The sequence below is a fragment of the Rosa rugosa genome, chromosome 2, assembly GCF_958449725.1.
Source record: "Rosa rugosa chromosome 2, drRosRugo1.1, whole genome shotgun sequence".
NCBI classification, from domain to species: Eukaryota; Viridiplantae; Streptophyta; class Magnoliopsida; order Rosales; family Rosaceae; genus Rosa; species Rosa rugosa.
The window spans coordinates 9833826-9974051 of NC_084821.1; the positions used below are offsets into that span (position 1 = coordinate 9833826).

At 38.7% G+C, this 140226-nt stretch overlaps 15 protein-coding genes, 1 long non-coding RNA gene and 3 pseudogenes across 24 annotated transcripts; 6 read left to right on the top strand and 13 right to left on the bottom strand.

Annotated features, from left to right (window-relative positions):
• Positions 1-351: 351 nt before the first annotated feature.
• Positions 352-2400, bottom strand: LOC133733214 (UDP-glycosyltransferase 87A1-like). Its single transcript, XM_062160843.1, has 2 exons — positions 1774-2400; positions 352-1432 (listed from the first exon to the last, which is right to left on the bottom strand). Exons 1-2 carry the CDS (start codon positions 2267-2269, stop codon positions 558-560), a joined length of 1371 nt encoding a protein of 456 aa, XP_062016827.1. The 5' UTR covers positions 2270-2400; the 3' UTR covers positions 352-557.
• A 10163-nt stretch (positions 2401-12563) lies between these two features.
• Positions 12564-14507, bottom strand: LOC133733215 (UDP-glycosyltransferase 87A1-like). Its single transcript, XM_062160844.1, has 2 exons — positions 13914-14507; positions 12564-13561 (listed from the first exon to the last, which is right to left on the bottom strand). Exons 1-2 carry the CDS (start codon positions 14407-14409, stop codon positions 12696-12698), a joined length of 1362 nt encoding a protein of 453 aa, XP_062016828.1. The 5' UTR covers positions 14410-14507; the 3' UTR covers positions 12564-12695.
• Positions 14508-18421: 3914 nt separating this feature from the next.
• LOC133733216 (uncharacterized) lies at positions 18422-19995 on the top strand (annotated as a pseudogene).
• Positions 19679-22225, bottom strand: LOC133730306 (UDP-glycosyltransferase 87A1-like; annotated as a pseudogene).
• Positions 22226-23438: 1213 nt separating this feature from the next.
• Positions 23439-40848, bottom strand: LOC133730307 (UDP-glycosyltransferase 87A1-like; annotated as a pseudogene).
• A 523-nt stretch (positions 40849-41371) lies between these two features.
• On the bottom strand, positions 41372-43094 carry LOC133729891 (UDP-glycosyltransferase 87A1-like). Its single transcript, XM_062157516.1, has 2 exons — positions 42522-43094; positions 41372-42420 (listed from the first exon to the last, which is right to left on the bottom strand). Exons 1-2 carry the CDS (start codon positions 42991-42993, stop codon positions 41540-41542), a joined length of 1353 nt encoding a protein of 450 aa, XP_062013500.1. The 5' UTR covers positions 42994-43094; the 3' UTR covers positions 41372-41539.
• A 2712-nt stretch (positions 43095-45806) lies between these two features.
• Positions 45807-48166, top strand: LOC133730308 (uncharacterized). The gene is made up of 2 exons (XM_062157927.1): positions 45807-46872; positions 47106-48166. The coding sequence occupies exons 1-2, from the start codon at positions 45807-45809 to the stop codon at positions 48164-48166; spliced, it is 2127 nt and encodes a 708-aa protein (XP_062013911.1).
• Positions 48167-67256: 19090 nt separating this feature from the next.
• LOC133730309 (uncharacterized) lies at positions 67257-70643 on the top strand. Its single transcript, XM_062157928.1, has 3 exons — positions 67257-69766; positions 69857-69914; positions 70062-70643. The coding sequence occupies exons 1-3, from the start codon at positions 67257-67259 to the stop codon at positions 70641-70643; spliced, it is 3150 nt and encodes a 1049-aa protein (XP_062013912.1).
• A 2991-nt stretch (positions 70644-73634) lies between these two features.
• LOC133730310 (uncharacterized) lies at positions 73635-75448 on the top strand. Its single transcript, XM_062157929.1, has 6 exons — positions 73635-74321; positions 74474-74647; positions 74745-74852; positions 74972-75041; positions 75123-75224; positions 75347-75448. Exons 1-6 carry the CDS (start codon positions 74209-74211, stop codon positions 75446-75448), a joined length of 669 nt encoding a protein of 222 aa, XP_062013913.1. The 5' UTR covers positions 73635-74208.
• A 9842-nt stretch (positions 75449-85290) lies between these two features.
• On the bottom strand, positions 85291-90892 carry LOC133729890 (UDP-glycosyltransferase 87A1-like). 2 transcript variants are annotated; one of them, XM_062157515.1, is made up of 3 exons: positions 90373-90892; positions 89342-90227; positions 85291-86386 (listed from the first exon to the last, which is right to left on the bottom strand). In XM_062157515.1, the coding sequence occupies exons 2-3, from the start codon at positions 89832-89834 to the stop codon at positions 85503-85505; spliced, it is 1377 nt and encodes a 458-aa protein (XP_062013499.1). In that variant the 5' UTR covers positions 89835-90227; positions 90373-90892; the 3' UTR covers positions 85291-85502. The 2 variants fall into 2 exon arrangements, with proteins under 2 accessions (XP_062013499.1, XP_062013498.1); XM_062157514.1 differs by having other exon boundaries at positions 89342-90892.
• On the bottom strand, positions 87233-88673 carry LOC133729892 (uncharacterized). The gene has a single exon (XM_062157517.1). It carries the CDS (start codon positions 88301-88303, stop codon positions 87593-87595), a length of 711 nt encoding a protein of 236 aa, XP_062013501.1. The 5' UTR covers positions 88304-88673; the 3' UTR covers positions 87233-87592.
• Positions 90893-95362: 4470 nt separating the features above from the next.
• LOC133728159 (uncharacterized) lies at positions 95363-96315 on the top strand. The gene is made up of 3 exons (XR_009855644.1): positions 95363-95510; positions 95939-96090; positions 96243-96315. It is a non-coding gene; the product is annotated as an uncharacterized LOC133728159 (long non-coding RNA).
• A 2605-nt stretch (positions 96316-98920) lies between these two features.
• Positions 98921-102827, bottom strand: LOC133732488 (UDP-glycosyltransferase 87A1-like). The gene is made up of 2 exons (XM_062160052.1): positions 102261-102827; positions 98921-99915 (listed from the first exon to the last, which is right to left on the bottom strand). The coding sequence occupies exons 1-2, from the start codon at positions 102754-102756 to the stop codon at positions 99041-99043; spliced, it is 1371 nt and encodes a 456-aa protein (XP_062016036.1). The 5' UTR covers positions 102757-102827; the 3' UTR covers positions 98921-99040.
• A 1543-nt stretch (positions 102828-104370) lies between these two features.
• On the bottom strand, positions 104371-106176 carry LOC133732182 (zinc finger protein CONSTANS-LIKE 7). Its single transcript, XM_062159668.1, has 3 exons — positions 105578-106176; positions 104844-104996; positions 104371-104730 (listed from the first exon to the last, which is right to left on the bottom strand). Exons 1-3 carry the CDS (start codon positions 106103-106105, stop codon positions 104704-104706), a joined length of 708 nt encoding a protein of 235 aa, XP_062015652.1. The 5' UTR covers positions 106106-106176; the 3' UTR covers positions 104371-104703.
• A 4840-nt stretch (positions 106177-111016) lies between these two features.
• LOC133733468 (LOB domain-containing protein 12) lies at positions 111017-113936 on the bottom strand. Of its 2 annotated transcripts, none has more exons than XM_062161093.1 (3): positions 112152-113936; positions 111619-111803; positions 111017-111462 (listed from the first exon to the last, which is right to left on the bottom strand). In XM_062161093.1, exons 2-3 carry the CDS (start codon positions 111772-111774, stop codon positions 111091-111093), a joined length of 528 nt encoding a protein of 175 aa, XP_062017077.1. In that variant the 5' UTR covers positions 111775-111803; positions 112152-113936; the 3' UTR covers positions 111017-111090. The 2 variants fall into 2 exon arrangements, with proteins under 2 accessions (XP_062017077.1, XP_062017076.1); XM_062161092.1 differs by having other exon boundaries at positions 111619-111780; positions 112152-113935.
• A 1128-nt stretch (positions 113937-115064) lies between these two features.
• LOC133733466 (protein DOUBLE-STRAND BREAK FORMATION) lies at positions 115065-117723 on the bottom strand. Its single transcript, XM_062161091.1, has 5 exons — positions 117601-117723; positions 117298-117505; positions 117004-117147; positions 116232-116418; positions 115065-115508 (listed from the first exon to the last, which is right to left on the bottom strand). The coding sequence occupies exons 1-5, from the start codon at positions 117636-117638 to the stop codon at positions 115336-115338; spliced, it is 750 nt and encodes a 249-aa protein (XP_062017075.1). The 5' UTR covers positions 117639-117723; the 3' UTR covers positions 115065-115335.
• Positions 117724-119503: 1780 nt separating this feature from the next.
• Positions 119504-121403, top strand: LOC133733465 (protein FLC EXPRESSOR). 4 transcript variants are annotated; one of them, XM_062161087.1, is made up of 4 exons: positions 119504-120020; positions 120098-120261; positions 120441-120541; positions 121188-121403. In XM_062161087.1, the coding sequence occupies exons 1-4, from the start codon at positions 119545-119547 to the stop codon at positions 121278-121280; spliced, it is 834 nt and encodes a 277-aa protein (XP_062017071.1). In that variant the 5' UTR covers positions 119504-119544; the 3' UTR covers positions 121281-121403. The 4 variants fall into 4 exon arrangements, with proteins under 4 accessions (XP_062017071.1, XP_062017072.1, XP_062017074.1 ...); XM_062161088.1 differs by having other exon boundaries at positions 120459-120541; XM_062161090.1 differs by lacking the exon at positions 121188-121403 and adding an exon at positions 120630-121143 and having other exon boundaries at positions 120459-120541.
• A 506-nt stretch (positions 121404-121909) lies between these two features.
• LOC133733464 (transcription initiation factor TFIID subunit 15b) lies at positions 121910-125378 on the bottom strand. Of its 4 annotated transcripts, XR_009857724.1 has the most exons (8): positions 125068-125378; positions 124851-124962; positions 123943-124666; positions 123452-123602; positions 123303-123375; positions 122779-122977; positions 122604-122657; positions 121910-122224 (listed from the first exon to the last, which is right to left on the bottom strand). XR_009857724.1 is itself a non-coding variant. In XM_062161086.1 (6 exons), exons 1-6 carry the CDS (start codon positions 125315-125317, stop codon positions 122875-122877), a joined length of 1380 nt encoding a protein of 459 aa, XP_062017070.1. In that variant the 5' UTR covers positions 125318-125378; the 3' UTR covers positions 122356-122874. The 4 variants fall into 4 exon arrangements, 2 of the variants coding, with proteins under 2 accessions (XP_062017070.1, XP_062017069.1); XR_009857723.1 differs by lacking the exon at positions 121910-122224 and having other exon boundaries at positions 122356-122657; XM_062161086.1 differs by lacking the exon at positions 121910-122224 and having other exon boundaries at positions 122356-122977; positions 125101-125378.
• Positions 125379-125865: 487 nt separating this feature from the next.
• On the bottom strand, positions 125866-128633 carry LOC133732070 (glucan endo-1,3-beta-glucosidase 9). Its single transcript, XM_062159529.1, has 2 exons — positions 128168-128633; positions 125866-127204 (listed from the first exon to the last, which is right to left on the bottom strand). Exons 1-2 carry the CDS (start codon positions 128500-128502, stop codon positions 126091-126093), a joined length of 1449 nt encoding a protein of 482 aa, XP_062015513.1. The 5' UTR covers positions 128503-128633; the 3' UTR covers positions 125866-126090.
• Positions 128634-140226: the final 11593 nt, after the last annotated feature.

Consider the following 140226-nt stretch of genomic DNA (forward strand, 5'->3'; position numbering starts at 1 on the left):
TCTTAATAAAATGTCCCGCATAAGATCATTCCTTCAAAATATCATGTCATTCATATTCCTCTTTTTTTTTTTTACCAAACATGAGAATTGCTGCATGAGATTTTAAAATCTCATCTAAGTGTCATCTCCCACTCCAAAATCCCCTATCCAAACACTGCCTAAATTTCAACACCTCTAGATTAAAAACACCTCAATGGTTGACATTGGATTTGGATACGAGGAGCACGGACGGTAAAAATGTAAGATGTGAAAGAAGTAGTAACTGTAAAGGAGGGAGGCCGATGACGGCTACGGTGGGAAAAATCGAGAGAGAGGGAGAGCCCTCTCGACTTTAACATAACACTGGACATATCTATGTGATCAAAAATAATATAAAACACATCCATAATTAAACTGGATGGGGTAAACATGTCACTACACATTTTTAACTAAACAAAATCAAATGCAACTAATCATGTTCTCTTTAGTCATACATTATGACGAGTATCCAGTGAAGGAAATCCATGGTCTAAACAATCTTAGTGAAACATCGATCCAACAAGAAGATTCAGTTCTGCTTAACCCTCAAGGCTCTGTGAAATGTCTCTAATGAACGCATTGATGCCAGTTTTAGTTGAACCGCCTTCTGCAATGGCACCTTTCCATATCTGTTGGAGTTCACTTGTTCTCCTTCTCAATTCTTTCCCTTCATCATCCTCCAAATCCATAAATTTTTTCACTAACACTGCAATTTCCTCACTTGTCACCAAATGGTCGATTTTCGCCTCAGTACTCTTCACCCTCCACCCAATTTTCCAATCCTCCACAACCACTTTACTATTTGTACCTTGATCGAAAGTTATGGGAAAGGTAAGAAAAGGAACACCTCCAAAAACACCTTCTCTAACTGAGTTCCATCCACAATGTGACCAATACCCACCAACAGAAGAATGGCACAACACTCTAAACTGGTCACACCAGGGAACAACTAACCCCATATCACCACAAACCTCTTGTAACCTATTCGTTTCAGTGCGAGCAACCCAAAAGAATCGAACACCACTCTTTCGCAAACCAACTGCGATCTCATCCATTTGAGCACTTGAAACTGAAAGAAAGCTTCCCATAGAGATATATAAAACAGAGCTACAAGGTTGAGAATCCAACCATTGTAGATGGTTATTACTAGTGGGGCTGATAGCTTTGAAGGAAGGTAGTAATGGGCCTATTGTGTAAACTGGTAGTGAGAGTTCTGATCTTATAGCATCAATCACTTGGGTTTCAAGCTCATAGATGGAGGTGACAAAGAGATATTGTGCTTTGGGCACCCAAGAAAAATCCTTGAGGATATTGTCTAGAATTTTTGATTGGCTTCCATCAATGAAATTAGTAGTGTCCGCTAACCGTATGGAAGAAACTCCTGGGATGTAGTCAACACGTTCATTGCCCTTCTCTGTCAACAAAAGTAGCAAATTGAACAACAATTACGCTAAATGTGATTTAAATCGCATCTCGTTCTCCAAAAAATCACAATTTTATATGCAAAATAATAAGCTTATTCAATTGTCAATTTTTTTGAATTTCTTTAACAAATGTATAAAAGTATATTTTGCAAATATGTTAGTGTTTTATCTAGATTAACTTATTTATCTCAAAGCAAAAAATTATATCCTATCACATTTCATATCCCAAATTTCAAAAGTGAATAGTTTTAAATTCAATTTTTTTTTTTTTGTTTTAAAGAGTAGTTCATAGTGTAAACTAAAAAATAGAGATCGACTGACAGATACTCACCTAACAAGTCAATTGGGAAGTGTCCATTTTGCTGGAAGAGATGAAAATGCTGGAACACGGAGAAATGGGACCCCATCATTGGCCAAAACGACGCCGAAGAAATGTTCCTCCGGTTGCCGACGGCGACTGCCCAAGGCAGAAAAGTGTCAGCCACAATGGCACTAGGTGGTGGCTCGAGAACCTCCAGGAGTTGCTCAAACGGAACTTCCATTTTGGTCATGACGGCTTCAAAGAACGCAACCATATCGGCGGCACGTTCCTTCTCCGATGGGACCACATTAGGGATTGTGGCAAAGCGAATGTTGTCCGGCTTGGCTTCAGACCCAATTAAGCCAAGCCACTCTTCTGTGAGGACGAAGGTTATTAGAATATCACTCTTTTGGGAAACTAGCAAGTTGCAGAGGTTCATCATAGGGTTTATGTGACCCCGGCCGGGATGGGGCATGGCTACTATGTGGCAGACGCCGGTTGGTTGTCCTATGGTGACGGAATCCATTTTGGAATTGTATGACGATCGATCAGGTTAGGAAGTTTGGTAACAGAGGATGAATGACTTACGAAGAAGAAGAAGAACTCATTTAGAATGAATGACCAGACGTAGTCTTCAAGCACAAAAACAATAATCAATTAGTACAAGGAAGGATTTGCTTTTAATACAATAACAAACGTACCTTTTGGTTCAGACCACGTGGTTTGGTGGCTCTCCGCATGTGGAGAGCGAATGTATCCTGCATGCTTTTAAAGTTTTAATTTGAAAATGAGACCGAGGAAGGTTTCAGAATTCAGATCCGGTCTATTTTGAGCACATTTCTCGGGTAACCTACTTAAGTTTTCATAGAAATTAAGACATGCTAATTGTCATATCAAAAGTCTACAATAAAGCTAGCTTAGCTTTCTCTACAATCTATCTTATTCTTCTCTTCCTTTCACGCCTGCCGAAATGCTGATCTCTCTCTCTCTCTCTCTCTCTCGTTCTTCTTTTACTTCTTCACTCAGCACCAATACATACAACAACTGCTTATCAAGTGATTTTCATTAAATTTGATTATCTAAATATAAAATTAAAGACCAAATAACGGGTATGGTTGATCCCACGGTGTTTGAAGAGAGAAAATTCAAGTATCAATGAATGAAATTTTACAGGGAAGGAACCCATCAATGGAACACCCAACAACAAATTCAGCTCTGACTTGCTTAGGTTAGGTATTGATAACCATGGCAGGCAGGACGACCTAGGGTTTTGCAGAAGGAAGAGAAAGAAGGAGAAGAAGAAGATGCAGAGAGTATTTGAGAGAAAAGTTACTAACAGAGTTTGTTAATTTGTTGAAGCATGCGTTACAACCAAGCAAAGAGATCGTACAGCTATTTATACAACATGAGCAGATAGAAACATTAGCTAACTAATCATGCTAATTAACTAGACTAACTAATTAGAGCAAGAATTAACTAGCTAATTACCTAACTAAATGTTCAGCTGCTATCAGCTGCCACGTGTCCTCCTCAATCACTTAACATCCCCCCTCAAGCTCAGCTAGGGTAACTAGCTTGAGATTGATGCAGTACGTGAGTGCGAAAGAGAGGAGAAGATAACCCTTTTGTCAATATGTCTGCAGTTTGGTCAGTTGTAGGGACATATTCAAGGCAGAGATCATTTCGCTGAACACGTTCACGAACAAAGTGAAAATCATTATCCAAGTGTTTGATCTTAGAGTGAAACACTGGATTGGAGGCAATAGCTAATGCAGACAAGTTATCACATTTTAGCAAAGGAGCTATAGGAATAGAAATCTTCAGGTCACAAAGAAGATGGCGAATCCAACTTACTTCAGCTGCAGTATTAGCTAGACTTCGATACTCAGCTTCAGTGGAACTCCGGGACACAGTACCTTGTTTCTTTGATTGCCAGGAGATTGGACACATGCCAAGATAAACGATAAAGCCAGTGGTTGATCGTCATTGAATGACTTCACTTGCCCAATCGGCATCACAGAATGCCTTGAGAGTTGAGATGTACTGCATTGGATAGAGCATGAGCTGAGCTATAAAACAATCCTTTATGAGTAGTACCATGAAGATATCTGAGTATCCTCTTTACTACACTGAAGTGAACATCAATAGGAATTGTCATAAATTGACAAACTGTATTCACTGCATATGCAATATCAGGTCGAGTAAAGGTCAGATATTGTAATGCACCCACAATGCTTCGATATACAGTAGGATCTTTAAGAGGCACCCCTTGATCTTTAGTCATCTGGTAATGAGGAAGACAAGGAGAACTACAAGGATGAACTGTATCCATTCCTGCCTTGACAAGGAGATCTGTAGCATATTTAGTTTGACTTAGAAATATTCCTTGTTTCACTTTAGTAACTTCCAAACCAAGAAAGTAGGTCAGAGGACCAAGATCTTTCATATCGAAAACCATACTCAGCTCAACTATCACCTCATGAATGCCAGTGGTATCTGAACCAGTGATCATAATATCATCTAGCTACATATAAGAGCAATGCCACTATACCTGCTGAAGTATGCCTGACAAAAAGGCTTGGATCAGAATGGGAGAACTCAAATCCTAGACTTGGAAGAAAGCTTGTGAACTTTTCATTCCAGGCTCTTGGAGCTTGCTTTAATCCATACAGAGATTTCTTTAAGAGACATACATAATCACTGTGTACGGAATCAACAAAGCCTGGAGGTTGAGCCATATAAACTTCTTCTTTCAAATCCCCATGCAGAAAGGCATTTTTCACATCTAATTGCCTCAGTTCCCAATTATTCATTGCAGCGAGTGCAATGATCACTCTGACAGTGCTATGCCTCACAACAGGACTAAAAGTCTCATCATAATCTAGTCCGTTAGATTGACTGTAGCCTTGTGCAACCAACCTGGCCTTATATCTGGAGACAGAACCATCAGGATTTTTCTTAATCTTATATACCCACTTACTCCCCACAATGTTTCTGTCTGCAGGACATGGAACAAGAGACCAAGTACCTTGTTGTGTAATGCTTCAATTTCTTCAAGCATTGCTTTGTCCTACTCAACTTTCCCTGCAGCAGCTTTGAAGGACTTAGGCTCCACAACTTCACTGATATCAGCAACAGCAGTAAAGCCACTGAAGAAAGGATACTCCTCATAAAGTTGTTGTTGAACAATGGCAGAGAAACAATAATAGTCTTCAAATGTTTTGGGTTTTATAATTCCATTCTTGGCTCGAGTGATCATTGAGTGCTCATTATAGTTTTGATCCATGATAAAAGTGAGCTCTTGGGGCAAAGTTGCAGCTGTGTTGTCAAGTCCTCCAACTTGCAAGGTATGAAGGTCATTTCTATTGAGACCCTGAATAGGTAACTGACTAGCTTGATCAGTAGCTGCAAATGTAGGCACTTGATCACCTTGCACAGAACCAGCAGCATCAAGAACACTGTCCATGGGTAGAACAATCTCAATGTTACCACCTGGTGGATTATTAGACAAGGTGGAAGGAGCATCATCTACTTGAGGCTGTGAATCTCTTGCAGTGTTGGGATCAAGAGACTCAGATTGTGAGACATTCACATTCAGAGATTGAGACAGTTGGATATCATGAGTTGTGTGAGGCTGAGAATCATCAGTGTCCTGAGTATGGTTGTCATGAAGATTGTCAGATCTACTATCAGAACTAGAAGACCCTTCATGACTAGAATCTCCTTGTGGCTCAGTGAAATGAGTAAAAGAAGGAGGATCACATGTGAGAGAAGACTGCTGCACAGAAGTAGGTGTCCAAGAGTGGCTAGGAAAGTAGGTCACAGGATCAGTCTGTGTCACTGTAGGCTTAGATGGTAATATAAAAGGAAATGTGTTTTCATCATGAACAACATGTCTTGACATCCACAGTTTGTTTTGAGAAATACTGTAGCAAAAGACACCTTTATATCCTAAAGCATAGCCTAAGAACACACACTGAGTAGTTCTTGGATCAAGCTTATCATGAGTATAGGGTCTGAGATATGGATAGCAAGAAGAGCCAAATACCTTCAGCTGAGATACATCAGGAGATTTGTGAAATAGAAGTTCATATGGAGAAGACATGTGTAGAGACTTACAAGGCATTCTGTTGATGAGATAGCACGAGTGAGCTGTACTATGAAACCAAAATTACTTAGGAAGTCCTGCAGTAGACATCAGAGAAATAGCTGTTTCTATGATATGTCTATGCTTCCTCTCAGCAACTCCATTTTGCTGAGGAGTGTAGGAACAAGTGACATATTGTATAATACCTTTTGAGATCAGAAAGTTATGAAAGGCTTTACTGTTAAACTCACCTCCTCCATCAGTTTGAAGTATCTTAACTGTAGAATCAAATTGTGTTTACACAAAAGCATAGAATTGCACAAATTTGGCAAGAACATCAAATTTATTGAATAGTGGAAAAATCCACACAAACTTTGTACAATCGTCAATGAATGTCACATAGTATCTATAACCTTCTATAGATGGACTTGGAGCAGGTCCTCATACATCAGAATGTACTTTGTGAAAAGGTACAGTAGAATGTGACTTTGACTCAGGAAAAGACAATCTATGCATCTTGCCTTCTAAACAAAATGAACAAACATGACTAGGAGCAGAAGTAGGTGGCTTTATTTGAGAGTTAGTGAGCATCTTGGTCATCACATGTTGAGAAGGATGGCCTAAACGTTGGTGCCAAACAGGAAAAGATAGAGCTGTTCCAATCAAAGCAGTATGAGACAGTTGATTTATTGCTGAAAGTTGTGGTGTCTTGAAGAGAAACAATCCTTCTTCACTGCTCTTTCCTTGATAGAGAATTGTTTTTGTTACCTTGTCCTGCACAGCAATATTACTCTCATCAAGAGTTATGAAGCACCTGTTATCTCTGCATAGTTTTGTAAACGACAACAAATTCATAGCTAGACTAGGAACATGCAGAACTTGATTTAGTTTTAAGACATGATCTGCAGGTTTAATATAGCAAGCACCAGTATGAGCCACATTCAAACCTGCACCATTCCCAATAGTGATCTTCTTATCTGCAGTATATGGTTGAGTAATAGTCAAGTTTCTCATATCAGAAGTCATGTGGTGAGTGGCACCAGAATCTCCTATCCACACTTCAGTGTTGCTTGAAGAACCAGCAGTACCAGAAGTTGAGGCTCCATGACTTGGATGAAAGCCATCAGGAAAATGAGATGAGGAAGCATCATTTGACACCAAGTATCCCACATGAGGCTGCTGAAACACTCCATTGTGGTTTCCACTATTCTGTGCAATCAGTGCAGCAAGAGATGCAGGAGGTTCATAACCTTGATATGCAAAGTTAGTCCTGTGAGAGCAGTTCAAAGCAACATGACCCTTTAGACCACAAATCTGGCAAGTAGGAATAGACAATGATGGATGTCCAGCAGGAACATCAGTTCTGTAAAAGCAGTTAGCAGCAGTGTGGCCTTTCTTTGAGCATATTTGACATTCAGGAGATGGTCCACTGTTGAGGCTTAAAGCTTGAGCGCCTTGTTGAGGTTTGTAATCAGGATTCTGATAACATGTACTAGTGAGATGCTCATGTTTTCCACAGATTTGACATTTATGGACCTTGAAGCATGTATCCATAGTATGTCCCTTCTTTCCACACACTTGACACTCAACACCAGCTCCACTGTTTCTTCCATCCTTCATTTTGCCACCATTTCTATTGTTCCAAGAGCTGTTCTCTTGTCCTGCATTTCTTGGTTCTTCTCTACGAGCTATCATAGCACTCATGGTAGGGTTAAGAGAAAAACTTCCTTCAATGCGTCTTTTTGCTGCAAGCAACTGTGATCTTAAATCACGAAGTGTGATCTGTGTTTCTCTGCTTTCAATAATTGTCCTTACAATAGAGTATTCCTCAAGAAGACCATTTAAGATCATAATGATAATATCCTCTTCTGGGATACTTACTCCAACAGACAGGAGTTGATCACGAGCATTTTTTACTTTCTGCAGATATTTTTCAATAGACTCACCACCTTTTCTCATGGTTTGTAACTCAGTCTTGAGTTGCATAATGCTCACTCTTGAGGCAGCAGAAAAACGTTCTTGAAGAGCAAGTCAAGCCTGTCTCGATGTTTTGCAACCAATGATCACATCTACAATATCCTCATCCAAAGTAGCCATAAGCAAACTCATGAGAGCCATATCAGTTTGTTTCCAAGCTTTATAGGCAGCTGTTTCTTCACTAGTGACTTCTCCTTCAGTAGTGAGCACATAGCGAGGAGGAGTTATCTCTGTACCCTCATAATAACCAAAGAGTCCATTTCCAGCAAGAGTTGACTGAAACTGGAAACTCCACTTGATAAAATTTCTTTCACCAAGTCGAATGGTAATGATACTCAATAATGAGTGTACATCAGCATGAGTAAGCCCAGAGGTTCTTTGAGACGCCATGACCATGATTATACTTTGAGTAAACTCACTTCTTCCAAAGAAAATTGTGAACAGTGATTAGCACAATCAATCTTCTACAAACAGTACCAAGATTTCTCTTAAACGATTATGCTCACAACTATGCTCAGAGTTTGTTCATACTGACAAAGATCAACACTTCACAAGCAAATTTTACTCAAATCTTCACTTTATCATACCCTAATTTTGTTTTGCACATCTAATCACAACGCACAGTTCAATCGATATAATTTTTGCTCAAGAAATGATGTTTGCTCCAGTAAACAGTTAGTTCATATTTTGTGGCTCAACAATATAGATCAAGAACACAGATCTGACAAATTTTGAGACGAAAACAAGTGCGATTCACCTGAAGATTCAATCAAACACTTAAGTTGCAGAGACTTAGGTCTTCACGAAGCACAGTACTTGATTCAAGCTCCGATATCCTCCAAAGACTTCAATTGCTGCAAGAACAACCAAAACAACTAGATCTGAGAGTAAGAAATGAACATAGTATATCCTTTCTTGACTAAGAGATGCGGAAGCAAGGTTCACAGGTCCGGGATCTATGGATGCTCTGATACCATGATAACCATAGCAGACAAGATGACCTAGGGTTTTGCAGGAGGAAGAGAAAGAAGGAGAAGAAGAAGATGCAGAGAGTATTTGAGAGAAAAGTTACTAACAGAGTTTGTTAATTTGTTGAAGCATGCGTTACAACCAAGCAAAGAGATCGTACAGCTATTTATACAACATGAGCAGATAGAAACATTAGCTAACTAATCATGCTAATTAACTAGACTAACTAATTAGAGCAAGAATTAACTAGCTAATTAACTAACTAAATGTTCAGCTGCTATCAGCTGCCACGTGTCCTCCTTAATCACTTAACAGGTATGAGCTTCTTTCTGAAATCTTGTTGGATTCGAGAAATCTTGTGGTGAAAGTTGGAAATGAAAATAACTCTGATAACTTCTTGTGGCAGAGTTTTGATTATCGTTGTGACGCATGACGCATAACTACTAGAAATGATGCTGGTTGTGAAGTACAAAAATTTATTTAATATTTGCCGATTTGGCATGTCCAATTTGATCCCCGAAGAGTAAGATGATAAAGTTGTCTTTGATCTGGAAAGAGGGAGGAAGAAGATAAGAAAGAATACATGCAAGAGAGAGAGAGAGAGAGAGAGAGAGTGGGCGAGAATACATCAAAAACTATGAAAGGTCCTTTTGTAAAAAGGTCTTTTTGTAATGTCTCCTAAAATGCTTCATGATCAAAGACTGAGCTAGACTACTACGATAGGCCCATTTCTTCTTTCCAACCTAAAAAAAAAGTTTGGACGATTGTCCTTGACCAACTGCTTGTAACCAGCATCAGTTCCGACTCCCCCAATATAGGGTCAGTCACTCATTTGGGAGTAACCACCTCAAAACTTTCTGCACGTTTTCCTACTATCGCTGGCCCCAATATAGGGTCAGTTACTCATTTGGGAGTAACCACCTCAAAACTTTCTGCAAGTTTTCCTACTGTCGCTGGTGAAACGGGGCCAACATCAATGCCGAAACTCGAAGATGATAGACTGCAAGTTATCTTGGAAATCATCTAGCAAAAGAGAGATGAAGTCTCCCTTAGGCCTCATTTGGTTCGCAGAGTAATTTATTTGTCTTTCCCATGAAAAGGAAAATGAAATTTTTCAAGAACTTTCTATTCCTTTGTTTGGTAACATACGGAAAGTTATCAAGAAAGTTGTTAAAAGGTTTGTGATTAATAAAATAAAATAATATGTTATGAGTAATAAATGCAAGGAAATAAGGGGAGAAAGTGATTCATTTGGAGTTTGGAATGAAACACTTTCCCCCTTACTTTCCCTTCATTCAGGAAAGTATTTCCTTTCTTTTTGCATTCCAAACGCAAGAAATGATCAAGTTTTCTTTCCTGATACTTACTTTCCGTGAACCAAATGAAGTCTTAGTTCCTCTATGAGAACGGGGCATGCCAATGGGCTTGATTGGTTTAGGGAAGATTTCCATCAAACTAGAAGCATCATCAGAAGTCATATTGTAATCAAACACAAAGAACCATGGGCGTAGCTAGCAAATAATTAGAGGGGTCTACTGACCTTCCTGCCTTAATTGCCTATATTAATTATGAGGTTTTAGTTCTATTTCCACAGCTAATTCTTGCAACTTTATTCAGTTGACCCTCCTCTACTTCAGATTTTCTATTGTTTTCTTCTTAACTTTTCTACTACAGTTCTCTAGTCTCAATATATTTGAGCAAAGTACATTGAGAAAAATCTTATTAAAGAGAATTATAAATATGTTAAAATGATTTATAGATCACATTTTCTATGATATTAGATGAGCTTAAATCATAGTTAATTTTGTTATTGAAAGCTGACCTCCCTTGCTAAAGTTTCTAACTACGCCATTGCAAAGAATACAAACCACACGACAGAAAAACTGCACAGTTTGGGAAGACCCAGACACTATGTCCCATAAATGGGAGAGAACGTGGGGAGCTGGGGGAGAACTTGGTGGTTGTGTCCAATGAACACATGTAGTAAAGTAAGGACCCATCTTCTGAATTCGTCAATTTAATGAGGTTTACCCTTTGGTTTCCTGCATAAGCAAATTAACTGAATGAATGATGGTACCATAGGTCCTGAACCCACAAAGATGAGGATAATTCATAATTTAATCAATAAAAAAAAAAGGAAATCAAAAATTGCAAAATTTAAAGAGAAGAGAGAAGAACGGCGATGAAGAGCCATAATTGATGATGCATCAGTGTCGTTTTGCCGTTAGAGAATAGTTGTCCTTCCAATATTAGAGTGATGAAAGAATTGATATTGCAAATTCGAACCCTATCCCTATTACCTAATATATATATATATATATATATATATATATATATATATATATATATGATGCTGGACATATCAATATCAATTTAAATGAGATAATATATATCAGTGTTCTAAAAATCGACCGTCTAGGCGCTGGGCGGCGGCTTCCCGACTCGAGTAATGTGTAATCGGCGGCTTTGGGCTGTTAAGATTTGGAAGGGCGCTGAGGCGGCCTACACGGGTGCCTGGGAGGCCTACGCGGGTGTTTGGGCGGCCTAGACTGTTGGGCTGTAGTGGCTGAGTGTTTTCCAGACAAGCCGGCGAATTTGGAGCTACGGTGAACGACGGCGTAGATCTGGACGAGGTAGTCACGGATGCAATTTGTCGGGTTCTTGGAGTTTTCTTTGAATGCCCAGAAGGTGGCTGCCGATGCAATCTGTCTAATGCAATCTCCCTGATGCAATCTGTCGGGTTCTATTTGAATTTTTCAGACGGTGGTTCTCAATGACTTGGCCGTAGACGAGACCTAGCCTTGAAGAGGAACTCTGGTGTCCATGTAAATTTGTTGGGTTATTTTTTTTTATTTTAGAATAAGTAACTTTATTCAAATGAAAACGATTACAAAATATGGGAATGACCGGTGGTGGACAAATAGTCCCCACTCACTTCCCTACTACTACCATGAGTTACGGGTCTATCATCAACGACGACATCCATGAGCAAAAAGGGCCCAACCCCTAACCAACTAAGACGCCAATTTAATCGGGCTACAGACTTTGAAATCACATGAGCAGCACCATTCGCACTTCTGGAAACATGAAAAATACCTTGAGTACCAACAGAAGCCAATAGCACCTTGACCTTGTCAACCAAAACTCCCTCCGGAGCCAAACAATCATCACTTCCATTCACCAATTGAACAGCCTCCAGGCAATCAGTTTCAACCTTTTCCGGCCTCCATCCATTCTCTAACATTACTTCGATCCAGAGTTCCAGACCCATTATTAATGCCTGCAACTCAGCTGCACATGGCTGAAGACGCCCATGCAACCGTTCCCCCACCGCAAGCACCAACTCCCCATCACCTCCTCTAATTAACGCACCAACCCCAACTTGGGACCCATTGTCAATAACAGATGCATCACAATTGAGTTTCAATCCCCCTGGAGATGGTGGAGTCCAGTCAGTCCACCGAGCATTCTCTGGATCAATAACCCCATTATTCCTCCCACCACTACCCTCTCTCTCTTACACCGCAAGCAAGCTAGTCCAAATGGAATAGCATTGGTCATATATGACTGAAGCAGGTCTAGGTTGATCACCATGCACGACCAGATTCCTTTCTTTCCAATTGCTCCATAATATGATAATTAACAACTTCATCTCATCCATAGTTAAAACTTGTATAGCATGATCAATAAACGAAGAAAAGCTATTCAACGTACCCGGGTCCAATTTCAAATAAATAAAAAAAACACACTGCTTTTGCACTCACAATACTTTTAAAAGCACAATTTATTACACACTCAATTACTTAATTTCATATATAACTGATTATTCTCACAGCACAATTAAAATTGTCTTTAAATTAAGTACAGCTCTTCCAAACTTGGCCCTAGTACAACCTCCAGCAAGAAGATTCAGTTTTGCTTAATCATGTGAAATGTCTCTAATGAAGGCATTGATGTTAGTTTTAGTTGAACCGCCTTCTGCAATGGCACCTTTCCATATCTGCTGGAGTTCACTTGCTCTCCTTCTCATTTCTTTCCCTTCATCATCCTCCAAATCCATAAATTTTTTCACTAACACTGCAATTTCCTCACTTGTCACTAAATGGTTGATTTTCGCCTCAGTACTCTTCACCCTCCACCCAATTTTCCAATCCTCCACAACCACCTTACTATTCATGCCTTGGTCGAAAACTATGGGAAAGGTAAGAAAAGGAACACCTGCAAAAACACCTTCTCTAATTGAGTTCCATCCACAATGTGACCAATACCCACCAACAGAAGAATGACACAACACTCTTAATTGCTCACACCAGGGAACAACTAACCCCATATCACCACAAACCTCTTGTAATCTATGTGTTTCACCGCGAGCCACCCAAAAGAATCGAACACCACTCTTGCGCAAACCAATTGCTATCTCATCCATTTGGGCACCAGAAACTGAAAGAAAGCTTCCCATAGAGATATATAAAACAGAGCTACACGGTTGAGAATCCAACCATTGTAGATGGTTAGTACCAGTAGGACCGATAGCTTTGAAGGAAGGTATTAATGGGCCTATTGTGTAAACTGGAAGTGAGAGTTCTGATCTTATCACATCAATTACTTGGGTTTCAAGCTCATAGATAGAGGTGACGAAGAGATATTGTGCTTTGGGGATCCAAGAAAAATCCTCGAGGATATTGTCTAGAATTTTTGATTGGCTTCCATCAATGAAACTACTAGTGTCCGCTAATCGTATGGAAGAAACTCCTGGGATGTAATCAACACGTTCATTGCCATTTTCTGTCAACAAAGATGCAAATTAAACAACAATTATGCTAAATGTGATTTAAATTGCACCTAATTATTAAAAAGTCACAATTGTTGTGTATGCAAAATAATGAACTTTTGTTGTCAAATTTCTTGAATATCATAAATAAATTTATAAAATGCAAAGTTTTGGTCGAGATGAACTTATTTATCTTAAAGCGAAAAATTATCTCCTATCAGATTTCATATCCCAAATCTCAAACTTGAATACTTTTAATACCTTGAATTCAATTTTTTTTTTTTTTTTGCATGTGTGTGTGTAAATTTAGAGTTCAAAGTGTAAACTAGAAATACCAAAAACAGAGATCGACTGACAGATACTCACCCAACAAGTCAATTGGGAAGTGTCCATTTTGCCGGAAGAGATGAAAATGGTGGAACACGGAGAAAATAGAACCGCACATTGGCCAAAAGGACACCGCAGAAATATTCCTCCGATTGCCGACGGCGATTGCCCAAGGCAGGAAAGTGTCAGCCACAATGGCACTAGGTGGTGGCTCGAGAACCTCCAGGAGCTGCTCAAACGGAGCTTCCATTTTGGTCGTGATGGCTTCAAAGAATGCAACCATGTCGGCTGCACGATCCTTCTCCGATGGGATCACATTAGGGATTGTGGCGAAGCGAATGTTGTCTGGCTTGGCTTCAGACCCGATTAAGCCGAGCCACTCTTCTGTGAGGACGAAGGTTATTAGAATATCACTCTTTTGGGAAACTAGCAAGTTGCAGAGGTTCATCATAGGGTTTATGTGACCCCGGCCGGGATGGGGCATGGCCACTATGTGGCAGACGCCGTTTGGTTCTCTTATGGTGGCGGAATCCATGTCGGAATTCTATGATGATCAGGTTTGCTATGAAGTTTTGTAACAGAGGATGAATGACCAGAAGTAGTATGAAGAAGAAGAAGAAGAAGATAATTAATTGAGTTAAGAGTTTTGGGTGGACCAAGGTCTACAGGTACAATGAGTTAATTCTCGGTACTGTTTGCATGTAGACCTTAGTCCATACTAAAATTTTCGTTAATCGAAATGAATGACCAGACGTGCTATTCCTACCTTCAACCACGAACAGTAATCAACTATTACATGTGGACTATTTCGGTTCGGACATCGGTGGTCTGGTCACTGTGCATGTATCCTGTGTGGACCGAAATCTTCTGTCCCCATTTCCCTATCCCCACCCTGTCCCTTCATTCTGACTGGTTAACAAGGATTAAAAAATGAATATAAAGATTAAAAAATTAAACAAAAGTTTAAGATAATAATTTTTTAATCTATATCAACCAATCAGTGAGGAGGGACACCTATCCCCATCTCATTTGGGGACAGAGGATTTCCTGCCGTGTGTTATGTGTTGTCTGCTTTTTCATTTGAAAGACAGAGCACATGGTCTTGTCTTTGCTTTTTTTTTTTTGTCTGAGAGTACATAGGTCTTGTCAATCACATGCGAATTGAAAAACTCTTCAACTTATATAATTATTGGAACAAAGAGAGATCTAATTTTTCATCAATGGGAGAAATATACACTTCAATTTATATAAGAGAAAAATTCAGTCACCGTATCCAAACTATGCTGCCAAGGCCAATTTGATACCCGAACTCTCAAAAGTATCAATGTGATACCTAAAGACCTATTTTGATATCAACGTGATACTTCCGTCCAAAATTCCTAACGGCTCCGTCTGTTTGCTGATGTGGCAAGGGTAAAATTGTCTTTCTCAACTAATTAATTATTAAAAAATTAAAAAAAAAAATTAAAAAAAAGAAAAGAAAAAAATGAGATCGAGCTCTGTCTCTCTCTCTCTCTCTTTGCCAATCTGATCCTCTCTCCTTTCTATCACAATTGGTTATTTTTCTGGGAATGGATTTGTGGGTTTACAAAGAGTAGCCGAAATGGAGAAAATTTTTTTTGCACCACTGCAAAGCGTTTGTGGCTTATGAAGAACAGTCGAAGCAGCGGGGATCGTCGCCGGTGTCGGCGACAAGGAGGAGGCTCTGATGTCCGGTGCAACCAACTGGGAGACCGGTTCGCAACTCCATCTCCACCTCCGTCGTCGTCCCCACCAAGCTCAGCCACCTCTTCTCCTCCTTATCCTCCTCCACCACTCCCACCAGTAAGCCCCGCCATAGCTGCAGCTTCCCAACCCCAAACGGCGCCGTGACGCCGCGCCATCGGCTGCCGCAGCTCGACCTGGAGCTTCTCTCCCTCAAGAGCTCTGAGTCCTACACCTCCCTCAAGGACCTCCTCCCCTCCTCCTCAATCCATTTTCAAAGATTTGTACTATTTTCCTCCTTCGATTTTGTTTACTTCATTTCAATCTCGTTTCAATTTGCTTGATCCTTCGATAGTATGGATTGGCTTCTGATCGATGTTGAGGCTTTCTTTGGTACATAGGTCCTGGTGCTGGTGGCAATCACCTAATTCGTCGAATTTTCTGAGTTTGTGTTATCTACTTGAGAAGTTTTTAAGATCTTGAAAGAAAAATGGCGGGTTGTTCTTCAAGCTTTGGAGTATCGAATGTTGTTACCAGGTCGAACGACGTGGTTTTGAGGAAGATGTGGGGTCAGAGTTTAGTTTTCGATAGCGTTAGGTTTAGGGGTATTGCAAAGGAGGTAGCTTTGCCAATGTTTTGTGGGAATAGTAGCTTTGGAAATGGGCTGAATTCGTTTTCGGTGAAGAAAGAGTGGAACTTTGTGGTCAAGAGTGTGTTACAGCCTCGGCGTGAAAGGCAATTCAGCTTAGGTGCAGTAACTGTTTCAAATGAGGGAGGTGGTGCTGCTGTAGGAAAGGATACTAGGATTTTGGAGAATGAGGGTGGTTCAAAAATTGATAATGATGGTAATGACGGGGTTGTGCTTGATGGTAGTGGTGGTAATGGGAAGTATCCTAATGGAAAATGAGGCGGCAGAGGAGGAAGTGGTGGTGGTGGTGGTAATGAACTAGTGTTTCTTTCTCCTCATATGGTTTACTGTTTAAATTGCAGGGGTCAGCCTGGCCTCTTGGCTTTGCAATGAAGTCATGCTCTATGCTTCGAGATCATATGCTAGCTGACCCATCCTTTCTTTTCAAAATTGGAACAGAGGTTTGTTGAGATTATTTGTTATACTTTTACATCATTCTTGTAGGTTAAGCCTTTTTGATATAATGTTACACATCATTCCAGTGGCATGGTGGCATGGTGTTCTGTGGGGATTGTTGTACCAGTATACTGTACATGCAAGGCAATTGAGAGGAAAGATGAAACTGCAAAACAGAAGTGGCTTCTTTATTGGGCGGGTTGGGATTTGTATTTTTTATTTTTGTTTTCCTTTCATCTCGAAGAGAAGCAGCCTTGATGGTGGCGGTGGCTGTGCGTTCATCGACGGCTTGGGTAAAGATTAGATTTTTTTTTTTTTTTGTGGTAAATTCTGGGTGTGTGATATTGAGGATGGTTGATGTTATGGTTATTGGGTTTGTGATTGTGATTGGGTGTGTTCACATTTATTTTTGTTTATGTTGTTTGTCTGGAAATTGAATTGCAAAGGTTATGGGGTGAGGCAAGAGGCTGCGGTTTGGCTAGAGGAAAATCCCAAAAGAAGAAGAAGGAGAAGAAGAGAAAGAACAAAAAGAAATGAAAAGGAAAAAAAATGAATTAAAAAAGGGTAAATTGGTCATTTTACATTTTTTTGGGGACCCACGTACTTGCCACGTCAGCAAATAGACGGCCCCGTTAGGAATTTTTGACGGAAGTATCACATTGATGTTAAAATATATGTTTGGGTATCACATTGATACTTTTGAGAGTTCGGATATCAAATTGGCCTTGGCAGCATAGTTTGGGGACGGTAACTGAATTTTTCTCTTTATATAATTATTTACGATCATTTGACAGTTAAATTAACAATAGTGACTGGAGGAGTGTCACAGGGTGCTAAATGTGAGTGACTTATCAAAGTGATAAATGGGTCAAAATTCAATACATGTTTAATTTTATATATTAATTTGGAAGATTAAAAAAAGAAAATAAAAGGATTGGTTTAGTGAAAAAAAAAAAAAAAAACAGTTTCGATAAATGAAGGAGGCACTTCTTTCCAAAAACTTTGTTATGAAGTTCGAAGTTTCCCTATGAGATGAAATATCGGCCAAAAGTATAACTATATATGCTTTGAAAATATCTTAGCTTCTGGAGATTTAGAACCTAAAAATTAGCATTTAAGCATTAACTTGGATTCCAAAGCAAGGAAACCTAGATACTACAACATCAAAGACAAACTCATTGAACCGGTTGTAGGAAGCATGCCGACACTACAGATGCATTATCTAACGAAATCAATTGCAAAGGGCATAACTCTATTGAGAATATATACATCCCACATGGGAAAAATGAGACATTGATTTATAAGGATATGGGCAACTCCATCCATTGCCAATTGGTTTTGGATGTGAACCCTAGATTACTTTATCATGGTATCAGAGCGGGTTATCCACGTGTGCATGCCTAACGCCCACACTGACTCCTTGCATATGGATTTATAAGGGTTTGGGTCACTCCATCTATTGCCAATTGGTTTTGGATGTGAACCGCAGATTACTTTATCAAACTTTTCAGTCCCTGTAAATTTGTAATTATAATGAAGAATTCCCTTTGAAGAAAATCTCTATTTGAAACAATCTTATCAGAACTTCCAAGAAGATAATTAATTTAGGGGTGTGAAATTTGCACACCTTAAATTGAAATCTACACTCCCACTATCTAAATTTAATATATTTTATACATCTTACAACTGCACTTCCCGTTTTGCCCATTTTTTCTCTTCTTTATTTTTTTTTTCCAAGGAAGACAGAACTCTAACACCATTTTCTTCGGGACTAACACAGTCACTTTGTTACCCCCAACATTAACCCAAAAAATGCTTCTTTCTCTAGTTCAAAGAACCATCACGTCCTCACCTTTCCAATCCTCCTCAACCTTCAAGATTCTGAGCCCCACTACTTCTTCTAACCTCCCCAAAAGTCTCTTTCTGGGCTTTGGAATTGAACCCACAACAAATGCCCTTCAAAGATTCCTCCTTTTCATCAAAAGCTCACACTTTGCCAATTAAACCCAGAAACCCCTCCTCACTCTCAATCAATGCTTCTCTGATTGAAGCACCAGTCTTATCGGCTGGTAGGCTTTGCATCTTCTATGCTCTCTTGAAGACTGGTTTGGCTGGATCTCAAGCTAATCCACTTGTCTCAGATTTGAGTGAAAATGAAGGTGGTGGTGTTGGTATTGAGTCTGATGATTTGGGGTTTTCTAAGTGGTTGAACAGCATACAGGGAAAACCAGTGAAAGACGCAGCTGATAGAAGGAAATTAGTCAACAAATGGCATCCTACCACAAAGGGTACACTCGGAAGGAATTACAGGGTACCATCTAAATCTGAAGGGCGGCGTGTTCTAAAAGCCATTAATTGCCTCTTTATTGTCAGATGATGATCACTTTGTAGATGCCACCTCCCACAAGGGTTGTCAGATTAGAAGGGAGACTGCTCATGGAGAAAGTGTGTGTTTCAACAATGTGAGGGCTCTGTTTGATGAGCTCCCAACTCCACACCTAGTTGTGGAAATCACTCCTTTTCCTGCTGGTTCTCTTACAAAAAAGGATTACACCAAAGCTGAGAAATTAGAGAAGGTGCTCAGATCCGATCCCTCTGTTTGAGTCATGGACTTCTCATGATTTCACTTCGACTTTGTACATAGCAAAATATCAAAAAAAAATTCTTCGGGACTGAGTCGAACAGAGCCGAACTAAGAGAATACACAAATCATTGCCACCTTAACTGAAGTGGGATACTGGGATTTGGTTCAGGACTAAGAGTCAGCTCAGAGCTCATGGGATTTGGATTTAGATTCCATTTGAAATTTACCTCATGTATTCATTTTCAACTCTCCAATCTATTAAACCCAGAAACTACAATCCAAGAATTGCAGCCACAAGTGAAGATATAAGTTAATCGTCTCACTTGGTTCCTCAGAGGCATTTCGTCGAACACCTGGAGTGCAATTTTCACCTTCACTGATTGTGTTGATAAAAGAGGCCCTTTGATTTGCTTGCATCGAGAAGGGTCTTCCTTAAGCTTCTTCTTCCGGAGTCTCTTCCACTGGGCCTTCCATAAGCTTCTGAGTCTCACTTTCGGCATTATCATCCTCATCACTGCTAGTGGCTAAAGACCCACTTTCTAGTTCAAAGTCTTGACGTAAAATGTACAAGGGTACGTCCTCATCTTTGGACTAAGCAATTGTTTTCAGAATTAGAAGTTGCAGACAAGTTAGGATGGAGAGAACGAGAGAGATAGAGAACTGGTGGTGATGGAGGAGGGGGATAAAGCGTGATGAGGACAGCCTCATTGAACTGAGTTACATATCTCAAAGAGAAAAAGCGTGTTTCATTTTGGATGGAATACAAGGGTAAAAAAGGAAGGGCAATACATACAATCATAAAATATATTAAATTCAGAGAGTGGGAGTGCAAATTTCAATTTGGGGTGTGTAAATTTCACCTCCCTTTAATTTATAAGGGTTTGCGCCACTCCATCCATTGCCAATTGGTTTTGGATGTGAACCCCAAATTACTTTATCAAACTCTTCAGTCCCTATAAATTTGTAATTATAACGAAGAATTCCCCTTGAAGAAAATCTCTATTTGAAACAATCTTATCAGAACTTCCAAGAAGATAATTAATTTGCTATAAAAATATGCAATTCGCTTAATATCCTCTTGGTTTTGCGAAATTCCTCGAATGAAGGCATTGATGTTTGTTTGAGACGAACCGCCTTCTGCAATGGCACCCTACCATATCTGTTGAAGTTCTCTTGTTCTCCTCCTCATTTCTCTTCCTTCATCATCCTCCAAATTCATAATTTTCTTCACCAACCCTTCGATTTCGTCACTTGTTACCAAATGGTCAATTTTCGCCGCAGTACTCTTCACCCTCCACCCAATCTTCCAATCCTCCACAACCAACTTGCTATTCATGTCTTGATTGAAATTTATAGGAAATGTAAGTAACGGAATACCAGCAAAAACAGCTTCTCTAACCAAGTTCCACCCACAGTGTGACCAAAACCCACCAACAGAAGAATGGCACAACACCCTCAATTGATAACACCGGGGCACGACGAACCCCATATCACCACAAACCTCTTGCAACCTATTCGTTTCACCGCGAGGCACCCAAAAGAATCGAACACCACTCTTGCGCAAACCAGCTGCAATTTCATCCATTTGGGCTCTAGAAAATGAAAGAAAGCTTCCCATGGAGATATACACAACTGAGCTACAAGGTTGAGAATCTAGCCATTGTAAATGGTTAGTACCAGTAGGACTAACAGCTTTAAAGGAAGGTATTAATGGGGCCATTGTGTAAATAGGTAGTGAGAGTTGATGGAGCATTAGGGTTTATTGTGTTAAACTGTTAGGGTTTAAACACATTTAATGTTTGGTTATTTATTATTCTTGTTAATAATCCCTAGTTAATAGGGTTCAGTTGCTTAGGTTTGAATTATTCCTATCCATTTACCACGTTCTTAGGGTTGTTGTTAACGTGGGCTGTCATGTTTCTTTTCAGTTGTAAAAGGCTTGGTTATAAGCCAACATTTGATTATTGAATGAATAAGCTTCAAACTCCCAAATACTTCTGTGTTCTTGTGTTTGCATAGTCTCTGCTTCAACAAGAGTTCCGATCTTAAAACATCAATGACTCGGGTTTCAAGCTCATAGATGGAAGTGATTAAGAGATAATGTGCTTTGGGCACCCAAGAGAAGTTCTTCCGGACACGGCCTAGAACATGTGGATCACTTCCATTCATCATCAGATCCCCAAATCGTGTTGAAGATACCCCTGGGACGTAGTCCACACGTTCATTGCTCTTTTCTGTTAACCAAGTAGCAGGAAGTTAAGCCCGAATGAGAATCAAAAAATGAAAAGAAAAGGAAAAAAAAAAAAAAGGCTAATTCGACTTTAATTGCACCTTTCAACTATACTTAGCTTGCCTCAGTTTGATTTTCGAAAACGTAATGCAGTTTCAAAATATCAATCCAATGTGAAAAACACACTATACTCAGGAAGTTGAAACTTGGAACAACGTTGCAAAAGAATAAAAACAGTGACAAAGACGCTCACCTAACAAGTCAACTGGGAAGTGCCCATTTTCAACCAAACGATGAAAATGTTGGAGGGTGGTGAACTCGGCTGCAGACATCGGCCAAAATGTTGCTGTTCGTATATTTCTTCGGCTTCCTACACCAAGTGCCCAACTCAAGAATGTGTCAACCACTATCCCGGTAGGGGGTGACTCGAGCTGATCCAGGAGTTGCTCAAATGGGGTTTCCATTTAGGCAATGATGGTTTCAAAGAAGGCATCCATGCTGTCGGCACGGCCGGCCTTCTCCGATAGGATAACATTGGGGATTGTTGCAAAGCGAATGTTGTCCACCTTGGCTTCAGAGCCAATGAAGCTGAGCCACTCTTCTGTGATGACAAAGGTGATGAGGATATCGCTCTTTTGTGAAGCTAGTAACTTGCAGAGATTCAGCATTGGGTTTATGTGACCCTGACCGGGGTACGGCAGGGCCACAACATGGCAGACGCTGTTTGGTTGTTCTCCGGTAGATTCCATGATTGAATTCTTTGATCGGACACAGAATGTGCTGGGGATTATGAAGAAGAAGAAACCACCTTCAGACTTCTAGGTACCGCAAAGAACAATTATTATATTGATTGTATGTGCATCAACCTTTACTAACATAGATTATTGCTCCATGTAGTCTTTAAAAATTGAGGGCATCAAACACATGGTCTGAATATGATACCCGTACTGCATGACTAAAAGATTAGATCCGAGACAACTGGTAAACGCGCGCCTTTATATCTGCTTGTACTAGCCAACTTCGCACTCTCCAAAATGTTTGAAAAAGAAATATACAGACGAGAGTACTTTTAGCCTCAAAATAACCAAAAGATGAGAATCCTATCATTCAAGCAATTATTAGATTCAAGAGCAAGGGGACTTATTTACATTCTACATGCAACGTGAAGAAGATGAAGGCTGATTTGCAGTTTGAACCTCCAAGGCCATGTAAATGCACTATGGCACACGACATTTTGACGTAAACTATTAACAATTAAAGCTTGCACTTATGGTCAAGAGAATTGATCGGGGCAGTGTGCTTGGTGTTCAGAATCTTGATAAATATCAAGGTAACATGTTTTTATGATTAATTTGTACTTATAACTAAAAATGAATATATTGTCGGATCGCACAGACAATGTAATAACCAGCTTCCCCAAGATTTTTTACGTCTAATTTTTTTCCTACAACTTACGTAAGAGAGCAAGAAGGTTGCATGCCCACAACTCGAAGAACTTCAATATAAAAAAATTAGCAAGAGATAAAAAAAAAAAAAAATTCTGATGGATCATCTAGTCGATGAACAAGTTGTCAGGCTAAATTATACTCCTTTTTTTATCTTTTAATTGTTCATTTAATTTGTATTTCTTCTTAAGAAAATAAAATTAAAATGTGCTCTTGTAGGTCTGTTTGCATTAATATTTTGTAGAGATGATCTTTGAAAATTAATTTAACTTTTTTAACAATTAAAGTATAGAACTATATATACTGCCAATATATATAAAGAGAGTTTGTATACACAGCATGGACCTAAGTTTTTCTTCCACTAGAAACGACCATGGTGCCCCCGCGCGCACTCATAATATACATGTAGAAGAAGAAGAAGAAGAAGAAGAAGAAGAAGAAGAAGAATTGCCCTGCACTACACATTATGACATTATTAACCTGTAAAAATCAATTGCAAGCTGCATGCCCACTGAACATGCCCTCTCTATCTCTATAATAACGAAGACATGCTTAATCCTCTTGGTCTTGCGAAATGCCTCTAACAAAGGCACTGATGTTCGTTTTAGATGAACCACCTTCTGCGATGGCACCCTGCCAAATCTGCTGAAGTTTTCTTGTTCTACTCCTCATTTCTTTCCCTTCATCATTCTCCAGATCCATATATTTCTTCACCAACCCTGGAATTTCCTCTCTCGGTACCAAATGGTCAATTTTCGCCTCAGTACTTTTCACCTCCGCCCAATCTTCCAATCCTCCACGACCAACTTACTATTAATTCCTTGATCGAATTTTATAGGAAATGTAAGCAATGGCACGCCAGCAAAAACAGCTTCTCTAACTGAGTTCCACCCACAGTGTGACCAAAAACCACAAATAGAAGAATGACACAACACCCTCAATTGGTCACACCAGGGCACCACGAACCCCAGATCACCACAAACCTCTTGTAACCTATTTGTTTCACCGCGAGCCGCCCAAAAAAATCTAACACCACTCTTGTGCAAACCAGCTGCATGCAATCTCATCCATTTGTGCACTAGAAACCGAAATTAAGAAAGCTTCTCATGGAGATGTACAAAACAGAGCAACAAGGTTGAGAATCCAACCACTTTAAGTGGTTAGTACCAACAGGGTTCGTAGCTTTGAAGGAAGGTATTAATGGGTCAATTATAAGATCAAATATGGACATAACACATATCATCATAAAGTAATTGATGATTAGCTTAATCAATCCTAGTTTAACATGGATACAAACAGTGAATCAATACTAGTGACTTAATGAAGTAGTGTATCAATTCATTAAGGATAGTAATCCATTGCTTACTCTACAAGAAAGGCTACAAGTTGTGATACATTAGGAATCTAACAGTGAAACCTAAACCGACAAGGAATGCTTTAATGGGAAGCTTCTTGAGGTTTAAGTCTCATATATATACAGATGAATTGGTCCCTGATTACTACCACGACTATTGCATAAGTTTTGTCCATTGAGAAGCAAGTTGGTAAGTAACAGAAGACCACATTCAGTGATCGAGTTAAGCAGTTGCATAAGATGGAATCCATGACAGTAATTGCAGAAGGTAAGCCTTGATCCTTTTATGATTGTTGTGCATATGTTGTGAGCATGTAATTATGGTTTTACAATTGGTATCAGAGCATAGGCTCACAAATATGAAAAATCGTTTTAGGGTTTTGCAAAACAAACATAAATTTTTTTTAAGGGTTTTTGCTTTACGGGTCAAGTAACTGATCAGGTTACTGACCAAGTCACTGGTCATGTAACTGATCAGGTACCTGACCAAGTAAGTAACTGACCAGGTAACTGACCAAGTAACTGGTCAGGTACCTGATCAAGGTAAGTTACTTAAGTCGACTGCTGCATCTGGTTAATTATAAAATTCACGCTTCCGCTATGATTTTTTAGCAGCAAATTGGGGAAAAAGCAAAAACAGGTTTTTCTGTGAAAATTGTTTTCGATTCATAGCATGATAATTAAGTTTTGATTGTGCTCAAGAACCCTAGTAGCATTCCCGGCGTGCGTTAGGTTAGAGTAGATGGTGACCGGATGAAATTTACAATTTCTTGATTATTCTGTGGATTCTTGGAATCGAAACAATTGTCTGTGCTTCAATGTGTATGTGTGAATTGATATGCATGTTCAGTTAATTGATGATATGGTATTGTATCTGTGATTGTGTAAAATTGTATGAAGAACAAAAATCTCCCAGAAATTATTTACACATTGTTAAGGTTGACAGATACAAGAGCTTAATTTTCTTACAAGGATGAATCTGGATAGAATATAAAGTAAAAGAGCTCATATGTTTTGTGGTTTTCTGTTGGCATAAGTGATTATGATGCACAAAGCATCCTTCATTGATGTTGGCAGAAAACATTGATCAGGTACGTGTAACTGGTCAAGTAGCTGACCAAGTAACTGGTCAAGTACCTGTCACTGGTCATGTCCCTGACCAAGTAACTGTACCTGATCGAGTAACAAAACTGAAATTGTGTTTTGTGTTTTAAAACTATGCTTCAGTTTTATCTTCCAAAGAAGTGGTTAAGTATGGTTTTAGAATACAAAACAGCAGTATGCATGCTTGATGAAAATAAATACGGATACTTAGAAATTTTTCTTCTGTCTAAAGATGTGGATAAATTTCTTTGGATAACTTGTTTTCATTGAACATGGCATATTGATAAAGAACTCCAGGATGTTATGTTTCTGCTCAAAAGTGTTGCTTAACATTGTTTTTTGTTATGGACTGACATGAATGCAAGTATGGTTTGTTTAGGTTTTCTATATGTTTTTGTTTTGGTTGCTTAAAGCTAAATAAAACACAGAAAACTTAAAATTAATTTTCTTTACAAAATTGAGAACTCACATGAATTTTGTTTTGCTCCTTAGGTAACTCTTACATGAACTTGAACAGTGTCTTGATGTTAACTGGAACAAATTATAGAGCTTGGCTAGACTCCGTAGAAAACTACATGGGAATGCATGAAAACATAGACTATTGCTTCACTGAGGACAAACCTGAAGAGTTAACTGAAAAGAGCACTAAGAAGGAAACTGATCTTTACAAGAAGTGGCATAGATCCAATAGAATGGCTAAGAACCTCATTCGAACCTCTATGTCTAAGACTGTCAGGGGAAGTATTGAAGAGCCTGAGCTAGCATCAGATTTTCTGGAACACATAGGTGCTAAGTTTAAAGAAAGTGAAAAAGCAGAAGCAGCTAGACTGACTAAAGAGTTTCATGATTTGAAGTACATGGGTTCAGGGGGAGTTAGAGAGCATATTATGAAGATGATCAATATAAATGGCAGACTTAGGGAACTCTTGATGGGGGTTAGGGATGAGCAGGTAGTGCATTATGCACTACATTCCTTGCCGAACAGTTTTAGTCATCTTAGGACCAGTTACAACTCTCAAAAGGGAAACTGGACTCTAGATGAACTTATATCCATCTGTGTGGATGAGGAATCTAGGATCAAGGAAGAAAAGGAACCTGCTACGACCATTAACCTTATTGAGAAGCCTAAAAGGAAAAAGCCCCAGAATAAGCTCAAGCCTATCAAAGCCATAACTAAGAGTTCAATAGCAGCAGTGGCCAAGGAAAACAGGTCATTCAGGTTCAAGTGCTACTTTTGCAAAAGAGTAGGACACATGAAAAAGGACTGCACTGACTATAAAAATTGGTTAGCCAAAAAGGGTAAGATTTTTTCTAATACAGTTTTTTCCTTGGAAATTAATCTTATAAATGTTGAACCACAGTCTTGGTGGATAGATTCAGGCTCACCTATTCATATTACTAATTCTTTGCAGGGATTCATAAGGAGGAGAATCCCAAAAAATGATGAAGTGAACCTGTGTGTAGGCAATGGCATGAGAGTGGCAGTCAAGGCTATTGGAACCTTAAAGCTCGATTTAGGATTAGGAAAATTATTAGTTCTGGACAATGTTTTTTATGTACCTTCCATGAGAAGGAATTTGGTTTCAGTTTCTCTTTTAGTAAAATCTGGTTGTAGACTTGTTATGGATAGTAATGGAATTCTTATTTCTAAAAATTCTGTTCAAATTGGTTCTGGTGTTATTATGAATGATTATTTACAGTTAAATTGTTCAATGGCTCAACAAGAAATTTTACTTGTTGAAAATAACACAAACAGTACTAACACTTTAACAGGTGTTAAAAGAACCAAACTAAATGAAAAGTCTACATTTTTATGGCATAGAAAATAGGCCATGTTTCAAAAGAGAGACTGAAAATTTTGGTGAAAAACAACATCCTAAATGAACTTGATTTTTCTGATCTAACAGACTGTGTTGAATGCTTTAAGGGAAAAATAACTAATACTAGAAAGAAGACTGCATATAGAAGCCAAAATTTATTAGAACTCATACACACTGATATATGTGGACCTTTTAGGCATCAAACTATCTGTGGGAATGTGTATTTTATCACATTCATTGATGACTTTTCTAGATACAGTTATATTTATCTACTTTCAGAAAAGGCACAAGCATTGAAAGCCTTTAAAATCTTTAAGTCTGAGGTAGAAAATCAACTAGAAAAGAAAATCAAAACAGTGAGATCAGATAGAGGGGGTGAGTTCTATGGCAAGTACACTGAATCCGGCCAACAAAAGGGTCCATTTGCCTTGTTTTTGCAAGACAATGGAATTAAAGCTCAATATACAACACCCTATAACCCACAACAGAATGGTGTTGCAGAGAGAAAGAATAGGACCTTTTTGAACATGGTTAGATGCATGATGTGTACAACTGGTTTGCCAAAATTTTTGTGGGGTGAGGCTTTAAAAACTGCAAATTATATTTGCAACAGGACCCCTAGTAAGGCTATAGAAAAGACTGCTTTTGAGCTTTGGTGTGGCAGAAAACCTAGTCTTCATCACTGCCATGTTTGGGGATGTCATGCGGAAGCTAGGATTTATAATCCAAGCTTGAATAAACTTGATCCTAAGACAGTTAGTTGCTATTTTATAGGTTATCCAGATAAATCTAAAGGCTATAAATTATATTCTGCTCATCATTCACCTAGAATTTTTGAAACACATCAAGTAAAGTTTCTAAGTGAAAAAGTTCACAATACAAACCTTGAGGATTTAACCTCAGATTTTGAGGAAATTGTGTCGGATGAGAATATAAGTGTTGTATTGCCTTTAGAACAAGATGTAACTGATCGAGTCACTGGTCGAGTAACTGACCACGTAACTGTCTCTGATCAAGTAACCGGTCATGTAACTGGTCATGTCACTGACTATGTAACTGACCAAGTAACTGTACCTGGTCATGTAACTGACCATGTAACTGGTCAAGTACCTGTCACTGGTCAAGTCACTAACCAAGTAACTGTCGCTGGACAAGTAACTGACCATGTCACTGGTCAAGTAACTAACCAAGTAACTGTCACTGGTCAAGTAACTGACCCAGTAACTGATCAAGTCCCTATCAACCCTCAGCCTAGAAGATCACAGAGAGCAAGAAAACCAACTTATGGGGGGGAAGATAGTGACTACATTGTTTATCTGCAAGAAGCAGAAATTGAAATGGACTGTGCAAAGGACAATGATCCGACTACTTTTAACCAGGCCATTGAAAGTAATGAATCTCATCAATGGCAGCTAGCAATGGAAGCAGAAATTAATTCCATGAGTCAAAATGTAGTTTGGGAATTAGTTGAACCTGACCCTAATCAGAAACCTATAGGTTGTAAATGGGTTTTCAAAACCAAAAGAGATGCAAATGGCAATGTAGAGAGACATAAAGCAAGATTAGTTGCCAAGGGTTTTACACAGAAGGAGGGCATTGATTTTACTGAGACTTTTTCTCCAGTTTCTACAAAAGACTCGTTTAGGATAATCATGGCTTTAGTTGCTCATTTTGATATGGAGCTGCACCAGATGGATGTTAAGACAGCCTTCTTGAATGGTGAACTAGATGAAGTGAGTTATATGAGGCAGCCAGAAGGTTTTGTGCAAGCTGGAAGTGAAAACTTAGTATGCAAGTTAAGAAAATCAATTTATGGCCTAAAACAAGCTTATAGACAGTGGTACAAGAAATTTGATTATGTTGATGAGTGTGTTTACTTGAAGACAGTTGGGAACAATTTTATTTTCCTAGTTCTCTATGTGGATGATATACTTTTGGCTAGCAGTAACATTAAACTGCTTAAAGACACTAAGAGCTTTCTGTCAAATAATTTTGACATGGAAGACTTAGGAGAAGCATCCTATGTACTAGGTATTGAGATTAAAAGAGATAGAGCACAGAGACTACTTGGTTTGTCTCAACAGAATTATATTACCAAAGTTTTGAAGAGATTTGGTATGGAGAAGTGTGCAGCTGGAGAAGTCCCCATGTCCAAAGGAGATAAACTAACCAAGAAGCAAAGTTCCAAAAGTGATGTTGAGAAAGAAAACATGGAGTCAAAGTCTTATGCTAGACTTGTAGGAAGTCTCATGTATGCACAAGTCTGCACTAGGCCAGACTTGTCTTTTGCAGTAGGGATTTTATCGAGATTCCAGTCTAATCCAGGCCATGAACATTGGGTAGCTGGGAAGAAAGTGTTGAGATACCTGCAGAAAACTAAAAGTCATATGCTAGTTTATAGGCAAGTGGAGGATCTGAAACTCGTTGGATTTTCAGATTCTGATTTCGCAGGGAACTATCCAGACTCCAAGAAGTCAACTTGTGGATATGTGTACATGCTAGCAGGAGGTGCAGTTGCTTGAAAAACCATGAAGCAAACTCTAGTTTCAACCTCCACCATGCAAGCTGAATTTATTGCAGTATATGAAACTGTGTGTGAAGGACTTTGGATCAGGAATTTCTTGATGCAGACCAAAGTGTTAAGTCACATTGTGGCAGACACACTTGTGATTTATTGCGATAATGAAGCAGCAGTTTTCTTTAGCAAGAACAGTAAAAGATCAAATAATTCTAAGCATATTGATCTAAAGTATTACAATGATAGAGAAAGATTAAAGCATGGTGAAATAGCTGTTTTGAGCATTGACACGAATTCACAGCTAGCAAACCCCTTCACCAAGGCATTGTCAGTAGCAGCATTCCAGAAGCATACAGCCAGCATTGGAGTTTTAGCTAATCTAGATGCTTAGGTTCAGTAGAGAGTTAATCCAGTTGGAGCAATTTAAATTCTAAGGCTTTTTGAGTTCTTGTGTATCAGTTGTGATCTTTTGTTTTTGTTTATCACAACTTGTTTGTAATGACAGATTTTATTATTATCAATAAAATTTTGAGGTATTTCCAAATATGTTTTTGCTGCAGATTTGTTGTTTTATTTTGGAAATTATCATCTTGTTTTGAATATCATACTTGCTATCAGATGGCTTAAATCATGTGAAGCGTGATGATAAGGTTCAAGCAATATTTTTAAGCCATCAGTGTTCAGTGAATTTGCTTGAGTTTCTAGTTTTAGAAACATAAAGTAGGACCTAATATATGTTTACTTGTTGATACACATTAACATATATTGTATCACTTCTGGTTGAACATATGTGGATTGCAGAAGCTTGTGTTAGTGGTTTTGAAACTCTGAATTTTTGTTAAAATGTATACTGTTTCTTGCTCTGCATAAGTAACTGTGATCTGACCATGTTGGAATGGATTTTCGATTTGAGTTTATTATCTGGCGCGCACTTCAGTAAGTTAAGTAGGTTTTGATGTTCTCTGGTGCAAATCATCGAGCATGATATGTGTGAGTCCAAGGGGGAGATTGTAAGATCAAATATGGACATAACACATATCATCATAAAGTAATTGATGATTAGCTTAATATCAATCCTAGTTTAACATGGATACAAACAGTGAATCAATACTAGTGACTTAATGAAGTAGTGTATCAATTCATTAAGGATAGTAATCCATTGCTTACTCTACAAGAAAGGCTACAAGTTGTGATACATTAGGAATCTAACAGTGAAACCTAAACCGACAAGGAATGCTTTAATGGGAAGCTTCTTGAGGTTTAAGTCTCATATATATACAGATGAATTGGTCCCTGATTACTACCACGACTATTGCATAAGTTCTGTCCACTGAGAAGCAAGTTGGTAAGTAACAGAAGACCACATTCAGTGATCGAGTTAAGCAGTTGCATAAGATGGAATCCATGACAGTAATTGCAAAAGGTAAGCCTTGATCCTTTTATGATTGTTGTGCATATGTTGTGAGTATGTAATTATGGTTTTACACCAATTGTCTAAATAGGTAGTGAGAGTTCTGATCTTAAAACATCAATGGCTTGGGTTTCAAGCTCAGAAATGGTGTTGACTAGAAGATACTGTGCTTTAGGAACCCAAGAGACAGCTTTAAGGCAGTGGGCTAGTATATTTGCTTTTCTTCCATCAACAAAAGTGGTAAGGTCTATGAATCGAGTGGAAGAAACCACTGGTATGTAGTGTACATTGCCCTTTGTAAACACGAAAAATCCTGCAACGAATGAAAGAAGGACACGTGTACAAAATAATATATATTTATTAATGAATTTGCGGGTTACAGTCTCTGTAGATGCTATTTCACAAGATTCTCCTCTAATTCGATCTCTGACGTTGATTTAATCCAAGGGTGGCGAGCACTTGATCTTGAATCAAACGGTTGCAATGTGGACTTCCTGCTATGTTGACGATTTGAGGAAGATGATTGACCAAGGGCTGTAGAAGCTTGATCTTGATCGGATTTAGGCCACGAGTGGTGTCACGTGATGAGTGTTCTTCGGCTTTGGTAGGGGATGAACCAGCACGTGTGTTTGGTGCTTGTTGATTCTCCACGAGCTTGATGAAGAACTTGTAGAGGATTTACTTTGTTGAAGACGACTTGAAGATGACGGACGATCAAGGGCTGTAGAGGCTTGAACTTGATCAGATTTGAACCACGAGCGGTGTCACGTGGCGAGTATGGCTTTTGATGGTGGATGAATCAGCACGTGTGTTTGGTGCTTGTTGATCCTCTGCGTGTCTGACGACTTCCGAGCTTGTAGGTGATTTCCCCTGCTTGTCTGAAGTTAGCGAGGTGAAGAGACCGGCTAGTTGGCAGCTTGATGGTTCTTCACGAGCTTGGGAGACTTCTGAGCTTTGGAGAGGTTTCTTCCGTCTGCTTGCGTCCCTCTGTCTGTCGTCGTCCTCAATGGTGTACTTGGCTCAAGGGCGATTGACGCTTGATCTTGAGTCGTATGATGGCCACGAGGGTTGACACGTGACGAGTGCTTTGACTTGAGGTTGGTGATGAACCGGCTATTTGGCAGCTTGAAGGCTCTTCACGCGCTTGAAGACTTAAGAACTTTGGGAGTGATTTTTCTCTCCGGCTGAAGTCCTTCTCTTGATTTGAGAGGGGCTATTTATAGTGTCAACGCCTCTCTCAATTTGGAATGCCTTGATGACACGTAATTAATTGTATTTTCCTTAATTACGTAATCAAATCAATCAGCCCTAATTAATTGATTTAATCACGATTATTAAGGAATTATCCAATCAATTTGATGGCTGATTTTAATTGTATTTCATTAATAGCATAATCAAATCAATCAGCTTTAATTAACTGATTTAATCATGACTATTAAGGAATTAGCCAATTAATTTGATGGCTGATTTTAATTGTATTTCATTAATAGCATAATCAAATCAATCAGCTTTAATTAACTGATTTAATTACGACTATTAAGGAATTAGCCAATTAATTTGATGACTGATTTTTGTCTTGATTATCAATTTAAATAAATTGATATCTAATCAGCAGACGAGATTTAATGCTTGATTTTATTCGGAATCAATTAATTTGATTGATCCGCTTTAATATCAATTGATTTAGCTGGAGCAAATTCATTTATTGCCGTCGAGCCTTTCATGTATCGCCAAGTGTCATTCTCTGAGTCTGCGTGATTTTGCTGACTCACAAGCCACGTGGACAATTTGCGGGACCCACATGCTGACTAAATTTGTTCGGTCATAATTTCAAGTGGTGACCGAATTATTTAATGAATTTTATTTTCATTAAATTTTTGGTGTCTACACCCTTCTCTATTAAGTATTAACCAAGGACAAGAAATCATAACATAGTCCTGGATTATAGTACACGTGGTGGTTCGGGGTGATATTATTGGCTCATATGACTTGAAGTTATTTCTGATTGATTGGTCTCTTTATTTTATTTATTTTATTTTTTTCACCCCATTGCATGATCCCCACTAAATTCGAGTGATATTATTAGTTGAAACCACCACATGGCAGTGCCACGTGATACTTCGGGACCACATAATAATTTCTCACAAATAAGTAAAGAATCAAGAGAGTTTCTATTGAGACCTCCAAATTTGCTCATTTGACCTCTCATACTCTCTACACCTCCTTTGTGCTTTTAAATACAAAAATTTGCTCACTAAATCTCCTTTCGAATTCCTCAAATAACCTTAGTTATATTATTCACATACAAAAAAATAAAATACTCATTATATATACCTCTAATTCACTAACTACTCCTCTCTTCCTTTTTTTTTTTTTTTGTTCTTTTTTGCATGCAAACCTAAAAAATGCCCAAAATAAATTTCTAGAACTTTAAATCATGAATCAAACGGTCATAACATAGAAATTGATCAAGCAGTCATAAATCAAACGGTTAGACAATGGTTCCTATGTTTCTAAATCTTATAAAAAATGAAAGGTTACAGAAATTGATATAAATAAAAAAAAACCCGGAACATAAAAAAAGAAACACGCAGCTCATGAAGGTAGAAGGAAAAAAAAAAAAACAAAAACCAAAAACTACGTCTCCCACCCAATACTCATCCTCCAACCAAATCTTGAACGAAGTCTAGACTAGGAACTCAATAAAAGTTCGGAACAATTTCTTAGTCTTTAATTTGTGTTAAAACTAGGCGGAGAGGTTTGTAAAGAAAATATATACTAGTTGATTATAATTCATTGTCTATAATTGTCATTTTACAAGAGGATATATATGTAATTCAATAACTCAAAAGATATAGAGTTCAAACGAGCAAATTTGGAGGTCCCAATAAAAATCCTCAAGAATCAATTAGAAATAAGAAATGAAAAAAAAAAAGGCAGTTAAACTTGCACTCTTAAGGATATAGCACTTTTGAGTTTTGACATTACATTTAGTTTGAACACACAAAGGAAAAGAACACAAGAATTTCTTTCAATTAAAATAAAAAATGAATTCGAACTTGGAACACCTAACACAATACTTTACTGGAAATAAGTCTTACAATTAGACCAAATATTCGTCGATTTCATTTACTAAATTTAGCAGTTGAAAACTCAAAACATCACATACTACAATAATAATTTAGCAAAACTACACCATATGCTCAGAAAATGTGACCAAAGAAAAAGTGACACACTAACCTGATAAGTCGATGGGGAAGTGCCCGTTTTGAGCAAATAGATAAAAATGTTGGTAGGTGTTGAAATAGGAAGCAGACATCAGCCAAAACGACGCTGTTCTGATGTTTCTCTGGTTTGCAACACCGATTCCCCAATTTAGGCATGTGTCAACCACTATCACAGTAGGCAGCAACTCGAGCAGATCCAAAAGCTGATCAAACGGGCTTCCATTTATGTCATAGTAGCCTCAATGAAGCCATTCATGTCGTCAGCACAAACCTTCTCCGATGGTATGACGTTGGGAATGGTGGCGAAGCGAATATTGTCCGAGTTGTCTTTGGAGCCAATAAAATCGAGCCACTCCTGTCAGGACAAAGGTGATGAGAATATCGCTCTTTTGTGAAACTAGTAAGTTGTAGAGGTTCATCATGGGGTTTATGTGACCCTAACCGGGATACGGCAGGGCTACAACATGGCAGATACTAGTTGGTTGCTTACTTGCAACCAACTAGTATCCATGTCGGAATTCTTTGAAGATTATGTAGCAGGTTGGACACAGAATATGCAGCAGGTTGGACATAGAATATGCAGGGGATTATGAAGAAGAATAAGAAGAAGAAACCACCCCAAAATATCTCTTTAGGGCATCTCCAACAGACTAGTTAAATTCAAATTTTAGCTATATATAACTATTTTTAAAGCAAAATTCAACTCCAACAGACTAGCTATTGCTAAGTTAAATTTAGCTTTAGCTAAATTGGCTAACTATATTTAGCTAGAGAATCATGCATAGCTAAAGCAAAAGTTATATTCCTCTCTCATCTTTTGTCCACATGTCAGTTTATGATTGGATAAAATATAGTATATTATTTATAAATAGCTACTACTGCTGGAGCAACATTGTTAAATCAATAGCTATATTTCACAATTTTAGCTATATTTAACGAGAGTTTTTATTGGGACCTCCAAATCTGCTCACTTGACCTCACTCTATTATGAATTATTAAATGACATATATAACCTACTATAAAATGACTATTAAGGACAATAATTATACCAAAAAATATTATATTTATTTTATGTAGACTTTCCAATTCAATAATATTATATTGTATTTCTTATTATTTTCCTTATCTATTTTCATTTTCCAATTTCACTACATACTCACTAAAGCATTCATATATATTTAATAAGAATTAAAAAATGATTAAGATTATTTCACATAAAAATGTATGATATATATGTTGAACGCATATTGGTGATGGAAAACAAAATAAATCCTCTTATGATTTATGACCTAAATCTAAGTCAATCCATTATATTTGCCAAAAAAAAAAAAATCTAGCAGTTAAAAAAAAACTAAAAATATTTAAATAATTAATCATGTGATACAAAAAAAATACAGAAAAAACAAAATTAAAAAAAATTGATTTTTTTTTTGAAAATACAAACAAATGATTTCTTCATTTTTTTTTGCACAGCTAAAATAGAAAAAAATTATATAAAAAAAAAAAAAATAGTTCTTGGCATTTTCTTATTGATTAGACATTAATTTTTGAAACTCAAGTTTGATTAAGAAATATATATTTAGTTAAGATTTATAGAGTGATTAAATCATTGAAATGACTAATTTTTTTTATTTTAAAGATAATAATTTGTTTGCAAATTATATGAGTGAGGTTTTTTGAAGAAGTTTAGTGAGGTTTAGTGAGTAAATTTAGTATTTGAAAATTTGATAAGAGGTGTAAAAAGCATAAAGGTCAAGTGAGTAAATTTGGAGGTTCTAATAGAAAAACTCATATTTAACTACAAAATAATTCCTACTGTTGGAGGTGCATCAACTAGAAAGAAGTATTATATTGATTTTTAATTAGGTACTACCAGAAAGAAGTATTATATTTAAAAAAAAATTTTCAATAAAGTCAAATGACTTGTAGGTGCATCAACCTTAAATAATATGATTAATTGCTCAGTGCATTCAATCTAGGGAAAATCGTCCGTACAGTACCTGACATTTTCCCCATTCTAAACTTCAGTACCTCACGTTCAGAAAATATCATAACGGTACCTGAGGTTTCGACCTCGACCGAAGATCGGTACCTGGTGCCGTTAGCTCCGTTACAAAAACGGACGGCTGGAATATTTTGATCATCAAATGACCAATTTACCCTTTAATTTTTGTTTTCTTTAGTTTTTTTTTTTATAAAATAAAAAAAAAAACAAATTTTTTTTTTCTATTAGTTTAAACTATTTTTAGTTTTGAAAATTATTTAAATTTTTGGTTCATCAAAATTTATTTTTCGAGCTCGTAAAATTAAACTAAATGTTATTACGAGTTCGTAGGAATTCTTGAAGGATTTTTCAGACACCAGAGCTATTTTTAATGATCTTTGAAAGTTGGTAATATCCAGAAATATAATTAAAAATAGAATTTTCAAGTTGGCTACATCTGGACCGTTGATTTCAAATGGCAGAAGATCTTGACCGTTGAAGGAACCTATAGATCGAGGCCCAGATCGGGTTCGTGCCGACCCGAATATAAGCGACGGTGACCCGGCTGTTTCTCCTTTTTCCTGCCACTTTCAGACGTCGAACCGGCCTATTTTTCTTCTTCTCGGTGTCGCCGTCATCCCTGTGCTTTTGGTTTTGTCAAAAAACATCTGATGACAGAGAATCGAAGCAGAGAAGGAGAACCGACGGGTTTTTCCGATTCCGGCCACGTCGTGGTCTCACACCTATATCAGAAGGATCCTCTCGATGTGACAACCTATTCATGGTATTTGTTCATTCAGATGATGAGCCAAGAGAGAGAATCGAGGAGAAAAAGTTTTTGAGTTTTCCGGCAAGTTTGCTCTATTTTCCGGCGAAGTTTGGTTTCGACTGAGGTATCAAACTTGTTCCCCTTGTCGAGCTCTACCTGGCTATATACTTGAATTTCAGTTTGGAGGAGAATTGCAGAAATTGGAATTTTGAGGTGTTATGGTCACTGCGGGTTCATTGTTTTCCCTTCCTTGTACATTTTGTTGTTGAGGTTCCTCTGATGAATCGAGGGACGAGAGAGAGAATTCTGGGTTTGCTGGGTTTCAGAGGGAGAGAGAGAGAAAAAAAAAATAGAAAAAAAATGTTTTGATAGAAAAAATACGGGATTAAGACATGAAAAGACGAAAATATCCTTCAGCTATCAGTTTCTGTAACAGAGCTAACGGCTCCAGGTATCGATCTTCGGTCATGGTCGAAACCTCAGGTACCGTTCTGATATTTTCTGAACGTGAGGTACTGAAGTTTAGAATGGGGAAAATGTCAGATATTGTATGGATGATTTTCCCTTCAATCTATTATAATCAAGAGCATGTAACATATTGTCGCAATACGTATCAAACTAGGAGTGCTTCACCTAAAAAGTTTCATAGACACGCATAGTGCGTCTGAGTCTAACACCGCGATGCCACGTGTATATTAGCAGCACGAGAAATTCTTAGGTGGGGGTTTCCCCACCACGTGGCTTTAGGGCCATCCAATCAGAACAAAGAAATTTTTTCTTCTTTTTCAAAAATGCCCCTGCTCTCTAAATGTACAATACCCAAAAGACCCCCCTGCTAGGCAGTAATTGGTCTGCCGCATTGCCACGTGGTGCGGGTGCCCCACGCAAGTCTTTCTCTAGCAGCACAACGGAGTATTTTATTCAATGCAACTTTCTTCTTGTCATTTTTGCCCCTGCCTTGTTCTATTTCTTCATCTGCTTCCTCTCCCTTCTGTAAACAGTATTTTTTTTCCTTTCCTCTCTCATGTTTTCTGGGTAAATGATATAGATAAACTTTTCTTTTGATGACATGATATAGATAAACTTGAACCTAGCAATTGAAAAGCTGAAGAAAAGCTACGGTTCTCATAACCCATAACACCCCTATATCAGTTTTGTGAAATTTTGTACCATCGTTGAGCTTTGTAAATTGAGATTTTTGGGTTATTCGTGAAAAGCTCCAAATCAGTTCTATGAACCTGTAGGTCATGGCGTATGGAGATGAAGTGGAAGGAGAGCAGAGCAACGGCGAACAGGGCCACAAAGCGGTTGATGCCAGAACATTGACCGTGTCTTTTTCTTCTTGTTTCTTGGGTTTTCTTTGTTTTTGGATGGGAGGAGTGCCCAGTTGTGAGAATTTTCTGGAAACCCACAATATATCAACCCATTTTATGGTTTAAAATTGAAAGGGAATTTTCAATGGCAGAAGATAGATTGAGAGACGCAACAGTTTGTGGTTTAGTTAGAAATTCATCTTCTCTGGTGTTTTGGTCGTTTTGGAGCAGATTGAAGAGGAACAAAATTGTTTTTGCAGAAGGGGAGAGAGGAGGAAGAAAGTTAATTGCAAGGGCAAAAGTGACAAGAAAAAAATGCATCAATAAACTATTTGATTTCTGTTGCCAAGTACCACGTGGCATTGCGGTGTTAGACCCAGACGCAGTATGCATGTGTATCTAGCATTCCCCTTAGGTAAATCATAATTTTTTTTTTTTGAAATGGGTAAATCATTATTTATGCTTGTATAAAATTACGGGAAATTTGAATAGTAAACAAGAGCGGCAAAAACAAACATATAGCCAATTTTGTATTCTCTCAAAAAAAAACATATATTATGTGCAAATTATAGTAGATAAAAAGAAGAAGAAATTTCATTGAATATAAAAAAATTACAAACAGATACAAGTACATCAAATAAACCATCTAACCCAAACTTAAAATACATGAAATAAAAATGTAATTTTTATGCACTGCCTAAATACATTTCCTTGGATTGATGTACATATAACTGAGGTGAAGAAACGAAAAAATGTTTTCACTTCTACAATATAATCAATTTGTATCACTCGATAGTCACTTGGTTGTGTATAATACTCTTCACAAAACTTCAATATAACTAAAATTGAACGATCATCATCACTGAAACAGTAATAAACTCACTACAATAGCAACAACAACTTTCCATCAACACCCACCAAATTGAAAGGACTAGCAACTTGTTGAGTATGTGTATAAATATAACTCCCATATTGGAAAAATATAGCTACTTCATCCATTGTCAATTGGTTTTGGTTGTAAACCTCATATTACTTTATCATGGTATCAAAGTGGATTACCCACGTGTTTGGTTTCAGCGATGGCTACATGTGCTTACCGTCACCCAATATAACTTGTCCACGTGTATGGCTTGAGAAATCGCCACACTTGCGGGGGCATGTTGAGAATGTGTATAAATATAACTCCCACATTGGAAAAATATAACTTTGCTTATGAGTTTATAAGGGTTCGGGCCACTTCATCCATTGTCAATTGGTTTTGAATATGAACCCCAAACTACTTTATCACAACTATCCATAAATTCCGGCCATTCATCGAATCAAACTTCAATGGTTAAGAAACAGTACCGTATACATCAAATCAACTTCAATGGTTAAGAAACAGTACCGTATACAGCTACCACCAAAATGAAAAACCTTCATTAAGAAAACCATTAGTTGGTGGGTGCTAGAATACTCTTCTAAACTTCCAAAATGAATGAATACCCTTACTCTTGAAGCGTTGAATGTCATTAGGATGAACTTAGGGCAAGTTCACCGGGCCTCCTTTTGCCCGGGCACCACGTCATATCATGACCCAGGTCAGGAAAAAATCCAAAATGTTGCTTCCACCGGGCTTGGGGCAAGGCAATAGTAATTGACCCAGGACAAGAGCTCGGGCAACATGGTGACTGAGCCCATGACCCAGGCCTCCACGTGGCACAAATAGAAGAGAGGGGGACAGACGCGCCTGCAGATGGGTTGAGCCCCAGTTTCTTGTCCTGTAGCGGAAATGAGGCAGCTCGCGCGTGGAAGGCCAGAAACTGTTGGCTAGTGGCAGTGGATATGTGACGTGGCAACGAGCCATTGGGTGCTTTGAAAATTTAAATGCAACGGTCCACATATCTGGACCATTGGTTCTAATTATATGAAGGATCTGATGGTTTGTAATTAAGGACATATACACCATTTGGCGCAGTGAAAAAAAAAATTATTACACTATAACAATGTAACAGGTAAGGAAAAAAAAATTATCATACTATAACAATGTAACAAGTATTTTAAATAATTGTATGTGATAAAAGTGTGGGTGGACATATAATTTGTCCACTCATAAAATTTTATTTGGTTGTATTTCTAAAATGTTCATCAATACTATTTATTTACATAATACATTTCTCATTTACACTAAAAAAATTAATAAAATATTCGATGAACAGTAACTGACTGGTGACCATGACCCAACGGGTGGAAGCAAAGATCCAGTGGCAGTGATTAGTTTCCTGCCCTGGTGACCGTGACCTGGTGACCCAACGGGTGAACTTGCTCTTACAGCCTCTTGCTGACCAAGACCAATCCAGCTACCCAAAAGAAGATACTTTCAAGAGAGCTAGCAGCAGCAACATCAACACCGGTGTCGAGAACAATTTCTAAAGAAGTAGACCCCATCGGTTGCGGGTCAATTTTTACCGCACAACCGATTTTGCTACCACGAAACATGAGCACTCGCTAGTCTGCGCTAGAAATCTAGAATAGCTCCTTATTCCAAGCACGTCAAATTTGACAACACCCATTAATTTGCAAGCAAATTCGGATTGAACAATATGAAAGTAGCATGTCATAATACGTTACTTAAAAGAATCGCGTTTTCAGCCTGCAATTGCATCCCGGACAACTGATTCATCGGAGAAGTTCCCACTTATTACAAGGCCACGTAGTCACTTGATCAGGAGAAATTGCAGTAGCATCCATGTGACGAAGAAAACAAATCCTTACAGGGTTCAATTTGAACCCACTCTTAACTACACTTCTACCAACAAACATAACAATTTTGAACAAAATCTAACATCTAGCAGTTGAACTGCATCCTTCATCGTTTTCATTAGGAAAACGATGTCTGGGCGATGCTCTCTCCCAAAAAAAAAAAAAGACAAAAAACTAAGAGCACTGATCGTCTGATGTTGCCCCAAAATAGCCAAAAGAGCATTAATTGAAGCAGTTATTTAGATTCCAAAGCAAAAAGGACTACATACATCATCAAAAACATGAAGGCTGATTTTCATTTTGAACACTCCAAGGCCACCAAGGCCATGTATATACACTATGGTGCACAAGTAAATAATAAGGAAGCGGTAACTTGCTAAATAGGAACATCAGTCCTCTTGATGGCTGCAGCTTTGGTTATATCCCTGATCAAACCATCAAGGTTCTTATCAGATGAACCACCTTCCGCAATCGCTTGGTGACACAAATCCCCGAGTTCTTTCGCTTTCTTCCTCATTTCCTTTCCATCGCCGCTTTCAAGGTCCATAAATCTCTGGACCAGCTCCGCAACTTTGTCCCTTGTCAACAAACTCTCATCGCCTTGTACCTCTCTAACCCTCTTTCCAATCCTCCAGTCTTCAACAATTTGCCTACTGTTGGGCACTTGATCCAAGAACAGAGGGAAAGTAAGCATTGGAACACCACCAAAAACAGCTTCAAGAGTTGAGTTCCACCCACAATGAGTCCAAAACCCCCCAACAGAAGAATGAGACAAAACCTTCAATTGCTCACACCATGGCACCACCAACCCCATATCACCACAGCTCTCTTTCAACCTAGAACTCTCTCCCCTCGCAACCCAAATGAACCGAATCCCACTATCTCGCAACCCGGCAGCAATGTCATCCATTTGGGCACTCGAAACCGAAAGAAAACTCCCCAGTGAAATGTACAAGACAGAGCCTTTTGGTTGGGAATCTAGCCATTTTAGATAGTCAAGGCCATTGTCACTACTTGAATCATATTCTAGCTCTAAATAAGGTATGGCAGGACCAATTGGGTACACAGGGAAAGCTAATTCAGCTTGCAAAGAGTTAAAGATTTTGGGTTCAAGCTCAAACACTGAAGTGAATAGAAGGTACTGTGCTTTTGGAACCATTTTAATGCATTCCAGAGCAAGCTTCATTACCTTTGGATCATTTGCTTCAAACACTTCTCCAAGCTCTTCTATTTGATCCAATTCCTGGTCTCCATAATCTATAACACAAAACCAAACAAACCCAATTCCCATATCAATCTCAGTTTGGGTTTCACAAAATTTGTAGACAGACACAGTAATCATGTATATGCAAACTTACCTGAAAAATTAAAACGGTGAAGCATTGAAAGAAATTTGGCAGACATAGTCCAAAACAGAGCCACCGGAATATTCCTTTTGATACCAACCCCAACTCCCCAGAGTACTTCTACATCGGCTATGATGGTGGTCACCGGCGGCTCGAGCCGGTCAAGGAGTTGGTCAAAGGGGTCTTCCATTTTAGTCATGACGGCTTCATAAAAGGCGGGAAAGTCGGCGGCTTTGAGGCGCTCGGCGGGGATGACGTTTGGGATTGTCGCGAAGCGGATGTTGTCGGGTTTCGGGTCGGAGCCGATGAACCCGAGCCACTCTTCGGTGACGACGAAGGTGATGAGGAGTTGGGGGTTTTTGGAAGAGAGTAACTTGCAGAGGTTCATCATCGGGTTGATGTGGCCTCGGCCCGGAAAAGGCATCGCCGCCACGTGGCGGGAAAAGGTTGGGTCAACCATGTCGGAGCTCTCCTCCCTGGACATATCTCAAGTTTTTTTTGTTGAGAAATGACTACGTGCTTCCAGAGAAGAGTTGAAGGAGAGTGGTAGACAAGTATGCCATTTCACATGAACGCTCAAATGGAGCAACACTTTTGCTAAACTTTGTGCATATCCGGCTTTTATGTATAAATAAACAAATATATCTAAATTCGTTCAAGGTGCGGACCAGTTGTTATACATTTCAGTTTTAGTTGTATAATAATTTTATGCATTAGTTTTTTACTGATTAGTCTTCTATCGTTTGTCATTCTTCTCAATTGTTGAATCATGTATTTTGTTGAGCCACTTCGTAATTAATATCAATGCATTCACGATTCTTTAGTCATTATTTGTTGATTCTATCTTTTTTTAACTGTTTGCAGTTATATCTTATTTTCAACAGATATATTATAAGAACCAAATATGGTTGCAAGTTAGAATTTAGGTCTATCCCAAAATTGGTCTTCACTGACAAGACTGGCCGACTTGTTGTTTCTCAGGCTAAGAAGAAGAAACGTGGTAGAACTATGAGAGCAAAAAATAAGAACAATGGTGAGAGAGTGATAGAAGCATAAAATGCGACGATCATATTGTTCAATTCAATACATTTTGCTTAGCCATTTCTTTAAAAAGTCTATTTTAACTTTGTTATTTTCTTAGGTACTTTGTGAAAGAATTTGAGAGAAACCGGAACTTTAATGGAGAAATAAAGGTAGGAAAACATAAAGTATAGATACGAAGGACGATGCTTGATCATTCCTTTGGTCATAAATCACATGAGAAGCTCATATATGGTGCAAAACAGTTGCTACAAAGCTGAAAATTGGAAGTTCCAAATTAGCTTCTCGGATTGAGTTTTGGAGGGCTTTTCTTGCAATCTTTCTAAGGGACTCTTGTAGTAAAGGCTAGCAATCCTTGGAGAAAAAATGTTATAGTATAATCAGAGCTCAAGAGTTGTTCAGAAACATCAAAGACGTAGCCAGAAATTGAATTGAAAGTAGGCTTCCTGAGAATGCAGAATCCCTCAGCTTTATGGATTGCATTTTCAAGGAATTTTCCTGTGGACTTAATGGAGGTTTTTCACAAAGGTGCTTGATCATTCTAGAAGACATGATGTTATAGAGCACTAAGGAATCGAGAACCATCCAAAAAAGTGGTGGTAACAAGTCAATCCTAGTCCAAGAAGGAAGCTTGAAGAGAAGAAACAAATCTTATTCTAACTAGAGGAAGTTCGGCCGTGAGTTAATTTCTAGGGCTGCTATGCCTTGCGAATTTGGAAGGTTCAAGACACTATAAATGTCAAGGAAAGATCTTAGAAGAATCCTACAAGATTACGGCTTGATTACGATGACTTGGAATTAATTTATTTAATTCCAATTTTGAGCACCAATCAAAGGAAACACCAAGCAACTAGGGAAGTAAATTGCAAGCAGATTTGAAGAAGGAAAAGGCATGGCATCTTCTACAAAATAGAGGCCTCAAAAACACAATTCAAGCACCACACCTTTCACTTTCTCTTCTATCTCTCTTTCTTGTTCATCTGCCACCATTTTTTCTTCTTTCCTTTTCTCTATTAATATTATTATGCTAAAAAAAAGGGAAAATGATCATTTACCCAATTTTTGGGTCCTTTAACCCCATTTACCCAAACAGTCTAAGAGATTCCCCACTTAATCAACAGTTTTCATTTTTAAACCCCAATTACCCAATGTTTTCAGCACGTGCCTGTTTTATCCAAATTTGCTGACCCTTTTGCCCCTCTATAACTGAAACGCTTTCAAATTGTAACAGAAACGTGATTTAGGGAGCGAAGCTCTCCGATTTTAGAGAGAGAGAGAATCGGCCGGGATTGTAGAGAGAGAAGCTCCCTGGTTTTGTATAGTGGAGCTGTATCATTTTAGAGAGAGAGAGAGAGGAGCTGTGCGATTTCAAATTCTGGAGAGAGAAGCTACCTGGTTCCGGTGTGCGAAGCTCTCCGGCGATTTCAGTGTGGGAAGCTCTCCGGCGATTTGTATTTAGAGCTGGTGGTAGAAGATTTGCGAAGCCTAGAGAGAGAATATCTGCTGCTATTTTCACATGGAGCGAGGTCGAGATGCTCTGTGTGTTCCTCCACTGCAGTTTGTTTTTTTTTCTTTAGCTCTATCTAATCTGTTTGAGTTTTAGCTCGATTTAATCTGTTTAATGAACAGATCTTCTTGTGTACGAATTGTTGTGTTATTTTCGAACTGATTTTTCTGAATCAGATATTCGTGTTATGTTTGTTTTGGTTTTGAATTGTTGTTGCAGTTTTGTTATGAATTTCCAGGTGTTTTTGAGTGTATTGTGTTAGTTTTGATTTTCAGTATTAATTTCGTGTTTTTATTGGTGAATTCATGCTTGGATGAGGGTTTGAGCTGTTTCCTTGGTGATCTGGTAGCTCTGATTAAATTTTTGGGAGGCAGTAATATTTCTACTGGGGGCCAATAATGTGTGTTCAATGATATTTTAGTATCTATAATTGTTGCTTGCTGATCTTTTATTTGAATTCATTTCAATTGATTACATTTTCGAAATTGTTTTTGCTGTTTTGACTATATTATTGGGGACCAGTAGTCTGTGTATTGGGGGGTAGTAATGTTTTTATGTGACATTAACTCGCTGTAATTGTTGTCTAGGTATCCTTTTCATTATTTTAAAAGTATTTTGGTACTAAAGTATTTTTCGTTTTGGTAGTTTTGATTAAATCATTGGGGGCACATCTCAATTTAATGGGGGGCAGTGATATGTGATGTAGGTTTAATAATAGATTCGTTCGGTTGTGTTTTCTTCGCAGGTCTATGGCTGATCCTCTGGTTGCTAGGTGCCTTTACTCTGGCAAAGGTTATATGATTCCTTTGAATCAATGCATGAGCTACTCTGAGTTGTATGAAGACATTTTCCGTACATTCCAGTTTTTGCCAAGTGATATTATTGAGCTTCAGTATTCAGTTCCAGGTTGTGAAGTTTGTTTTCTTCATAACGATCGTGATTTCCAGATGCTGTTTTGCTCTGCTAGAATACATAGGTTAGAGTGTGTCGATATTTCAGTTTTAAAGATTGGGGGAGGTTGTATGAGAACTTGTTCTGTGGATAGTGGGTCGGAAGTGATTGATGAAGATGATTATTTGGGTGATGCATTCAGGACTGAAGTTCACAAGACCTATTTGTCTGATGAGTGGAGTTCTTATATTCATCATGTCGGGGATAAGTTTCATGGTGCTGCTGAGCTCCGTGAGAAACTCAGGAAGTATGCAATTGCAGTTGGTTTCGAGTTTGTTTTGCTGAGAAATGATTTGGACCGTATTCATGCAGTCTGTGCAAATGTTGGAACCGAAGGATGTGATTGGCATCTTCGTGCTTTTTCATCATCTGCCAATGGTTGCCTTTACATAACAGAGTTGAATAATATTCACACTTGCAAGGGTGTAGTTAGGACTCAAAAGCACAAGCTTTTGGGATCCAAGGTTGTCAAGACTTGCATTGCTGCTGATGTTAGCTATAATCTTTCATTGACGCCAAGGGAGATTATGAGCAAGTTCAAATCAACTTATGGGTTTGATATTTCCTACAAGGTTGCCTTGAAAGCAAAGCATCGGGCTAAGGAAGCGATTTATGGTTCCGATGCAGACACGTTTAGCAAGTTATCTTGGTATAAGGAAGCTGTTTTGCAGAGTAATCCCGGCTCTTCTTTTGTGTTGGAAGTTGAACCATCGACAAATCGTTTTCAGAGGCTTTTCGTAGCTTACGGAGGTTGTGTGGAAGGCTTTCAATTCTGTTTGCCTGTGTTGTATGTTGATGGAACGTTTGGTAAGAGCATTTACAAGGGGCAGATTCTGTCTGCAACTGGAAGGAATTGGAATCAAGGTAACTGTATTGTTTATTGCCCCCCCCCCCCCATACATTCATTATTGGCCCCCAGTAATTTTGGCTTTTGTTATAGTTTCATCTGTGTGCTTAATATTTCTTGTTCTAGTTTCTTTCATTGTGATAGATATCATTTTTACATTGCTGTGCGACGCTGTGATAGGTTCCTGCCGTGCAATAACAACATTATTGGCCCCCAGTAGACTGATTTTCCTGTGATCTGGTTTATGCAGGTTTCTACCCTCTAGCCATATGTTTTTGTGATTCTGAGACAGATGCAAATTGGACATTCTTTTTCAAGCATTTGAAGAGTCTTCTTGAACCTCAAGGAAGAGTTATCACATTTATTAGTGATCGGGGTGTTGGATTGTTGAGTGCTTTCGATAAGGTATTTGCTGGTAATCCTCATCTGTTTTGTTACAAGCACTTGGTGGCGAACCTTGCCGGTAAATATAGGGGTAAAGGTAATTCAAAGTTGATTGAAGATGTTAAGCAGAAGTTTTTTAAGGTTGCATATTCCTCTACTGAGAAGGAATACCGTTTCAATTTGCGATTTCTTAGAGCAGTTGGTGGTGCCGATATTATTGACCCTTTTCTTGCTGAATTGCCTGTGGAAAATTGGTGCCGTGCATTTTATACTAGTTGCCGATATGGAATTATGGCTAATGGGATTGCTGAATCATTTAACTCTTGGATTGCAATTGAGAGTTTGATGCCAGTCTATTGTATGCTGGACCAGACAAGAATTAAACAAATGGAGATGGCCGGTAAGAGGAGGGAAGAGGCAGAACGTTGGACCACAGAACTAACTCCCAAAATGGAGGAAAGATTGAAGGTGCAAATGGAGAAATCTCGTCGTTTCAGTGTCCATTATTCTAGCCCTGGAGTTTATGAGGTTCGATCTGACTTTTCATATGTAGTCAACATCTTCGATCATTCATGTTCATGTGTGAAATGGCAGATCAATTGTTTTCCTTGTCCTCACGGCCTTGCTGCATTACAGGCTGCTTCCCTAAATGTATATGATTATATTGATAAGTACTTTCAGGTTGATATGTTCAAGAAGAGCTACAGTTTTCCTATCTGTCTGATAACCAATGTTGATATGTCTTCTTCAGAATCTGCTTCTGAATGTATATTACCTCCCCTTTCGAAGAGGCCCCCCGGGAGGCCTAGGGTGAAGCGGTTCAAGTCGGTTGGAGAGGCTGAAAAGAAGCTGATTCGTTGTGGTCGTTGTGGCAAAATGGGCACTCATAACAAGTTGAGCTGCACTGAACCTCTCGTTCAGCAGTAGTATATGTTTCTGTAAAGAGTCGTTGGGTTTTGAATTTGTCTACTGGGGGGCAGTAATTGTTTATATTCAGGCTCAAATAATCATTTTTCTTTTCAGATGTCAGATTCTTACAGTTGGGATGATTAAAATAGATTTTACACAGCTGAATTTGGATTTTCCAACAGGGTTAATGCTTACAGGTGGTTTCTGGGGGGCAATAAACATATTAGTGCCCAGTAAACACATCAATTTAAGGACTCCTTGTATATTCAGGCTGAAACAAGCATTATTCTTTTCAAAATACAGAATTATACGTTCGGCTTCTTTGCAGTTGCTTTTAGATAGTTGAAGTCAATGTTCCAACAGGTTTAGCTGTTTTTAGTGCTTATAGTAGGTTTCTGGGGGGGGGGGGGGGGGGGGCAATAAACAAATTCCTGCCCCCCAGTAATGTTCTCTTTTCAATGACATCTACTTATTTGAAACCCTTTTCAAATGTTGCCAACAAATTTAAAAGCCAACTGAGATACTTCTGGATACGAGAACTTTACAATCCCTACTCTTCGGATACGAAAACTGCATTTCTAAATATGTTATATCTTATCTCGCTCCTCACTTTCTGCCCAATAGTAGGTGCATGAACCTCTCAAGCAATCTTTTCCTCATGTTGTCCCCGCCTTCCTTGGTTGGTTCTACGCCATTTACTATGCTCTCCATGTAATGGAGCATAAAGGGCCCGCAATCACCACTGTAAAAAAGTAAAAATAATTTATGTTTATGAATGTAGGCAGCAACGACAAATGTTACACAACTATTATGACAAATAGGTTGCTTTAATTTACTTACGATGATGTGTTCTGTTGCGGGCAGTCAAAGTCTTCAAAGAGTTCATAGTCTGTCTCCACCACGTTATTCTGTAAGATCCAGTTTCTGGTTTGTTTTTCCTCCTCGGTCATTGCTTCTTCAACAATAATCAAGTTTTCTTTATCATCTTCGCCTTTGCATTTTTCTCGAGTGACATTTGGATCTTGGCTTTCGCCCCGTAGTCTCGTCTTAGTCAAGTTCACACCATGTATGAATTTCTTTATGTGCTTTACCTGTTTTTTGCAGACATGGAATTTTAGTTCAATAAAAGCATGCTAACAGTATGGAAAACATAAAACTGCATTTGTGGAATTACTACATACCACTCTTGCTGCATTCAGTTGGTACTTCTCCTCATTGGTGAATTCATTGATTGGTGGCCTCAATGAATTCATATGACTGAACCTCCTTGTTTCATTGTCAATTACCAGCAAGGTGTAGTGCATGCTTGTGGTGTGGTGAATTGGTACTAGCACCTTTTTGAAACGGAAGACTGACCACAGGGGTTCATAAATCATGGTCTCGACACCACACTCAAAAGGTCTAGTGTCCTCATCTTGTTCTTTGGTCTGTTCATACTTTATAGCATAGTACTGCATACAGAACGTAACCAAGTTAATTCAAGGTCAAACTAAAAATTATTGAGTAATAATCCCTTATTGACTACAAAAAAACACATTACTGGGGGGCAATAATGTGCCTACTGGTCCCTAATAGACCGACATATACCACTTGATTTACATTCAATGTGAAATAAATAAACATAACATCTTCAAAACACAAAATGATATATATTCAGTGCCAAAAATAGGGGAATGATCGCTCTACTGCCCCCCAGTAGAATGATTACTGGGCCCCAATAAACACAAATTGTACGCCATAATTTAGACTAATACACAATGTTGCTTTCCAAAAAACACATAATTCAATGTATTGGGTTTAGGCTACTTACCCCTGCGTCGATTGTGAGGAATCCCACTTGCGCATTTAGCTTTTCTGCATCAGACTTCAACAAGTCCATATAAACGCTGATCACCTGCAATTGGGTCATTGGATCTTTCATCAGATCATTAAAAGTGAACAAGAGTAAGGAAAATTGAGTGAAATACGCATTTTACTGGGGGGGCAGTAATCATTGTCCTGGGGGGCAGTAAATCATTAAATGGAGCCTTTCATTGAATGACTTACATCAGTTTCGATGTCCCCCTCTTGGATGATTACTCTTAAGTCGTGCTTGGTGATCCGGCGTAGAAGATCAATGCTGGTCCACACTACTACAGAAATTGAAACAGACGACGGGCAAAAACTGTCGTCTGATATGGAGGTTGACCGTCGTATATCGAGGCGCCGTCTGATGAAAGTCGATTGTAGGGAACCGTCGTGTGAAGGGCTCGGCAGCATGTTGGCAGCATGTCGACAGCTTGTTGGCAGCCTGTCGACAGCATTAGTTGTTGTATGACTGTTATTCAGACAACGGGCGACTTTAGAAACTGTTGTGTGATTGCGATTCAGATGTCACTTTATTTTATGGCCGTTGTGTGACTTCTATTCAGACGACAGTTTTTATTTTGTAGTTGTCATGATTATTGTATACACTCGACAGTTCTTTTGACAAAAAGTGTGGTGTGAAGACTAACAATTAAATGTATTTGTGCTTTAAGATGACAAATTGAGCTTTTACAGTTGTGCTATAACATGTTGGACAAAAGATATATAACAATGAAATTAATTCAAATCCCACCATATGTAAAATGAATTCAGTAAATTGATATCAAATAGGGAGTATTTCCCAAATATTCATACACAAATTTAAGAGGGTCATTTGTACATTTATCTTCTTTCTCTGTTTCTGTCAACTTTTGCTATTTTCTACATCATACAATGGCCGAGTACCTTGCAGCTCCATGTCTACAAGTCGAGCTACTGTCTGTGATCCTTGGGACACATCCTTGATACTAGCCATGTTGCTTAGCCTGGTGTTGGCCCCAGTAAGAATGGGCAGCCCTTCTCTGAGTTCCAACCGATATCCCAATAACCATTCCAACAACAATTGAATAGATGCAGAAGTTTCCAATTGATGTTAAAAGCTGCAACCATCAAACAAACATTACTTTTTGTTAACATGTATACACGTTCGAATTGGTCATTAATACAATGTATAGAAATTGTTCCCATCTATTAACCCATAAGATTAGCTCATCTATGATTAATACAAGGTGGAGAATGTGAAATAAACCTGCTGGAAATGGCTAACATGTATCGTTTTCTCCACAAGATCAGCTGACTTTCCAGAGAAAGTATGGATACCAGTTGCAATAACAACTCCTTAAAGTTCTCCTTGTTTGCATGTTGATCCTACAAGTGATAGAGCATACTACAAGTGATAGAGAGAATATCTCCAAGAACCAATCTAGCTGCATATGTCTCCAGGAACCAATCTAGCTGCATATGTCTCCAGGAACCAATCTAGCTGCATCTTCTTATGTAAACCTGCACTGGACTACATTATTTAAAAGTAATGTTTGAAGAGAATGACATTTGCTTTTGGAGCCAACTGAGCCATAAGAGCAGCAGCAACATTGCCTGCATTGTTCTCCTCTATAAAACTAATGATACAATTAATAATAAGTAGGACGATGATCCAACAAAATCATGATAACTTGCATCATATATCTGCACAAAAAAGGTGACGTCACCATCTAGTGATCTGAAGCACGATGGTAGAAGTGCCACTGCCAATTCTTCGCCATTTGGAACCTCCAAATAAACCTGCAGACAGAGGTATGAAATGAAGGTGAGTGAGATGCCAAACCAACTTAAGTACATTACAAAGAACAAAAAAAATATCATCAACTAAAACAAGGGAAATGAAATGCAGCAATCTGCAATACACATTATCCTTCCACCTCAGTGGTGTACCTACCCCTTGGTTTTTGAATATTTCTTCAAATAACTCACCTGGAGTTAAAGACCACATGGTCACTTAATCATATAGTTACAGATAAGAAAGCAATGAATTGAGTACATGTCATGAATTAATTTTACGAGGTGTGCACATCTAGGTGTGTATTAAAGAAATTATCAGATTCTTTAATCATCTTAGTGCACATGGATTTACCGTGTGTTCCTATAAAACCATTATTTCCCTTTCTGAGGGATTCTCCCATCATGAAGATTTGCCTCCCCTTTCAAGTTAGACAAACAAAAACAGCAGCATCAAAGAGATGGTTATGTTATAAAAGACTATAACTTCAACTACCCATAAATCCTAAATTCCTAGAAACAATCAAGATGAGCTAGAATGCATGTCAAATAGAAAAGTTTACCATAAATCAATTATTCAATATAGAATTAGGCAAAAAATTTCTCAATGAACTTACCCTATCGAGAAAAAGATTTTCACGTGCTTGAATTTTGAACAGAGCCAACCTAAGCTCCTTCTGCAAAATTACAAAATAAGGTAGATAAATGAAGAATGCATAACCAAATCAAGCTAGCAATACAAATGACTCCAGCATCAGCAAACAGCTTTGCCACCTCCCCTGATTAAAAACAAAGCCAGATGCTGTCCTAAGTTATTGAATATCTACCGAAGCAATAGCAACAGACACACTATTAATGGAAAAAAGAGGTATACAATGACCCATGAAGCCCTGTTAAATTAGAGAGAAGAAACAACCAGAGAATGAAGCAGAATGCTTTCCCTGAAGCCCTGTTAAATTATAATTTCTACCATCCTATGTGGCACAGAACACACACAGAATGAAAGCTAGGGGAAGCACAATTACATACCTTATTTACACGAATTATCTTTCCGTAAAGCTTGATCATATTAAGCACCTTGACTGCCTGCAGAGCAGTCAAAACAACAAATTTATAGTCAGAAATAACATCTTTAACAGGAATCGGGGAGCTATACAATAACTTGAGAAAACGAAAACTTATGTAATCAGCATCCTCTTCACTTCGGAACTCCACGAATCCATATCCTTGATGGAGGTTCGTAACTCTATCTTTGGGAACATACACATTAACTGCACGAAAATAAGCATAGAGTTCCATTAGTAGTTTTAACAAATCTTAATCAATTCAATTTCATTTATTTTCATTAATAGACGGGATATAGAGGAACTAAATAGTAAATACACAAAGCAAGCTTTATAATCAGATACATACCAACAGGACCGGCTTGAACAAACAGCTCCCACAGCAATTCTTCACTAACCTGAAAATTCCACAGCAATTCTTCACGATCTTGTGTGGGTATTTTGGACCACGAAATATTCCACTTCTTTCAGCCACAGAATTCGCCGCTGCTATCCCAGTCCCATCTTTTGTTTTGGCTTTTTGACAGAGAGGGGAAGGCGAATTTGGGTGGTGACCCTAACCAACTGAAACTAAAACCAAAGTCGGAAAGATCGAAACAGTGACCTGAATGGCTTTGTTTTCTATTTCGAGTTCGCAAACTCGCTTCTCGCAATCGTAAGGAGGCAAACGAGTCGGAAATTGGATCGGTTAGCGAGAAAGAAGCGAAACCTAAAACCATAATCGAGTCGCTAAAGGTGGTAATGGATCGGAGAGAGACTGCCGCCGGAGAGACCATCATTGGTTGACTGCTCGTAGAAGTCTTGGATGTCCTTAGTGTTTATGTTGGCTCTCCACGCATTACTGCACTTCTTTTCTCCGAGCCCAAAACGAAACCTTCAGCGAGATCTGGGGGATTTGAAAATTGAAAATTGAAAATTGAGGATTTGAAATTTGGGGATCCAGACGGAGGATGGTGGGGATTTGAAAATTGAAACCCTAGAAATTGGTGGGGATTTGAAAATTGAAACCCTAGAAATCTGAGGGTAAGAGTGAGGGTTTGGCTGCAGGTTTTGGTTTTGGTTTTGGGGAGACGCTGTCGAGAGAGGGAGGAGCTTTGGGTTTTGGTTTTGAGAGCGAGGGAGTGAGGAGCTTTCGGTTTTTTTTTTTTTTTTTTTTCCTCAGTGTTAGGGTTTTAAGCCCGACCCATATCGATTTGGACAAGTCCTATCAATTTGGACAAGGACTCACACAACAGAATTTTATAAAAATGTGGTATGAGTGTGGCTATTTTAAATTTGAGATTTGTCTCCTATCAATCTGACTTCCCTCTTTGGGGAGTTAGAGAAAAATGGTGGTGGGAAATCTCCCTCCTTCAGCCAAACATATTGATCAGACCACAGTTTTATTATTTTTCGTCGTATGATTAATACATGTTGGGGGGAAATTTGGGGTTTGAGATGGGGTTTGGCACCATTTACATGGTGAGAAAATTGCCGCTCAATTTATTAAGTATCACACAACGGTTTTGTCCTTAAACGCCTTCTGAACTAATTCATAAGTCCATATCAGACGACAGATTTCGTAAAAACGACGTCTGAAAAAATAAAAATCAATCAGACGACGGAAAAGTATGATGCGTCGTGTGAGAGGCGTCGTCTGATTCAATTTTTGTAGTAGTGCCAGTACTCAGTCCTATTCAAACAAAAACATTTGATTCCAATGCAGATTTTATCAGTATGATAAAAGGAAATTGAATTGTTGTACCCATTTTAAACTAGGCTGTGTACTTACGTGTCTTTCATAGCAACGTTGAAGAAGTCTCTATAGTGCCTTGCCACTGCTGGGTCCAGTGTCCTCCATGTTGGCTTATCGCATTTCACACCCTTGATCTTTATATTGTTCAACATTTTTCTCTGGGCTTGCAACATGATTCCTGCTTTCTTAGGTGCAGCTCTCTTCGTAATTTTTGCTTCTTCCGGAGTGTCGTACTCCCACTCCTCCTCTCTAGCCTTCTTTGCAGCCCTCCGGTATGTCTTCACGTTCTTCACTATAGAATGTATCTCTGGAGTTTTCTTCTGTGGTTCCTGTTTGGATGGGGTCCCTTCCCTCTGTTTTTCCTTTCCCATTACTCCCATCACTTCCTTCTCAGCAATAATCCTTATGATGTTATTAAGCTGTTCATCTTCCTCTTCATTTCTATGTACTTGTTGCCCCGGTTGAAAACGGCTTTCATCTTGTTGTTCAGGTACTTCCTCGGCAATAGGAAATGTTGACGTCACCGTGTCCGTCGACTTTCCCACACTGGCTGCATAATGGGTCTCCTCTCCTACGCTTTGTCCAAAGTTTGGATTTTCATCCTCAACTTCATCTTGGGGGACCACTTTCGGCATGAAAGGAACTATCTCAAGTTGTTTTTGTGGTGGGGGGACCTCTCCTTTCTCCTTTTCAAGCCGGATGTACAACGCCCTGATGAGGTTATTTTTTGCCCTCTTTTCAATTTCCAGCTCTTTAATCCTCTCATCGGCAACCTTTAGTTTGACCCATAGATCTTTGTTCTGTGCATTCAGTTCCTCGTTTGCTTTGGCAAGCCTTCCTAGCTTTGTCTCCATTTCTTTGGTGGGCTTTGTCTCACCAATTGCTGCCTCCATCTCCCTGATTAGTTCCTTGATATTCCCCTTCAGCCTTTCATTTTGTTCCTCTTCTGTTTGGCTTGCCTGGGGCACCTGCCAAAAATTTGAACAAAACCCTGTAAGTTATTGGTCCCCAATAATGTGTTTACTGGTGGCCAGTAATAATATTATTGCCCCTTAGTAGACTACCATAAAAGCTCATATTTCCTTTTAAACAAGCCAATGTTTAAAAATTAACAAACAAACATCAGTTATTCACTTCATAGGATTAGTTTAAGGTATAAATGAACATGTGTCAACAGATTACTGGGTCCCAATAATGTGTCTATTGCAACCCAATTTCTGGCACAAGACAAGCTCAGTTAACCCACTCACCCAGTTGTCAAAGCTTGGTGTGTCCTGCACCTCATCACCCATCTCGAGGTCTTCCAGTCCAATTTTCGAATACCACGGTCCAGCTTTTATCAGATCCTGTTACATTTAACAAGTCAGTACTGTGTAGTTTCTTTAAAAAGAACATAGATGTAATGTTTTTGTAATTTGCTTACCACGGCTAAGTTCTCGTTCCTGTACAGCTGCTCCAGGCTAAATATTTCCTTTATCGACCATCGGATAAATCGTGGAGTTTCATTCTGCTTTCCAGGTATCCAGGTCTTTGCCCTGGTCTTCTCAAGGAACCAGTAATATATGAGAAGAAGGCATCCATTCAAAACAGATGGACTGTTCCTCCTATACTTTTGTAGCCCTTCCATTAAGAAGCTCAGAATTAATCTTGGCCAGTTGTACACGTTTATGTTCTCAATCCGTTCACATATGGCGACCATATCCCATGTGATCTGAGCACCGGTTCGGGTGAAAAAGAATGTGCTGAATAGATATGTGATCATTAGCACGGCTATCTTCCTGGCATCTTTCTCTTTTTCCGGCTTTGTCAACTCAGTTACCAAATTAGATTCCACCTTTGTTCTGAGGACAGCATGCGTCTTTAAAGGGCTGCCAAAAATTGGAGAGTCTTCCATCTCTTCCCTCACGACCCTCCTGTTCACATTGAACACTTCTCCTTCAGCCGGGAGGTGAAATAGAGTCGTGACATCCTCCTCCGTTATTTTCATAACAACATCCCCAAACTTCCACTTGTTGTCTGTGCGGTCGAAGTGCCTCATGAGTATCTCCAGGTCCGCTTCATGTTTGTGGAGCTGGATCTCGGTTATCTTGTCCTGCCAGAACGGTTCCATCATTTCTCCAAAATCTGTACCCTTCAAAATCTCCTTTGTCTTGTCTGGTATTCTATCCTTGTGTGCATTGACCATTCTCCAGAATGCACTGAGCGTGCACTTCTGTTGCTTCCACTCAATCTTTGCTTTTTGGGTCTCACTTTTCTGCTCTTCCTTCTTGATTTCCGCTTTCTTTTTCTTCTTTGCTTTCTTCCTCTTTGTTTTTTCTTCTTCTGAATCCTCTTCCTCTTGAACATGTTTCCTTTTTGGTTGTTGTCTTGTTTTGATTACGAACCTCTTCGTTGTCTGTTCACCTTCTTATTCGGATTCTTCTTCGGATTGTCATCCTGAATCTTCATTAACTTCTTCTTCAGCAGATTCTTGATCAGAATGATGTTCTGCCTGTGGTCGCTTCCTCTTTCTGATTTCGTCAAATTTTTTTTGCAGGGGTTGGTTAAACGTTGTATCAGTGCAGTTATCTGAACTCTCTGAACTCCTGTCATCTTCTTCTGAGTCACTCATTATGGTGAATCTTGGTCTACCCATTCTACACCAAAACAAAACCAAACTGATCATTCTAAAATAGTAAAGAAAAGGGTTCTGACCCCGTATGAAGACATTATTGGGGAGTAGTAATGTGTCTACTGCCCCTACTAAACCATCAGAAATTGCACCAGTTTCAAGGATTCACAGTGTATTGCACATTAACACAAAGAAAAACACAATGATCATTCTATAATCAACAAGAGATGATGACTGTCGTCTGAGGAAGACATTATTGGGGAGTAGTAATGTGTCTACTGCCCCCCATTAAACCATCAGAAATTGCACCAGTTTCAAGGATTCACAGTGTATTGCACATTAACACAAAGAAAAACACAATGATCATTCTATAATCAACAAGAGATGATTACTGTCTCCTAAGAAAGACATTATTGGGTGGCACTAATGTGTCTACTGCCCCCCAATAGACCATCAGAAATTGCACCAGCTTCAAGTATTCACAGTGTATTGCACATTAACACAAAGAAAAACACAATGATCATTCTATAATCAACAAGAGATGATGACTGTCTTCTGAGGAAGACAGAATTGGTGGGAAGTAATGTGTCTACTGCCCCCCACTAAACCATCAGAAATTGCACCAGCTTCAAGTATTCACATACTGACCCCCAATATCTGTCTACTGCCCCCCACTAGACTGACACAAACCTCACACTTTGCATCAAACATTACACAGGTTCCTATATTTCGCTGTTCATAGAATTTATTCACACTCAAAGCAACAGTTAATGTCTAAAAACCCACATTATGATGGTCAATAATATCTCTACTGCCCCCCACTAGACTGACACAAACCAAACAATTTGTTTCGTTTATCGACTACTGCAGTTTAACACTACATTTACGTTGGAATAGCAGTTTCAGTCCGTCAATAAATAAAGCAGTCATCGTTGGCCCCCAATACAAAGTCTACTGGGGGGCACTAATGTTACGACTTTTATGGTTATGACCCCAGAATAGGCGTTCAATAACACCTCATTCTCTCTAAATTAACTGTTTAGAATAGACAAGCAACATTCGTATCAGATTTTCTCAATGATGATACCAGACACCCTATATTTTTACCGATTTTGGAACTTGCAAAGTCGTTCGAGAAATTTCACAGAAATGTAACCAAAATGAAACTTCAAATTACTTTAAACGTAAGATTTTGTAATAGGTTCCTCAGAAAACATGAGAAAATCGGAAAACGGAGTCGGAAATTTAGTTTTTACCTGTTTCGGTATCTTCGAAGCCGAAAAAGGGAAAACAATTGCCGGACCTTGAAGCGTCGTCGCCGGAGAACTGTCAGAATCCAGGTGAGAGAGAGAGAGAGAGAGAGAGAGAGAGAGAGAGAGAGATAGTGAAAGAGGGAGTGAGGCAGAGGGAGAAAACGAATCGGTTACGGAGGGAGGAAGAGATTTGACCCAGATTGATGCTTGATAGAGATGGGTAACTGATGAGTCGTGTAGTGGCACTACCGTAATAACAATTTCATCCGGAGCCTAGATGAGTCATGAAACTGTAAAATTGGGTAAGTGGGCACAAACACTTAAAGGTGGAGTGATTGGGCAAATATTGGGTTAAAAATGGGTAACTGGTCACGGCCCCTAAAAAAAATCAAGTATTCTCATCTAGGAGGATCTCTCTCTCTCTCTCTCTCTAAAAAACTTGGACTTTGCACCTAGCTTTTGTGATTTTCTTCTTGTCCGGCGGTGCTCAAGATCGGCGTTGGTTTCTCCATGCCGATACTAAGCGGCTGCCGGACGGGTACTTGAAAGCTATTACCTCGGTAGTCTTATGAGGGTGGTGCGGCTCGAGGTTTGAGCATATTGGGTGATGGTAGAGTCTGGACCAGTCAGATTTTGTAGGTACGGTGGTTGTCGAGAGCTTCCAGGACTTGTGGCAGCGGGTATCTTCGGTTGGGGATTTCCTGGACCTATCGGTGGAGTGGCTATGGCGGTTTTTGGGTATATCAGTGTGGCGGCAGGGCTTTGGTGGTCTGGGAAGATCGCTGGGGTGTCGTGGCTGTGGTGGATCTGGACGAATCGTGATAGTGGCATGGCTAGGAAGTTCTGCGCGGTTTCATAGGGGAGGTCGCGACGGCTGTAGGTCGGGCAGCGTACGTGGTCGGTGACTGGAGGTTGGGGATGGTGCGGCGTGCTCAGGTCATCCCTTCACTACTGAGCCTTGAGCTGGGCCCATTCTCTTAGGGCTGCCTTCTTGGGCTTTAATTTGGGTTGGGGTGTTTTGCCCTAGGCCCATCCCCTATGTTTTTTAGTTTATCTAATTACAATAATTTTCTTGTATTAGGAAGCTATGCATTTCTCTGCACTCTATGTACCTATAGCGCCTCTAGAGTAGTACTAAAGGAGGATTCAAACTGCGAGTACTACCACTATCTTCTTGTCTACGGCGAAAGGGTATGTAAGGGCTTTTTCTGGCTTATGTTGCAATATATTGGCATCCAGATTGGGTTTGATTCAAAAAAATTAAAATAAAAATAAAAATAAGGACTAAATATTGTTTAGTCCTTGATCTTTTTACCATAAAACACTTCAGTTCCTGGCCTTCTAATTTTACACATTTAGTCCCTGTACTTCAAAATTTCAGACCAATAGGTCCTTGCCGTCTAAAAGTCACGGCGAAATGTCTATTATGCCCTCAGTTCTTTTTTTTTTAATAATTTTTTTTTTTGATAAATTTATTCCTTTCTCTTTTATTTATTTATTCTTTTTTCTTTATTTTATTTATTCTTTTTTTTTTTTTCAAACAGAAAGAAAAGAAACGGAAAAAAACAGAAAAAAAATAAATAGAAAGAAAGAAAGGGAAAAAAAAATCCTTTTTCCAAAAAAAAAAAAATTAATTAATTAATTAAATAAAAAGAATTGAGGGCATAATAGACATTTCGCCACGACTTTTAGACGGCAAGGACCTATTGGTCTGAAATTTTGAAGTACAGGGACTAAACGTGTGAAATTAGAAGGTCAGGGACTGAAGTGTTTTATGGTCAAAAGCTCAAGGACTAAACAGTATTTAGTCCTAAAAATAATAACATTATTATACTATGTTTTTTATTTCGGTTTTTAAAACTATGTGTAACTAACTTTCTTTTTTTTGGGGGCTAAGTTTGAAGCCCCAATCATGTGATAAACTCTTTGTAGGAAAATTCTACAATGTGTTAACGTATGACATGCATACAATAGCCTTAAAAGTGGTAAAATGAGTCCTCAAAATAGTAATATTAGTCTTCAAAGTGGTAACATGAGTTCTTAAAGTGGTAAATTTTCTTAGTTACCACATGAGTCCTCAAAATTGTAATATTAGTCCTCAAAGTGGTAACATGAGTCCTTAAAGTGGTAAATTTTCTTAGTTTACCGTATGAGTCCTCAAAATAGTAATATTAGTCCTCAAAGTGGTAACATGAGTCCTTAAAGTGGTAAAAATAGTTGATGTATGAGAAATGTTAACATACCTTAGCTTTACCCCTCTTTGTTATGCTATCTTAGTTTTGAAAACTTGGTTCTTGAGATTGATTATTTGATTTTTCTTGATTGAAAACCTTTATGTGCTTATGTTCTTTGAGTCGACACTTAGGATATATGCATGTAATTGGAGCTAGGACTTAAAAACAATTCACTTAAGCATCTTGTTTTCTTTGTTCACAAGAAGTAAAGGCTTTGGACAAAAGTTAATGTTTCAAACAATTAGAGGAGCATGCTAGGTAGGCGTTCCACAGTAGGATGCTACTCTATAATCAATCAAACTTCCATATGTGCTTAATGCTTTAAACATGTTGACACTAATTGTGTTGTTGATAGGATAACATTCTATATCTTGATTGCATGTTTGATAGGCTTAATTACTGTGCGTTCACATAGACTAAGTAATTAAGGGAAGTAAAAATAAGGGACATGATTTTCTCCAACTTATTTCTTGATTGATTTCTTCCTCATAATTTTAGTAATTGAAACTGCGAGCATAATTGGTGGTGGATAACTGAGCTTCTAACATCTTCTTCTCTTGATCTTTCAAGACTTGAAACCAAATTCTCTTTTTTACTTTTCCTTTTAATTTTCATTAAATCCTAAAAACCCCCCATTTAAATTGCGCTTTCTCTTCTTCTCTTCCCCCTTCTTTTTATTTCATTTGTTTTGTTTTGTATTTTAGCTAGTTTGTTTGTGTGATTAATTGTGTACCCTCAATCCCTAGCCTTGAATGAACTCTATTTGTTCTATACTACAATCTGACAATCTTGCAGGCTTAAAGTGTATGCTACTTTTAGCATATTAGAGAGTCTGCTACACTTATTGCACAACTACCCAAACTTAAGGGGCTTAAGAAGAAGCATATTATAATGGATGAAGGGTCTGTGACCTCTTCTAACTAAGGAAGATGTGATAGCTTAGCAAATGGATTTGGGTCGTAGGTTAAATCATGAATCTACTAATGCTTATTTGTATGGCTCTCATGTTTAGAAAAGATGAAATTGCTTAAGTAGTGATTTTTTTGTCAGCGCCACAAGGCAGGGTGTTATTTTGTTTTCTTGGTGAACTATTCATGAATTAACATTTTTTTCTCAAAAAAGTTGTTGAAGTTGATCTTGCACAAGTACAACTTTTTTTTTTATTACAAGCTCTTGTATGTTTATGTTTGTGGAATTTGGAAACATACTAAATATTGAATCTCATAATGTTCAATTTAATTATAGTTAATTTAAAATAAATTTGCATCTCAGATCGATTATATGAAAATAAATAGTTACACGAATGATAATTGAAATAACGAAAACCAAGACCATTAACATTGACCAAACTTTTTATGACCATATTTTTCACTGTAATTTCATACATATATCATTGTAACTTGGTGAAACTATCACACAATGTCCCAATTCTGATTTAACATTGTCACTCAATGTCACGATAGTTATAATGGTTTCACAAAGTTATCATCATCACAAAACAAACCAAAATATCATTAAGTCAAATAACATATAAGGATTATAACATAGAAAATTAAATTTTCTTAGAAAGTCTAGACAAATAAGCTCTTCCTTCTCTCTAGAATTTTCTCAAATCCTTCAAATTGTTGGATCATAATTCATATACATATTTGTGCTCTAAAACATGGCAATTAGTTGTTCTAAAGTCTAATTTAATGTTGACTAATCCAATTCCATTATTCCCCTAATTTTGTACCTTTGTTTAATCTTTGTGTTTATTTATATATATATTTATTATGTTTTCCTTATCATGCTAGGAAAAGGATGGAGAAGCATGGAAATGCACTAAAAAGTCAATCTTAGCACATTTTCCTACTCCGGCCAGGAGAAAGCGAGCTAGACAAGGAAGGAGGAGCGGCAGCCTGATCAAACGAACTTCAAATGAGTTGAAACCTTCCAAATTCATTCTAGACATCCTAAGAATCATTTCATATGAATAGTCCAAGAGCTAGTTCAGAGTCTAAGGCCTTCAAAAGATAGGTCCAAGTTTTTGACTAAAATATGAAAAACTGCAAAACCGGACCTGTACGGATTCCAGCGGTATTTCCAGCCAAACCACAGTGAAATAAGCTCTGAAATTTTACCAGAACGATCTACACTTATCGAGAAACATTTGGTATGAAGAAGTTGAAGGCCAATTCCAAAGTCTCAGTGGAGATTCAATTGAAGGAAGCTTCAGAGAAAGAAAACGTATCCTAGTCAAAACAAGGCAGTTTGGCCTAGAACCTTCTTTAGGCGGATTTCTTGTGCATTTTTGGAAGGTCTATGATGCTGAAATTATCAAGGAGAGTCCTAGAAGAATCCTACAAGATTATGGTAAGATTAGTCCATCATATTATCCTTTGAATAATAGACATCCCTATGCACTTTCTCTCCTTTGGTTGTCACATTGACTTTGGTGACCTAAAACCACCCCAACACTCTTCATTTTCATGTTTCCCATGCACAATAAAGAGAGCAGCTGCTTCTCTCTTCTCCTAAGTCATCTTTTCAACTCTAAACTCTCATAGCTCATCATTACTTCCCTCTTTTTACTCCATCTCTTCCATACCCCTCTTCCTTGTTTTTAGGATCTATTACCACTCTTATACTCCACCTCCATGCTTCTTACAATGCTTGAGCTTCTCTCTTTTGCTTCCATTCATCATTTTACTCCTCTTTCTCTTCTCTGTATAAGCATCTCTTCTCACAAGGAAGAGACATCACCCATACCACCCCATTACATTTTCTTTCTCTCCACTACACCAATTTTGTTATCAGACAACACTTTTTGCACAACGAAAAAAAAAAATGTGTTGTGTGATGAAGAAAAGTGAATCACACAACATGTTTAGTAAACTTACGTTGTATAAGGTGGTTAAAATTCTGAAGTTTTTGTTTAGAAGGTCATTGCACAACGGTTACAAGAATAATCTGTTGTCTGAATCATAAAAAAAAATAGCGGCAGATTTCCCTCCCAGATCGACTCAAATTTGGCTCCAAATTGGTACTATATAGCACAACAGTATAGTTATATCTGTTGTATGAGAGTACCATGCAAAGCATGATACAACGGTTTTTGACTTTTTGTTGTGTGATGAAGTGGGAAATATTGAATGTGCCTTTATTTGGCCCAAAATGGCACTCGAGCCCCCCAAAAACCTCCGAGTTTTGATTGAAATATAGCACCAAATTGATAATCAGACAACCAAATGAGTTGTTTCCGTTGTGTAAATGAGCATTGGCTAGCATGTTACTTTGGTAGCATATTATAGCAGGAACTTTTCCCTCTTTGGAACCTTAGCTGAGATTTAATTTGTTCACAATCAGACAACAAAACTTCATCTTTATGTTGTCTGATTCATAAAGCAAAAATTAAAAGCCCGCCACGACTTAATTAGCTAGATAGCTAGGTTTATTGGATTTGCTCTCCCCGCGCGTCTAACACTTTGTCAAAACAGCCGTTTCCTCTCGTCGAGTAGCTCTCTTCTCAACTTCATCAAAAACCATCACTCGATCTTTCATCAAAAGACCATGGCTCTCTCATGAAAACACCATCCGTCATCAAAACACATGCATCTCGATTAGGTCTATCTCTGAGAAGCCATGCCAACCCATTCCCTCTCTCATCTCCCCTCAGCTGCAAACCAAATAGGAAGCCGCTTGGAGGTTTGATTCTAAGCAAAATCACCACGAAGCACTGACCTTGTTGTTCTTGCGCAGCCCACTTGAAACCACTGAGCAGATCTCTCTCTCTCTCTCTTTCTCTTTTCTATCCGTCACTCGCTATTAATGGTGCTCCGGCCACGAACCCGTCTATAGTCAGCAGTTTGACGGCGAATCCTACCAGACTTAACCTCCACTGTGATCTGTCGAAGCTTGTGGGTTCAGGTAAGATTCCAATTCCACCTCTCGAATATGGGTCATCTAAATTCATCTAATTCATGCTTATTTTCATTAGTTATGTGATTGTATTGAACTAAGAAAGCAAAAACAAGCATGCCCACAAAGAAAAAAAATGATGTAGTTACTGTGATTGTGTGAATGGTTTCCCACGAATTCTCCTTCTCTAGATTTGGTCTGTTCGCCCCATTCTACCATGTTTGGATTTCCTGATTTTGATTTTAGGGTTTTTTGGGGATTTTTTTTCAACGGAAAAGACTGTTGCTTTAGGAAATTGGATAACTGATTTGTCAAATTGGAGATAAGGTTTTTGACATAAGTAAATTGCTCAAGTAATGTCGTAACAAATAGCAACTCTGTTTGATTAGAGTACAGGGAACAAAATAGTATTTGATTGGTTTAGACTTACAATTTAGATTATCTAAATTGGTGGTGAGTTGATGGTGTTAGTGTTTGGAATATGATTTGATCTTTTCATGATATTGTTAGATCCCAGAAAGTGAATTTAGTTTAGGCTTAGTAGATTCAGTGTTCTTTTTGCATTTGCCTTGATTGAAGATGTTTATTCTGTGCAGTAAAGTGATTGTAAATTCATGGAAAAATAGAGGGTTCGGTTACAATATTGAAAGTGTGGAGTATCATGGTGACTTTCAGTTTCCATTGGCTTGTATTGCTTGAATGTTGAATGTGAATCTTACTTTCCAAACCGAAAATGTGGTGATTTTTCTTCAATTAGTATTCCATAAGTCAAGGACAGCATTTCAAAACAGGCCTAATTGTTTTTTTGTGTACAAATATCGTTTTGAAGTTTGGATATATTTGTTTTTCACCTCAGGTATGATAGTGTACGAAAAGCAAGTTGTGAATATGCACTTTAAAAACATGTATCTATTTGGTTGGAACTAGTTTTCTGAGTTTTTTTTTTTTTTTTTTCAGTTTCTTCTTGTGGGGACAGGGAAGAATGAGTTTTATTGGCTTGCAATGAATTTTTTCATGCTAATCTTGCTTATAGAAAGTGATGTGATTATTATTAACAGGAGGAAATAATGTGGTAAAAGCTAGTTTTTATGGAAGAAGGGAGTCCTATGGTATATGTGCTTAAGACCTTTCTTCCTACAATCATATGAAGAGTCTTATCCGTCTTGGGAATTGATAGGGTGGAAGAGGAGAATGTCAAAAGACTCAAATACCAACAGAAGGGTAAAAAAAAAATGAAATTAAGTGAATGGTTGTTTTATGCATGCATTCAAGTGCTAGTTAGTTACCCCACATTTTGACTCTACAAATGTTTCAGTGATGTTATGTGTTTATCATCTACTGTTGTGAAAGATGCATGAGGATAGTGTGATCATGTGCTGCAATGTTGAACATGATGCAAATTTGTTTTAACTTGTCGAGACATAATTAGATTACTGAACTTAGAAGACATAAAAGATGTAGAACTGTCATCCGGTTACCAAGAGTGGTCTCATAGACTATACATCGAAACTGTTTCAGTCTAGGGTCAATGTTGTTGCTTTTGAAAGTTCAATATTGTGACTTCAAATGTGCAATTTAAGCCACTTAAACTCTACTCCCTCCCAAGGCCGTTAGGGAACTTGACTGAAAGTATTTTCAAAGTCCTCATTTAAAGAAACAACAGCTTAGCAACACTACTAATATCTAGAATTGCCAGCATTTAACAAAACATGTTGTACAAGCTTCCAAATCCTGCAGATTCTAGTCTTTATTCAAGAATGCCAATAGGTTACAAAAAAACTATAGCCTTTGAGTAGTAAGCGCTGGTGGTTTTTTGAACAAATTTCATTTAGGTCTTGTCTAGTCATGCATTATGGAAGGTAGGAGTTGTTGACCTTTCTTCCTAAATCTGATGGCCTTGTTTATTATTCTCAGCAGCCGCACAATTAAGGCATATCTGGTGGAGTTGGAAGAAGCTGTAGAGTGAGTTGGACTCGTGCACTGAGCTTCACTGCTATTGTTTGTATTCATTGCTGGAGCTGGATTGGTGAGTACTGTGAGCTTCACTGTTGAATTTGTGGACTGCTATTAAATTTGTTTTGAATCTTTAATTTGTTGAAATCTATTGTTCTATGCTTAATATATATCATGGTATCATTGGATTTGTTCAGGTGGAATGTGTATAGGACTGGTTTGGTTCATATATACTACATCTGCAGTTAATGTTCTTATTGGGGAATTGTTTGGATGTTGTTTTAGCATAGCTTTTCCCAATGGAGAATATGATATGTGTTTGTTCATGGACCTCCTTTAATATTTTTTTTTTTTTTTTTTTTGCATTTTTGTTTTTGGATTTGCTTAGCCTAAATTTGTATCGATTTGTTTTTCTTCTTATATTGTGGTATACTGTTCTGTCTTGTTATTGGATTTTCTTACCCTAAATGTCAGACAAATTTGTTTTTCTTTATATATTATGCTATTCTGTTTTGTCCTTGTTATTGAATTTGCTTAGCCTGAATATATGTTGATATTTTTTTTTCATTGCCTGATATTGGACATGTATATATGTAAATAAACTGCTGTCAGTGATTAAGAGTACCAGAGTTTGAATTGGTAGAGTTTATGGAACTTAGTGAATGCATGCAGGATATGTGATTGGGGTTTTGTTGCTCGATGACGTAGTTTTGGTTTGTGGTGTTTGTTTAATGTAGATGGATAGGTCATGGGTGCATGCTGATAGGAGATCTCATGAATATAAGTTAGGGGTGGCAGAGTTTTGTCAGTTTGCTTTGGGAAATGCTAGAGACCCAAACCGTATTTGTTGTCCTTGCACAAAGTGTGGAAATGTGAAAGATTTTTCTGCACAAGTGATAAAGGATCACTTGTTTGTAAATGGGATTAACACAGATTATGTGAAATGGACAGAACATGGGGAGGTTGTAGTGGAGTCGGGATCATATACGGATAGTGAAAGTCTTGAATCAGAGCCAATTGAATCTGACTCTGTACAGGGTAACATGAGGGCAGATTATGAAGTACAATTAGATAGTGATGTGGAGTTGGAAGGTGATGAGGATGAGGAGCTTTCGAGTGAGTGTAATGACTTCAAGAAATTTGTTGACGATGCCAACAAACCCTTGTACCCTGGTTGCAATAGGCACACCAAGATGAATGTGCTTGTGAGGCTTTACAACTTGAAAGCCAAGCATGGGATGAGTGATTCGGCTTACTCAGACTGGTTGATTGCCTTTGCTGAGTATCTGCCGGAAGGAAACGAGATACCTTCCTCTATGTACGAAGCAAAGAAGAGTTTGAGTGCATTAGGAATGGATTACACCAAAATACATGCCTGCCCTAATGACTGTATTCTGTACAGAAAACAATATGCCGATGACACTATTTGTCCTACATGTGGTACATCTAGGTGGAAAATATGCAAAAACAAGAAAGAAAGAGAGGGAGTCCCCGCAAAAGTGTTATGGTATTTCCCTCCTATTCCTAGGTTCAAAAGAATGTTTCAATCAACTGAAACATCAAAGGCCTTAACTTGGCATGCCACCGAGAGAAACAAGGATGGCTTAATTCGCCATCCTGTAGATTCTGCGGCTTGGAAGTTGGTAGATGAAAAATGGGCAGATTTTGGTAATGAGCCACGAAACCTACGACTTGCATTGTCATCGGATGGGTTCAATCCCTTTAGCTCCTTAAGCAGCAAGTATAGTTGTTGGCCCGTTATTTTGGTAACCTATAATCTACCTCCATGGTTGGTAATGAAGAGGAAACACATGATGCTTACCTTATTGATATCGGGCCCTAAACAACCAGGAAACGACATCGATGTTTACCTTGAACCATTAATAGATGACTTAAAGCTGCTATGGGAAGGGGTGAATGGAGTTTACGATGCCATCAAAAATGAAACTTTTACTCTTAGGGCTCTACTATTCTGGACAATCAATGATTTTCCAGCGTATGGTAACCTTTCAGGGAGTATAGTCAAAGGCTACAATGCATGTCCGATTTGCCTTGATAAAACAAAACCTACAAGGCTAGTTCACGGGGGAAAGATGGCTTACACCATTCATCGGCGATTTTTAGGAAGACACCATCCTTACCGAAAGCTAAGGGCTGCTTTCAATAACCAGCCAGAACATGCAGCAGCTCCAGTGCCATTGACTGGAGAAGAATTGTTGAGTAGGGTGGAGGCTGAAGTTCCACATTGGCCGTTTGGAAAAAAAAAACCTGCTTCTGCTTATAGGGGGGCTGAGGATGAAACTAGGCCATGTTGGAAGAAGAAGTCGATATTCTTTGAGCTTGAATATTGGAAGTATCTCCCTGTTAGGCACTGCCTTGATGTCATGCACATTGAAAAAAATGTGTGTGATAGTCTAATAGGGACGTTGTTGAACATTCCAGGAAAAACCAAAGACGGCTTGAAAACTCGTTTGGACTTGGTGGAAATGGGTATAAGATGTGGATTGCACCCAAATCTAGATGGTCCGAAAAAGAAGCGCTTGCCATTGGCAAGCTGGAACCTAACATTAGATGAAAAAAGATGTATGTGTGGATCATTTTATGGCATGAAGGTTCCTGAAAACTACTCTTCAAACATTTCAAACCTTGTTTCAATGGATGATTTGAGGCTGATTGGACTTAAATCCCATGATTGTCATGCGTTAATGCAACAGCTGCTCCCAATTGCTATCCGAGGGGTGTTGGAAAAACCGGTCAGGGTTGCAGTAATCAGGCTTTGCCTTTTTTTTAATGAAATTTGCAGCAAGACTATAGATGTTTCAAGGCTTCCCAAAATCCAAAGTGATCTGGTCGAAACTTTGTGTGAGCTTGAGAAGTACTTTCCGCCATCTTTCTTTGACATAATGATTCATTTAACAGTCCACTTGGTTAGAGAAGTTGAGCTATGTGGACCGGTTTGCTTCCGATGGATGTATCCTTTTGAAAGATATATGAAGGTTTGTAAGGGCTATGTTAGGAATAAAACGCATCCGGAAGGGTGCATTGCTGAGTGTTACATAGCTGAGGAGGCGCTTAAGTTTTTAGGTGAACTTTTCTTTGATGATAGGACTGTTGGCATCCCAAAAGAAAACATCACAGCTGACAAGCCTACCTCTGGTGCAACTGTTGAGTCTGTTTATGGCAAAGAATTTCAGCAAGCTCATCTCTGCGTGCTTCAAAACACTGAAGAATTTAGAAGCTACTTTTTGTAAGTTGATCACTATCTATGTTTTTTACAGTTTTGCTTATTTTCTTGTTCTAATGCTTATACACTAATACTTAATAAATATTTGTGTAGGGAACACACGGAACAGTTGAAGAGGGAGTTTCCCAAGTACAAAAAGAATAAAAAAGTGGTTGGTGGACAAACAAAACATGACTTTTGCTCAGTGGGTGAAGGAGAGGGTAAGTAGTTTCCATTTAATGTAACTGTAATTTATAGACTGATAAAGCTTTTAACAATGCAGAACATAGTTGGTAAAATGTTTTATTTTATTTTGCAGGTTGAATCAAAGGTTGCTGAACCAGGTTGTGACGTCCCTGAGATTGTGAGGTGGCTAGCAGATCAACCAAGCCATGAAGTCCCGAAGTTTAGTGGTTACCGAATAGGGGGAGTGCAATATAACACTAAGTTGAGCGATGATCTTAGGTCGACACAAAGCAGTGGGGTTTATTTGGTTGCTAAGACTCCTCAAGTAGCTAGTGCTAAGGATAAAAACCTTATTACTGAAGACATGAGCTTCTATGGGGTGATTACCGAAATATGGGAGCTTGACTATGGTCATTTTAGGGTTCCTATTTTTAAGTGTGATTGGGTAGAGAATGAGAAGGGTGTTAGAGAAGATGATCTTGGGTTCACTTTAGTTAATTTAAATAGGAAAGGTTATCTAAATGACTGTTTTGTTTTGGGAAAAAGTGTGGAGCAAATATTTTATGTTGAAGACCCTGTAGATCGTAGGTGGGCAGTTGTGGTGAGAGTCCCAAAAAGAGATTACATTGATTCTGTTAAGGAGGATGATGTTGGGGACACCATTCTTTCCCACCCCCCCCATCGCAACTACAATGCCAGCTATTCAGTCACATGATAACTCTCAAGATGAGGAGCCAATGGGTTATAGGCGTGCAGGGAATGAGGATATAGTAGTTGAGGGAGAGTAGTTCATATAGTCGTATTGATGTAATTTATAATTGTCATGCCTAAAGGATACTTGGCTCACTAAATATGTTTTTAATGTTGGTTATTTTCTGTTTCACTGATTGTACCAAGTGTTAAGTGTTTGTTATTTTAAATACTCTTATTTTTTGCTTGGATATGTGTTAAGTGTTTGTTTATTTAATTACTGTTATTTTCTGCATCGGCGATATTTGTAGTAATATATGTTAAAGTGTCTGTTATTTTAAACATTAGCAGATTTGTTTACTAATATGCAGCTTATATGTTTGTTATACAAGTTACTCATATATGTGGATTTGATGTACTAATGGGGCTAACATTTGTGTAGATAATGGCAGCATCACAATCTGCTAGTGTATCAAAGAAGAGAAAGTCGAAAGAAAATCGTTCGAAGCCTATGAAGACTAAGTCTTTGAAGTCACCGACATCATCATCATTTTCCGATGGATCTCATTCAAAAAAGGGAAAGTCAAAAAAGAAAGAACCTGAATCAACTGGGGGCCTAAAGTTGCTGAAGCGACCTGCAGTGACTATGTCACGCATTACAAACCGCAAGAGTCGTAAATGCAAGAAGGTTGTTTTATTTAACAGAAAAGGGACCCCTTGTGGGAACGTGGCTAAGCAAATGCAAAGCTACATTGGTGTGTTGGCAAGAAGGAAGGTATCGGTAATAAGGGAAAATTGGAAAGCCGTAACTCTTGAAGAAAAGAACAAAATCTGGCAACGTGTTCAGGTGATTAAGTTCCTTATCTGTTTTATTTAGTATTGAAGGTGTAGTTAGTTAGGTTGGTATGATAGTGTTCATTGTTTTCATTTTTCAGTAGTTTCTGAACTTGAACTGATAGTTAGCAATGAAATGTGCACAGATTCCATTTTTGATTGGTCCTGAGCATAAAAAATTGGTCTTGGAATCTGCTGCAAGAAAGTGGAGGCAATTCAAGTGTCTACTTACTTCCAAGTACGTTATCCCCTATTTGGATGACCCTGAAGCCTTGCAATATCCTCCAGATGATTATCCTTTCATCAATGCTGATCACTGGACAGAATTTGTCAAAATGCGGACAAAGCCTTCATTCTTGGTATAAATGCACTTGTATTTCAATCATTTAGTTGTAGTCATATAAAATGTAGTTATGTAAATATCGAATACTTATTTAACTAATTAGTACCCCTATTTTGCAGGAAAAGCGTCGTGCGCAACAAGAGAGGCGCAGCAAGAATAAGTATCCTCATAGAATGTCCCGTAAAGGATATGCAGGGTTGGAGGCTGAGTTGGTTAGTGAAACTGTTTTCTACCTTACTTATGTAGGGTTCCTAGTTGTAATGTATGCATTAACTATCTTATTTTGTAGGCTGATGGAATGAGTGATGGAGAAGTTGATAGGGCCACTTTGTGGATAAGAGGACGACAGACAAAGGATGGCAGTTTCAAGGATGAGGAGTCAGTAAAGACCGCTGAAAAGATAGTAAGTCCATATATGTATTGGACTATTTTTGTATGTATAAGGTTTGTTTAGATGATATGTGATGATATTTCCTAATCTAAACTGTCAGACAAACTTGAAAAGAAAGCTTGACAGTGGAGAGCTAAGCGCTGAAGGAAGTAATGATGTCTTAACATTGGCGTTAGGGACTCCGGAGCATGGGGGAAGAGTGCGGGGAGTAGGAGGTTTTGTCACTCCCTCTACTTACTTCCACCTCCCTAAACGTAGAAAGGAGAGCCTAGAAGCTACTGTCAGACTTAGTGTGCAGAAAATATTGTCAGAGGAGAGAGAGAGAAGATAGTAGAGGAGGCAAGGGAGAAGATACTAGAGGAGGCTAGGGAGGAGATAGTCAGGGAAGCGAGGGAAAAAATTGTTGCAGAGGAGAGGACTATGTGGGCGGCCAAGTTTGCTGAACTTGAAGCAAAGATAAATGGAAAAGAGGCTGCAACTATTCACCCACATGTATCTGGCCATGGAAGCTGCTCAATGACAGCTAATGAGATTGCTCAAGAAACGGATAAAGGTCCGTTGGAAGAAGCAGTGAACAATGTGGATGGAGCTAAAATTCTGAGCGTTTTTGAAGAAATGGAAAACAAAACCATCATGTGTAAAAGGAAAGGGACAAAGGTTGTTAAGGGAGGCAGGTTGGATAAAAGTCCTAGGTGCAAGAAAGGGAATGAGTTTCCCAAGTTGCTTGAGAAAGTAGTTGTCAACCGTGAGGAGGTCAATGAGGCTGTTGAAGAAAATGTCAATATGATAGATATCAAGGAGCCGGAGAATGAGGAGGGGGCAGAATATGTGGATTTGACAATGCGTCAACCTACATTAAAGGTAATTTGGTTTTACTTAAAGCCAATAATGAACTGGAAAAAGATCAAAGTTCGATTACTGCATACATGTGTTTGACACCCAAGCTGAACCAGTGGGGCATTTCATGATTTTTGAAAAACCTTTACTTGTAGCTTTACTCTCAGTTTTTGACAGCTTAAAGGAGACTCTTCAATGATCATTTTGAACTTGGTTTCGTGAAAAACAAAGTTAAAATGAAATACTTATGCTATTTTGATCAAACTGCACTGTTTCAGGGTTTTTGTTTTATTCAGCGTTTCTGTCACTTTAGATTCTTGTTTGACAATTCATTTGAACTGCGAATAGCATGAAACTCTGGAAAATAGTAGCTTTGCATGTCTACATGAAATCTGGAAAGTTGTGCTTCAAATCATTGAAAGAGTAATTGTTGGTGAATTTTTCTTTCAAGTTACCAGTTTTCTGAAACTGTCTGAAGCTTGCAGCATGTTGTTACTCATAGAATGCTTATGAGTTGCTTATGAGTATGTTTGTGGACTACATTTAAATCTGTTACTATTTTGAATATATAGAGGGAACAACTATAAATCTTGTTTTTTGGTTCATTTTTTAGTCAAACGTAGCTGAGGTTGATTGCAAGTTGGCAATAGGTTCTGTTGAACATATTGTTGCTTATGCCACTGTTATGGAGTGCGAGGATCCTTCCCAACTCGTTCATGGCACTCCACTAGGGGATGGTAATGTGCGTGTTTCCATCTATGCCGCGCTTGAGGAGAAAGCAAAAGTGCCATTTCCTGTGAAAGATGAAATTGAAACAGTGAAGCAGGCTATGGGGAGTTGGGTCGCATGGCCTAAACACCTAGTCATAAAATCTGCAGTCAAGGTAAGAACTGTGTATAATTCAACCTGTAGCTACTTTGATAACATTCATTTGTTTATAGAAATTCACTTAATTGTAGATATGCAGCTTATATTTATGATTTGTACCTTACATTTATTTTCTTATTCTAGAAACCTACCAAGGATAAAGCTGATAAGAAGAAGAAAAGGAAAGAGATAGGGGAAGAGGACTCGGAGATTGAATTTGGCTTGGCCAAATTGGCACCATCGTTGCCAGCTTCATTGAAGTTGTTATGTTTGTGGGGTGAGGATGCATTCAAAGATGGGAATACAATCAACTTCTACATGGAGCCTGAAGTGTTTGGATATTCTCGCAAGACATTTATATTGGGAAAAGATGTTAGGCGACTTGCAAGCATGAGGGAAGTAACTGGAACTTGCATTGCTGTGTATCAAAGGTAGAAAAAGTCCTTCAACTGATATTATATAAATATATATATATATATATATATATATTTATTTATATATACATATATGCTTTGTCCGTAATGCCTTGATAAGGAGTATAGTTGCTGAAACCCAATGAGTTGGTGCAAATGTTTGTTATTAGGTACCTCTATGATAAGTTGAAGGCTTATAAAATGCTGGACATGGTTGCGTTTGTTGACCCTTCACTTATTGGTGCTGTGGGGTGTGGGAATGGAACTGTCAAGGCCCAACACATCAAAGATAGGCTTGTAACTGCTAAACCAGGGCAGATGTTCATGCTGCCATATAACTCAGGGTAAGTTAATGAATGTTTGCAAACTTTCATATCTACTGTGTCTGAACATATATAACAAATCAGTGTTCAAGATATATGACATTTTGTATGCATGTAGTGATCATTGGGTGTTGACACTTGTTGATCCGGAGAAAGGAACTGCCTATTTTATGGACCCGCTGAAAAGACGCTTACCCACAGGAGATTGGATGTCTATCGTGGATACGTAAGTCCCTCGTTTACATATTGATTGAAATGCAACAATTTTATGAAATCTGTTTAATACACTTGTTTTCCTCCCTTGCATTATGGTACATCATTGATCATATTGTTGTTTTGGTGTAGTGCTATGCGTATGTATATTTCTGCAAAGAATAAGCAGAGTCGGAGTTCAGTCCATTGGAAAAATTTGGCTGTAAGTTTCACCACTTGTGGTTTTCAAAAAACAGTTTTCCATGCCAAGTTTTCACTTGTTCATTCATTTGCTTGTGTTTAGAGCATTCCTCCCCAACCTAGCAACAAGGAGTGCGGGTACTTTATCATGCGATACATGAGAGATATCATTGAGGATAAAGACATGTCATTGTTTCCTTCCAAGGTATCAACATATATAGCTATAAATAGTCACTTGACTCAATTTCTATTAAGTGTGTTATTATATCTATGCCTTATTCACCAAAATGATTAACTGATCCTTTTGATATAATTAACTGATTTCAGTGGGAGAGGAGAGGCAGTAGCCAATACACCCAGGCAGATATTGATCAAGTGCGAAATGAGTGGGGGAAGTTTGTTGTCAACACATATGTGCACGAGTCATGAAGTAGCACACTTGTTGCTGGTACATTTTAGATAAGGAAAGCATCTTTTTTGTGCTTCTCTGCTGGTACATTGTCATGCACCATGTGTGGCATATTTTGGAACCATATATGTGTATCAGCTTTTTGATGTCCCGAGTAGATGGGCACGCACTAGAATGTTTTTCTTGTGTAAAATGTTGGTTTCAATGATTGGGAAATGCATCCCTTTTGCTTTTGAAGTTTAAAGTAATGGTTATATGAATCATTTGATGGTTTGCAATGTTTATATTTGATAGAGTACTGTTCATTTCGTAAATAGACCAAATGAATGCACAATCTAATTCAGGAATGGAATGTTCAAATGATCACACAACAGACCAAAGCTAATGATCACTGCCTGTTGTCTGAATGACCAAAAAGGGGAGAAAAACACATTGTAATCAATATATCACACATCGGTTTTTAACGAATTAGTGTCTTCTGATTAATACTCAGACAACAGAATTAATTGAACTCTGTTGTCTTAATAGCTAATCACACAACAGAATTAATTGAACTCTGTTGTCCTACAAGTTAATCACACAACAGAAGCAATTGAACTCTGTTGTCCTAAATTTAATCACACAATAGATATAGTCTAAGAACTGAAGTTTGAAGAGCAATCAGACAACAGACAAAATAAACAAATGTTGTCTGACATGATTAACATACAACGGTTGCAAACTGGCACTGTTGTCTGAAGACGCCCCTAAACTGCTGCTCAGCTGCGCGCTTGGCATCTGCCGAGCTATCAAACAACAGTTATAACAAATACCTGTTGTCTGTGTGTTTATCACACAACTGTGTTCCACCGTTGTCTGATTTTTCATCAGACAACGGCTCACTCTACAACGGTTATACATCAAATCACACAACGGTTTTCTGCCGTTGTCTGATATCAAAATTGGTGTAGTGCTCTATCTCCACCACAAAACCTCAATCTCCACCTTCCAAAATCCAAAGTCATACTATCCATACTACTCTATCTCCTCCATCACCACCACCATTTCTTATTCTCTACCTCCATTAACACTACCACTACTACATCATTTCTCCACTCTCTTTTCTATCATCATTTTATCCATCTACTCCACATATTCACACAATACATAATACAAGCTTCACTATCTTTGGATTTTGGAAGGAGAGTGAATCATCACCACCACCATCACCACCAAGATGTGAGCTTGGGGACAGTCCAACACACCACTAAGCCAACTCTATCCCTTTTACTCTAGATTATATTTTGGTGTCTAATTTGATAATGAAGTTAGTATATGTAATTATGAGTGAGTAGTACTTTGTTGGGGCTAAGGTTGAAAGCCCTAGCCAATCTTGTATGAATTGATGTTATAATATGATGTGTTGCAATTTTCTTTAATATGTCTACATGCTAGTTCAAGAGTTGAATGCATATGCTTAGACTTTACCACTTTGAGTATGTGTGTTTGCTATGTCATGATATAATGTTTAGAGATTGGTAACCTTTGAATGTTAAAGCATGAAAGCACACTAGGTGTGCATATAGGGGTTGTGAATTACAATCACTTAGAGATAAGTTTGGTTTGGTTTGCATGATTTCTTCATCTCCAAACTTTATGCACTTAGGGTAATGCACTATATACCTAACCGGATTGAAATGCATGACTTAAGTAGTTAATTACTACACCCGAGAAGGGTTGCTTAATATCACAAAAGAAGCATATCCGTTGTCATATCCGAGAGGGATGCAAGGAGAGAAATTGGTTAATTAATTTAGCATCATTTATATTGAAATGCATCAATACTTGCAAGGGAGGTTAGTGGTAGACAATCTAAATTCTAACTTTCATCCATTTGATCATTAGTTTAATTTAGAGTAATTTAGTTTCCATTTGAGTATCTAGCTATTTTTCAATTCAAAACTATCTTCAAAAACCAAAATCAAATCACTACTCCATCTTGCACATACTCACCATGAGCCTAGATTTCCTTGTGAATTTAGGTTTGTCATTGTACATTTGCATAATCTAGCTCTCCTTAGGTTCACACCCTAGCTAGTGAAATGAATCCAATCCTCGTGGGTTCGACATCCTTTCTTAAATCCCTAAACTATTACTTGTACCCCTTATACTTGAGGGTGGCTATTTGGCTCACAAGTTTTTGGCGCCATTGCAAACACCCCCAAACTTGAACATTGCTTGTCCTCAAGCAAACAAGTTTTTGGCGCCATTGCAAATACCCCCAAACTTGAACATTGCTTGTCCTCAAGCAAACTAACCCCAATTCGACACTACAACAAAAACAACTACCTAATCCTTCCAACATTTTCCTCAAAGAACACAATACAGATAGGGCATGGAAATCAAGTTAAATCTTAATGGAGGATTGATTATTGATCAAATGCTTGTGTTTTGAAATGTGAAACATGTCTATAATTTGTTATTTCAATGTAACAAAATTAAGAAAGCATGTCAAACCATGTTAAACCATAAACTCACAAGATATTCTCTCCATTTTTCACACAAGTATTTGTGGGTTAACAACACTACACTAAAAACATTCTCATGCCATACCGTCATATGCTTGCTCTTCAATCTTATCTCCACTTATCAACAGAATCACATCTTAGATGAAAAAGGACTTTTATTGGATGTAATGAGGCTTAGGGGTCAGGGGTTAAAGAAATGAAATGGAATGGAATAACAATTTTCAAGCAACTTAATAAGCAACAATCTTTTTGAGATTAAGAACTAAAGATGCTAAAAATTTTCCACTTTCCCACCACTCCAACAAACTTAAACAAAAAACTAATTATTGAATTGAAATAACAATCTTTTGAGATTTTCTTTTGTTTCTCCTCTTTTTGCTTTCTTTTCAATTTTTTCTTGATACCTTTTTTTTTTCACTAAAATAAAGTAAAATTGCAAAACAAAGAACACCTCCACATTTATTCTTTTCCGAGTACCCCCAAACTTGTTTCTTTTAGCATCACGACATAACCAATCACGTATTGCTCATTAAGAAAGCTTGAAAGGGTAAGGCAAGTGTTTAAGTTAAAGGGATAGACATTTGTGGTGTGAATAATTGAAAGGCTAATTACATAAAGGCTCAAAATGGCAATCTAAGGATAATCTTTTGGGACATACTCATTTGGCCACAAATCTTACTCAACTGCTCTTATTGTTTTTCATTAAAAATTATTGGGAGTTTGGATAAGTTGAGACTTTGTCTACTTGTGTGTTTGGTGCAAGAACTTCAAGGACGGAGCATAGAAGGTTATAGCCTAGGTAACATTTTCTCAAATTGTACACTTGTCAACAAATTATTGGTGAAAATAAAGAAGTTACTTGGCTAAATCTTGGTCGTAAGATAAGTTCAGCCTAGTCTTTTTTCAAACCCTAGCTATAAGGTCAGTTCAACCCAGCCTATTTCTAATCACGGCTCAGTCTCTAAATAGCTACTTGCTAATTAGTTGTAGCGGTTCACTAAGCACTCTTATTGTTTTCTTCTAATATGTACATTATTGCTAAAATCTTAGAGTTTTGGTAAATTTTATTGTTTTTCTTATGCATTTGGTGTAAGAGCTTACTAGTTGCTTATAGTAATTCAATATAGCGTTAAATACTGTATACTCCCTGAACTTTTACACAAAAAAAAAACACTTTAGTCTCTGTCCTTCTAATTTCACACGTTTAATCCTTGTACTCTCAATTTTGGACCAATTAGTCCATTCCTTTACTCTCCGTCAAAAAGTTCGTTAACTAGATGATGTGGCAATCCCTATCCCATTAAAATGTCTATTATACCCTCAGTTCATCTTTTTTCTTTTTCTTAATTTATTCTTTTTTTTTTCTTTTTCTGTTTATCTCTTTTTCTTCCACCTCTCTTCTCCTTCAACATCAAGATTTCTAAAGCGATCAAATCAATCTGAAACACTCTCAAACAAAACCTCTCTTTTTTCTGAAAGAGTTAAAATCAAACAAAGAAAAAACCTCTGTTTTCTGGGCTTTGAATTTCGAGCTTTTGATCTGTCCCAATGGCGGCCAAGACTGAGACACCTCTCTCTCCTACTTCACCGAGTCAATCTTCCTCACTTCCTCACTCTCTTCTTAAACCCCTATCCTTCATTTCTCTTCCTTTCTCTTGCTGATCCAATTCGGTTTTGAACTGAGCCATCTGAAAGGTACAACTTTCTCTCTCTTCCTCATAGTTCGAATATATATATATACATCTCGACGAGGAGGTCGTAGCCGTAGATCGGGTGGACGATGAAGTTAGGTTATGGTGAGAAATAGCTACAGATCTACAACCAAAACTGATGCAATCGAAATTGATGCAAAGACGGAGGGTCGGATGAGGGGCGACGGGACAGAGGGTTGGTACAACTCCACAAGATTCAGAATTCTTCTCAGATGATGATGATCCATTTTTCACTCGCTGCACACCCATGGTGTCATGGAGGCGGAGGGTGCTGTGTCTTCTCCTGATCTTGAAAAAGTGTGGATTGTGGAAGCTGAGAGCTTCCTACTTCTACTTTTGTTTTGTGTATTGTTCTGCGGTGATGAATTATGTTTTGTGTATTGTTTGTAAGTGTTGCCAATCGATGGAGGTCGTAGATGGAGATTGGAGAGAGTTATGGGGATGGATTATGAGAGTTTATATATGGGTTTTGGTAGAAAGAGAGAAAAGTAAGAAAGAGGGGTAAAGGAAGTGTGGGTGATAGTGGCGGTGAAGGGGTGTCGTAGCAACCTTTGGCTGCAACGTGGGTAGTGATAGTAGTGGAGGTGGCAGTGGCAATGACGAGGATGGAGGGGAGAAGAGATAAACATAAGAAAAAAAAATTAAAATAAAAAAAATTAAAAGAGAAAGAATAAATTAAAAAAATTATTAAAAAAAATGAACTGAGGATATAATAAACATTTTAATGGGATAGGAATTGCCACGTCATCTAGTTAACGGAGCTTTTTGACCGAGAGTAACAGAATAGACCTATTGGTCCAAAATTGAGAGTACAAGGAGTAAACGTGTGAAATTAGAAGGACAAGGACTGAAGCGTTTTTTGTGTAAAAGTTCAGGGAGTAAACAACATTTAACCCTTCAATATATATCTTGTTGGTGACGAAAAATTCAGTAGAAGAGTTTGACTCACCAATGAATGAGGACTGGAGCGGGAGATGACTAGGAATAATCGAGAAGCTGACCTGGTAACGACGAGCCGAGGCTTCTCTTCGTCTTTGTCTTGATGACGACAAGGCTGAGACTTCCCTTCGTCCCTGACTTGACGATTCAAGGTGGTGACTTCTCTTCTTTCTTGACCTGACGACGATGAGGCGGAGTCTTTCCTTGGTCTTTGGCCTTGACGTCGACGAGGTAGAGGCAGAGGCTTTGCTTCATCACTGATTTGAGGAGGAGGGGGATTACATGCAGAAAACCCTCCGACGCTAAAGTTAGAAACTGTTTCAGTTGTGTGTAATAGAAAGAGTCGGAATGAGATATCTTACTTGAACATCATGCCCCCTATTTATAGGTGTGGGAGGACTTGCGTCATAAGTCGCGATTATTATCGCCATAATACCCATACTTATTTTCATACTTTATACCTGTACTTATTTCTAAATTTATGGTTACCATCATGCCGCACTTATAGCCAGATTTATGATCGCCATCATGCCGCATTTAACAGCTAGATTTATGATCGCCATCATTTCGCGTTTAATAGCCAAATTTATGATTGCCATCATGCCGCGTTTAATAGTCTCCTTCATTGCAGTATTGACAATGGTAGTTATCACCATGTTCTTGATCGTCATTACTCGTATATTCATGGCGAAGTTTAATTGTCATGATTGTGAGTCAAATTTATTGACCACCCTCACAATGCCCCCTAATTTTCTCTTTAGACACTCCTCCTAAGATAAAATTTCTAAAATCTGGCCTTGACCTGAGCCCAACTCAGAGGTCCCCTCTCTTTTGACGCCATACAATCTCCTTCTCCTTGAGCATTAAATGTGGCCGCCTCCTTGAGCATTTGCCTTTTCACGTCTATGTCTCCTCAAAAGTTCACTTCCTCAAGCGTTCGCGTCTTTTAGAGTTTTTTCTCTTGAGTCTTCGTCTCTTCAAGAGTTTTTCTTCTTGAGCTTTCTTCTTTGTCTCTTAGAGAGTTTTCACTTGAGCCTTCATCTTTTTGAGAATTCGTTCCCTCGAGAGTTCCCCTCTTCCAGATTTTTTCTTCTTGACCCTTCATCTCCTCGAGAGCCCTTTTATTCCCCATCTTGCCCTTTTGTTTTACTTTGTTGTGCACTCATAAGGACAGGAAGAAAAACAATTTTCTTCCTATATATTACTACTGCCCTTACCAAGGACTGGTGCTTACAAGAAGTTCAAATAATAATGAAAAACACGAGTATATTCAAAACACGGAGTTAGAAACCAAACCGTATATGATGAATTCATGGGTTGCTTCTTAAGGTGAAGAGTTAGTCTCTGCATGGGACACAGACTTGCCCCCATTTCCCTTCAAGTCTGATAGACAACATTTTATTCATTTCGGCCACCGGCCTCAGGTATCTATTTTGGCCACCGGCCTCACTCATACATTTGGTCAGACCTCCGTATATTTTTTTAGGCCACCAGCCTCATACACTCATTTTAGCCATCAGCCTCACACATACATTTGGCCACTGGCCTCTTGTATTCATTTCGGCCACCAGCCTCATATATATATTTTGGTCACCAGCCATGTGTATTATTTTGGCCATCGAGCTCATAAGTTTGTTTCGACCACCGGTCTTGTGTTTACATTTTGGCCACCAACCTCATGTATTCATTCTGAAATGTGATGCTTGTTCCGTGGGCAAGGGTTATCATGAAATCACACGAGTTAAACGAACAATATTTTAGCCATTTAGGACGCCGGCCACAAGCGAAAATTAGATAGACAATTTCTAAAAGAAAGAACATTAATCTACATTACCGGGATTTTGCTTTTTCGATCGTAATCCGTCCTCGATCATACATCAGGATCGCGTAACAGGTTCTAGTAAAGGGGCGTACCTAGGTGGAGTCATTCTCCGGACGCAATTGCCACGTCTTGGGGGTCACAGCTGACATGCATTATCTCTGTCTTGATTCTCTCAAAGAAACACCATATTTTTTTCCACACTTTTTGCTTGGAGTTGAATTGATTCACCACGTCCATCTTTGGCTTGTGACTGCGAAAATATTTGAGAGATGAAGGTTCGGCTCAACGTCGTAGGCTTTTTCCTCTCTGAGAGGTTTTCCTCGTCCATAATTTTTTTCTTTGTCGAAGGTTTCTCCTCGTCGAAGATATTTTTTCTTCATCGAGGACATTTTTCTTTCATCGTGGGCTTTCCTCGTCATGGACATTTTTTCTTCATCAAGGATATTTTTTCTTCGTCAAAGGCTTCTCCGCGTCGAGGATATTTTTATTCATCGAGGGCTTTCCTCGTCAAGGATACTTTTTTTCTTCGTCAAAGGCTTCTCCTCGTCAAGGATATTTTTACTTCGTCAAAGGCTTCTTCTCATCGAGGATATTTTTCTTCATCAAGGACATTTTTCTTTCATCGAGGGCTTTGCTCATTAAGGTTTATATTTGTCACTCCCAGTCCTTAGCGAAGAAAATGAGATTTTTTGAGGTGCGGCTCCCATCATCACTTTTTAGGGAAAAATTCCCACAGACGGTGCCACTTGTTGGTGACGAAAAATTCAGAGAAGAGTTTGACTCACCAATGATTGCGGACTGGAGCGGGAGCTGACCAGGAATGATCGAGAAGTTTCTATTCGTAGTTGACCTGTTAACGATCAGCTGGAGGCTTCTCTTCGTCGTTGACCTGATGACGACGAGGCAGAGACTTCTCTTCGTCCTTGACGTGACGATGACGAGGCAAAGTCTTTCCTTCATCTTTGGCCTTGACGTCGACGAGGTAGAGGCTTCGCTTCGTCACTGATTTGAGGAGGAGGGGGGCATCTGCAGAAAACCCTCCAACGCACAAGTTAGAAACTATTTGAGTTGTGTGTAATAGAAAGAGTCGGAATGAGATATCTTACTTGGTCATTGTGCCCCCTATTTATAGGTGTGGAAAGGCTTGCGTCATAAGTCGCGATTATTATCACCATAATACCCATACTTATTTCCGGACTTTATACCTATACTTATTTCCAGATTTATGATCGCTATCATGCTGCGTTTAATAGCCAGATTTATGATAGTCATCATTTCGGGTTTAATAGCCAGATTTATGATCGTCATCATGTTGCGTTTAATAACATCCTTCATTGCAGTATTAACAATGGTAGTTATCCCCATATTCTTGATCGTCATTACTCGCATATTCATGGCGAAGTTTAATCGTCATGATTGTGAGTCAAATTTATTGACCAACCCCACATATCTTGATGATTTGATGCTGTAGTTTTTTAGACTCAGTTAATATTTAATTGACTGTTAGTTTCACAAGGCTTATCGATGAATGAGTTTAGTAATAGTTAATGATGAACTTGTACTGATTTTGCACTACTAATTTGTGTTGTGTTTATTGTCTTTTGTTGTACTTATCTTCTTGGGTTAAATACTGCTTACTCCCTATACTTATAGGGTTTCATCGTTTCAGTCCCTGACCTTCAAATTTCACCTAAAAAGTCCCTGAACTCCCAATTTCCTCCCAATTGGTCCCTGCCGTCAAAAACTTCGTTATCTTCCCCTAAAAAGTCTATTATACCCTCAATTACTTAAAAAAATATATATCTTCCTCTCTTTTTTTATTTTTTTATTTTTTTTCTTTTTACCTCTTCTTCTTCTGGCTCTCTCGCCTCCTTCTGTTCATCTCCTCATCAAGATGGTTCCAATCCACTAACCTTCAAGAGGTGAAATGAAAAAAAGAAATAAAAGAGAGAGAAAAAATAAATTTTAAAAAAATAATAAGTGAGGGCATAATAGACATTTCAACAACTTTAACAAACAATTTTGACAGCAGGGACCAATTGGGAAGAAATTGAGAGTTCAGGGACTTTTTAGGTAAAATTCGAATGTCAGGGACTGAAACGATAAAACCCTATAAGTATAGGGAGTAAACAGTATTTAATTCTATCTTCTTTACGGAGTTGCCTAAATGATGAATTCCTGTTTGCCTAAAAAATGTTGAAAATGTAAGAAAACCTATCGATCAAAAGTTAATTGATGACATGCATTATCAAACACATACTATGAATAATGATGAACAAGTAGATGAACAATTCATAATTTATTGACGATATTATATCATGATAAAGATTACCATTATGTGCAGATCACATTTATTTAACCGCACATTTTTATTAAACATCATGTATCAATCAGCGAGTAGGGGAGAAAAACTAGATCTTGTTTAGGTCGAGAGAGAGAGAGAGAGATGAGGGGAGAAACCTCCAGATCTAGATCTAAATTAGGTTTGAACTCTGAATGGGGTATATTAAAGGAGGTTTTATCTCATCGTCAGATCAGCTCTTCATCACTAATCCGACGGCTATAAATAGAATTGACTATGGCATAGCCACGTGAAAAACTGCTGAAGTCCTACTTTTTCATTCTGTCAGTTTTGAAGCAGATAAACAGTGCTTTAAAGTAAGAGTACTATTCCTGTTTGACACCATTAACAGTAACATAGGGATTAAACAATTAATTTGTTGTATGTAATGTATATATTAGACACTGATGATCAGTGAGAGGAAAAAATCTCCCACCAATGTTTTATATCAGTGTTAAACTATTCATTTTGGGACTGATGACTTTTTAGTGGCTAAAAAAAGGGTGCTAATGGGGAAATTTGTTGTAGTGAAACCACAAAATTGAGAAATACATCTTTGGCCGGGTACACCTTAATTATTCCATATCTTCTTAACAATGGAGACAATACTTTCTCCACATTTTAACATTACTATTGAGGAAGGGATGAAGACAATTTAGAACACCACCAAGGTAGTCCAAACGAAGACTGAACCTTATGGCCGGAAAACATGGAACTAGCAGTACGAAAGAAATACAACAATCAGGAGCTTAATTAAGGGCTATAACCTTGTGAAATATCCTTAATAAAAGCATCCAGGTTGGAGTCAGAAGAACCACCCTTTGCAATTGCTCCTTGACAAGTCTCTTGAAGTTGTTTTGCTCTTTTCCTCATCTCCTTCCCCTCATTGCTTTCGACGTCCATAAACCTCTGCACAAGCTCTGCAATCTCCTCTCTGGTCACCAAGTCTCCACCTCTAACTTTCTTCTTCTTCACCCTATACCCAATCTTCCAATCCTCCACAATTTGCTTCCCATTTGGGATTTGGTCCCAAAATATAGGGCAAGTAAGAACCGGAAGACCCGCATAAACAGCTTCTTGAGTTGAGTTCCAACCACAATGCGACCAAAACCCTCCAATGGAAGAGTGACACAACACCCTTAATTGGTCACACCAAGGCACCACCAAGCCCATGTCACCAACACCATCTTTAAGCTTAGATGCATCCCCACGCACCACCCACAAGAATCTAACACCGCTGTTCTTCACCCCGGCAATGATTTCGTCCATTTGGGCATCTGAAACAGACAAGAAACTCCCAAGTGAAATGTACATGACAGAACTTTTAGGTTGAGAGTCTAGCCAGTGCAGGTAGTTTAGTTCATTGTCATGAGCAGTTTCTGAAAGCTCGAAGTGTGGGATGCTTGGGCCAATAGGGTAGACAGGCAAAGACAGTTTGGCTCTCAGTGTGTCAAAGGCATGGGGCTCAAGCTCGTAGAATGAAGTTGATAAGAGGTATTGTGCTTTGTATGTGCTGGAAACAGCTTCAAGGGCTCTGTTGAGGACTTGTTGAACGTCGTCGTACAATACAGTGGGAAGATCTGCCATGCGGGTGGTGGAGATTCCGGGGATGTAATTTATTACTTCATCTCCATGGACTATATATACACATTCGGCACAGAGGAACATAAGAAAAATTCCAGTAACAATCAATTGGTATAAGGAAAAGCTTTAAACTAGCCTAGCAGCACATGCAATTTGGCCGGCTTGTGATATATAAACATATTTGTCTACCAGATACTTCTATCATGCAAGAATACAAAATTGCATCCAGTTTGATGTTATGTATGTACTACTAGCTACTATCTAAACATTTCATTTATGGAATCCTAGTTTAGACTAAATTTTGATATAAAAGAAATTGATACAGTCGATTACAACAGTTGATACGTGAAGAAAAATAAAAAGTCTTACTGTAAAGTTTTTTTTTTTTTTTTTTTTTTTTTTTTTAGGGTAACGGAACGAATCCATTGATATAAAATCATACGACCACACTCGGTCAAGCTTGAGGGATCCAGGATCCCCCAAATTACACAATACCTGCTCACTAAAAGCACCTAAACCCGGAGGCAACCTACACTAAACTGCATAGAAATGCTCATTGCAACTAAACCAAAAGGAAAACAAACAGAAGTTCAAGCAAGTAAAAAACAACAGTTAACCTACAAACCCTAAGCTAAAGCCCTGCCATGCTTATTCATGTCGCCTAAGACCATCGTGGTGTACAACGTGAACAAGAAAACAGTACCGCTCTCCCCCAAGGTTCATAGGCCTACTACTCCTAGCCAGAATGGGAAGCAGACTTCATCACCGAGGTCACCACCAGCTGTTGACTCCCCGATTCTCCCTCAGAGACAACAGACATGCCAGTTTCGGAACCTGCATAGATATATAGAGGCTGCCTTAGGCGGCTTAGTCGCATTTCTCTTCCCCCGGGGCCTGCCTCGTTTCTTGTATACTTTAGGAGCCGAGGCAATGGACACCTCATATAGCCCCTCAGTAGATACATCAAAGCCGAGATTCTCCGGCTATAACCCGACCGGAATCAAAGCCAGACTATGCTTGGCTTTTTTGCCCTCAATTGGTAATTCTACTTCTCTCTGACGTCGCACACCAATGAGTTGGCCCTGAGCTGAGGTTCCTTCGGACGGGGACCCATCTACATCCTCCGGTAAAGACCTGATCTGCACAGTCCTCTTCAACAAGTTAGGTAGTTTGAAGGCCGGAAAAAGGGAAGGAGGAGCCGTAGTTTGAGCATTGGCCCGAAAGACAAGGGTTGGGAGAGAAGGCCCCGCCGTTTGAGGCTAACTCGAGCCCTCGAGGGACGCCGCCTCATCCTCCGTCTCTAAGGGACATCTCTCTCCTCCATGCGTAACCATCGCACATTGCCTGCAACAACCTAGCAGTCTTTCGTACCGAAACTGGAGTGTTAGAATATCCACAGGGGAAACCCTAACCCTACGGTTCAGGCGAACCGGATCATTAATGGGAAGAACAAGACGCACACGTGCAGATCCTTGGCGCAAAGCAGTCCGATCAACCTGCAACACTTCACCAATAGTTTCACCAATCAACCGAACCGTTGGTTCAGTTAAGATTCCTGGAGGAAGACCCTGCACCTCCACCCAGATCCACACAAAGTCAAGCTTGACGGCAGAGATGTCAGAAAAGCCATCGTAGTCATTGAGGAGCACCATAGCCCGCTGAAATCCCCACGGTCCTCCCTTCTTCACTCTGGCAATATCACGCTCATGAGTAAACGTAAACAAGAAACGATCAGCACGAGGTTGAACCTCAACAGTGCCCGTCAGACGCCATATAGATCTGATGGCGCTACGGAAGGAATCCAGAACCACCGCTCGGCTACTATTCAATCTCCCGACTAGGTAGAAGTTCCGAGCCAGGAACTCTTTCCCCGGGCTTCGTAGGTTTCCTAAATCCACTGGCTCTTCGCCGTCCTTCAGCGACAGCCTAGTCGCAAGTCTAGCAGTCATGGAAGCAATAGCAGCGGCCATGAAATCAAGGTGGGCACCGCACAATTCAATCACCAAACCCTAACCCTAGCAGAGCGTAAGGAGAGAGAGAGAGCGAGAGAGAATCGCGGTATAAGAAGATATGTGATTCAAAATTTCTTTGTTGAATTGATGAAAGTGCGATAAACTTTATTGATGAAATCAATTGTTACAATAAGAGGAGAAAGCTCCTAAATTGATAAGGATATCCCTAAACCATGATACATCTTACTTTTTTAAATAGGTCATAGAATGCAATAATTTATCTATATAAGTTTTTTTTTTCTTGTTCTGAAAGTAAATCATGTAACATCAATTGATACAATCCCAATTTATAAATAAGTGTATCACTTTTTTCAACTTGAAATCACTATTTTTTTTTTTCAACTTGAAATCACTATATGTTGCAGTTGATACGGCATTGACACACCAATTAGTTACCACATAAAGTTCGTCTACAAATATAGATTAATTAACTAATACATTAAGTACACCAATTCAATATAAAGATAGACTAACTACATGTACTAATAAACTATTTTAGCCTAATCTCGAGTTAGGGAATTGGCCTACTGCCATTGAGAGTTGATTTATTTTCATTTACCGCCAATGAGTTATTTATAACTACAATTTAGACTTGTTTTCCAACCCTTTTACTAGTTGTAATAAACAAGTTCAAATTGGCGTCACCAAGAGTCAATTCTCTACGGTTGGTTTGTTTCTCATGACTATTTCTATGGTGCGTCCTTGCCGCATCTGTTTTGTTTCTTGTTTCAATTATATTTTGTTTCTCTTCTGTAAGAGAGGTTTTGGTTGATCGATGTCCCTCACTTTCATCTTGTATTTTCTTCTTCAAATTTTTTTTTTAATTTTTTGGTTACATAAATAATTATCTTTGTGAGAAAATAAAAATATTTCGTATTGGAAAAAAAAAAAAAAGCACCAAGTCGAGATACCTACTAAAATCAGCATAACCAACTTTTTTTTTCACAATTCCATGCAATTACTTTCACTAATTTAGTAACCGTTACGGCTACGTACCTGACACATCAGCAGGGAAGTGGCCATTTTCTTTGAGCAGCTCGAAGTAATGAAACGTCGAGAACACAGACGCCGACATCGGCCAAAGCGAAGCCACCGGAATATTCCTCTTATTCCCAACCCTCACGGCCCAAACCACAAATGGATCCGCAACTATAACGCTTACCTCCGGCTCGAGCCGGTCCAGAAGTAGCTCGAACGGCTCTTGCAGCTTGGTGCTCACGGCCTCCAAGAATCCCGGAAAGTCCTTGGCCCGGCCGAGTTCGGAGGGTATGACGTTGGGCACCGTGGCGAACCGGATGTTGTCAGGTTTCGGGTCGGATCCGATGAAGCCGTGCCACTCTTCGGTGACGACGAAGGTGATGAGGAGGTCGTGTTTTTTAGAAGCGAGAAGCTTGCAGAGGTTCATCATGGGGTTGATGTGGCCTCGGCCTGGGTACGGCAGTGCCACCAGGTGGCAAGGAGCGACTGGCTCGAGCTTCACCGTTCCCATTTATGATATACCAGTGAAGGTTGAAGGCTTGCTGAAGATTTCAGGGTTTTGATGTCATATCCACCTTAATTATCTATACTTTTTTTTTTTTTTTTTGTGATGGAAATATTTTTATTCAAACAAGAACAATATTACAAACAAAAGACCCAAAACGGGCCCAAATAAAAACCAACAAACAACAACAAACAAAACCAAATAGCCCTACAATCTTCAGCCGCAGTGCAGATCTAACAGGAGAGAGATGACGTAGTGACGACGCCGCCACCAGCCAAGCCCAAAGGTGACACAGAAACGTCACCAGATCTACCGACGAAGACTTGGAGTCCAACCAAAACAATCCCGTGCAAGTACAGCAGCATAGAACCCATCGAAAGATCTCCATAACCCAAATCTCTAAACCATACAAAACATCCTCAGAAACAAAGACAGTAACCAAAGCAGAAGAAAAAAAGAAAAAGAGATAAGGAGAAGGAGACTAATCCGTAGAGGGATCAAAGGGACAGACGGCCAAAGACCGTGCAGACCCTTGTTGCACTACCGTATTCAAAGGGTTTACGCGCAGGGACCGGAAAAACCCGTTAAAACAGACAATCCAAACAACGCCGACGACAGAGCTCCGATGGACCAAGGAGCAATCGGTGAAGTGGAGTCCGATGGGTGAGGAGGATGTGCATCTTAACCATGATGAATCAGAGATTTGAGACAAAGAGAGATGGGTATGCTGAAAATTAAAGATTAGGAATGGTTGGAAAAGGGGATCTGGGAAGGACAGGAAAGCAAAGACAAAAGGGAAAGCATACTTGCCACCACTGGGGCAGCAGGGAGCTACCACGAGAAGGGTAGGGATAAGCCTCGCGAAGAGGGAAAATATCTCCCCCAACTTTCAAGCCAAAGATCCAGATCGGAGAGATCTAGATCTGGCAAGAAAGGGGGGGGAGGAGGGGGGAAGCTGGAAGCTGGGTTGGCTAGAGAGTAGAGAGAAGGAGGAGTTTCTCTCACTAGAAAACGCGTTTTGAAGGGACTTTTTATCTTAATTATCTATACTGGGATACCTACTATAGTCTATAGCAATGATGAAGCTGTTAACCATACCATGCTCTTTATATGTTGCTGAAGCATGTCCTACCTACAGTGACGTGGAGGACTTCTGTACCTATCATGTTGATTTCGTTTCTACCAGCCTGTGATAGTGGACTTTATGAGCTAGGAAGGTTAGGTAGCTTTTACTCGGTTGGTTACTACAAATAGATGGCCTGTAATAATTTTTACACATGTTGAAACCAGTGGAAATTCACAGCAGATATTTCTAAAGCTTTTCTCTGTAAGTTCTTTTTCTTCTTCGTTTTGCTTGCTCAAGTTACAAGTATGTAAATCCATGGATGCTATGTTATCAGAAGCGACCTAACTAGAGGTGGCAAAAGGGCCGGTCCGGGCCCATTTTAAGCGGGTCTAGTCGTGCTTCGTGCCGTGCTTGGGCCGGCCCATTTATTATCGTGCCGGGCTCGTGCCGGCCCATTTACTTAAACATTAAGCTCGGTCCGGCCCACGACCGAGCCCATATCGTGCCGGGCCGTGCTCGTGTCGGGCCAATAAACGGGCCGTGCTCGTGCCTACCCACTATAAAACACAATTTTAAAATCTTAATTTGAATAAATAAAAAATAATTTTATTTAACTATTTAGAAAATTCAAATAAATTAAGTTCTACAATGTTTTTCTCAATCTTAGGGCCTGTCCGGTAACGTTTTTAAAAATGATTTTTCAAAAACCGATTTTGAAAATGAAAACGAGAAAACAAGATTGGATTTTTGAGATCCGAAAATGTGCCCGGTAGTTTATTTCGAAAACAATTTTCAAAAACGAGAACAGCAAAAACGAGTCCTGTACTACCGTATGAAAATACAGAAAACAATGAAAATGTATACATATATCTCCGTGTTTTCTAAAATATGAGAATGAAAAGGTGAAAACGTCTATTTGTCGTTTTCCTGTTTTACGAGTAAAATAAAAAATCATTTTCAATTTTTATTTTCTGTATTTTTGAAAACAGTCCAACGAACGCATTTTCAAGCCATTTTCATTTTATAAAATGAAAAAGATGACTTGAAAACGTTACCGAACGCCACCTTAGCTTTTTAAGATTAGTTTTCTAATAATTTTTTATATTCCACTACAAGAAAAAAAGAAAAAAAGAAAAAATAACTCAAAATATATTGCTTTTAGTATATTATTGTGAGATTAATCTTTATTAATATAATGAAGATTTAGTATCATATTATTCTTTCCTTCATTCTATAGTTGTATTATTATGAGATTGGTCTTTATTCATAAACATATATTTAATATTTAGAAAAAATACTTTATGTCAAAACAAGGATATAATGTTTTTTTTTTCACTATTTTGACAACATAAAAGAAATAACATTGGTGGAATTGTCATGAGATTTTAAATAAAGAGGTCTAATATTCAAATCTCATCATTGTGGTTTTTTAATATTTTTAAAAACAAAATGAAATTTTGTGTTTGAAACGGGTCGACCCAAATATGTCGTGCTCGGGCCGGGCCAATGGGCTAATATTCCTAGGCCCAACCCGGCCCGTTATTCTAACGTGCTCGGGTCGTGCCGGGCCACTAACGTGCTTGGACCGTGCCGGGCCTCTTTTAAGCGTGCCGGGCCCGTGCTGTGCTCGTGCTTTGCGGCCCGTTTGCCACCTCTACACCTAACTCAGCTACTGTTGATTAGCTATGTCATGAGCTCGTCATGAAACTGGTCGAAATACCAAACCAGGCCCTCATTTTGGTGGGAATTATCAAGAAGTGGACTGTGGGAGCAAGCACCTTGGCAAGATATAAAGAGAATTATTAACTGCATCGGAGCATAGTTAAAGGTGCTAACTTGTCTGCTACCATATTTGGCTCGAAAATTTTATTCTTAAATTCATTCCTCTATCAACTCGAAATCCATTTTACCTTCTTTTTTTTTTTTTTTTTAACAGAACTAAGTAAGGATTTTATACCTCCAAAGCTAGAGTCATTGTAGCTGCGGGTAGTTCAAGTTTGAGTTCTAGTTATTTTATAAAACATATGAAAACGTAATCTACACTACTAGCAAAATAACAACACACACGGATTTACTGTAGTTAAAAGCCACAGATATCCGTGTGAAATAGAAATGCTGACAGAAATCAGTGTGAAATGAGCATAATTGGGCCCACAATAATTTATACAATAACAATATCAACGGAAATCCGTGTGTATAAACAACAGTCACAGAAATCTGCGTAAAAACTAAAACATTTTCACACGCATATCTGTGTGAAAATCAATTCACACTGATTTCTGTACGTATTATAAATTAGTTTATTTCGAAACCATAAATTTTTTATGTTATGTGAATTATGGAGGGACGGATTTCCGTTACAATAAGTATTTGATACAAATATCTGTGTGAAAAGAACATAATTGAGCCCAACAGTAATTTATACAATAACAATATCGACAGAAATCCGTGTGAATAAACCATAGTAACAGATGTTTGTGTAAATGCTAAAATATTTTTACACGGATATCTGTGTGAAGATCAATTCACACTGATTTCTGTACGTCTTAGAAATTAGTTTATTTCGAAATCATTAATTTTGTTTGTTATGTGAATTACGGATGGACAGATTTCCGTTACAATAAGTATTTGATACAGATTTCTGCGTGAAATAAGTAATACACACGGATTTCCGTGTGAAAATGTTGACACATATATCCTTGTGAAAAGAACAATTAGCTACAGAATTCGGTGTGAAAAATGAGACTACATACAGAAATCTGTGTGAATAAACAACAGTAACAGATGTCTGTGTAAAAACTAAAACCTTTTCACACGGATATCCGTGTGAAAAGAATAATTAGCTACAAAATTCCGTGTGAAAAAGTATAGGTGTATATAAGGTTGACCACTTATTTGATATCGAAATAACGACGGATTGAGTTAATTTTTTTACACAATACCTATTAATACACTGTAAATAGATGGGTAATGTCAAATTTATTAATTTTCAATTTTCATTTTTTGGTTCGCACAAAATTCTTATATGTCTACTAATGTGGTATAACTAGTTTATTAGTTGTAAAGAAAAGTATACCTTCCACGAGCAACAATGTAGAGGAAATATACTTTATCAAAATTGACCGTTGGATGTTGTCATGATTAGAATAAATAGTTATGGACAAAATTTCAGCTATTTTTGTTATCGTTTTGGTCTCGATCTACTAGATCAACCATGAACCCTAAATACCACATAAAACTAATATGCTCATAACCGCTCATTCGCAACTTATTTTTTTGATCTGTCAGCTCTCGTACTCTCATGAATATGAGGTATACCAAATAATGTAAAAAATTTGAAAAGTATATCTCCTCGTGGTTTTATTTCCCTTAGGGAAGTATAGGTGTATATAAGGTTAACCACTTTATTTCATATTGAAAGAACGGCGGATTGAGTTAATTTTTTTACACCATACCTATTAATACGCTATAAATAGATGGGTAATGTCAAATTTATCGATTTTCAATTTTTATTTTTTGGATTGCACAAAATTCTTATATGTCTACTAATGTGGTATAACTAGTTTATTAGTTATAATGAAAAGTATACATTCTATAAGCAACAATGCGTAGGAAATAAACTTTATCAAAATCGACCGTAGGATGTTATCATGATAAGAATAAATGGTTGTGTTCAAAATTTCAGCTATTTTCATCGTCGTTTGGGTTTCGATCTAGTATGTCAACCCTAAACCTTTTCACTACATAAAGCTAATATGCTCATAACCGCTCACTCGTAACTTATTTTTTTGGTATGTAAACTCTCATGCTCTCATGGGTAGAAGCTATATCAACTAATGTCAAAATTTCTGAAATTTTATCTCCTCAAGGGTCAGCTCCCCTTAGGGAGTAGAAGCGCTTAAAGGGTTGACCGGTTTTTGATTCAGACATCTGTCTAAAATGAATAACACACGCATATCTGTGTGAAATGTTAACACGGAATAGAGTGTGAAAAGAACCATTAGTTACAGAATTCCGTGTGAAAAACTCGAATAGAGACAGAATTCCGTGTAAACAATATTTAACATGACAGTTATATATTACCGAAACAAATACGCACAGATATCAGTGGTAAATATATATGTATCTCACACGGATTTTCGTGGTAAATTTTTTCCCGCTCACTTTTTTGGAACAAATTCAATTTCCCTCCCCTAGTAGTCTCACACGCTCTCTCTCTCTCTCTCTGACCCTTTTCGGTTTTTCTTAGCCGATTAAACTTTCTCCCTCTCTCATCTCTCCCTCACCTGCAAACCAAGAAAAACAGAAAGCCTCAAGATCTGTTTTCTCTCTCCTTCGACACCCACTTCCGGTCACCACCGTGACTCACCTCCACCATCACGGACCTCACCGACCTCCGCCGAGTTTAAAGCAGCCTCCTTGACTTCCGGCAACAATCGACGCGCCGACGCTGCTCACTTCCACTGTCAAGCACCTCCTTCCTCCACTCCATTGCTCGCCTCCAGCGTCAAGCACCGCCTCCCTCCAGTCCATCCTTCCCTCTTCTCTGTGCCGGCGTCTCTTCCTCCGCCTCTGCCGCCGCCCAGGAAATTGGCATAGACGCGAAGAAGCAAAAGGTGCGTGAATTTACTGTTGATTCATTTTTGAAAGTTTAGTGTTTGTTTTCGGCTTTTCGCGGCATTTTTGTTTGTTTGATTGTTTCTGGGGTTGGTATAATAATGTTGTTGGCGTTTAATAATGTTGTTGGCGTTTAATTGAAGTGAGATGGGAATAATAGTTGAGTGAGCACCACATAGATAAGCTTTAAATGCCACCACCAGCAAGCAAGTTGTGGAAGTCTTGAATTTAATATTGGGAGTTGGATGTAGCAGTAGCAAGGTTTCTGAATTGGGGCCCTCTCGCTTTAGTTCTTAACAGTATGCAAATGCAGATTTTGTTACTATTAGCTTTGAATTACAGATGGGGATTAAATTAGGGGAGGTTTTTTCATCTCATGGTAGTTTCTCATTCTCTCGATTTTGTGGATGTGTTGTTGAACAAGCAGGTGGTGGATAAATTACAGTCTGGTGGTAACTCTAAGAGAGAAAATTGGAGAACTGAATTGCCTGACGCAGGGTTGGGAGCGGGAGTTCTGGAACAAATGAAAGACGAGAAAAGAAAAGATGTGGCTTGGCAAGGCAAATGCTCGGGTACAGTGTATGTTCAAAATTTTTTTACCAAAATTCTGTGTTCTTTGTTTATGTTCAACTACCCATCATACACATAGATACGTGTGGTTTCACGGAATATGTCAACTCTGGGGATGACACAGGCATCATGAATCATTGAGCTTTGTTTTTTGTTTGCAGATATATTGGAGGAAGTGAATTCGAAGGACATTTTTCTCTAATTAATGAGGCAGCTCTACTTCTTTGGATGTCTAAGTTTAATAGGGTTCTTTGTTTACGTTGATACTATTGTGGTTATGCGTGCTCAAGAGTGTCTGTTACAGTGCTTTAATTTATAGCTTGTGTTGTATTTTGGCATATCTGATGAAACTGGTTCCTCTCCGTTTTCCGACTCTTTTCACTTCTCCTGTATATTTGGCTTTACCTCTTGTCTGAACGTGGCTTGATTTGGCTTTCAGGTTTGCACATACCAATCCATTACATATGGATGTATTCCAGAGTGTTGTACGGTTTAAAGCAGAAGTGGTTGCTATGACAGCTGCAATGCTTGGAAGTAAAAAAAAGTCTTCTGGAGGACAAATATGTGGAAACATGACATCAGGAGGAACTGAAAGTATATTACTAGCTGTAATCCAAGTCTCTATTATCTCATTGAATCTCATGGTTTTATTGAAGAGGATACAAAATCTTTTACAATTTCTTTGCTTTTTTAATGTAAAGCACTTCATTGTAAATGTTTGAAGTATGTTTATTGTAGAGAAATAAAAGTATTATTATGTTCAGGTTGCAAATTAATTAGCAGAAATATTTTTTTTTTAAATGCTGTCACTATTACACACTGAAATCAGTGTGAGATAAGAGTATAGGGGTTTCACACGGCAATCCGTGTCAATAAGGTTATAAGTTTTGACACAGAAATCAGTGTGAGTTATATCCCGCACAGAAATCTGTGTGAAATACAGTTTACACATTTGGCACAGAAATCCGTGTGAAATAGAGTTGTTCACACGGATTGTGTTTTATTCCGGTAATTTATATTAATGGAATTATAGTGGGGCCCACGTAACCTTTTCACACGGACAACATAATCCGTGTGAGATGAGCATTACCCCCCCTCCAAATCGCACGGTAACACCAATCTGTGCGTGTACTGTGTGTAAAAGCTATCACACACGGATTTCAGTGTGAGAAAGTCTTATTACCCACAGATTAAAATCCGCGGATAATTGTTGTTTTGCTAGTAGTGCTAATTAGTGTTTTATGAGTGAATGACATTACTGTGGCAAGTTATTAGTAGATAAGTAGACTTCAATAAACTTAGAATTGATATTACAAATGTCTTGATCGAGTAAGAGCTCGTTTAAAATACACCAACAAATATAAAATGTATTTTGTTTCATTTGCACAAATAAGCAACTTTGAATTATCTTTAACTTGAATGCACATACTTGGGTTCAGGGACGTAGCCAGAAATTGAAAATGGTTTAGGCTAATTTTACAGGGATGGATCCAAGATGTCAAGTTCGGGTTGGCTAGAACAATAAGTTTTTTTTTTTGTTTTGCTGCTAAAAGCATATACATTTTTAAAAAATGATTGAGTTCATTTTTAATACCTATGTGATACACATTTTATCGATTAACAATAATTGTACCAACTGTAAATAACTGAAATTAGAGAAATACAGCTCACTTACTATACTCAATCCCATCATGAAAAAGAATAGATAAAGCTAGAAATATTTTGATGTTAAAATTAGTAAAAAAGAATAGACCCAAAAAAGAAAAAGAAAAAGAAAATTAGTAAAAGAAGAAAGAAAGAAAAGGAAAAAAAAAACTATTCTATTGGTGATCGAACCAAAGACCTAATCTGTGTTAAACCAAACATTTAACCAACTAATCTATGAGAAACTCATGTAAGTATTGTACATTTCATAATATATAAACATTTTTGGGATGGGTTGCAGCCCAAGTAGCCTTGTATATGGCTACGTCTCTGCTTGGGTTGAGCCTCTGAACATGAATTAAACCAAATCTCGAGTTGAAGGTGAATTTAAATTGTCTATTTTTAGTATTTTATTGTTTGGATGTGCATTGTTTTGGATTTTGATTTGGGAAAACATTACCAATGGTCACTGAGTTATGACTTATTCGACACTTAACTCACTGTATTTTCAACAATATCACTTAACTCACTCAGTTTTACATCCGTCTTTCACTTAACTCACTGTCATTAATTCTACCGTTAAAAGCTATTAAAATTGAGAGTATATTTATCTAAACACTGAAAAAATGTATTTCTAACTTCTTCTTTTTAAAAAAAAAAAAAAAAGACAAAATTTTTTTTTCAAATTATATTTAAGTTAAAAAAATCATTTTTTATTAGAAATCTCAGAAATTTAAAAAATTGAAAAAAGTCTAATAAATGTAAATTGAGGGTATATTTGTCTAAACACTAAAAAATGCATTTCTAACTTTTTTTTATAAAAAAAAGACAAATTTTTTTCAAATTATATTTAAGTTAAAAAAATCATTTTTTATTAGAAATTTCAGAAATTTAAAAAAATTGAAAAAAAGTCTGATAAATGTAGTTTTTTTAAGTTAAAAATGATTTTTAAGTGTTTTGACAAATATACCCTCAATTTTAACGGCTTCTAACGGTAGAATTAACGGCAGTGAGTTAAATGAAAGACGGATGTAAAATTGAGTGAATTAAGTGATTTTGTTGAAAATACAGTGAGTTAAGTGTCGAATAAGTTATAATCCAGTGATCATTGGTGATATTTCCCCTTTTGATTTTTTAACTTTAGAAAATAGGAATTTGATCATGGAAACTAGTTGAAATTTAATATCAACAAGAACTACATGCAGCTGCTAATTAGTTAAATTATTTGAATCTTTATTTCCACTCATCGTACATCATATATCAATGACACAATGTCCCATTTGATCCAACATTGCTTCTATCTCATCTTCATATGTCATTTCATCTTTGATATGTCACTGATAAAGGCTTCAACACTGTTATAAGATGACCCACCTTTTCTGATTGCTTGTTTGTAAATTTCACTAAGCTCTCTTGCTCTTCTCCTCATTTCTTTCCCCTCCTCATTTTCCAAATCCATAAAATTTTTAACAAGCCCACTAATCTCTTCTCTACTAACCAAACCTTTTTCTCCCGAACCCTTCTTCACCCTCCACCCAATTTTCCAATCTTCAACGATCATCTTACTATTAGGTACTTGGTCCCAATATATAGGAAAAGTCAACATCGGAAGACCGGCAAAAACAGCTTCAGAGGTCGAATTCCAGCCACAATGTGACCAAAACCCACCCAAAGAAGAATGGCACAACACTGTCAATTGGTCACACCAAGGCACCACAATCCCCATGTCACCACATTTCTCTTTCAGCTTCGACACTTCCTCACGCGCCACCCAAAAGAACCGAACACCGCTAGCCTTCAACCCGGCGGCGATTTCATCCATTTGAGCTTGAGGAGGTGAATGCAGACTGCCTTGTGACACATACAAAACTGAACCTCTAGGTTGCTTGTCAAGCCAATCAAAATAGTGATCCTCATTGGGCATTGAATGGGCTTCCACTTTGAAGTAGGGTATGGTAGGCCCAATATGGTAAACCGGGATTGGAACACTTTGCCTCAAAGCGTCGATCACTTCTGGTTCAAGCTCATAAACTGAAGGTAACAAAAGGTATTGTGCTTTAGATAGGCTTGAAATCGATTCTAAAGCTCTATTCAGGACATTAAGCCCTTTTCCGTAAAAACACGTAGGAAGGTCCGCCACACGTGTCGAAGGAAGCCCCGGGATATAGTCCACCCTCTTTTCTCCACTCTCTACAAAAAAAAAAAAAAAAACCAATACGGTTTTAGATACAGAAGGAGGTAAATAGTAGAACAATCAATAATGCATGGTAAGTTGTCTTATTGTGGGAGCTTGAGGTCAGGCCTTTTAGTTTCATCAATTTGGTAGACTAATTTTATTACCAATTGAAACATATGCCTTTTACGTATACAAAGAATCAAGACCATAAAATTGAAACCATACTTGTATTAGAGAATTTAGAGTAAAGTTGTTTGGGGTGCATTAAAGAATCAATATAGTAAAAAAGACAAATTTACTCTGTTGTTACGTCAATTTTATATAATAATAGATCGGTATCTTAATATTTCATAGAACTAGTCTATCACTACATAAAGTCTATAAATCATGTGTCAAATCTTAAATGCGTAATAGAACTTCTCAATATAACTTCATGTGATGGTAGCCATGTTTTATATAGTGATCTGACTTGTGAATATTTCATGAAACTATTCTATCATACGAAATTTCTCTATATTTATATATATGTAGTTGGATACATAATATAATTTTTCATTAGGGAAAAACTCACAAACAGTATCTGAGGTTTGGGCCACTAATAACTTTCGTACCTCAAGTTCAAAAAATATCAGATTGGTACCTGGACTTTCAGCCCCGACCCAAGATACGTACCTAGAAACAGTAAAACCGTTAACAAGGTTAACTTTTCAAGGGCAAATCTGTCCTTTCACTGTTCATCTCCTCCAAACTCTCTGCATCACCTCTTCTCTCTCTGTCTCATTAAACAAGGTACGTCTCTCTCTCTCTCTCTCTCTCTCTCTCTCTCTCTCTCTCTCTCTCTCTCTCTCTCTCTCTCTCTCTCTCTCTCTCTCTCTCTCTCTCTCTCTCTCTCTCTCTCTCTCTCTCTCTCTCTCTCTCTCTCTCTCTCGCTCTCGCTCCCTCCCTCCCTCCCTCCCATTACACTCCTTGATCTCTCCTTAATTGGATTCACGGGAAGCCCCATCGCAACCTCTGCCACAGTAGTAGCCTTTTCCGCTGCAGCCCAACATGATAGTGGGTCCCAATTCCTACCCCTCCCTTATGCCCAACCCTAGCAACAACACCACCGCCAACAACAACTCGATTGCGATGTTGGGCAGCGAGCCGAATTCGTGTCGGTTCTAGTTCAACACGGTGGCCCAGTAGCAGCAGCCTGCATCGAAGTTGTAGTCGCTGGATTCCATGAGCCCAAGCCCATTCGACAGATCGTTGAGGCCTTGCGGCGGCAGCTGAGGTTCAGCCCCCTGCCAAGGAGTAGCTCAACGCTTTGGGTAATTCGCATTCTGCGATTGGGATTGTGATGAAATTCAATTTGAATCTGTAAGTCATAATGTGCTATTTTATGTGTGTTTGTTTTGGGGTATGCAGGAGCTAGTGGAGTTGGGTTCACGTCTCATTTGTGTCAGGACCCAACTTAATCCACAGTGTCTTGCAAAGAAATACTGATGATATGCTTTGTTCATCCCTCCTGCTCGGACAAGGTTGGAGATTGAAAGGCAAAAACTAGGGCTTTTGGGTTGGGGGAATGGAGGAGGAGGAGCAGAAGAAGACTCCATTAGAGAGGGGTGCCTAGAAGAAGTACGAGGCTTGTTTTTGAGTGGTGGAAGCAGAAACAGAGAGCAGAGGTTTATATATGAGAGATTAGAGAGGGGTGCCTAGAAGAAGTACGAGGCTTGTTTTTGAGTGGTGGAAGCAGAAACAGAGAGCAGAGGTTTATATATGGAAGGAATGGTACTTATATTGGAGTATGAAAAATCTGAGATTGCAGAGAGATGGAGAGAGTTTGGAGAAGATGAACAGTGAAAGGATAGGTTTGCCCTTGAAAAGTTAACCTTGTTAACGGTTTTACTATTTCTAAGTACGTATCTTGGGTCGGGGTTGAAAGTCCAGGTACCAATCTGATATTTTTTGAACTTGAGGTACGAAAGTTATTAGTGACCCAAACCTCAGGTACTGTTTGTGAGTCTTTCCCTTTTGATTATAACTTTATCTGATGATAGGTCCAATTCATGTACGTAGTCGAAGAAATTAGCTGATAACATTTAATGAAACTAGTTTATCTACATTGGACTTCCTATTGACTTCGTCTTTGTGTAATAGCACGGCCAGTTTCATATTGTGGTAGAATGATCTATGAACATCAATACATCACAAGAAACTAGTTTATCACTCTATATATGAAGTTAGATCAATACTTCCGAATTTAAAACCTGTAAAATTATAACCCTGAAAAAAGTTTAAAACCTAAACTGCTACGGACTGTTTTTGTAATTTGCTCCAAGTAAAAATGAAATCAAATTATCAAGTTAGATTTACGTACCCGCCAAACTGACAGGGAAATGCTGGTTCTGAACGAGTAGATCAAAATATTGAAACACCGAATAGACAGAAGCCGACATAGTCCAAAGAGAAGCCACCGGAATATTCCTCACATTCCCGATCTCAACCGACCACACCAAGTACGTATCGGCGATCAAGGCCGTCACCGGCGGCACGAGCCGATCGAGGAGCTCCTCCACCGGCGCTCTGATCTTCTTCAGAACAGTCTCGTAGAAGCTGGGAGAGTCCTTGCCGCGACCGATTTCCGAGGGAATGACCTGGGGAATGGTGACGAATCGCACGTTGTCGGGTTTCGGGTCGGATCCGATGAAGCCGAGCCACTCTTCGGTTACGATGAAGGAGACGGTCGTGTCGGGGGAGATGGCGGCGATGGAGTGGCAGAGACACATCATGGGGTTGATGTGGCCGCGGCCGGGGAAGGGCAATGCGACCACGTGGCAATTAGGGGTGGTTGGATGGGGAGTGTGGAGGTCCATTAATTAGGGTTTTTGGGAGTGGGCTGATAGTTCGAGGAGGGAGAAAGAAAGCAGAAGAAGATAAAAGAGGAGTGAGCAGATCGAGGAAGACGACGACGAAAGAGACCGGCGGTTAATATAGCGCCAAAAAGAGATTCGTTTACGTAGGACGTCATTTCTATTTGTTGGGCTATTTGAGCCTACTCTCGCAAAGCCCGTGAGTTTGGGTCATTTTGGAACCCATATTCGAGCGTTATCTGTTCATTCTTTGTGTCGCCTGCCGTCCAAGGAACCATTCTTTAGATATTTTTACAAGAATTATCAATGCAAACAAATGGCCAATTCGAGTATTCTTTAGCTATTTGATTACGATCATTACAATTTCAGTTTCATGTGACATATAATACGAAGGCATTTGAATTTACACTTTTAGTTGTTTCGCTCAGTTCTTTTTCTGATTTGTCTAGTTTCTTTCATATATAATTTTTGTTGTATTCTGAAATTGTTGTAAGAAAATTTGAATTGAAACTCTCTCTTGCAAAAAGAAAAAATATGGGCTGAATTTCTGGCGAAGTCTTATGGTCCACTGTGATTGTCCCACTCTTTCAAAGGACCACATATAATACAAAAGTTACACAACACAAACAAAATGACATAAAGAAAGGTAAAAGTAGCATCAGTTGAAGGTAACTATTCAAAAATATTGATCCGCCAAGGAAGGACTAAAGGTTGGAAAATTATTGTAGAAACGTTGTGTTCTTTATTTTATGGAGGGCGAATTCTAATTTAAGATCACATTATTATGAACAAAAATTATCAATACTTCAACAATTAAATTGATTCGGAGAAGACCAAAATTCTTATGCTATGTACGTTAAACTGAATTCAATTATCAAACATTCATAAGTGAAATACGACCTAACAAATTAAATATTCTAAACATCAATCACTCTCATTTAAAAGCTTTTCACCTAGCTTAAATCAAGAATTGAAGAAAATCATGTTGAACAGTGTGCTATATGGACCACAAATGCACATTCAGTACAAGTTCGTATTGAAATGTTGGATCTTTGATTGCAACTGCACATGGATTAGTGAATGATTTTCGTCCAATCAACTTCATCAAAATAATTTAGATCAATATGATCGAACACAATTGTTGGAGCCTCACTTGAATTTGGATGAGTGATCACATTACGTGAGTGATGTTGTGCGAGCATAATTGTAAAGACAATGACACTACTAGTACCTACACAATAAGGTACCACAAAGAGTAAGCAAAAGAAAATGGTTCTTGAGATGGACCACTACGATGCAATCAGTTGATATCAATAATAGTGTCCATGAAATATTCCAATGCTTGACAGTCCACTGAAATAAAGTTGACTCTTGCTCATTTCTCGTGAGTTATTATCGAGATTATACACAAAAATTCCATGTGTCAGTCACAAACTAATTTACTTAGTATATCTGCTACATTACATATCAATGTTGAGTTTTAGAATGTAAACTTATCAATTTGGAGTAAAGAATTACTAAAATTTAAGTTTAGGTTGTCTTTTAATTATCAAATTTAGAGAAAAATTTAGAATTTGAAAAAAAAAAACCCCCTACATCATGGTAATATATAAAAGAGAAAAAAAAGGCAATACACTAACAATATGTCGATTAACAATTTGTCAAATACGTCATTAATCATCACAACGTAATGTATTCGATGTGCATAATAATTACTCCTGAACATGTCATAGGAAAGACTGTATCCAAGAGGGACCTTATAACATATGATCATGTCTTGATGATAAGTAGACCCCAGAAACAGAAGCTTTAATCAAGTACTTCCAGAAAAAAATAGAGATATTTTTCATCATTGGTTCTTAATTCCACGTAGTTAGGAGGAAGATATTTTCTGCAAAGGAAAAGTCGACGGGTTGGATGAGATATTTGTTGAGATATTTCATCGATCTATCACGAAACTCTCTTCACAAATCGACCCTGCAATACCAAACCAAACTTTAGTTTCAAATTCCTGAACTTTCAAATCCATGATAGGGAAAGAGATGAGAAAGAGAGAGAGATGAAGACAAAGAATTGACCTAATGACTTACCTTGAGTCTAGGTCTTTTATCAGCATTGAGCTTGCGGACTTGGTACCTTATCTTCTTGGAGAAGAGTCTAGACTGACGTTTCTCTTTGTACCTCAGAACACTTGCCTCCCTTCTTGTACTTTTCTCTTCTTCCATTACTGGCACCTCTCCCATCTAATCATCATCAGAAGAAATGCACACTAAGCAAAATATTCCATTTTCCAGATACATTTACACAGAACAAGCATACTCAATCTATATATAATTAGAATGTAGTTTTCGGACTCGACACCATCTAATTTTTATACGGTCTCTCATTTTTATGTTTAGTTTGCCATTATGCGCTCTCTTCTTGTGTTTTAAGACATTAAGATATTGATTTTGGAGAGCAAAAACTAGAAATCTAAATAAAAATTGCTTTTGAGAAATGAATTAATATCAAGTTAATGAGTAACTATCATTGCATTCCTTAAAAGAAAAAGAATCAAGAGTTTTAAGTGTTTCCGTACCTCAAGTTTTTGGGAAAAGGAAGAGAAAGGCACAAGTTTATTGGTGTTATTTGCACTTTCACGCAGAAGTACAAGAATACAACTGGAGAGTGCGAATAGCATTCCTTATTTGAAACCATTAATGAAGAAGGGAAATAAATGCAGGTTATAATACTAAGGGCATTTTGAAATTGGGGAAAATATGAAAGTGAAAAGGTAAAAGAAGTGGAGAATGAAATGAGAAATCAATGGAGTAGTAGTACTAACATAATTGCCAATGCTAGCAGCCTTGGAAGAATGTGATGAACAATCCTCAGCCCAAAGAGAACCACGATCAGACCAAGCATCCAATACATCTTGATAATTCAAGTTCAAATTCAATTGCACCTTCTTCAGATCCTCATCATCATCCCAAAACCCAACAGTACTACTCTCTCTCTTCACAACCTTCTTACAGTAACTTTCCTCTTCGAAAAAGCACCTCTCAGCTGAATCACCAAACACTTCATTCTCTACCTCTCCATCCCCTTCTTCACCATTAGGAAACTCATCCCAATCCATGAAATCCCAATTAAGTTCCTGACCAGTAAACATGTTGTGACCCTTCGGTAGCTTCTCATCGTCTTCGTCTCCGTCTTCGATCCCCCAAATGCGCTCCAAGTCATCCATGATATCAATCTCTCCATTGACATAACCATCTTTGGTAGTGTCAGAGAAATCCTCGGAAGAATTAGCACTGTCCGGCACCTGCTGCTCCTCCTTCTTTGGGCTTCTGAAGAATGAATGGTACCTCATCTTAGTATCTTATCCCATAGTCTCTTTTTCTTTCTTTGTATGTACTATGTGAGCACCCAAATTTGAATGTAGCATAAGAAAATGGAAAACGTATATAGGGTTCCTTTCGTCCTACGTGTCACCTTATCTTCTCCCCATTGGCTGGTTCATGCCCTCATCAGAAGTTGAAGAGAAGGACCCTACAGAGCCTTTTTACTACTACATGCAATATGCATATGACCAAAAAGACTTTGTTCAAATGTTGCATGAAGCACGTGAACAAAAAGCTTTGATAAGCAAGGATCATCAAAGGGTTTGTTCAGTTGCTCTGTATGTATGTGCATATGTTGACAGCCATAGTGGAGTAGCATATAGTAGCTTCAAGAAAGAAAAGATCTAGAAAATGGTCATGTATGCAGTCCAGATATAATCAGGAAGAGTATAAAGAAGACCCATATTGTTAAAGTTACAGTCTTAGATTTATAATTGGAAAACGCCAGAAGCCCAGTTGTTGGCATTCCCAACTTGTGGGGCGTTGTTGGTAAAGCAAGATATTATCATCCCATGCCTATTGTCTATTGAGGCAGTCTGCCAATGAGTAGTTTTCACATCCCACAACCCACAACCCTCGACTTCCAACTCTTTACCCTCTCTTTCTTTCTAGAGAGAGGGGGAAGACGGAAGCGTGGAGGTTGATAGTAGCCGGCACCCAATTGGGTATTTTTGCAATGCCGACTCACAAAGTAGTTATAAGTTAAAGTTTATGAAGAACTTGTCTTTTTGAAATAAAAGTTGAATTCATTAGATCAACAGTAAAAATGTTGTAGTCTACTAAAATTTACATAAGAAATCAGTCAAGAAGTTCTGGAGTAACCTACCTAAGCTAAAGCAAACTATTATAGATTACTAGGACGCTTACATTTAAGCGAGCCTATACAAGAATGAAAAAACCTCGCCTCCTAAGGAAAAGAAATAATTCAACTAGCTCCTAGTTGCCAATCACACAATTGTAGTACAAGCAAGACACTAGAAACGTCATAGAAGACTCGTAGAAGATAATCCAACCTCACATAGGTTCAATACCCTAATACATTAGGGCTCAGATTGTCTTAACCTGAGCCCAAGCCCAAATCAAGTCTTGCCTAGCAGGAAGACTCCCTTGCCCCATCAGCCCAAATTTGAGCCCAAGCCAACAGAGGAGGAGAATCATGCTACTTTTTTGCCTCACCGTCGTCATGTCCTCCAGCGGCATACTGTTCGACCATAGCTCTGGCAACCGGCTTTTCCTCCCGTGCATCAACATCGACGACCTGTTGCCTTCTCGGTCAACAGTCCTCAATCCCACAGAGGACCGGCCGGAAAGGAGAATCCTCGCTACTCTGACCTTGACAGCTCCTCCCGCACCTCGCTAATACAGAGTCTGTGCAGCGTCGATACCCAGACACCTGCACTTGTTTCACTTCCCAATCTAGCAATCCCACCAGCCCGAGATCTGATCAACACAACAATCGTTGTACATACCCAACCACGAAAGCCAACTCCTTCTTCCTATAAAACCGCGATCTAACAAAGGACAGAGGCCTACTCAACTCGGCGTGGAGAGAGAATGCCGGTCCCAGTTCTGTCGCCGTCGCTATACTTGAACTCTAGGGTTCATGGAGAGTGTATTCCATGCACCGTCAGTGCATGGGTACTTGCAATATGAATGAATGTAATTTTTTTGATATTAAAATATATAAATGAGTGGATTAGATGAGTGGCTGTTATTTTTTTAGAGATTAAAATAACTGATAGTGCACTTGCACTGTCGGTGCATACAATCCTCTTCCCTAATTTAGCAATAAAACTTATTAAAATCAGAGCAACTCAAAATTAAGTTTGTAACGTCCTGCATGTATATAAATAACTGTAAAATTGAAAATGAGGGTTATGAAGAACTTGTCATTGGTCTAGAATGGTCTAAATGAGTAAATACTAGAATGAGTTGTTATTGAACATGTACTGACTAGTGGGACAGATACCTAGACGGCTAGACTTATAGCCATTCAGGTCTTTATTATCTCTGTCATTTTTTTAGATATATTTTATTGAATATCTTGTCTCTATTGTTAAATAAAGAAATCAAGAAACATAACTGTGGTTTTTAAATGTGGTGCGTAGAGAATACTTAAACTTAGAAAATAATACTTACAATATTCAAATTAAATGTTTGATTGGAGACTAATAGCTATTCAGACATATAATTCTCACCGTTTTCACTTCTCTTGGAGGTATTTTTCAAATATCATGTCTAGTGGCAAATGTATGCCTAGGCTGCGTAGGTTGGAACCTAGGCAGAGATCAAGAGACATTTTGTCTCTCTTTTGAAAAAATAATTAGATCAAGAAACATAACTACGGTTTTTAAATGTGGTGCACATAGACAAAACAATACTAAAATTTAAGAAATAATATTCACAATATTCAAGTCAAACGTTTCGTTGGAGACTAATAGCTATTTAAAAATAATTCTCATCGTTTTCACTTCTCTTTTAGGTATTTTATCAAATATCATGTCCAGTGATGGATCTATGCCTATACTGCATAGGTTGCAGCCCAACATAGAATTCTGGTAAAAAATGAATACCTATAGAGTTAATATAGTATTAGTCTAACTAGAGAAGAAAAATCATTCAATGTCTCTTTTGTTTAAGAATATTGAAAGCAACAAAGAGAGAATTGAGAGAATAATTGTGTCTTTTATTGATAATAGGAGCCTCTATTTATAGGTAACGAAGTGGTGTTAGCTCAGTGGTTAGAGCATCCGCTATCTAAGATCGAGGTCATGGGTTCGAGTTACCATGGGGGTATGAGTGAAATCCTTTAATCCTCTTATTAAAAAATGAAAAAAAAAAAAAAAAAAAAGCCTCTATTTATAGGGAGTACAAGTATATAATCTTGGAGTACAACGAATCCTATTCTAATTAAATCTAGAAATCTAGAACATTCTCTACTATTACAACAATAGAAAATAATCCTAATTTAGTAAGGCATACATAAACCAAACCTGATATCCTTCAACATCTTTTTCCTGAAAAATTTCTTCATCCAGTCTTCCTCAACCATCATTTCCTCCCTCTCTATTTCTCTTTCTATTTCGACAGTCAATCCCTAATTTTCTTAGTTCAAAACTCAAACAACAAAATGTTTCGGCAAGAAATGATTTTATATAAATCTAGCTCACCTCCCAATATTTTGATCCTGGATTTGCCCCTGATCGTGTCTCTTCATTTGAGGAAAAGAACAAAAGATTAGGTTAAAGTTGTTCATTCTCACTCAAGATCGATATAGCAGCTACTCACACTCAAAGACAAACATGGGCTAGAGAGTAGAGAGACTCCTAGTCTCCTCAAATGAACTAGTAGCAAGCTAGCAAGCTAGCTAGCCAGCCAGCCAACATTCATATATGGCAGAGAAAAATGGTTCCAGCTTCTAAGAGGATAAATGTGTACGTTATCACACACACTAACCCACCGCCCATATATTCCAAATCCAAGGTCTTGCCTTGACAATTTGTGCTAATACTAATACTATATATAGGGAAGAGGATTGTATGCCTTGCCTATATATAGTTGCGAATGCACGTTATTAAAATGCAGATCATTGTGGTCGTCTGATCTAATTATTTTGTATTAAAATTTGAACTGGATATTTCGTTTTGGTTTGTAGCCCCTCATGTGAGACCCTAGCTAGCTAGCTAGGCATTCAAATTTTTAAAGGAAGCTTGATTAGCTAGCTGTAATATAAATTTGTAGGGGTGTTTGGCCTAAAGATTGATCGAGTTGAGTTGCCATGCACTCCTATTTTGAACGCGACTGAAGAATCTCACTTGTCAGCATTACAAGGCTCAGACAAGACTCCACCGATTATACGTTGAAAATTAGGAAAAAAAAAAACACATTCTAATTAGTTACACTAGAGTAATGTGAACATATATATGTAAACCTACTTAGCTAGTTCGGGGACATACACATTTGTCTCTACTATGAACTTTCATCTTGGTTCCCTCAAAAAAAAAAAAAACTTTCATCTTGGTGATATATTTTACAAGTACATATAATGAGTGTCATATATATCTCACTTCATAATGTCTTAAAGCTTCAAAGGCACAACGATGGTCTAATGTGATGACATACCATATGTAATGCAAAGGTTGGATTCTTGACTCGCTCTACCCCTAGCCTAGAGGTGACCTCATTCTTGACGTTGAGGGGAAGTACATATACTCTACTGACACAGTGAATAGTAATTTGTTACGAAATGAGGTAATAATATCTATCGCATATTAGTGCTTTTTTTTTTATAAGTCGGTTTTGTATAGAGAAATTCTGTTAGTAGGTATAACGTGTACAACATGTTCTCATATTCATTCTCTGATTGTGTTATTATCACAAATTATTACCCTAACAATGTTTTGGGGTGTGTGTGTTTGGTGGGGTGATAAGGCTTTGGTCTCATATATAAGAGGTCAAGAGTTCGAGCCCCATCAAGGGTGGGAATGGAGTGGTAAGGCTTTGGTCTCAGATTATTACCCTAAAAATTGTCACAGATTATCGTGATAGAGATATTTCATACAACTTCTTGTAGTTGGGTATTTTTCTTTTTCCTCTACGCATAGTATAACTCGCAGGAAAAATTTTATGGGTCCAATGCAAACGGGTAAACGAAAATGAAAGAAAAATTGAAATGAAAATACTAGTCAAAGAGGGACTACTTTAGAAGCTGACGTCTATAGTAAGAAAAGGGAAGCTTTGTAAACCCTACTTTACTCCATCTCCCACATGCAGGGGTTGACCCAGAATTCCAGATCATCATCCCCTTTCTCTTTTTCTCACACGCACAAAAATTGAAACACATGCCTTCTTCTTGCACATGCGGATCGCACACAGAGATGAAAAGAAACTAGTATTGAAATTAACGATGATGGATTGACAAAGCTCGATCGATTCGAAATCATAAGCAAAATGTTCAAGTCCATAGAGACTCTCTCTTAAGAGGGTCTTGGATTACATTGCTGGAAGAAGCAAAGCTGCTGAGGTACTGTGGAATGTTGTTGAAGTCGTGACTATTGGACAAGAGAAGGGATTTCTGATCGTGATCTTGATATTGGTGATGATCTAGCATCTGCGATGCGGGTAAGGTCGCTACAACTGGCTCTTGTTGCATCTGGATGCAGAGTATTTCAGCCTGAGCCACCGCGAGCTGCATTTGCAGATTCGAAACTTGATTCTGCAGGAAAGATATAGCACCAACACAGCCGTAAACCGGGTCTCTCACTCTTGCATTTGCTTCATACACCAAGCTGCTCACAGCATCTCCTCTCTGATGAAGCGGAAGCTCCTGTACATCGCAGAACAATTAGCACATAAAACCTAGCTAGTTTACACAACTTCAGTCTCACTAAACTGGTCACATGACTGTCATGTAACAATGCGAGAGAAAAGTTATATGCAACGGTTGTATGTTAGTTTTCGGAAATGACAGAGAAATAGAAACCTGCAACATTTTGCTGACATTGCTAGCACCAAAGACCTTGTGAACAATTGCAAACTTATGAGGGTCATCGGAAGGAAAGTAAGGGGCAAAGATGCAGTCCTTGGCGCAGCGGCGCCTCAACAACTTGCACGAAGCACATGGTGAAGTTCCTCCCATTTCACCCTAAGAACAACCCAAATTTCTCTCTTGAAGTAGAAGTATATGTGATAAACGAACAAATTTAGAGCTAGTGGAGAACTATAACAGAAGGAAACTAGTTTAGTGCATGTGTGTGTTGAAGGGGGAGGAGCTGAGATTGCATATTTATATTAGTCCAAGGGTGGTGGTCTAGGGTAGAATGGTTCCACATGCTTTACCAATAAAATAATGGTACTACGTTAATTAACAATTATAATCCAATTCATAGACTTAAAGCCTGGGAATCTGGATAATACCAAAAGAGACAAATTAAGTGTTTTCATATATGAAAGTTCCCGTTCTAGCCATAACTTCCTTGGATTAATGTGATTAGGAAGGGCAGTTCTGTCACTTACCTCTGCAGCATTGCAGAATAGATCCTTCTCTGGTTGACCACCGCCTAGGCGCGGTGAAGGGTATGAAACAGCAATAGGTTGGAAATGCCATGCAGTTGTGTGGATTTCACGTTCTAATTTGACCCTTCTATTTCCATTCTACTTCTTTTGCATTTTCATGTCTTGGTATGAGCAAAACGAGTAGGGAAAGAGAAGAAAAAAGAAAGTGATTATTGAAATTGCACACAAATGAATATTAAACCCTAGATAATGTGGAAGCCATTAATGGGAGAGAGAGAGAGAGGGTGATTAGGGTAAAGTAATGCACACAAATGAAAGTGATGTGAAACCCTAGCCCGGACCAAGACACCGAGAGAGATGGTCGACTCAACGTGAATGTTTGTTGGGCGGACATTCACATGGAGAAACATTACATTTGTGACATTAATCTCTCTCTCACTCTATCTCACACACCCCAACAACCAAATTTTAACTTTGATACATCTAGGAAGTGTATACTAATTATATATGGCCCTGTTTCTAATTTTCATGTGGTCCTATAATTAGTCTTGACCAACAACAATTCTTTGATATCAATTTCTTAAACCTTGGTTTTAAGGATCTCATATATGACATCTAAATTAAACATAAAATTTTTGACAAACATTATGATTTTACATGTATCATCTACAGCTTTTTGTATATAGATCTTAACCCTTAATTCAAGAGGATATCATGTATAACTTTGAATTAAACATATACATTTTGACCATTTACAAAAAAAAAAAAACAAAAAAAAACATATACATTTTGACAGACATTATGATTGTGTTGTATTATGTAAAGCTTCCAGTATACACATGCAGGTCCTTAATACTTTAATTTTTTCTCTTTACTCTTGTATAACTTGGTTTTTAATACTTCTACGTTCTCAATCATCTACCAGTCATACAAATCCACACATATATGGAAATCAAAGAAACAAGTCTATTGCTCTATAGATATAGCTATCCTAGCTGCAAAGACATGCATAGAAGAGACATTGCTGTGAGCCAAAAGCAATACTTTGATATTTTTGAGAAATTGTCTGTACCAGTTTATTATAATCACACCTACACATGCAGACAGTTAATCAACTATAAAATTTGAGAAGATAACAGAGGAACAGGTGAAATAAGGCAGAGAAGTGCTTGAATCAAAGGTTAGGAGTCACACCTCTGTTTTATGCTATCAAATTCAAATCTCAGTTCCTGAAATACTTAAACGAAAAAAGGAATAATAATTCATGCATGTACAACATTGCATGACTGCGAACCATCCAGTATTAACACGTCACAACCAGTACTGTAATATATTTCAATTAATTTTAAATATCCTGCATCACATGTATACATTATATTAATACAATTAAGCATATATGATAACACGACTCACACCAGGAAATTAATGTGACCCAATTAATGAGATCCGACATGAAGCAAAGGGTTAAGAATTTATTAAACAGGAAACCCGTTTCGAGAGAGATTGAAACTAAAACAATTAGGAAGTGTGGAACCCTAAGACCTATTCTCACTCTCTTGCATTTAATGTTCTCCACATGATTCCAAGCTTCTAATCTTTTGTTCCGAGGAAAACAGCACTCTTTCCTAGTTGTCATGGCATACGTATCTCTCTTTTATTCAACTACTGCAGAACTCTTGACTCATTTCATGCAAGTAAGTCGTTATTCTTTACAAGCCAATCACAAGTTTTAACACATATTTAACAACAAGAAATCAGTCATCAATACAAAAAAGACGGATGAAATTGTCATCTACTTGCAAAGAATAGCTGTTTACACACCAACATAAATAGATGGTTAGATTATATTAAATACACTCTTAGGTTATTAATAAAAATATTAATTATAAATATCAAAGATTGAGATCATCTTATAAGTGTTGGGTCATTTGTGCATAGAATAATTTCCAAAGTGAAGCATTTTTTTTCCTTGTCTTCGATTATAAACCAAGTCTGTGGTTTTAATTAGACTCTTAGACATGTAGTAAGGAAAATGGGGTCATAGAAGTTGAATTTGTTTTAGTGCATAACCTCAGAAAACGCGTGTTCCTATAAAGTTTCAGTTTTCAGTTTCAAGTTTCAAACCCCTAAGCTCTAGGAAGAAGAAAAACTTCTAAGCTCTAGACGGTGAGATCCATGTAAACTTTTTGTTTTTACTGCATATTATAACCAAATGAATAAAGTAGAGGAAAAACAGACATCTTTCACCAATTTTGAGAAAATATAAAACATGCAGCCTCCGATGCAAACATTGAATGCACTTGCTTGGTGATATGGAAGATTCGATTCTTGAGATATGGATCATATGTATGGTTTTCTTAATTTTTCGAATCCAAATTCTAAAATGGAGGATAATAATAGAAGCAATGTTTGACAATGAAAGCTTGAGAAGTGGGGAAGTTCAAATGGCTACTGACCTGAAATTTCAATTTGCATGAACAGAGTGGTGTTGGATTTCCAATGCCAGCCATGAAAAATTGAAAATATTGGGGGTAAACAAAAGCGGTGGTAAAAGCGGCAGGGCCACTCTAATAATTTGTTGCTGTATAGCTGTTAGCTGCTGCCTCTGCATATTTAAGATTCTAATCAAGTAATTAGTACCCAAAAGACCAGGCCCAGCATAAAATATACAAGCGCAGAAAAGATATAGACTAGAATATAAAAACAGAATAATCAAAAGAGAAACAGCTAAGTATGAGAGCACCTTCTTTTTGTCCTTGGGCCCTAAGAAGTGAGCAAGCTGAATGCCATCTGCCCTGTGCCTGCTGCAACTTCGTATACAACTTCCTTTTTATCGGTTATGTACAACTTCGTATCTATTTCCTTCATCGAGTAACTTGATAGTTGAGTTCATATAGAAGATCAAAAACACTCTTTATTTTTAATAGTACAACGAGCCACAGTTCCACCCAATAGTCCAAAATACAATATACAAATATCTTTTCTGTTATTGACTTATATGGCAGCCCAATCACTCTATAACAGTTTATCCAAACCCTGCTCTAAAGTACAGGACTTGGTACACAAACCAAATACAACTATAGTCTTCCTCTGCTGAGTATGGAACTTCAAGGTTCCTTTCTAAGATGAGCACAAGGGTGTTAGCAACGTCTATGATTTGACTACGCTACTAGCCATCAACCACTCAACTCCACCCCAATAAGCTTCTGCTTTCATTCAATTTTCGCTGATTCCGCTTTTTGATTCCATTTCTGAACAAAGTGCTCGCTACACATGTTGTCTTCTTGAGAACTGGAGAGCACACCATACTCTTCTGTTTTAGTCTCTTTTTCATGTAGTCTGCCGTTTGCGTTTGAACTGAAATCAGCAATAATTATACGTTAACATCAGCAATAATTATATGTTAACATAAATCCTTGTCGTCAAAGATGAATCACAAAGAGTAACCTAATAGGCAAACCACAAAGGAAAAGCACACCATGTGGATTGTTTAATATCAAGAATCACAAGTCAATATCCCGATCTTATTATTTGAACAATTATAGTATGATTGGTATTAGCAGTCGTGCAATCTAAATCATCGAGACATAAATTGCATCCTCTTAACTATACCGTATGTCAAGATAGGGAACTGAACTCGGTAAGGTTTCTTGGATGTGATGTAGTGCCATTTGATACGGAGTATTTTAGACCACACACTATATAATCAATGAATTGATTCTTAAGATGTCTTATCTTATGGTCGAGAATTGATTAAGCTATCTATTTACAGAGATTTCTGAACTGCAGCTTACACTACCTATCAATTCATTTATAGCCACTACTTTGTGGTGAAAACTTGAGGCTCTTTTCCCCTGAATACAAACCCTCTCCTTTTTGGACTGAAACATTAGCCCCGTATCATGATTAGATTAAATTGCGGTCAAGGCAGGCAATTCAGCATTATTAACCGGAACAACCACTTTAGATACTTGATATACTTATCAACTCCTTAGATTGACTCCAAGACTCTGTCATATATACCAAACATGATATAATTTAACAGAACTATTTGGATATTATCCAATTACCAAGACATACCTGAGTGGGAAGAAGCAGATGCCATGGCACATTCCTTGAGTTTCTTTATCTTTTGAATAACTTGTTCAGTTTCAAAGACTTCATCTGTTTTGGGGTCTTCAGTAGATATCCTCTCAATGCAAACTCCATCTGGTGTAGGCTGTTCAGCAGACTTCCCCTTAAGGGATAACAATGCATTTTCACAAGCCTGTAACAGCACAGGAAAAGCTTAGAAGCCAAGACACAGACCTGAAAGTCTTGTGATATTCTAATTACAAGATTGAAGACCAATGTTTCACATGGACAAAGTAACCAAACACGCACAGTTGCTACTTATTTGATATGAAAATGAACATTTCATAGTTAGAATATCTTCTCCGGCTCATCTAATAGACAATAAGGCTTCTTATATAGCAAAAATACCCTTGATTGTTTGTAACAGCTCATTCTAGACACCGGTGGAACAAGCAATAAACACAAATCATAACAAAGTTCAAATGAGGTTATGCTGAAGTAAAACATTATCAACAAGTTTAATTGCTCCAAATTCCTTCCTGAGTCATTCAAGATAATGAACCTGTATCTCCAACTACTACTATCTGGATCCAATCAAGCAATTGGTTATAGAAAACAACCAAGTGAGAGTGACCGATAGTGATGATGATCGATCATAGTCTAAGCGTACACATTTCGAAATAAAAAATAACTCTACTTTCTTTTCTGCTTCAGTTCAGCACAAATTTGAGGATACAAATAAGTTAGCAATGGACAGTGAGAGGATGATCATACAGACCTTTGCTGCAATTGAATAGAAACCATTGTCCAGTGACTGCTGAGCAAAGTTCAGCCATTCCAGATATGGCACCTCTAGCCATTGATGAGTTCTAGACTTGAGATCTCGCAAAAGCAAAGCCTCATATCTCAAAGCCAAGCAACTCTGCAAACACAAACCGATCCACAAGCATTACCTAATCAGATCTAAACAGTAAATTCGAAGAATTTAATCCGGTAAATTCAATTTTTGACCGCAACAGAAGAATAATAAACGGTGAAAACAACGAAATTGGGAGAATTTGATTGGACATACCTCAACATCGCCGACAAGCGCGAAAGTGCGAACGAGAAATTCGAGCATCAGAAGCTTCTCCTCGACGTTTTTCTCAGAAATTTCTTTCAGAACGGAGAGGGATTCAGACCTCATGAACTGCCTCAAGCCGGATCGGACTTCCACCGACGACTTCACTTCCTTGGAAACCAAAATTAATTCCAGAACGCGAAGAGTCTCATCGCCGAATCTGCAATAAGAGGCTTAAATTATACAGAGAGAGAGAGAGAGAGAGAGAGAGAGAGAGAGAGATGGCAGATTGGAGAAGATGGTGAAAGATCAGACCTTCTGTTCAAAACGAGTGAACGAAACGGCTCTGACATTTTGGCGGGAGATTAGAATGAGGGTTCACTTTTTCTGCTTTTTTTTTTGTGTTCTAGGGGTTATATATGGACCGCAATACCCCAAACTGGCGTTATTGATGGTAACTTGATTTGAAAACATTTGTTGCCATCGACTGAAAAAAAAAAAAAAAAATCAATTTTCACCCTAACACTATTGGTTTTTTTTTTTTAGATCAAAATGTAAAATGCATTAATTAAAGGCAACAAGCCCAGCATAATACACACAGCCCAAAAGGGCCAAATACACTAAGCCCAAAAGGTCAAACAGCATAAGCCTAAAACATGAACAAGATCCCACAGAGGGGAGACAAAGCCCAGCCCAAAAACTGCAATCTTCATCTTCCTCAGCTAGATCAGAGAACCACCGACGGAGGGGGGTGGAGGTATTTCGCCGACGCCTATTAATGGGTTTCCGAATGCCAGATCCATTTCTTTTTCCCCGGTCCGAAGAGGTTTGGGTTCCTGCGAAGGAGATCCCAGCCTCACGCCTGTCACGGGGCTTGAACCATGTGATTGCTTGTGACAACTGCCGAACAGATCGGTAAACTAGACAACCACCCAAGGAAAGGAAGGGAGGAGCAAGCAAACGGTTATCCACGAGGAAGCTTCGACGGTGGAGGAGGACGGTGGGGTGGTGGAGGGTAGTGGGATGGAGGAGGGTCTCAGATCTGGTGATTAGTATGAGAGAAAGCAAGGTTTGGATTGGGTGAACTGAAACTAAACACAGCTGGGACATGAGCCCGGACAGGGAAACCACCCTCCCTCACAAAGCCTTCAATCTAGATCTCGCCAGAGCGGATCTAGATCTAAGCTTAGAGGGAGGGGGGGACGAATGGCTTCTGAGATGGGGTTTCTGCTTTCTAGAGAGAGGCGAGACCTTCTCTCTCTAAAACTCTTTTAATTTCAATTCTTGAAATTATAATAAAGGGGTGCGTGACCTAACACTATTGGTTTGGTATAAGTGGAGTTTGATTGGTATTAGAATCGGGTTAGGAACCGTAAAAATCAGACATCACTGTAGAAGTCGATTTGTGGTAAAATTTGTCTTTTTTTTGTTTATAAATAAACTCGAAGGCAAAGAATGAAAAACCTAAATCACAACTAATTGACTTTTTTTTTTTTTTTGACTTTGTCAAGGGGAACCCAAAGGATTCCTAGGCCCAAGATAAACCCCTTCGGCGCATGTGAAATGCTCCAACTGTGCATTGCAGCACAGTGCCTAGCCACTTTGACAGCTTCGGGGTTCGAACCTAGGTTGGAGAGTACACCCAACTAGACAAGAACCACTAGACCACTTGCAGTGGTTAACTAATTTTGCCTTAAATAAGCCTAATAGTAGAATTATTAAGAGACAGTTTGTATCTCAACCACATGTATTTAATATAAAAGCAGAAATTATAGCAAATTAAAACTGTGTATTTATTTTTAGCCGTCAGATTCACTTATCCCTCAGAGCTTTCTAAAAACTGTCTATTAAGTGAGTATGCCTTAGCCTAATATATCAATTTCCATGAGAGGAATGGCATCAGCACAAAAGAGTTAAAGAATCTACCGCCAGGCTCATAATCATGATTAATGTTTTGCTAATAAATCAACCAATAAATTACACGATCTGTCTTTTTTGTTCTCTAATGCACACCAACTTTAGAGTTGTTCGAGTGTGTGGTCTCTACTAGCCTTAATGTATTGTGCCGTCTCATGTGACAGAATTTTGTTTTGCAACTAACTTTCTGGTCATTGGGGTAAAACAAAAAAAAAAAATTAGTTGGTTTAAGGCCCAATTTTTTAGCTCACTCTCACCGAAATCCAGAAATAAGCAAAAAAAAAAACCGAACTGGTCTGTTACAGTCGTCGCCGTCGTCGCGCCAAAGTAGTGAGATCAGTTATGGCCGGAAGAGAGCCTCGGCATCTCCACCGCCTTCCCCAAATCGTCAACACGACGGCCCTCGAGGACCGCGTCGATCTCCAGCAACGCGAGATCCAGTCCCTCCTCGGGGACAATCAACGCCTCGCGGCCACCCACGTGGCGCTCAAGCAGGACCTAACCGCCGCACAGAGCGACCTCCGCAACCTGAAGGCCGTCGCCGGCCAAATCAAATCCGAGAGGAACGCCGAAGTCCGCGAGGTATACGACAGGTCGTTGAAGCTGGACGACGAGCTCCGCGACCTGGACGCCATGAACGCCGAGTTGACTCTGGTCCGGAACGACATCGAGGACTTGAGCACGTCGCGGATGGAGCTCGCGACCGAGTTGAAGACGATCCAAGGAGAGATTGAGAGGGCTCGGTCCGACGAGTCGAAGCAAATCGAAGCCATTAGAGACGAAATTGAGACTTTGAAGCTGGAGATTGAGAAAGGAAGGTAAAAAATCGAATCTGTGAGAGAATTATGAAATTGCTGAGATTTTGATATGAAAATTTGAATCTTTTGACATGTAGGACTGCGGTTGAGATTGAGAAGAAAACACGAGCTAGTAACCTTGAGCATCGTCAAGCTATGGAGAATTATATGGCTAAGTTGGCTCTCGAAATCGAAAAGCTTCATGGGGAGTTGGCAAATGCAGAGAAGAGAGCAAGGGCTGCAGTAGCAGCAGCAAATCCAGGTGATTGTTCCCCTTCAACTTGAGTGTTCTTTCCATTGAGCTGTCATTGTTTTTGATGCTCGTTGTAGAGAGAATGTATTTGATATAGTATTTGAATTCCATCATCTGTGAAATAGTAAAATTCACGTGGGGATAATGTAGATGTCTTGTTGCAGCATTGGGATAGAGTTTATGATAAGCTTGTTGTTTGGTTGCAGGTTCTGGGTACCCTATGGCTTATGGCAATGCCGAAATGCTATACGGAGGAAATGCATACCCTGATCCCTATGCCATGCATCAGGTATGTGTATGACCTTCGCGTCTTGATGTTTTCCTTAAACCATTCTTATTGCAATGCCTGTTACGGCTCATTAAGGTTGAAATCTTAGGAAAATCTGAGACTATAACCAGAATGCACCGATCTCTGTAATTGTGGGTATTAGTAGAAAGTACATATGATAACATGGAGGTTGGGGTGAAAAGTTGTCCTGCATGATTGTTTTCACCAGATGGATAGCGAGTCACAATGATATGTTTCCAATGTGATTAATCAACTGTCAGGAAACACAAGTGTCTCGTTTGATCATGATGACTAGGATCATTTGTATCTTAAGATCTCCATAGACTAGCAAGAATGAACTGCTTTGAGGTGAAGCATGGTCATCTAAAGATAAAAAACAGAGATGGAAGCTGTTAAATCTTGAAGGTTAAAAGATAACAAGGAAAACTTTGGCTCTCTTACTTGGAAACATTGCCCAAAATTACTGTAAGGTGCTATACAAAAAACATTTTCACTTGCAGTTGCATTTTCACATATACCTGTAATGTGCAATTTAGATAATCCACTGTACTTAAAAATATCCTGCCATGTAATCTAATATTATTAAAGTATCATATCCATTTTTCTGTTCCTCAACCTTGAAGCAATATATTCATCTGTACTTCAGGGTCAGGGCAGTGCTGATGGTACCCCCCAATACGGTTCCGCGCAAATGCCACATAATTCCTATGATATTCAACAAACACATGTACATAGATAATAGTTCGATCAGGTACTTAGAAGACCAGAAACCAGACCACAGTCTTCGTATTTCTTCGAAATGTAATTATTCAACATTTTCAAAAAGTTTTTGCTGATGATACAAGAGTTGAGTTTTTGCCCAGGCACTTGTTTTGTTTCCCTTTTAGCTTTATATGTTTATGTTTCTCATCCTACTTTTCCTGAGTTCTGATTGAAGTGAGTAAAGTGACCGTGACCAAACACACAAGACCTTCAACCAATGTGAGGACTTAGATTTGGTGGCCTTTGATCGTGGCGTTATAAACTCAAGTCTATTCTTACTGGTTTTTTAGTTGAAACTTGACGAAGGCACTCGGGGAGTCGGGGGTGTAGTTGATTGAGAATATTAGTTAGCAACCACTTAGCGCAGAAATGGATGTAAATTGACCCATACTTTTTCTTGGTTTTAGATTGCCAACTGAAAGGACTATATGATTTTAAATGATTTGTTCATATGAAATAATCACCACATTATAAAGTGTCCATATACTGATTTGGTCCCAAACCTTCTTTTCACAAAAAAAATCAAGGATTCAGGTGGTGGGGGATCAATAGTCCATGTCCTTTGAACAAATGAGAGAAAAATATAGACAAAGAACAGAGAAGACGTGCCCCAAACAAAGAATTAAGCTCGATTCAAGTTTGTTTCAAATATACATTCAAATGACCATAAAAAATGAAAGCCGGCTTTAACGTTTTTTCTGTGAAGCCGAACCTAACCTTAAAGAACATGTCTTCTTCATAGTCATAAAGCCAAAGTCTCAAACAAGCAATACTTGTAGACCAGCAATGTTGATAGCCATGCAGAGATCCTTTATCATCCAAAATAAGACTGACGAACGTCTACTGCTGGGGAGCGGATCCACAATACCATCCATTTATGTGCATTAACCAGAATCTACAACTTTATTCCCCATAATTACCCTATAAGCCGATGTTCTATCATATTCCATGCACGATGGATAGCAATATAAGCAACTCTTTAACCAAAACCAACAAAGAGTTGCCAACCCAAAAGTATACCACCTAAAATCAAAAACTGAAAAACACAGGAATTCTAACTTCAAATCCATAATTTCAAACATGTCGGAGTCTTTTTATTCAGAGGTACATCACAACTAATAACAATGATGCATTACAACAAAATATCCGTGCATAAACATCATAATCATGATCATGCATTTCATGCGTGCATCTGAGCAATATATATGAAATGATCAGATGCAATCAAACATCCAGCGCACAGAGGCTGGATAATCTCCAAAAAAGTGTGAAATAATAGTTATGAAAGAGCAGCACTCACCTGAAAAATAGACCTACCTTAGCAGCAAGCAATTTGGAGATTATCCACTTGTCTCTAAAAAAAACATTCACACAACTTAATCAATCCAAAGCGCCTATAATTTAAACCCTTCCAGGTATGGGTAGGTAAATTAAAGGAGGACAGAGGTATTGCCCAGGGTTATTGAACAACCTACCTCTTAGTCTCCAGTTTAAGATCCCTCCAAAACGAATACAAAAATCCTCAGACAACAATTCTCATTACATAAAATGTGCTTGATCTGAAAATTCTCTCAATATGGACGTGAACGGTTTCCACCATGCTGATGTCTATCAGGTCCACCATCTCGATAATTGTCCCTGCGCCCACCGCCCCCATAACCACCTCTACCACCACTGTTATCAAAAACAAATTAGTCAGTACACAGTTAAGAACATAAAAGAATTGTCTACAACAATTTGAAACGGACTTGTCCCACAGGAAATAAGCTATAACAATGACATCACTCCCAAAAATAAAAAGCACGGTGACTAAGCAAACCGCAAGAAAATAATCAGAAAGCACAATGCAATAAAAAGAAGCAAAATAAAAAATATCACCAGGGAAAATACAAAAGTGCTGACTAATTCCCCTACTGCGACCGGACCAGTTGAAAGAAAAAAGCAAACAAAGATTACGCAGTTCATTTGAACTTCATAAATACAGTTGATAGGTAGATACCCATTATCGTAAGCCCTAGGTGCCGACCTCTCTGCCATCGCAACACTGATCTTATAGCCCCTTATGTCATGACCTGTGAGCACAGCACATAGTGAGTATACAGAAACTATATAAGCATCACTCGATGCACAATGTGAACAGGACATTACCGTTGTAAAAACTGCCAGCTGAATGTGCAGCATTTGGATCTTCATAGGCTAAACATGCATCACCTTTGTTCTTTCCCGACTCATCTGTGTAAATTTTGATGTTATATGGCCACTGATCCTTGTACCCACGTTTCTGCTTGATTCTCCCAACCTAGAAAAATAACTTTGCATGAGCTAACCAATTAAAGCGTAACCAACTTTTTGAAGAAAGAAGAAGATTTCACTAGTCACTACACTCAAGTCCTTCACACAAATGTCAAATAGTAAAGTTTGTGACAAATTTATCATCCACTAATTGAAAGTAATAACTAGAGCTGTACTTATGATACTGAAACAAAATAAAATGATCAAACCGAATTCAAAAGCTGAAGCCGGAAGGAGGTAATATAATTAAAAATCAAGGACATATACCACATAGGTAACAAAAAAATCTAAATTCAAAACTTTAAATCTGTAGGGTTCCTAAAGTTCGGAAGAAGATATGGATTTACTTGTCCAATGCCTCCAAAAAGAGCTTGCAGTTCATCGACCGTGACATCTGGTGGCAGATTTGATATGTAGATTCTAGCATTGTCACAAGTATCATCACAGTTCTCATCGCATTGCTTCACCTTAGCAGGGGCCTCTGTAGGAGCACTTCCATAACCACCTCGACCACCACCACCATATCCGCCATCATATTTAGCAGCAGGGCCACCTCGGCCGCCACTCCTTGCATCACCCGGACCATCACCACCATAACCACCTGCAGGACCACCATAGGATGGGGGATATGAAGCAGGCCCACCAGTATAGCTTGTAGGAGGAGGGACTGCATCTGTTCCATAATTAGCATTGTACGATGGTGGGTAACTGCCACCTGCACCATAAGATGGAGGAGCAGCTGCAGGAGCCTGACCGTACCCACCATCATCTCTTCCTTGGTTACCACCATAAGAACCACCTCTACTCCCACCTCCTCCACCTCTACTATCAAAACCACTCCCTCTGCCTCCATCGTAATTGCTACCTTTACCTCCTTCATAGTTGCCACTTCGACCCCCATCATAATTACCACCTCTGCCACCACGGTTATCACCATATCCCCCACCACTTCCACCTCTATTATAACCACCTCCACCACCACGGTCTCCCCCACCGCCACCAGCACCCGCAGGAGAGGGCGTACCACACTTGTTACACTCAGTTCTTCTCGCAAAGTTCACATTCCCACAGCTATAGGCAAGTATTACCAATTTCAATATCATAAATTCAGATGCAAGAGTAAATGCCAATTAAAATCTAAAGCCTTGTACATTACAACTACAACGCACTCAAATTAAGCAAGCAGAGACGGATAAAAAAGCCGAAAATAAATGGATCAGAAGACCAGATAAAGATATATAGAGAAAGGACTTACCCTGGATTAGGGCAAGGCCAATCACCATCCCTTCCACTGCCACCACGGCCACCTCTGCCGCCGCCGCCACCACCTCCGCGGCCACCTCCACGGTCGCCTTGATATCCTCCACCTAAAACAAATCCAAACAGCTCAATTAAATTAAATCAAATCAATAAAAAAAACTACAAAAAGAAAACCCTAATAGGACCTAAGAAATCGAATTCCTCATACATACCTCGACCGCCACCGCCACCATAACCTCCTCCACCTCGACCACCACGGCCTCCACCACCGTAACCACCGCTATCGCCGCCTTTACCTCCATATCCACCACCGCCTCCTCCGTAGCCTCCACCGCCACCGCCTCCTCCATAACCTCCGGAACCGCCTCCATACCCTCCGGAGCCACCGTAGCCACCACCACCGCTAGATCCATACGGCGGAGCGGCACCACCGCCGCCCTCCTGACCATACATCCCAGCCATGATCTAGGTTTTCAGAGAACGAGAGAAACAGAGCGATTAGGGTAACACGACTCAGAATGAGATATATCCGCGTAAGAACTTTGAGATTTATATAGTGAAGTCGTGATGAGATTTTGTCTTGCCGACTTTGACTAGAATTACACGTGTTCATTTATTTTTGGGCTTCCTACTTTGGGCCTCCGACCCATTGATGTTTATGCATTTTTTTTAGAAATGTTTATGCATTTAGTGTTCAATTGTTCATGTATATTTATGTTTATTTCTTTGGAACGGAAAAATGTATGAATCAAGAATAAGTTTTTGAAAATATAGAGATAACATTACTCACTCCCACCATATATTCTAATTCCTTAATAGTTAAATTCCAATTTCATTTGTGTTCAATAAACACGTAAAAAATTTACGAATCGCAATCATTCTATGTTAACGTGCCATAAATTCAAGAATTGTGTTTTCTTAAACACTTAGAAAGTCACAAGCATTAAAGTTCAAAAGTAAGAAAGCAAAGATTTTTTTTTTTTTTTTTCCGAATCCAAATAACTTTTCAGGGGTGCAAGACCCTTTACAAAAGTTGTGGAAGAGCCTCAAAGTCATTTCTTAATTCCCCACATCCTACTTTTGTACAAAAAATTTCATAGAACAAGAACTTCAACAAATAATTAAACCTCTTACAAAGTTACATCAACAAACACTTACAACAACACAGATCATTACAGCATCAAAAAATTTCCTTGGACACCTATTTTCTACAAAATTTTCCTCGGAATGTATATCTAGGTAAATCGTGGTAAAAGTAATAAAATGGCTGTCACTAGCAAGGTAATCCACTGGGAAACAGAGGCCGGATGAAGAGTATCTGAAAGGGAAGTGTTCAGTTGAACCAAAAACCTGCAGTTATCCACTGATGGATTAACAGTTGTGATCAAACCAAGGCCACCAAAGTCGCAGCTGTCTGCACTCTGATTACGCAGCTGATAGTAGCTATTAAACGCATACGAGATATTCCCAGGCCAACTGATGTTGGAACAAGATCCACCAGGAGACAGTGCACTACAATCAGCAAGGGAACATGCATTTAATGCACTCGCCGTTGCGTTAGATAAGTCCCTGTTATTGTTCACCACACACCACTTGGAAGGAAGGTACTCAACATTCTGTGCATTCACAAGGCTGTTTGAACCTTGGGTAAAATCAAAACGGTACTTGGCTTGACCATCAAAAGTGAAAACGCCCCAATGTCTCTCAAAATTTCCAGTGCTTATGCTTCTTTGATCTTCATCTAAGAGGCTAAAAATGTATGTTTCAACTGGAGGATCTCGAGGTCTAAGTGGGGTCCCCAATTTGCTACGAAGGCGGTTCATCAGGCCTGTCATGAAGGTCTCTGCAGCATATGAAGTAGCATTTGGTCCTCCATCTGTAGGCCAACCAATCTGTGACACAACAATTTCAATCTTAGGAAACCCTACTGTTGACAATGCATTAACCAAGATGTCATAGTTCAAGTCAAAGCTGTTTTTGTACATTCTGCGACTGTCGTTATGAGCTTTGGTGTATATTTTGAAGAGAGTAAAGTCAAGGGAAATGTTCTTATTCTGTTGGAAAGCTAGGAACGGGGAAATGGTTGCAAAAAATGGTGAGTTGTGCTTGCTGAGAAACATCAGCAGTTGAATCATGGTCCTGTTGACATCGGCTCGGAAATGTCCTTTTGAAGGAAGGCTAGTCTCTGACAAATAGGAATCAAAACTGCAGGGAACCACTACTTTAACCTTGCTGTCCAAGTTGGCTTGGGTCAAAGCTGTTTGGATATTGATTGCTGCTCCAAGCACAAAGGGGTGAAATTGCTCACCATAACTCTGGAGAAATGGTTCATCTCCCACAGCAACATACCTGGAATCATTCGAGTTAGCCACCAATAAATACAAAAGGAAACAGCAATCTCATGGACGAGCAACGTCCCTTGTATCTGGATCAAATTAACTTAACAAGTAGTATGTGGTTACTTTATGAGCCTGTTGAGTAGGCGACCTATGAAACTCCTGCTACAAACATTGATTTTCTAACTCTTCTTGCATTGCTAACTAGCCCTAGAAAGGACTCAGACTCAGCATCTACCATATTGTGACGACCTTCCTTCTTCTGTAAACAACAGACGAATCCTAATGCAAAGAAGCCAGTTTTTTCTTGTACAACTACTTCCTTGCACTATGACACAAAGGAGAGTATCTTGTTTCTCATTTCTTATAAAGTATGCCGCTTTCTAGGACGAAAATACAAAACATTTGTTTACTTCCAAGAAATGAAGCAACCATGAAAGTAAAGAGTTCAATTTTTGAGCCACCAGCCAGCGTCAAAACACCAATACCAGCACCTAGCATTTTCATGCTTCGATCACAAAAAAAAACTCTAAAATCAACTCCAAATGCCCTATGCAAGTTCATATGACACCAAAGACAACCCATGACACAATGCTCTAAGCATCTACTCTGAAAAGCATCAAGAAAACTACAATGTTCTAAGCATCACCGTCTCCAGTTAGTCATGTATTTTTGCATTTTACAGTTAACTAGGAGCCATGCAACTTCGAGAAATAAATCGAATTCTCTAACATCCTATATTTCCTAATAACTGCAGCACAAACCCACCCCGTCACTTCAATCTAAGCAAGTAAAGGCAGCAACAAGATTGATCCTTTCGAATAATGACACTCGGTATCAGTTCAACAATCACAGTGACACATACATAAATGCACTGAATCTTATTAGTAAGAATCAATCCCATTCCACCCAATCTAAATGCATCATCCAATCAAACACAAACCCATTAAAGAAACTTTATGAAAAGCGATCATACTCGATTTTGACGCGGCTGTCACCACTAGAAACATAGCGAGTGACATTGTCATGGACCCAACTCTGTGCAGCCTTCTTGGACGAGTTCAAGCTTCTAAGCAACCCATTAGGAATCCCAACAGTGACGCCCAGATTGGACCCAGAAAGCGCTTCAAGAACAAGTGGGTCTGCGTCCAACAGCTTCACTCTGGTAATGTTGTTTGATTTCAAGAGCTCGACGACCTTGGCCGGCGGCAATGGGTGGGAGGCCGTCGTGCCCCAATTCACGCCAACGGCTAGGGACCTGTAAGCCATTGTGGCCAAGAGGAAAATGAGTAGGGAGAGATTCGGTGGCATTGTTTTGGGTTTTGGAGAATGGGGGTTAGAGCAGTAGAGCAGCAAAGGAATAAATAATAAATGAGGGAGAATTTTGGTGAAGGGTTTTCGGAGTTTTGCTGTTTGTTGTTTGTTCAAATTATTATGGGGGAGCCAGGAGGTTGAACCGTTGAAGCGACCAGTAGGCTGCGAGCAGCTAACTCGGCTTCCAATGTCTTCACTGTTTCGGGTCGGGTCATAATTTGTTTTCCACGGCTACACGGCCCAACTCATTTTTTGTTTTTTTTTTTTGTTTTTGGTTTAATAAAGGGGTTTCAAGTTGGAAAGCACCAAAATTGGACAAAGTTATCCCACTTACCCCAGCAAGAGATTTTTATTCTCACTTACCCTATTTGAAGTAAAATGACATTTTTGCCCTCAGCCTAATTGGAAAAAGACATCGATGCCATGCTCCTCTATCTCTCCGGCACGAGCAACACACACACACACACACACACACTCTCTCTCTCTCTCTCTCTCTCTCTCTCTCTCTCTCTCTCTCTCTCTCTCTCTCTCTCTCTCTCTCTCTCTCTCTCTCTCCTCACCCTCACCAACGAGGACAACCATATAAACAAGCCTTCGAATCCCTCCCCAACTGGTCCTCCAACGACTTCGACCTCTACATGTCCTCCGATCCTGATTTCCCGTCGGCCCAGTTCGTCACCGTCCACGAAGAAGACGATGAAGACTTTGACTGCGAAGACGACATCTTTTCCCAGTACCATTCCACAATCCATGCCTAGCGGAACCGCGACGACGTCGTTTCGGAGCCCAATTCCATTTCCAACACCGACGACTTGTCGTCGGACCTCGAGAACCAGGTCAATTTCGTTATGGATCGGTTCCAACAGCGCGTCGAGCAGTCTCAGGTAATGGCCCATTCCGTTTTGGTCTCCGGCGACTCCGATTTTGGGGTTGTGGAGGGGAATTGTGACATGGAGGTTCTGGGCTCGAGCTCCCGGAGGACGTCAGCGACATCATCCACGATCTTTGCCTCGCCAGAAGACTACTTCCGGTCCTGGGTCTGCAGTCGGAAAGATGGGAGAAGATGACATGGGTGCCCAGATCATTTTCTGGGTGCCCAAATTAGTTTTTTTTTTTTTTTTTTTTTTTTTTTTAAGTAACAGGACAGTGAAAGAAAAAAATGTTTTGAATGTCTATTAGGGGGCAATAGACGTTTATTGGAGGGCAATAGACGTTTTGAATTGATGTAATCTCCTTTTTTTTTTTTTTTTTTTTTCTATAATCAAAGTTTTATTTGTCTAAATTTAGGGAGATTAACTCTCATTCTAGCGATTGAAAGTCCTATTGGAGGGCAATAAACGTCTATTGGGGGCCAATACATGACTGATAGTCATCTATTGAGGGGCAATAGAGGTCTATTGTCCCTCTATTGGGGGGCAATACATGGCTGATAGTCATCTATTGGAGGGCAATACATGGTTGATAGTCGTCTATTGGGGGGCAATAGACCTCTATTGTCCCTCTATTAGGGGGCAATAGATGTCTATTGGGGGCAAAAAAACTTTCCGGTGAGATTTTCAGCAAATTTCGGTGGGCGGTAGCCGGTGACCGGAATCCGGCGTCCGGACTCCGGCGAAGTCTCCCATGGTTTCTCTCTCTTCCATTTTCTCTCTCTCTCTCTAAGTAACAAAGGGGTGAGGGTAAAATGGTATTAAAAAAAAATTAAAAAACAAAAAAAAAATCTTAATGGGGTATTAGGGAATACCTCCTTAGAGTGTTTTGGGTAAGAGGGAATTTAAAAAACTTAATGGGGTAAGTGGGAAAAAAATCTCTAAAAATGGTGTAACTGGACAAAACCCCTTCTTAATAATAATAATTTTGTCGAATCACGGGAGGAGGGGAAGACGTAATACCTAAACCTTGAGTGTTAATAAAAACATTACAGTTATCCTCGTAGCCTCGTAGGTCTATCTCTGCTTAAAAGTTAGAAATAAGAGTTTAAAATTTCTTTGAATGTTTTGTAATTTAAGTGATATTTTGTCAACATTTTATTAAACTTTAATGCTCTCAAAATTTTCATCGTGAAATTTTGAACCTTGCCTACACGGGGAGTTAAAACTTAAAGCTTTAAAAGACAAAACAAGAGAAAAAATATCGAAGAATAGAGGAAAACCCTAAAAGTGAAATCCTCCTCGTCCGGCTGCGCCTCAATGCCTACGGTGGCCTCTAGCCTTGACGGCGTGTGACAAGTGTGGCCGGACGAGACTCGTGTATAGGGGCGGCTCAATGTTTGAGCGGTGGGTTCAAAGACAGTGGAAGAAACCAGGAAGAGGTTGGTGGAATGAAGGTTTGGGGATCATAATCATATCGGATCCGATCTGGGTTGGGGAATGGTGAGCGGCGTTCCAGGTGGTGGTGCTCCGCATTTTGGCATCGATTGGTGGAAGCTATCCTGGGCGAAAAGTGACGATGTTTATGGCGGCTTGACACTCGTGCAGCAATGAAGGGGACTGCGAACGTGGATCTGGTGTTGGAGCCTCCCAAACCAAGTTCTATCCTAGTCCTTGGGCTTCAAAGTTCTAGGCGTTAGTCATCGTCAGTTGGCGGTGAGGTGGGGGTGGTGTGAGGGAGACGCAGGGCTAGCTGCACCAGGTTCGGAGGGTCGCAGGCAGGTGGGATCCTCTTGGTTGGGTTGATTGGTAGTCTTGGGCCACATCTTTGGGCCATTGTTGGGCTACCTCTAATTTTTAGTTTTGTGTTTTATTTTATTTATGTTTAGGTTTCTTTTTATTTTTAGTTTTGTTTACAATAAGTCTCTATCAAGTAATTATAGGGAGAGTCGGGCTGAATGCATGTGTGTGCACTCAAAGTGCCTTGTCTTTCTTGGAAATGAGGCGATTCATTATCAAAGGGATGCTACCTCCTAGTGATAGGATGAAACAAAGTGTCGACAGAGGTTGTACGTTCTGGTCAGCAACATTGTGGGAAAACAGGTTTAATTGTTTTATGGCTTTGTATGAGCTTTATCTTTCCGGTATGTTACTGTTGTGAAGCAAGTGGAGTTGTCCAGCTGTCTGGTATGTCAACCCTTACTAGTTGGTGCATGTGTGAATACATAGGATTAGTGGAGGCTCCTGTTATTATTCGAGATGTTCTCTCGTTACTAATTGTTTGGGGTTTATGCTTTACGTCCCCCCTTTCTTCCAATTGTATTCAACAGTTTCATTAATGAATACTTAAGGACAGCTGCACCAAGCCTTTATTTCAAAAAAAAAAAAAAAAAAAGACAAAACTAAACCACTATAAACTTTAAATTAATGCATTTATCGACAAATAGAATGTGACATCTAGAAACATGAGCGAACCTTGGATACAGAAGGGCGACTATGGCCCTCTGGAGAAGACGGCTGCCGGAACTTGCAGCGGTGGTGGTGTTGCTCAGAGCTGTTTCCTGGGCTTGGAGCTGGGCCTGGGTTTCTGGGTCTGATTCTGAGCTTGGGCTAGCTAGGCCTAGTTCATGGACTGTCAAGGAAGGTGCCTTGCCACCCTCATTTGTTACTTAGTGACTTAGGCAGGCCCGACCCAAGAGTAGACCTACTTGGGCATGTTTAGGGCTACATATGGTCTTCAAGTGCCAATCTAATCGAATCATTACTTTTTCGAGAGTTGGTAATTATCTTAGATGTAATTGGTGTATTTCAAGAGGGCTTATGGATAAAGAGGTGCTCCTATTTGTTGGCTAGGAAGTGGCTTTCTGTTGGTACCACAATTGTGTGATTGGCTAATGGGAGGCTAGTGAATGATTTTGCCCTAGAAGACGTGGAGTTTCTTTGTTTATAAGTTTGCTAATTTTAGCGAGCTTATCATTGACTTGTAATGAGTTTGCTCAACTTAGATTAGGATTTCCAGATTTTCTTGCAAGTTATCTTTTTATAAGTGCAGCTAGACTCTAGCCATTGGCAGAATGCCGGCTATTAATTATAATGATATCAATTTCTATTCAAAAAAAAAAAAAATGAGCGAACATACAATTTCAGTTTCTAACCAAATAGCTTTACAAGTTGAATTAGAGTATGAAAAAGGTGAGCAACATCTCACTACCTTTATAATTAGTTGACGGCAACTGAAATAGAATCAAGGATTAAATTCAGTTTAGTCCCTCGAACTTTAGGGCTAAAATCACTTTGGTCCCTGACTTTTTTTTTTAATCACGATGGTCCCTGTACTATTCCAAATTACATCACCCTAATCCAAAATTTGACTTTGACTCGAAACATGACGTCATACGCTGAGTTGGCCCTAACATGGGGCCCCTCTTTCCAGAAATTGGCCCTCAATTTGGACAAAATGTTCAAACTACCCTCCTTTCCTCTCTCCTATCCTAAATCCCACGACCCTCTCTCTAACCCCAAAAATCCATATCTCTTTGCAGCTCTACTCAACCGCCACCATGGGCGCAACCACACCCGCTCAACTGCCACCATGAGCGCAACCCAATCCTCCTCTCTTACCTCACTTCCTGCTCTCAATCCTCTCCTCCAAATCAAAACCAGTCTCCCACTACACTCAGCTCTGTTCTCCCTCATCTTCCAATCTCCCCAAACTGACTCTCTCTGTACTGTCCAGAGGCATTCCCACCACCACTCAAACCATCAAAACCAGATTTCACTTCATCTTCGCCACCTAAAATCAAAATCGCAAAAAGCATCCAATCCAACCCGACCCTGTGATAAAACCCAGATGAGCCAGCTTCAAATCACTAATATCTGAAAGCAAAATCCAGCAACAGAAACCAGAAATCCACACCAAAAAAAAAAAAAAAAAACCCAGAAATTCACATCAAATCCGACGACCCTGTGATTGAAATTTCTGCAATTCTTCAAAACATAATCAGATCGACGACCAATTGCTCCTCACGATATCCTTCTTCCCGACTGCCTTGAAAGTCGTAACGGTGGACCGCCGCAACAGCAACCTCTGCAGGAGTTGGAAGATCTTCGATGATCCAACAAAGTCAACAGCGGAGGCTGTGGGAGAGAGCGGAAGTCAATCACTGGAGAAGAAGACGATGACGGTGCAGATGAAGAGGCAGAGGCGGAGAGTGGAGGCCGGGTTTGACTCGTCGGAGACGAGGGAGCATGGTAGTTGTGGAGGTAAGCGCTGTGGTGCTTAAGAGACCAACGGTGGAGGAGAGAGAATTCTAGATTTACTTTCTCTCTCCTCGAACTCTCTCTCATACAGAAACTTAGCAAGTTACTTCGCAATCTCTTCTCTTCCGATCATTCTCCTGCTTCCTGGTACATCTTCTGGGCGTCGTCGATGCTGTGCCCACCTACTTGAAGACAAGACCGGAATCAGTCCACCATTTCTTTCTATCTTCTGGACTTAGTCTCTATTTCTTTTCGAAGGGGTAGAGAGAAGAGAGGATGGTCAAAGCGGCGGTGGTGATGGCTTAAGGTCTGGAATTGCAGACAAAAAGAAAAAAAGGGTTTGCAATTGGGGATGGTGGGTAAATGTCTATTTTACCCTTATTGGAGGGCCAATTTCTGGAAAGTGGGGCCCCATGTCGGGGCCAACTCAGCGTATGACGTCATGTTTCGAGTCAAAGTCAAATTTTGGATTAGGGTGATGTAATTTGGAAGTACAGGGACCATCGTGATTAAAAAAAAAGTCAGGGACCAAAGTGATTTTAGCCCTAAAGTTCGAGGGACTAAACTGAATTTAATCATAGAATCAAACTTCCTCATTAATATGTAGTCTTCCTCCACACAAGCTCTGCATGTGCTCTCTCTCTCTCTCTCTCTTTTTCTCTCTCTCTCTCGTCCTGGTCAAGGCCATCGGAGCAGGGGCAGTACTTGCCGGAGGCTCCGATGATTTCCACCTGAAATTGACGCGTACGATTCCCAGATCTGTGTCAAATACTGCAAGCCGCTGCTCCAAGTCGCTGCGTGCATCGATTCCATAAATTGATTTTTGCAGCCATTGCACAAGACCTTCATCATCAAGAAGAAGCTGGGGAAGAAGATAAGGCAGAACAGGCCCATCCCTCACTAGATCCGCATAAGGATCCTCTACTTTCTACTCATAGTTTTTACAGCTTCTTAATTTTCATCCTCTTATTGGTAGCTCCTTTTTGGTGGTTAGTGTAGGAGATTTCCCTTTCCGAAGGGAGATCGAATCATGCGAAGCTTTGGTTGAAATATGAACTCGGATGAATAATGCAAAGCTTTGGTTGGTATCTGGGTATGTTGAAAGCTTTGGGTTGGTGACTTTTGATTAAAAAAAGCCATGTTCTCACCTTTTAAATTCATTGAAAGCTTTTATTGGCTCTCTGGACATGTTGAAAAGTCAAAATCTTATCCAACAAAGGACATACAAGAAAAGAAGTGAAATTGAACTGTCATGGCCAGCATGACCTTTTTTTCTCTTTCTTTTTTTGTGATACTATTTTTTTTACTGTGGGATTGTGGAATAATAGTCTTTTTGCACTCTTTTTTCTCCGACAAATTTTGATTGAGCTTTGTACTGAGTAGATCAATATATAGGTGAATAGATAATGTTGTTTAGATGTGCAAACATGCTGCCAAAATATTGAATTCTAAATTTAAAGGTGTTTATTGGAGGGTAATAAATGTTTTGAATTGATGTAATCTCCTCGTTTTTTTTCCTTAATCAAAGTTTTATTTGTCTAATTTCAGAGAGATTAGTTCTCATTCCGGCTACCGAAAGGTATATTGGGGTGCAATACAGGTCTATTGGAGGACAATACAGGTCTATTGGGGGTACAATAAACCTCTTCGGCCCTGTATGAGATCTCCGACAACCTCTTTGGGGACTTCCGGCGAGGTTTCATAAACCTCTATTACCCCCTAATAAAGGTCTATTGGGGGGCTCTTTGGGGACTTCCGGCTATTGCCCCCCCCCCCCCCCCCAAATAAAGGTCTATTGGGGGACAATAAAGGTTTATAGCCCCTCAATAGAGATTTATTGGGGGGCAATAAACTTTTACGGCGACCTATGAGATCTCCGACGACCTTTTTGGGGACATCCGGCGAGGTTTTTAAGAGAAGTCTGGTAGGTGACGACCAGTGACCGGATTCCGGCGGTCGGTTACGGGACTCCTGCGAAGTCTCCTATGGTTTCTCTCTCTTCCATTCTCTCTCTCTCTCTCTCTCTCTATATAACAAAGGGATGAGGGTAAAATAGTCTCAAAAAAAAAAAACATAATTGGGTATTAGGGAAGACTTTATTAGAGTTTTCATGGGTAAGGGGGAATTAAAATAACTTAATAGGGTAAGTAGGAAAAAAATCTCTAGAATTAAGGTAAATGGACAAAAACTTTTTTTTTTTTATGAGAAAATATAAAAGAAAAGATAATGGAAAAAAAATGGTTATTACATAGAGAAGATAGTGGGAGAGAAAAATGAGATGTGAGATCTTTTAAAAAATACTAGTCTTGCCTAGGGGTGGGTTCGGGTCAAATCGGGTCGGTTTTGTGCCTAAACCGAAAACCGAACCGAACTTGGACTTCGGTTCGGTTCGATTCGGTTTTGTGTTTTTCAAAAGTTGAAACCGAAAACCCAACTGACCGGTTCGGTTCGGTCTAGTTCGGTTTTTTTTTTTTTTTTTTTTGTAAAACAGATTTTTACCACTTTTAATTCTACCTCTTCGGTATTTTAAGTCGGGAAGTTTTTTGTTTCTTCGAACCTATACATTCAATAGGGAATAATCTATACTCCATAGTCCATATCCATATTCCATAGTTCACAATTCAAACTTCAAAGCTTCAAAATAATAAATTTAGTCCAAAATTTATAAAGTCCATCAATAATATAGTCCATCAACATATGAAATGGTAAAAAAAATATAGAGTCCAAAGTTTATAATGTCCATCAAGTCATCAACACTAACCTCACAAATTGAAAATGTTTAAGTTCACTAAAAGATTAAATATCATAAAGAGAATGAACAAACATCAACATATGAAGGAAGGCATGATCTCAAGCTCGGAAAGATGAAGTGTTTGACTTTGGAGGTAACATACCACTCCGACTACTCCCCACTGCAGCTCCACATGGCATCTTAAGCAATTCTACATTGGCATAGAGAATAATAAAAAGAAAGACATTAGACATTGAAATACATACAATCATATATAACATAAAAATTACAACTTCATTAATCCAAAAAACATTAAATAAGAAAATAGAAACAATTACCTCTTTCCGCTTCTTCACACAACTCCATCTCCTCAATGGTAGGCACATGATGTAAATACACATTTTCACTCCTAAGCCAATTTTGTGTACATATCAAGGCCTTCACCATTCTAGGACTTAGGGAGCTACGATATGGATCAATAATCCTCCCACTCGTGCTAAAGGAAGATTCCGAAGCTATGGTCGACAACGGAATAGCTAGAATCTCCTTCGCAACGTGGGCCAATATGGGATATTTACAAACTCCATTCACCCTCCACCAACTCAACAAGTCAAAGTCTTCACCACCACCTTCAATAGGATCTCCAAGATATCTATCCACATCATTATTGATGATCTCGACTTTCTTTGCTCTTCTCCTTTGCTCTTTCTCTTTCAACCTTTTTTCTAACAAGGTACAACCCTTACTTGAAGAAGATACCCCCTCACTTGATGTTTGAGTACCACTAACCTCACTAACACCACTTCCCCTTCCCTCTTCTTCATACACCTTGTAAAGCTCATACAAGAGATCTTTCACTCTCTTTGTATTTGCTTCCACCTTTTCATCCATGTCCCCATCAATAATCTCAAAATAATCAACAACCTTTTCAAGCTTATGACGTGGATCAAGAACAATACCAATGAACACATAGGGATTCAACTTTTCAAAACTACCCCAATACTTGTTATACTTGGCTTGCATGGGTGATATAATCTCCAATAATATCGGGTTAGATTGTTCTATGCATATGTAAAACAGTTTTTTTTTTTTTTTTAATTTTCTTTTTGTAATATTTATGTCTTGGTAATTATTAAGTTAGAGAAATATGGGGAGTTATCTGCAGATGAGGGTAATGAGAAGTTATCTGCATAATAGGGTAGTGGGAAGTTATCCAAGTACAAAATGTGGTGGGAACATATTTTTTTTTCTTTTAACTGTTTATCAGTTTTTTGTTATTTACTATATTACCCTTCAACTATTAGAAATTAATTAAAAATAATATATGATATGGGGGTCTTCGTGTCTTTTCAAGTCCACTTTGGCTAACAAAGTGGGTTCTCTTAATAATAATACTAGCAACGTGCCCGCATTTTCTCGCGGGTGATATTATGATGTTAATGGAAAATAGATCGACTAAAAAGAATAGTGGTTATTTATTTTTTCAGACACAGAATAGTGGTGGTTTGAGTATTTTTTTCAAAATTCTCTTTTATTTATATTTTATTAACTTAATTTCATAATTATGTTATGGAAGGGTATTATAGGCACTTCAAAATTTGGTGAAGCCCTTTGACACCAAAAGATGGCCTCCAATTATTATAGTAGAGATAGATACATATATTTTGTAATTGTCATTATTACCCTTGTGATATAATTAGTTCTCAAAGTCTTTTAATCTTATAAGGTCATTTCTTAATTTTGGCTAACAACACATGTTATCTAAATAATAGTATAGATTATAAAAAATTATGCATTAATTTTATCTTCAAGCCAAAATACAATTGAATGTGAACGGTATCACAAGCAGTCGAGCACACTACCTTTATAATTGCGTGCAAGTCACAGTAGCACATTCATTTGCCTTCAAGCCACTTGTTTGTCTTGTGCTTCTAGCCATTTGTTTATCTTGTGTTTAAGTGGGTTGTAAATTTAATTGAAGGTTTATCGGTATCGAGATGATTAACAACTCATATTAATTTTTTTTTTCTAGAGGAACGAAAGATAATTCTATCGATAATCATATGATCATACTAGGTTAAGCGTTGAGTGATCCTGAGATCCCTCAAATTACAATCGGTGCTCAATTATTTAAGACTAAAATTCAAAAAAAAAAAAAAAAAAGAAGGAAAAACTAATGAAAAAACAACTAAAAAATTATTCCTACACAATCCTAACCTTAAGCATTTGTCTTGACTAGCTTGGAAATCCACCTCTACCAAGGAATCTGACCACCCCTTCTTCGGATCACCCTGACCAAGTTAATAACTCACATTAGTTAGCACTTGCTGTTCTTATTTTAACCAATTGAATCTTTACTCAAAGTCACAACAATATTGTCTGATACAATTAATGTCTTCATCTATTTCAATTGCATATAATTTTATGTGAACTAAATTTTTAATTGCTTGCAATATCTATCTCATATAGAAAATGTAGGTATGGTGAACCAAAATATATTTATGATCTTAAAATGTAATAGAAGAGGACGAAAAATAGACATAATCGAGTACATAAGTTATAGGTTGTTGTCACATGCAAACCAAGATAAACCAATCTCATATTTACTTCATTTCAATTCATGATCTTCTCACAAACTTTGTGACACAACATAAATGCCATAAATTTCATGCAATTTTTTGCTGCCTAGGATACCTCACCACATTGAAATTGACATCCCTTTTTCTACAAACCGCACCTCCCTTGCCAAAGTTTCACTTGAAAAAAAAATTAAAAAAATTCATTTACTGTGGCCATATCTTATTCAGATAGAAACAAAAAGCATAAGAAAAAAAGTCCTTGACCCATTGTATATCCACTTTCTGTGTTAATATTGCTCTGAAAAATAATAAGCCCTTGGTAGTATTATAGTGACACCACCGGCTGGTAATTATATCATTATCCATAAAAACCAAGTTAGAGACCTACCCAGGCCTGCAGTGATCGAGCAATCCAATGCAACTAAAATCACCATGGGAATCAAAGCTAGTGACCTAGAGATAAGTAGTCGGCTTCTTAAATTAAAGGAATCAAAATCAACAATGTTGCTAGCTCTATATATACACTCTAATTCATCACTCTTAAACCACAAGTACAAGCACGAGTACAACCCTTAAGTTTGAAGCAAAACAGTCTTGCGTCTTCACTTAGAAAAACAAGAAGAACATGGCCAAGTCCAGCAACAAAATGGCAATAGCTCTTAACCTGATTCTGGGGGTATCTCTTATGATTTCCATCTCTGAGGGTAGACATATTGGAGTGGATGGTTTTGACGCAGATTGCAATTCCGTTTACGGTGCAGAGTTTGGTGATTCCTGCAATAGTGTCATTGAAAAGTTTGGAATAAGTAGTTTAGACTTCTTCCTTGGCATCAATCCTAATTGCAACTGCGACGCCTTCTTCGAAGGGCAGTGGCTTTGTGTTGATGGCAATCCAAATGAATGATCTAACGCGCGCATTCATCATTCTCAGTTGAGCAAAAATATTCTTTTTTTTTTTTTTTTTGACTTTGTCAAGGGGAACCCAAAGACTTCCTAGGCTCAAGATAAATCCCTTCGGCGCATGTGAAATGCTCCAACTGTGCATTGCAGCACAGTGCCTGGCCACTTTGACAGCTTCAGGGTTCGAATCTAGGTTGGGAAGCACACCCAGCTAGGCAAGAACCACTAGGCCACTTGCAGTGGTTAGTTAAGCAAAAATATTCAGTTGTATGAATAAAGAGGATGAGCTAGCTCTGATTTCGCCTCCTCAGCGGCTCTGCGTATTATAATTAGTTGTTTCCTGATCTGGTTATTTCTTAGATGGTTTAATTGTCAATGGAAC

Coding starts and splice junctions, on each gene's coding strand:
- LOC133729891 (XM_062157516.1), bottom strand. CDS start 42,993: ATGTCCAGGGAGGAGAGCTCCGACATGGTTGACCCAACCTTTTCCCGC. Junction 42,421..42,521: donor TCACCGTTTTAATTTTTCAG/GTAAGTTTGCAT, acceptor TTTGTGTTATAG/ATTATGGAGACCAGGAATTG.
- LOC133732182 (XM_062159668.1), bottom strand. CDS start 106,105: ATGAGGTACCATTCATTCTTCAGAAGCCCAAAGAAGGAGGAGCAGCAG. Junction 104,997..105,577: donor CTGCTAGCATTGGCAATTAT/GTTAGTACTACT, acceptor GATGATGATTAG/ATGGGAGAGGTGCCAGTAAT. Junction 104,731..104,843: donor ATAAAAGACCTAGACTCAAG/GTAAGTCATTAG, acceptor TTGGTATTGCAG/GGTCGATTTGTGAAGAGAGT.
- LOC133730310 (XM_062157929.1), top strand. CDS start 74,209: ATGGAGCCTGAAGTGTTTGGATATTCTCGCAAGACATTTATATTGGGA. Junction 74,648..74,744: donor ATGCTGCCATATAACTCAGG/GTAAGTTAATGA, acceptor GTATGCATGTAG/TGATCATTGGGTGTTGACAC. Junction 75,042..75,122: donor TCCATTGGAAAAATTTGGCT/GTAAGTTTCACC, acceptor GCTTGTGTTTAG/AGCATTCCTCCCCAACCTAG.
- LOC133730309 (XM_062157928.1), top strand. CDS start 67,257: ATGGATAGGTCATGGGTGCATGCTGATAGGAGATCTCATGAATATAAG. Junction 69,767..69,856: donor GAATTTAGAAGCTACTTTTT/GTAAGTTGATCA, acceptor ATATTTGTGTAG/GGAACACACGGAACAGTTGA. Junction 69,915..70,061: donor ACAAAAAGAATAAAAAAGTG/GTTGGTGGACAA, acceptor TTTATTTTGCAG/GTTGAATCAAAGGTTGCTGA.
- LOC133733465 (XM_062161087.1), top strand. CDS start 119,545: ATGGCCGGAAGAGAGCCTCGGCATCTCCACCGCCTTCCCCAAATCGTC. Junction 120,021..120,097: donor CTGGAGATTGAGAAAGGAAG/GTAAAAAATCGA, acceptor TTTGACATGTAG/GACTGCGGTTGAGATTGAGA. Junction 120,262..120,440: donor AGTAGCAGCAGCAAATCCAG/GTGATTGTTCCC, acceptor GTTTATGATAAG/CTTGTTGTTTGGTTGCAGGT.
- LOC133729890 (XM_062157515.1), bottom strand. CDS start 89,834: ATGGGAACGGTGAAGCTCGAGCCAGTCGCTCCTTGCCACCTGGTGGCA. Junction 86,387..89,341: donor CTTCCCTGCTGATGTGTCAG/GTACGTAGCCGT, acceptor GTGTATATATAG/TCCATGGAGATGAAGTAATA.
- LOC133733468 (XM_062161093.1), bottom strand. CDS start 111,774: ATGGGAGGAACTTCACCATGTGCTTCGTGCAAGTTGTTGAGGCGCCGC. Junction 111,463..111,618: donor ATGTCAGCAAAATGTTGCAG/GTTTCTATTTCT, acceptor TGCGATGTACAG/GAGCTTCCGCTTCATCAGAG.
- LOC133733466 (XM_062161091.1), bottom strand. CDS start 117,638: ATGTCAGAGCCGTTTCGTTCACTCGTTTTGAACAGAAG. Junction 116,419..117,003: donor TCTATTCAATTGCAGCAAAG/GTCTGTATGATC, acceptor GTGCTGTTACAG/GCTTGTGAAAATGCATTGTT. Junction 115,509..116,231: donor ATCTGCTTCTTCCCACTCAG/GTATGTCTTGGT, acceptor TGCTGATTTCAG/TTCAAACGCAAACGGCAGAC.
- LOC133733214 (XM_062160843.1), bottom strand. CDS start 2,269: ATGGATTCCGTCACCATAGGACAACCAACCGGCGTCTGCCACATAGTA. Junction 1,433..1,773: donor CTTCCCAATTGACTTGTTAG/GTGAGTATCTGT, acceptor TTTTGTTGACAG/AGAAGGGCAATGAACGTGTT.
- LOC133733215 (XM_062160844.1), bottom strand. CDS start 14,409: ATGGATTCCGCCACCATAAGAGAACCAAACGGCGTCTGCCACATAGTG. Junction 13,562..13,913: donor CTTCCCAATTGACTTGTTGG/GTGAGTATCTGT, acceptor CTTTGTTGACAG/AAAATGGCAATGAACGTGTT.
- LOC133730308 (XM_062157927.1), top strand. CDS start 45,807: ATGGCTGATCCTCTGGTTGCTAGGTGCCTTTACTCTGGCAAAGGTTAT. Junction 46,873..47,105: donor TGGAAGGAATTGGAATCAAG/GTAACTGTATTG, acceptor TGGTTTATGCAG/GTTTCTACCCTCTAGCCATA.
- LOC133733464 (XM_062161085.1), bottom strand. CDS start 125,317: ATGGCTGGGATGTATGGTCAGGAGGGCGGCGGTGGTGCCGCTCCGCCG. Junction 123,603..123,942: donor TTTTTGGAGGCATTGGACAA/GTAAATCCATAT, acceptor TTATTTTTCTAG/GTTGGGAGAATCAAGCAGAA. Junction 123,376..123,451: donor AGCTGGCAGTTTTTACAACG/GTAATGTCCTGT, acceptor CTGTGCTCACAG/GTCATGACATAAGGGGCTAT.
- LOC133729892 (XM_062157517.1), bottom strand. CDS start 88,303: ATGGCCGCTGCTATTGCTTCCATGACTGCTAGACTTGCGACTAGGCTG.
- LOC133732070 (XM_062159529.1), bottom strand. CDS start 128,502: ATGCCACCGAATCTCTCCCTACTCATTTTCCTCTTGGCCACAATGGCT. Junction 127,205..128,167: donor GACAGCCGCGTCAAAATCGA/GTATGATCGCTT, acceptor GAATGATTCCAG/GTATGTTGCTGTGGGAGATG.
- LOC133732488 (XM_062160052.1), bottom strand. CDS start 102,756: ATGGACCTCCACACTCCCCATCCAACCACCCCTAATTGCCACGTGGTC. Junction 99,916..102,260: donor TTTCCCTGTCAGTTTGGCGG/GTACGTAAATCT, acceptor TTTTTTTTGTAG/AGAGTGGAGAAAAGAGGGTG.